We start from the raw sequence: 144179 nt of genomic DNA, 5'->3' as shown, positions 1-144179 counted from the left end.
CCCCCCCAGTACACCCAGGCATGTCGTCTCTCGATGCAGCACACATACAGAAACAGTGTCAATAGTGCAGATAAACTGAAACTCCAGTACATCTGTGGTTTGTTGATACTAGCTGAGACACTGAGGCATGTTAATACAAGAAAAGAGTCAAATTAAAAATAAAAACAGGTTATATAGACACCATGGTGGCTGCAACATGCATAAATTCTGTACTGTACTTTACTTGAGTATTTCCATTATACTTCTAGTTCATTACATTTCAAAAAGGCAAATATTGTACTTTTTACTTCACTACGTTTATCTGTCAGATACAATTACTACTTACTTTTCAGATTAATTATATATTATATATATATATATATATATATTTATTTATTTGTACTTTTTTGTAGCCTGATTGATGAACCACAGAGATCATGTTCCACCAAAAGACATTTCCCCTCCAAACTTCTCGGATGATTTCATTTAAATAACAGTTTAGAGGTAAAAGAATGCAATATTAAAAATAAAAAAAGCAAAGATTTGAGAAAGACTGAATACAAATTTGCACAGCACAACTTTGTTTTTCCTTGTTTATTCTCCCATTACTCATCTCACGACCCCTCAAATTGATTGATTTTGAATGCAGGACTCTTACTTGTAACAGAGCATTTTTGTGGTATTGCCACTTTTAGTGAAGATTCCAATACTTCTTCCACCGCTGCATAAACACACAGCAGAGTAGGGCCCCGCCAAGTAAAACAACACATTTACATATAAAGACCAGCAGTGGTGGAAGAAGAACATTTTACCAATGTAGCAGTACCATAGTGTAGAAATACTCCGTCACAAATAAAATTCCTGCATTTAAAATTTTTAAAAAGTATTGCATCAAAATATACTTAAAGTACCAAAAGTGAAAGTAGCCATTATGCAGAATGGCCTGTTTCCTACATATATACATACAGACCAGGATCAATAAAGTCTCATCTTAACTGATAATAATACATCATCTTTATTTGATTGTATTTTGTATTATTAACGTGATCTGCTAAATAACGAGTTACCAGTGAGTGCAGCACACGAAGGCACATTAAAGTGAGAGCATGCATGCACATTTGCTTACCCACGTTGCACGTTGTCCACGTCCTCTGACGGAAGGAGTGGCCGCCACCTTCTTGAGCGCTCCAGCGTGAAGTTCCCCACAATCTGCCCCACATTCAGCTTCTCAGCTCGGTCTCTCTCAGCCTCGCTGCTCCCGCTGCGTCTCGACATGTTTTAGTGCAAATAAATTAAAGCTGCACTAAATCAACATTTTTATGTTAACAATGGATCAAATGACTGATGACTGACAGAATTATCACCCAACTCTGCAGCTCCTCTCCATACAGCCGAAGGGGGTTCAGCACCTGTGTTGGTTCACTCTCATTAGTGTCGTTTCCAGGCAGCTGTTTCCAATAGCTGTGATGAACCCACCAGGGATGGAAGAAGTACTCAGAACGTTTACTTTACTGTACTAAGATAAACTTAAAGTACTCATTATGCAGAATGATGTATATTATGTCACTGGATTATAATCAGTGATGCATTATTTTTTTATTCACACAAGGTGGAGCCTAACTACATTATGTACTGCAGAGGGGCTTAATCTATAACAAAGCATCATCATTTATTCGTTTTATTATATTTCGTATGAAGAATCTGAATCTGCAAAGTAACTAGTAAGCTGACAGATAAATGTAGTGGAGTGAAAAGTACGATATTGGCCCTCCAAAATGTAAATGTGGAGTAGCAGTATAAAGTAGCATAAAATGGAAATACTCAAGTAGAGTATTGGAGTAAATGTACTTAGTTTACATCCCATCCCTGCTGTGTACGCTACCTGCTCAGCACCAAACAGCAGACGGACGGAAAGCTCGTGACACAGTGGAACACTTAGCAGCTAAAGAGTCAGATATTTCTCAGGAGGAAACAGAGATAAAGGAAAGTAAACAATGGACTTAAATAATGGACTGATGTTGCTCCACGTTTACTGGATGTGTAAATAAGTAACATTCGCCAAATAAATGTTATAGGGGTCACAATGTGTAAACAAACTTAACAGACCTGAAGTAAACATTTAACACTTTATTAAAACAAGTTTCTGAGTATTGCCCTCTACAGCATTAAATAGTAGCTGAAATTATGTTTAAAGGAAGGCAGGCATTATTTTATCTTTTCATTTTTATAAGAAATCCCCTGAAGAGGAAAAAAAAGAGAAGAGTATAGTCTACTCTTATGTCTGTACGGCTGTAATCCAGAAACTATTAAACACATTTAAAAGAGCCAAACTGTTTCTTCATCCCAATAACAACAGCCAGAGGAAGTCTGAACTCCAAAACATCATTTGTGCTAAATTATTCATCGGCGCAAACTCTGTCCCCAGTTGTTCGGGTTTTGTTTTCCATTATGTAAATTCATGAAGTTCTTTGGGGGGGGGGGGGGGGGCTCAGGGGGCATCTCGCTGTTATTTTGAAGGTCTTACACAGCAGCAGCTGCGATTGGGAACAGGGACAACGCTGATGTACCGTTACTTCATATAAACGAGAATCCAGCAGACACTAACTCCCGCGTCTCAAGAACGCTGCAGTAAATGTCATAATGTTTGATTTCTCAAATAAAGTAGAGGAGCCCCCGCCTTCCATTTACAGCACTTACTATTCTTCAAACACAGAGAGAGAGTTCAAAAGTACATTTGTTTAAAGGGGCACTGCATCATATATATATATATAAATTTTGAGGTACTCTATGTGTACTTTAATGTTGACGTGTTCTCATTGGATCAAAGTCCAGTGTGGGGCTTGTTTTTGGTCTCAAACTTGCTGAATTCAGTGAGATTTCAATGTCATATTACGCAAACTGTGAGCTTTACCTCACAAGTGATGTCACAACAGGTGTTCTCCAATCAGCTGCCAAAGAAAAACAAAACTCAGCTTAGTCAAGTTTCATTTTAGTGTATTTTCACACGCAGTGGTTGAAAACTGAAAGAGATTTTTTTTTTTTTTTTTAAAGTGTGAGGTGAAAAGAAACACCGTGACGGACGGAGACTGTTTCCTGTTCCCGTTCTTTACGTTGAACCTGAACTCAGCACATGAAGCTGTAATGAAAATGATAAGAAGAGGATCTGGATGTCTCGGCTGCCTGGATGCTTGTCATCACCTGCAGTCGAAAGTAACTGAGTACATTTACTCAAGTACAGTTTTTAGGCACTTGTGCTTTACTTGAGTATTTCCATTTTATGCTACCATGCTGAAGTTATGTTTAAAGGAGAGCAAGGAGAGGATGATGGCTGTTCCACCAAAGAGATTTCTCGTCTGAACTTACTCACACGGTTTCTTTTCAATAACTGTTTGGGTCTCAGAGGGTTCATATTATCCAACATTTTCACAAGGAAAGTTTTGGAAAGTCCAAAAAATGACAACAGATTTGAGTATCAGAACTTTCCGCTCCCATTAATCATCTCACGGCCCCTTAGATTCATCTTGTGACCCTTTTGGAGGGGGCCCGACCTCTAGATTGGGAACCACTGGACTGACCGTCCTGACTGTGTATAAAGCAGTAAAAAGCTAAAACAGAACAATCTGATGATGTCATAGTGGTCAAACAGTGGTCTTCTCCACTGTGAGCCCACTTCATGAGTCTGACTGTTTTGTCCGTTTGCAGTTTGACTTTCAGAAGAAAATTCACAATGGTAGACATTTATTAAAAACAACATCCCCTTCGTCCTGCTAAAGTAGTGATAGCCTGGTGGTTTAAAGGCAATCGTTGCCTCATCTGACCTCTGTTCTTCAGTCGGCAGTCCTTGACAGAGCGCTCAGAAAAAGGCCCTTTTTCTTATTCATCTGGAAGGCGATCAGACACCCTGAAAGAAGAGCCACCTATATGAGAGGAGCATAATGGGAACGGCATGTCAGAGTCCATTAAAAGTGCAAAGAGGCCAACTCTTGGCCACAACCGCTCACAGAGTTCAGAGGAGAGGGACTCAGACGTCAGACTGATGCTGAGGCACGCAGCATTTACAGCCAAACTCCAGCCTCTGCTGGAACTACGCAGGACGCAGAGCATGCACACATTATGTGACATGAATCTGCCGCTAAGATACACGTAAATCCTCAGGAGGCCGACGTACAGGCCCGCCCATCCCATCATGCTTGGCACAGGATCTGTGGGGTGGAAGGTGTGTGTGTGTGTGTGTGTGTGTGTGTGTGTGTGTGTGTGTGCTGAAGGGGTTCATTGCAAGTCTTTCTGGGAAACGAACCACCGGTGCGTGGAAAGGTACATGAAAACCTGCTGAATCCTCTCTCTCTCTCTTTTTTTTTGTTCTTTCTTTCTCTGTTTCAGCCACAGGTCGGCCGCCCCTCGCTCACCCTCCTCACACCACCCATCCACCTGTTTCTCGGGACTTTGACGTCCTCCTATATCTGGCACTCCTCTGGGGTTCTACATGGTTGGGGGGGGGGGGGGAGTGGCTGTTGATGTTTGCACAGCTTGCTCGATTCCTGAGAAGTGAGTACAGTTTACACGAGCTGCTCAGCTTCTCACACTTTTTCTTTTTTTATGTTCATTTGTTTCCTTCACAGGTCAAAGTCCAGAGAAACGAATGGGTCCAATGGATTAACATCCTTGTACATTTCCATGAGGGGGTCTTTCTGTTTTCATGTAATGCGACGCACATTATAAGGTGTTAAATCCTGGACATTATATGTTTCTAATTAAACTTTACTGAAAGCGATCTTAGGAGGGTTAAATTGTACTGCAAACTCATCTTGTTTTCATGGTTTGGGTAGGGATGATGCCGTTGTAGCAACATATCAATGCCCATGGTTTTTGGAATAAGATGCTCAACAATCACATGTGGCTTTAAAGCTTGGACGTCCACTTACTTTTGGCCATGTAGTGTAACAGTAAGTTTAGTAAACCGAGTTGAGTAAACGTGGCTGTGTAAAGAACGAGGTTTTCTTAATTCCAATTAAATCTAACTAATGTAACGTTTCATGCGAGTAACTACGAATGACATTAACTTTATTTAAAGGGTTAAACCTCAATATGTCCTACATAGTTATGTCAGTAAACTGGACACCAGCCCAGCTGATCTCTGAGTCTTTATATCTCCGATATAAGAAGAGCAGGCAGGTTTGTACTTTGCTCTATAGTTTCTGTTTGTCATATCCTGTGCGGGCAGAGGAATATACTTTACATACCTTAACACCATGACTCTCTCTGCAGCCACACACAGGAGACTTACATTGTGCAACTTCGGGGCATTAAAATCAACTTCCTGTATTTGTTGAATAGATTTGAATCAACCGCTCCTAATCTCCTTGATATGAACCAAATTACGGTCAATTTACGTAGAGAAATTTGTTTACACAAGAATAAATCATAGAAATGTAGTTTACATTTAGCTTTGACCTCATAACTCCCCACAGCATGCACTTAAGTAATCCTGCAGAGAAACAGTAATTCGGGAATCCTGATAGTGGAGATCTCCTGGAGTCAGAGTCTGCACGTGGATGCTGGTGCACCTGATCAAAGATAAGCAAGCTGCAGCAACGACGGCTGTGGAAACATTCACAGAGCGATGAAGCAACGGCAGCATTTGCTGAGCAGAAGAGAGAGCTGGGCACCTTACAGCTCACAGTGTAGACCTCCAAGTTGGGAGGGTGTTTTAAAAATGTGTTTCAGTTTAGCCAAGCCTGAACCAGCTCACAGGCTTTGCTCCACCAAGAGTCACTGCGTCCATCACAGCACATATTTATTAGTAAAAAAATACATAATATAAATCTTTGAGATCATTTGAAATACCATAAACTCGAGGTCTGGCTGGAGGGGGGGGATCAATGTAAAAGTAATGCAATGTAAAAGCAATATGTAGTTAATGGGCCACAACTAGCAGCAGAGTCCTTTAAAGGGTTTCTGCTCGGGGGGAGTGAAACAACACGACATGATAAAGAGGGTACGAGGTGAACTTGAGCCGCACGGCTGGAGGGGAGGCAAAGAGAAGACAAACATTGTCCGCCATGCTCCTGAAAACGGTGAGAGACGCCGTCCGCCGCGCACACGCACATCCGTCCTCGCCTCAAACTCATTGAGTTTCATGGCGGTTGGCATCCCTAAGTGTTGCATCGCCACCATCTCCTGGAAATGTTCCTGGAATGTAGCTGCATGTGTGAATAGTGAAAATCAGGAGCGGTGCCTGAAAGGTTATCCCAGTAATTTACCGGGAACTATGTGCGAAAGAGGCTTTAGATATCATGAAAAGGTCAAAGTGTCTCAGGTGTCTGGCTCAGGGCGACAGACCGGGCGGGCACAGCTCCGGTTCTGAGTAAGTCAAAAGGACGGCCGGTGTTGCGGCACTTTCTCCTCAGCCAGGAGAACCGGACACGAGTCGGCAGGTTTGTCAACATGCCCCCCCCCCCCCCCAGCCTGCACTGCAATTCACCAACTCACTCACATGAACGCACTAAACCACACACAACACATAATCAGCAAAATCGGCCTCCCAGAAAACAGATGCTATCAGTGCCACAGCTCATTACTTTTGGATCGTTCGCATGGATGCTGATGAGGTTTCTCTGGGATCTACAGTACATCAGCCTTAATGGAGCCAAGTACTAATTAATCTGCCCTGACCCGGAGGAGCCCGCACAGTGGTACAGAAAACAGGAAGGACCAGAGAGGATATGAAAGCATTTTTCAACATCAATTACCACACAGATGAGTTCCATTTAACAAGCGGCAGCAAACTCCTCAGCTGCGAGGCCAGAGTGAATGAGCAGCAGCTGCTTGAGTGTTTCTAAACACAACACCCTGCTGAAATACTCCACATCCATTCCGCTTCTCACACGTTGGAGAGAACACTGGCTCACACAGTTTGATGATTCCTGGAACACAATCGCTTCGGGTAATGACTAATCATGATAGCTTTATTCTGCCCCACACAGTCAAACAGGAGTGGGCGTTACACCTCCTCTGTAAATACTGCTGGTACACAAGCACACAGCTAAACCTTCGTCATGGCCTTTGATCCTTGACAGACAAAAAAAAAAAAAAAAAGTTTTGTGGTTTTTTTTGTGTTTTGTTTACCATCCTGACTCCTAGAAATGAAATGTTTATATACTACCACCAAACACACTTGAGGTTTTGGTTGAATCAGTGTTGACTTTGTGCGGACCTCTATCTTGTTGATAACACGAGCAAGATATTACAAAAAAAACTCCAATGAAATAGGTTCGATCGATAGCTACGTTCAGAACATTTTGCGACTTTGCAGATAAGTTCATTAAAAACATTTCTTCATTATTCGGATAAGAAAAGTCACCTGGATGGCATTACGTTTCTCTCAAATCGTACTTCCTGTTGCAAATGAGCACTATTTAGACTTATTTTCATTGGAACTACTTCCTACCCAAAAAACAAAAAAAATAAATACAAGTAATAATAATGTATTGACAGTGACGTCTGTGGATTATCCAGAGTAACGTAAACACAAACAAAATTCCACTCACCTCCATTGTATTGGGGTGATAATAGAAACCTGGACAAATAAAACCAAAACTATCTATATAGATATATATCTATATATATCTATATAGATATATATCTATATAAACGTAAGTAAGAACTGTCTAACTAAGAACTGACACTGAACAAACAAGTGATAAAACTACAGTCAAACAAACTGAGAAAAGTAGAATTCAGCTTCAGTGGAGACCAGCAGCAGGTGGGTGAAACACAGAAAGATGAATGGGGACTCCCCCCTCCCCCACACGCTCTCTGCTCTGTGTTAACTGTCCATTGTCTCTCTCTCGCCTGCATACTTGTATCAGTATTTTTCCAGAAATCATGCAGTGTTTGACCTGGCCAAACACTGCCAGAGGGGGTTTTGTGTACGTCTATGTGTGTGTGTGTGTTTGCACAGAGGAGGGGGTGGGGATTGTGTGGTTTTGTTGATGCCCTGAAACTCCCTCATGGGGACCAGTTGTCACTCATAGAAAAGGTGACAAGTCAATGAAGAGAAGAGGAACTGAGTTGTGGACAAATGTCCACCTTACAGCAGGTGAATGAGTGTGAATCGAATCAGATATGACAACTACAACCACACACAAGGGGGGGGGGGGTCGTCTCAGCTGAACTGAAAATCAACCTGCCCACCAGGAAGAAAATAACCAGCATGCCACAGATCCTGGATGTGAGGAATTGACCTGTCAACCAGGAATAATCGTCCTACCAGGAAGAATTGACCTGTATACAAGACATGTCTCCTGATAGTGAGAAACCGAGCCGCGCAGGTATCCAGAGCTACTTTAATAGCAAAACAGACAACAAAGCTTCAGTAAGTATGACAGGTTGTTGGGATAGACTGCCGGTCAGTGTTTGAAGCAGTCCGACAGGTTGTTTTATCAAAACAGAGTGTTCTGTGGATTATCCAGAGCAAATGGGACAACGCTGTCAGCCCCACAACAAGGAAATTCCATTCTTTTCCATTGTATTTGTGCGGCGGCAGAAATCTCAGACACCGATATATCAAATAAAACCAAAACTATCTGCTTGACTACAAACCACAAGAGCTAAGGCACACCGGAGGTATGTTTTGATGTAATTTGGGTGACCAAAAGATCAGCTGAAGAAGGGACAGAGGGAGTTTTGAGCCAAGCCGTCTGTTTCGTGGTCTCTCAGTCAGATTATAGATTCCACGAACACAACCTCCTGAACCTGAGAGAGATTTACAGTTCTTTTTTTTCCTCCACCTCAAGAGCAATGTTACCAGACGTCTACTAAAAAGATCTGGGTTAGAAGACTAAAGAAGACAAACAGATCATTTCAGAGTTCGTTGGACAACTTGCCAAAGTGACTCTCAGGTTTTGGGGGAGTCAACATGACAAGAAAAAGAAAAAGTTGCGTGTCGTGGCTCTGAAGACTAGTTTCATAAAAAACACTTAGGTGGGAGGTGTGGCCGGCTGAATCATTGCAGCTTTGCCAGAAGCACTGAGGGGCCAGGTGCTGCTTTGCAAGTTACAAAAATAACCGCTGATTGGGAAAAGAGTGCTTTCAGGTGACGGGTCCAGCTGCAGTGTTGTTAAAGACCCTGAGACCTTGACGCAGGCTTGGTGCACCACATTTCAAGGATTAAATTCAAATTCAAACAAAGCACTGTATTTCACAATAAAGAGGGAACTCTAGAGGATGGAAGATCGCAGCTTTATTCACATGAAACCACAAACCACAGTGGGCGGAGGAGGAGGAGGAGGAGGAGGAGGAATGAAGTGAAAAACTTAAAGGTTAATACGGTCTGTAAAGCAGCATCAGCATGTGGGGGCATGGAAAAAAAAAGAGTTTGCTGAGGGCAGATTGCTGCGTCACCTTAGTCTACACGGCCAGTCAGTCTCTGCAGATCAATGTGTTTCATGAATGGCAACTAGTGACTCAGGGCCGCAGGGGGGAGGGGAGGGAGGCGATTTGTTTAAGCAGAAAATGACATAGCAGACAACAAACATTGATGGCCTGCACCAGAGGTTGGATGAGCACAAAACACAAGTGTGTGATAAGGGAAAACACACTTTCGACCACACATACTGCGACTAAAACCTCTCGTTGAGCTCTGAGCAAAGACTCTGCAGCGTGTTGCAGAGATGTGACTGTATGGTCAGGCTGAAGGGCGACAGGCTTAAATGCTTTGAAGTCCTCCTAAAACACCATGTTCACAAAAGCAATGTCCAGGCTTTTATAACCCAATAAAGACTCTGGCAAGGGGGAGAGTGTTTTCCACTGCACTCAGATCAGCAAGGACAGGATTTAAAGTTCTGAACGCTGAGCTGACTGATCTCCCCCCCCCACACTAACCGCGTACCCAGTGATGGAGACGGAAAACATTTCTGGTTAAAGTCCCCGTCAGGATGCCCACAAGACTGGAAGTGGAAGAGAAGTCAGGAAGTCAAAACTGTGCAGGATGGCGAACTAAAGCTCTCAGAAGTATGACAGCGGCACTTTCTCTAAGCGCGTGCAGAGATGAAATGTTCCTTCTAACTGCAGTAAAGCAACGTTTCAGTTATGTATGTCGTTTTACTGCAACATGAATCTACTGATCATCAAGCAAGACCTTGATGAAAGCAAGACCCCATTCACTTCCATCAAAATCTCACAGACAATGCAAACTAAAACGGGCATGGATACACACCGCCACGTGTAAGTGAGTTTAGATTTGGGTGAACTGAGCCTTTGACATCAAGCTTAGTGAGTTAGCCAGATATCAAAGTGTTGCGACATAGAGCATCATCAGCGCCGCACTGCACAGTATACCTCATATTGCTATATTCATATGAACTGACATGCATACATAAACATTGGTGTTTCTTCTCCTTTGTTGTGATGACATTTTAAAAGTGAAGATGTATTGGCGGTTATTTTTCCAGCTTCTTTATTGTATTGTATATTGCTTCGCTGTTTCGTACTTGTTTCACACTGTAAAGTAGTCCCACATGTTGTCCCTTGTTGTTGTTGTTGTTAGAGGAAGTAAATATCAGTTCCCTGTTCACATGAACAGAACTGTAGGTTCACAACAAGAATATACTTGACTTAAATCATATTCTTAAACCAAACGGACAACTTTTGTTTAGGCTGTTTTTAAATAATCACCAAGAAATAAAAATCTTATTTGTGCACCTTTCTAATCCTCACAAAAACAAAAATACCTTAACAAGAAAGTGGAGTTAAGATTCGTTTTTTCAAGCTACGGTTTCTAAATCAAATGAACTTTCACGCCTTACACATTTTAGTTTGACAGGTTTGGCAGTTTACTGTTGGAAGGTGCGTTTGAGTTTAAACAGAAAATGAATTATCACCTGACAAACCTTGAAATGTTTGAAGGCACAGCTTGACGTGTGAGATTTCAGTCAACAGAAACAGCTGAAGCAGTTCTTGCATTTAATACTCTTTATTCATTATTTCCTCTTCAAACACATTTTCCTGATGTACATGTACATTTCCATTCAAAAGGAAAAACTCAAGTGAGGTAAAAGTGCTGAAAAATGAAATAGTATAATGGTTGTAACCATCAAACTCATCGTCACAATCACGAAGCTGACAAAAAAGCTCTTTTGCATTAACTATTTCAAAAAAATATATATAGTGCGACACATTTCATATTTTCCCCACTTTTTAAACTTGTATAGCCACAGGCATCCCTTCATACACACATGCAACAAGCACACACACACCTTCACGCATTAACGTAAACACAAATCTGCTGCAAAATAATTCACAACTCTTCGTATAGAAAGTGTAGGAGAGCTTCCAGAGGGCCTCCATCACATTCCTATGGTGTAAGACTTGTACTTTAGACAAGCGTAACCACTAAATATCTAATCCACAGCTTGCTCTGCAACCCCTCCAGCAAAGAATACATCTACAGGTGTCATAAATAAAAAAAAACACGCTGTACTAATAAACAAAGGCCCAAACAAGTTGGACGACCAAAGGCAGGGGGAGGGAGAGAAGCAACGGGATCAATAACACTGACAAGTTTACAGCAGAAACAAAAGTGGGGGCCAGAAAATTAAAAGAAAGGCAAAATACACTTCACTACACATCCTTTTTTTTCTCCTCCCCACATCGTCCTTCACAAAAAAGTTCATACATGGACACACATACATAAACCCTGACGAAGGAAGCGATTTAGCATGAGCCCTGCTGCACCCCACTCTCATCTACGGAGAGGGGAGGGGGGGGGGGGGGGGGGGGGGGGTAAGCGTTCATCAACAGGAACACATTTTCTGTCATTAGAAAACAAAAAAGAAAAAGAAAAAAAGAAAGGCCGTACACATGAAGGTAGGATGGGCTCAAAAAACGCAGAGGATTTACTTTCCAGGCTGCGTTCACTAACAACGGTCTAGAAAATGCTCGATGCTTTTTTGTTTGTTACATTTTCTTTGACTTCACTTGCACTTGCAACTACTTTCAGTGAGCGACGTCAACAAGAAGCCCAAGAAGAGGCGAATCCTCGCCACGCTCCGCAGACTTCAACCTGTGCAGCAGTGTTACCGGTGGTGCTGCTGGTTTTGAATGTCTCTCCAAGCTTTGATAAACCAATTTATAACCACTCAGAAGATGAACAAACTGGGGAATGATTGAGGCTCTGGGCTGCAAATTCCCTGAAAGGGATTTTAGCACTAAATCAATGTTTTGTTCCATGTCTTTCAAACAAGGCAAAGATCATCTCAGGGTTAAGAGTGTGGTGATAAATCCAGCTGTTGGCACTAAACTGTTAGAGGACTATCCACTGAGTGATGAGAAGGTTTCAGAGCAAATGGATGCACATACAAAACCCAGCGCTGCCGTCAGGCTGCAGCAAGTTGAAGTCTGCCAGCTACCCCCACCTTCAGGCATGATCTACTCTACTAAGAACCTGTAGTTTGGGTGAGAAGAGGAGAGTCAGAGTTGCAATTAATACAGAGAGAAGAAAAGACACAAAATGGAGGTCAGTATCAGGAGGGGACGTCTCAATGTCAAGGGCAGATTAAACCAATTTACCCACCCAAAATAAAAATCGGACAAAACAAAGCCCTCAAAAACACATTATGTCCCTGAGAACCAGCTCAACTCCCTCCAGCAATAGACCACATAAGCTTATTTACATTCCCCTCAGGTGGCTGGGTTTGGAGTAAAACAAGGCCTCTTTAAAGTGCTTCTGTTAGTATGGGGTCTCTGCTGGGTGACCTCCAGCTACTGTGCCACAGTACGGCTCGTCAGTGCACTAGGTATTGCTTTGGTTTGGATGGGGACAAAACTGTCAGCAAAACTAATTTAGCCAGATTGCTTTGGAGCAGGTGGAGCTACAATGCCAGGCAGTCCATTAAATTAAGGGTGTAAATAATGTCCGTTTAGAAAATCAGAATGAATCAAAAAGGTTGAATTACAAAAGGCATTCAGGCAAGACTGACGTCAACATGGCTGCCAGTGACAACAAAGCCCAAACTAGTAGTAAAAGACAACGAAGGGAATAAAACTAAATGGCTGAGAAGACTGTGACAGGAATGACTAGACAGATGGGTTTCATGGAAAAGAATGGTTTGGGACTGAAACTAAAAAGAGGGGAAAAACATGGTAAAAGAAAAATAAAATACCAAAAACTCAAATCAAAATTATTTTGCTCCCCAACCAAAAATATATGTCTTCTCCTGTAAACTAGTATCTAATACAGCAATGAGTCTTGTATAAACAAAGTTCCACAGGGTTTAAAGGGGCTGAAATGTTTTTTTGCTAACCCTTTCCCTCCTGATCACCATTAAAAAAAAAAAAAACTTTAAAAAGCTAAATCACTCTCCAAAAAGTCAAAAGGCACTTGAGTGCTTCAGTTGCTGGTTGTAAAGCAGACTTTGGTCCAGAGCGAGACGGTGTGTGGCACCTCATTGTTGTTAAAAAGACTGTGGCAGTTCCAATGCCTAAGTTCAGCAGCTGAGCCAGCAGAGCATGCCCTGACCCTGGGGTGTGACCCGCAGAAGAGGCCAAGATGACCTTCCCCTAACATTTCTCTGACCAGACAGGAGTTGTGAGTCAGCCAGATAAGAGAAGTTCCTGGTTATCTGATATTAACACGAGCTGCAGTGAGACGAGCAGCAGCAGCGAGCAGGAATAATCGAGGGCTTCAGAGGAACTGGGGGGACACACAGCAGCTGCCACTTATACAAGACGATTAGGGAGCAACTTTTCTCCTCTTGCTGTGAGGTCAGGAGAGGAACGAGGAGAGAGGACATGTTTAAGTCGCAGCTTCGGCCATTCGCTAGTAATGCCACACTGCTAGAGTTCAAAATTAACAGCTAATAATAGGCTTGGCTAGAAATAGAAATTCATGTTTGTAACTCTGTCACAGCTGATGGGGGGAGACATGCTGGCGTTTCTCTTAACATACCATTCGCACTCACTGGTGTCTGTCCTCCCATGACCACAAAAGGGGTTCAAACACTGCGTGGTCCAGCAGGCACCGGATTGAAGAGGACCGGAAGTGACTCAGCTCCCACACATGTAAGGTGGCAGGGCTGCTGCTGCTGCACACCCATCCCCTGTTCCCTGCTCCGACGGTACCTCCCCCGGGAAAAAAGAAAAAAAAGAGGATAATTATAGATGGCCTGTAGTTTGAGAGCCAGTCACTGAGCTGCGTCAGGCGAGGATCCCATTTCAGGGCTGCTGTCGAGCCTGCAATAGTTGTGAGGGACGACCCTGCAGGCACACCATGTGCTGCTCCTTTTAAGGGAAGAGCCAGCCGGTCAGGCTGTCACTTCAGGACTCCCAGCCAGCTCTCGCTCCAGGCAACGAGGCCAGCCGCTTTCTCTCAACAGGCCCCAGGTCCACTCTGTCCCGTCAGTCAGCCTCCCACAATAGCCAGAGGATTGAGACATCTGGAGGTCACTGATGAGGCTTTGGAAGTGACTTAAAAAACGGAGGGGGGGAAAAAAAAAACTCCTCAGACACACGCCCATCAATCTGAGGGCTAAACTGTGTCACTGCAGATTTCCATTCAAAGCTGGTCTCGACTGAAAAGTACAGGGCTGAGTAAACTGGATAACCGGGGAGGAGGGGAGCTCATCCTGCACCGAAATTCACAGTGGAAAATAAAAATACACACATTTTCACTTGCGTTGTTTACAAATCGCAGGCACTGGCGGCATATTTGGGAAATCACAAATGTCTGTGAGAGCTAGTCACACGTCAAAATGAATTAAAACAAACCGACTTCCCCTTCATTTCTGATGTGAACAAAGTTATTAGTGTACCACCTTTCTTCCCTCCCCAGTGAACTAAACTTTCTAACACTGGTGCTCTGCTTTTTTTTTTGGCTGTCACCTATTATATTACCCCTTCCCCAATACTACCATTTTTCAATATTTTATGTTTTTTTCTGCCTTTTCACATTTTTTTTATTTTTTAAATCACAGGAGAAAACCAAATTTAAGGCTATAACATTTTCTTCTTCCCTTTCTTCAAAAAATAGCCCATACTTAAATTATTGGGGGGGGGTAAACCTGGAGGTTAAGGCACAAAACACAACTCCATTAAGAATAAGGTTAATAAACAGGGAAACAACCAAACATGATGAGAAAGAAAAATCTCAACACTTAAAAATATCACTTTCTATTCAATGACCTAGACACCTCTGTAGATAAGGAATGAGAAAGGATTCCAAAACACAAAGCAAAACACTTGTCCACTTAAATATAATTGTGCCTTGAGAGGAACACAGCATTTATTGCCTCAATTATTTATTTTTTTTTTTTTGGGGGGGAGGTGTTTTTATTCCTTCTCTCTTCTCAAAAGCAGCAGCAGCGGTGCCCTCTTGTACATCCTTCCACTTGTTTTGTCAGTTACATGGCAGCCATGTTGGAATGTTCTGGTTAGACACGTAGTAGTTGCTGAAGTTGTGGTCTCGGACATAAGGCGCTGGCTGATAGTAGCAGGTGACGCAGGACGCATCGGGGATAGCGTTCTGCTCCGCCAGCACTCGAAAGGCCATCAGCGAGATGAGGTGGAGGGTCTGCCGCCGCTCATGGCCCATGAGGCACACCGTGCTCTCGTTGACCACTCGCCGCAGGATCATGAGGTAGTCGTACTTGCTCTTCTCCTCGCCTATAAAGTGGCTCTGGAGGTAGGCCTCCACCTTGCGCTGCTGCTCACCGATGTCAGGGAAGTCAATGAAGAAGCGTGAACACATGTACCGCTCCAGGCCCTTGAACTCCTCCTCGCTGGCAGGCCTAAAGTCCCGCACCAGCAGATTGCAATATTTCAGCAGGCCGCCACCTCGGATCTCCTCGGGCCGCTTGGTGGCGATGAGCTTGTTACGCAGGTGGCTCAGTGCCATGCTGAAGTCCCCGTACACGCTCTCCCCACTCACGGTAGGGTGAAAGGCCTGTGACATGGGTGTCTGTGCCAGCTCGTAGTAGGCAAGCATGGAGTCCAGCACAATCTGAAAGGAGTCCACACTGAACTCAAACTGCCGGCGTATTGAGTCCACAAACTTCAGCTCGACATTGCGGCCATTATTGTTGGAGAGGGAGATGAGGCTCCAGCGGTCCTGCTCTGTGTTGACCTTCACCAGCTTCTGGACATAAGCCTCTTTGAGAGTCATAGGTGTAATTTTCTCTTTGTTAACACCCTCAGGCAGAAAGTCCAGCAGGGTACCCAACACCACGTCCTTAATGAGCCTGAACTCTGCCTCGTGCGGCAGGTCAACCCTGAAGATGACGTCCAGATCCTTGTAGCTCCAGCCAATGTCCTGCACCAGTACGTGGCTGGCCGTGGAGCCATTGAGCCGTATGTCCTTTACTCTGATACCGCTCAGCTCCAGGCGGGCACGCACCCGCGCCACAATGTCTTTCAGCCGCACCTCTAAGGTAGGGAAGTTCCCCCGTCCATGAACAGGCACAACCTCTGTCAGAACTTCGTTCAGCCGGCTCACCTGCTCCCAGGTCAGGACACTGACAGAACAACTCTTTGATTCCTCCTTGTTATCCATCTTCTCACAAAGTTCAGATTAACTAAAATGGCAGGAGAGAAAAAAAAGATAGTTAGTTATGGCTTTCAAATGTGACAAAAAAAAAAACAAGCAAAATCTACAAATAAGACCATTTTTAACCAATTTTCTTTCACAACAATACAAAATAATAAAGCAGATTTGGATTCATTGTAACAATAAATGTTTAACACAATTCCAAAATCAATACAATAGCAAATATATTTAATAAATATTAACTATTGGCTCTCCGGCTTTAAAATCTCATGAAACAGTAGCAGCATCATGACCCATTCAGCACGAGCACAGCAGAATGCGAGCACGAGACAACCTGCTCGCTCTCCGTTCACACACTCAGTAAAGGACAGAGCCCGTGAGCCTTCTAGAACAGCTCACCGCACGAGCCTGGCTTTTATTCCAGAACCGCTGAAAGACAAACACCAAGCTAGCTTAAAGTACACTGAAGCCGGTGTTTTCCTGAATAAAGAACCACATCCGAAATTAACGGTAGCAACACAAATTACCGTTAGACACGCTTCGTCAAAAACATCAAACCAGCAGTGATTATTTGTTCCAGCTGACTTTTATATGTACCCGTGACAAATGCAACATATGAGTTTTGTGCTAACATTAACTGCTAACTTTACTCGGTGCTAACTGCTAACATAACCTTTTTAAACAACTACCAGACTGGGCTTTCGAACCAATACTAACATTATGCTAGTTAAATACCGTTAAGTCTGACTCAATATGAGGCCATATGGCGACGAATCTCTCTGTAAATTCGACAAAGTTACGTAGCTTACGTTACCATACGTTTGGAACGATCACGAAAAAAGAGAATCTACGTCTTATGCTAAAATATCCAAACCGATGTCACGTTTTTTTGAATCATGGGTAAACTTAAATTTTGCGAGTCTTACTGACATTACTTTCCTAACTGCGAAGTTAAAACACTTTCTCCTGACATAAAAGAACGAGGGGTGAAAGCAGTAACGGTACATACATTTCCAAAAGCGTGCTCTGAAAGCATTCAATGTCCGAAAAAGAAGATGTTAACTTTGGACTCGTGCAGACACCTCCACATAATCCACTGCCGGAGACACACAACTGTTACGTTACCCTCGAAAACTCAGTGTTTGAACCAATCTCGTCGTTGAAGACACGCCTGTTTTATAAAGCTGAAGTACAACCCACTGAAACAGATGCACAGCCGTGGCACGACACAGTCCCTCTGTCTATGTAGCGTGAGTTTTTACGATTCAATAGTACAATATTACTTATATATGGCACTGTATGATGAAAGTAAAAAAATTACTTTATATATTTACCCGAAAGTCCTACTTTCATCATCGGCAGATCACAAGGTCGTAAAATCGTCGAGTTTGATTGTACCAATGCGCCGAACAAAGCCTCTGATTGGTCAACGAGGTTTTTGCGTTGCCAAGTAACCAGGGCCGTCTCCAGGCAGGCGACGTTCTCTGACTGTTGCTGTGTTCAGTTTAAAACCAGCTGTTATTTGTAAATGCTGAAGCTGATTCGAGATGCTGCTGGCTTAATTGCACTTTAAAATGTTCGTGTGAGATTCTACTCATAATTCTGATGCTCCAAAATTGTAAAAAAAAAAAAAAAAAATATATATATATATATATATATATATATATATATATATAAATAAAGATTTGTTTGAGAAAGAGGGGGGATACATACCCAAGAGAGGTTAAAGTGAATGAAAAATTACCATCAGGCCCTCAAACGGATGACAAAGTGTCAATGACAATATACAATTGTGATTATTTTTAAATATTTAAAGTAGGTAATCAGTTTATTGTATTCGGAGGTGTTTCTAATATTTATTCTACCCTCTCTGATGTCAAATGAGGACAAAATATTAGAAACACCTCTCAGTATAACGCGGCACAGCTCAAAAGCACCACAAACTACATTCTCTAAAGTGATCCTAAAGTTGAATTAACACGTCTTTAAAAGAGTTTCAACCCAAACTGAACATTGTAACCTGTATAGTGTTCATAATAAACTGCTAAAAACGAACATACAGTGGAGTTAATGTCCACCATTACACCTTGCATTGACTTCTTTGATTTGATTGTCTAGTTCAAGTGATTGGCTATATTGCAGTGACTATTTGGTGGGCCTACAATGTGGTCACATGATAGCTTCCCATTTCTTTCTCAGCTGTTTTATTTAGATTACTTCTTGGTAGAAAGTAGTTCCGATGAAAGCAATACGTGTGGTCTCAGTCATGTAGTGTACACTGGTCTGTGAAAACCAGGTCACCAGACATTATCTTATTATCTATCAAGGCCATAATCATCACATGTCTGAAGCTCCTGTTTAACAGTGCGCATATGTACAACTGTAATCAGTTGTTCAGTGTATAAAGTCATTTGCACAGGGTTAGGGTTGTAGACATCTTGTGGTATGTTTTGGAGATGGAAAAACAGGCTGTTGTTTAATAGCAGAGGAAGCAGGTGAGTCAGCCCCTCTGCTGATGGTCCTGACAGGTCTTTCTACTACACAGGAAACATCGCAGGCAGCTCTGGGTGAATGCCACCGACACAGCAGGGGAACTCTCCCTTAGATTTCTATGGAAGAAAGTTAATTCATTCAGTCATTTCACTAGAACAGATAAAAACATTCCTCTGTTAATCTCTTTCTGTTGCATACACACACACACACACATATTCTACGCTGACAAACAGCACGGCTGCATTGTAGAACCCCCCCGGTGACACACTCTGGAAGGGAGTTCTTCCCTCTGTAAGCTTCAGGTGTGTCATCGTGAATGATGCAAGGAAACCACGAAAGCTAAAACACAGGCATAGACCACAAAATCCCCCCTGCAACAATAAGAGCTTGTTCCCTTGTAAAGATGATTTTATTTTGAACATCTGATAATAGTTGAACAGCTTAAAGTTAACGTACAGTACAAAAGAAAGCAGGTTATTGAAATAGAAGTAGTGAAACATGATTGTGAAAATTACAAACGAATAAAAATGCTGTGAAAAGTATGTACTCATTAGTATACCCCAAACGGTTACTTCTAAACAAAAACACCACTTTTCTCTACAGTTAATTTATGTATGTCTAGATTCAAACGTACATAAATACTGTGGTCCACCAGAGTTGTCAGGACATTTTTTATTTGAGTCCAAACACAAATTCATCTGGTTAATCAAAATATTTTCTTGTGTCTTGTGTCGAGCATTATTGAGCACATAATAGTGACTAACTGAATGCGGCTGTTCTAATTATTTCAGTAAATAATAAAGGGGAGTGACAGGAATAATACGGATACATTTAGTTGTAGTATAAGTTTCTGTACTTGCTGCCATCTGTCTTTATGCCCCAACAAGTGTTTCCAGAAATCCAGCTGAGAATGATACAATCTGCCACTGGCAGCATATTTAGGGTAATTTATATTTAGGTTTTGTGCAAAAGCAATTCCAATATTAATATTCATTTATTGCATACAACCAAAACTGAAAAGTATAATTATAAACTCACACCTTATTAAAATGAGGAAATGAAGTGAGAAACTGGGTGGAAAATCACCACTGCGAGCTACAAAAAGTTACATTTATTTATATTATTTCATATCAGAATAATTACAGTTGCCTAGAAGCAGGGTTTCTTTGCCCCAGTCTGGGCCCCCGTTTTAAAATGTTCTAGACCCGGCCCTGCTCCTGCTGGTCAAAAGTAATGCCAATGAAAAAAACATTCTGTCTGCTGCACATCTCTCCTACAATAATGTATTCTGCAAGTGACTATCATTCAACGTCATGGTCATTCATTTAACACACAAGTTATAAAACAGCACCTGTTTTTTTTCTGACAAAACCATTTTGAAATTCTCAATTTTCTCATTTACTGTCTTCAGCAAAAGATAAGAAATGAGAAACTTTATTGATACATTTTTCCTTTTCCAAATATGCCTCTTAGAAAGTCAACAATGGTGTCAAGTATCAAAGCTTCATCTCAGGCAAGTTTTCTTTGTCTAAAGCTGTGTAACTGGCTGCGAATGTTGAAGTGCGTTTTCTGCTTTTTTTTTCTGACTGGAAAACGTGATGAGGTATGTTTAGATAGCTGCAGGAAATACACACACACACACACACACACACACACACACACAGAGAGCAGTACGTGAGTCAGTGAGGAGGAGAGTTCGGGGTCTGATCTGACTTAAGATGCAGTTTCTCGCAAAAGAGCTTTTTCCTTTTCTCTGCGGTATCGGTGTTGGAAAAACGAGGAGGTGAGATGAAACCACTGATCGACAGTAAGGAGTTTGTGCCATGTCAGCTGTGCGGTTGTGGTTGTGTGTGTGTGTGTGTGTGTGTGTGTGTGTGTGTGTGTGTGTGTGTGTGTGTGTGTGTGCAGGAGAGCCCCTAGAGAGTAGATCAGTGATCAGTCTCAGTGAATCAGCACTGATAGGAAACCAGTAGACCAGAGAGGGGATTTCCTTCCCCCGCGTTTGTAGAAACTGATGTAGAAGTACGTATGAAGGACGGGAGTCAGATTCAGACTCTTCTTGAACATTTCTGAAGTTTTCATTTGTGCAAACCGCACGAAGGTGCAGGAAGTGTCAGCTGAGAATGATTCTTTTCAAGAATCCATTAGTCTTTAAAATATCAAAAATACACATCCCAATTTCTGAGAGCCCAAGCTCGAAATTGTAGCTAGAAATATACACAGGAACATGAAATGTATGTTCTGTGTAAAACATTTTTTAAATAACACAAAAAACATCAAGTTATTTAACATTTCTGTGGACAGAATCAAGCTGCATTGATCTTCATGATGCTAAGACCAGACGTTGTGTTAGCCTGACGCTAGCTGTCGACACATGGCCTCGGGGTGTTTGGTGAACTATCTGGGTGTATGTTGACCTCTGACCTCAGCTGACCCAAGTGAACTCGCAGTCACGGAAAGCAGAAACAAACTCGGAGTCGGTTGTTCTGACTGTAGCGCCACATGTGAGGTGACCCCTCCATCATATACACGACACCCTGAACACATGCATTCTGCCTCATTACACATTTTCAACCTACTTTCTCTTGGAAAACACAAATATCACCCAATCTGTGTGAACATGTCTTGAGGAAACTGATATTAGAGGTAACACTGGTGACTGGCGATTGGCTGCCCACCCGCAAATACTGACATGTGTGGGTTTGGTGGCAGTAGTGTTACCTGTTTACCTGTGGGACTGAGGCAGGCTCTAGAGTCTGAGCATTATTAATAAAGCACTGTATAACTTTAATAAACAGACATCGCCGGGACACTGCAAGTGAAAAAACAGCCAAAAGATTTCCAAATCCAAACTCACTTTATAATCGTATGCCTAGTTGACAAAACAATCTCACCTGAAGGTCCATTTAGAATTTTGTCGGGAGCTTTCGATCGTATTGCATGACCTTCATCAGCAGATGGACACATACACGTGCAAATACACACCCACATATGCGAAACACACACCAAGCGACTCATGAGTGATGGAAATGCATTTCAACTGTATATTCTAGCAGATCTACGGTAACAATAATGATTTTATAGATTGAGGCTTTCCATAAAAAAAAAATATATATATATATATATAACTTTAGGTTATAATGAGAAGTCTTGAGAGCTTTTTCCAATTTCACCTAAAGTAAAGCATTGTTGTTGGCTCCGCCGGTATCGTGTAAGGGTAAACTTATATGGACACCTAAACATTGCAGCCACGTGTGATTGATGAACATTTCATTCCAAAACAATAAGCATTCATCTGCTGCTATAACATCCCCCAGTGTCTGCTTTCAGGCTGTCCACCAGATGTTGAACCTGGCTGCAGAGGTTTGCTGCCATTCAGCATTGCTAAAAGAGCACATTAGCTAGTTGTTAGCTAACAGTTTTTTTTTTAAAGGTAACTGTAATGTGTAACTGTAATGTGCAACAAGTGTTATACATTAGTATAGTAAACAAGTATAAACAAGTGTTTTGGAGTAGAGGCCGGGCCTGAACACGTTCATTTGACTGCGGTGCAGACAACTCTCAGCTGGAAGATGTGTTTGCTGGTAGATTTCTGTTGCAAATGCAAAGCCTCTGTTGACAGAACAAAATATCCCTGTGTTTGTGTGTGAGGTGTTATTTTAGCTGTTTGTGCCGAGCCATCTGCCTCCAGGCTGTGAGAACATCCAGTATGTATGGAACTACACCGTCTGACACATATAGACACGGAACGGAGCGTCACCGCGATGCTCTTGGTTAGGGATGAACGGCAGCAGGTTTGAGAGTTGTGCGGTTTCTGTGGTCTACCTGAACCGTGTGTGTGTGTGTGTGTGTGTGTGTGTGTGTGTGTATGTTCACCCTGTTGTGCAGCTGGAGCTCTGCCACCTGCCATCTGAGAAGTGACTCAGTGTGTCCAGGCCACGCATGGGTAAGCAGCCCCGGCCATTAACACATTAAACGCACACTGAGACACACAAACACAACTGATTTGCATGTACCTGGATGCACATATTGTACCCATATCAGCAAACACACACACACACCAGAGTGCCATTAAAGGTTCCACTACGTCTGCTGACGAAAACATACTAATCTCTGCAGAATGACTCAGTCGGAGGGTTGAAAGCTCTGCACTTCCTCTGACATCATTTAGCTGATGAGCATATGTTGGTCCATATGCTCATTATTACATGATCGAACCTCATCTGAAGGTCAAACCCCGCTCCATGACCTCGTCTGGCTGCTGCACGTTTACGATGCTTTAGCTAGCAGAAAAAGAGAAAAAGTTTCCCCTTCTTCTTCTCCTCACCAGTGATTTATGTTGCCCTGCAGAGTCACTTCCCAAATGATTCGCTGAATTGAATAATAAAAAGAAGTTATGGGTCTGACTGTGGAAAGACAGACCCGAACATTAGTTGGAGCTCTTCCTCTCTTTTTTATTTTGATGTTTGGCTCTCAGGAGGAAGAAATCCCTGCAGAGTTAGTTACACATCACCGGGCCAAACCCCATGGAGGGAAACCCCGACTGTCTGCTGAGGGAGATTGTTTTCTACTGAAGCCACAGCAGTCCAGAGAGAGAGAGAGATACTGAGAGAAGTTCAATGGCTCGGGACAAAATCGGCAAAGACAGAGAGAGAAAAGCATTTTCAGGGGACGATAGTCGTGGAGTGATAAAGTGACAGAGCTCTTCGTGGTCTCAGCAATGTTACCAGTGTTCAGAGGAGTCTGTTAGCCGGCAGACTCGCTGTATTTACTTCAGCAACTCCCCCAAAAAACAATCAGTTTTTCCAACAACCTCACTCTGTCTGTCTGGACGACAAAGAGGCAGAGAGGGATCTGTCCCCAGAATAAATGAACTCATTCACTCCGCTTTGTTTTTTTTTTTCTATTTTTAAAACGTCCAACATCAAGAGCACAATGGAAACAGGACTGTGACTCAGTCGTGTTATTATAATGTGTTTTTGATCATCAGTTAAATCAAAGTGAAGTCATGGAATCGAAACAGATTGAAAGAATGAGACAACCTCATTAAGTCATCAATAGAATCAATAAACGTGTGTTTTGTTATCTCCAAAATAAACGTGACGACTGTATGACTTTTGTTGAAGCACTTGGCACACAAGTTCATACTCATGTTCCTCACAACAGTTACAGCAGTTTTCACAACATGTTGGATTTCATCGTAGCCAAAACCAAAGATGTGTTCACAGTCTGAGCTCCATGGGGACGAGTCTGAGACAGATGAGCATTTCTACAAAAGACTTCACCTGGGATCATTGTGTAGTTTGTGCACCAGGCTGGGACAAAACATCTCTGAGCAGTACAGCAATCTCAATAATATAACTACTTCCAGTTCTTCTAAATAGTCTGTGTCTGGGAAGAAAAAAAGAAGAAGAAGAAGAACTGGGAACAGCTGCCAAACAGGACTGTCATACTATAAACTAATGGTTCTAATGGTTACCTGAGTGAGGGTAACCATTGTGCTTATAAAGAAAAAAAATAAAAACACAGCGCAGGAGACTTTTATTAAACTCCAAATATCAAGATACTTTACCATTTTATACTGACAGGATGTCGGCTGTCAATCAAACTGTGACTTTGGAATGAAATTTAAACAAACAGACAGCAAATATTTTTATACAATCTTCCACTATTCACAGTTTATTTATTTGTTTTTCAAAACCTGCTAAGAAGTAATATGTAGCGTGGATTTGGGAAAAGCCAAAGCTGAGTTAAGTCCAAAATGGTGCATCATTTCTTCCTTAGCAGCTTCAGGGTTTCCACCAGTGGCTGGAAGCTGTTTAGCAACAGTCAATACTTCTACACCAGTGACGGCTTTCAGCCACAGGTGAAAGAATAATGCTTCCAACAGTGCAGCTTTAGTGGCCTAAACGTAACCGAATCTTAATCATAGAATCAGAAAATGGTCGCATGAATTATTTCTGTCACTGCCTTGTTTTGGAAGAATGTCTTCCCGCCAACAGCGGCAACAGATGGGAGACGCTTTTATAGGTCGATCTGGAAGGTGATAAGAGATTTAGGTTGGATGACTTGCTGGCATCAGGCAATGCAGTGCAGAAACACCACAGCTAAATAAAACCCAAAACATCCCAATTTTATCCAGACCTTTGGGAGGCGCCCCTGACTCATCACCACATCACTCCAGCTTCACTTTCAGAGCTGCCGACTGTTCCTTTTCCTGCTCTCTGTGTTCATGTAAACAGTTCATCTAATCCAAGATTACGAGCCACCTCTGTCTTCCTTCTGCCTCCTCTACTGCCTCTTTTGTCTGAACAGGCAATCCACTGTTAGCTGCTGCAGGGCCAAATAAAACAAGGGCATGAGTAATTTTATAAACAGAGCAGCTAAAATGTCTGGAGATCAGCCTTGACGCTGTTAACAAAGCGAAGATGTGTTGAAATGACACACGAGGAATGGAGGGGATTAGAGAGGCCTGATGGCACTGATTGCAAAAATGAAACCATGAATCACCTCAGAAACAGCTGGAGCTGTTTATGTTCTGCGTACATCACCATGTCACATCTCTCATTTAGGGAATACATGAAAAGAGGCTAATTATCAGAGAGGAAACTATTTATTAAGATTTGCTGACATCTAACAAATTGTGGTTTGTTTGGGAAATTTCCTGTGACTGATGGAAACCAAGTGGTGTTTTTTTTTTGTGACAGTTTTTGGACGGCTGATCGTTGGGGTTGAGTCGCTAAATGTCACATGGTGAGGCTGCGCTACACGTGCTGCGGTAATACAACCGACGCTTTGTGCTGCTGACGTTGTTTCTCTAAACAAAATAGGAAGCTCAACTCACTCCTGTCGCACTGAAAGCTGTAGAACTTATGATAAAGGTTCTTCTTCTTTTTTTTTTTTGTAATTATGGTAGATAGAGCACCAAAATAAGATAAAGCAGCTCTGTCCTGATTTACTTTTGCAACATAACATCTGGAAATGTGCGACTATTTAACCAGAACAGTGTTTGTTTTCAGCCTGAATAATTGGTTTCAGTGATGAAACTAGAGTGCATGAGTCATTCTCAGCCATTCTAGTGGACACACTGCCTCCACACCAGTATGTGTCCTGAGAAAAAAAGCAAAAATAATACAAGATATAGATATAAGATAACAAAATAAAATAAATTGATATAATACTTGCAATAAAATAAAACCAGGCTATTAAAGATAACGTTAACAGTCGTGTTGTTATGTAAATGTCAGCTGTGATAGTGATAGATACTTGCAGATGTCACAATCAGTTTTCATTTTTTCATTCAGTTATGGATGCATGTATGTGCATAATGTAATAAAAATATAAAACAAAACTGTGGAGCATTATAGGAAATGTATAACCACGAGGGGCAAGTAGAAAATAAAGGAAAGACTTAAATTTACAGAAACATGTTTCAGCTCAACTGGACATCAAATTCAAGCATTCAGAACTAGTGTTAGACGTTCAACCTCAACATTTTTCTTAGTACTGACTGAAATGTGTCAAGAATAAAAACCGTTGACTGAAAGCTGTCATTGGAGGTCTGTTTAGATTCATAATCTTCTTTACCTATTTTGTGAGTATACAGTTTATGATTTAAAGGTCCCATAGTCTCCATGTCTTGTTTGATCATAAAGCAGGTCTCGGTGCTGTACAAATCCTGTGAAAGTATCAAAACGCTCAGTCCACAGAGAAATGCACACAGCCCGTATTCAGAAACTGTGTCTTTAAACGAGCCGTCAGGACTGCCATAAGGTTGTGATGTCACAGCTATACAGTCTCCACACACAGCCACGCCCCCCTGCAGGTCATCTGATCCAGCACACCCACCAAGCACAAGGACGCTCATCCACCCGCTCAGTTAGTGTAAGTTATAGGAGCGCTCTGCTCAGGACTGCTCTTCATGTGATCGGAGGTTGTTCAGTTTGTCTAAAACAACTTGTTTCAGACAGACGGTGAACTGAGGGGCTGCATAAAGGGCCAGGAGAAGATACATAAGGACCTTTCTGAACTGTGAATCATGCAAACCTACTGTAGCGGAATCCCAGAATAAAAATATAGAGCTGAAATGAGCATCATATGGGACCTTTAAATCCCAATTTTGTGTTTTATTCAGGTAAAGTTCTCATTTTGTGCTTGTGTTTCAACAATATTTATCATTTGAGAAATGTGTCTTCTTTTGTTTAATGAAAAAAAAGAAAACGTTTTGGATTCTGTGATAAAACTCAGGAATTAAACTGGAACAAGCATAGAAACACTTCATACAACACCCAGCTCTTTTTGGGACAATTTTGTTTTTGTTTCCTTTGTAGTTCACTATTGTTCTTGTTTCATTTTATGTCGAGTCATTTCACTTATTTTCTGATCTTTATATTTGGCTTGTTTTGCCTTTTCTTCTTTTATTGGTACTGTGTGATTTTAAATAGCTGTTTGTTTTTATTGTCGTCGCTTTTGTGCGGACACCAGGAAGACTAGCGACCACTTTGGATCCCCATTAGCTTCCACAAATAAAGAATAACGAATACTCTAACACTTGCATGTTTTGAGACGTCGTTTTGGTCCTGACAACAAATGACTTCCAATCTTGTCGAGTCCAGAAATCCCTCTGAACTCATCTTAAATTCACAGAACTCCAAGTGTCGATCTGGAGACAGACGAGCAGCATACTGATGAATCTGAGTTATATATAGTGATAAAAACACTTTCAACAGTCAAATGTTTTCCGTTTACGTGTCAGTGCTGACCAAAACCCTGAGATGTGTAATCATATTCACATTTGACTGGGCTACAGGCAGCCACATAAATGTATTAACTCATGTTTGCTAACAGCCTGTGGCTCCCATCGACTCGTCAACCTGTTTAACACTCACATAACACACAAAATACAGTTGGATGTGAAAGTTAATACTGGCTTTCTGGAGCACCGTACTGGCCTGGTGTGTGTACTGGGATCACAGCGATCTCGGTCACAGGAAGCACCTGTTCGCTTTCCCTCCGGCTATCTCAGACAAACACACGAAATGCCCCACGCGCCAGGAAAGATTTCTAAACACGAATCCGAATTGACTTTAGAACGTCCACACAGGTAAAAGTTCAGTTTGTCAAACACACACACAGAACTTAGGTGTAAGTCAAAAGCTGCACAGCAAATGCGTAGCACTGACAGGTGTACAAGGTAAATATCTGCAGGTATTAAATCAATTAGGAAATATTCAAATACTTCCTCAGTACACTGAATCAGCCCTGTCAGTATTTGTCTAAGCTCCACCAAACACACAGATGTCAAACAAATCAGCCCTGAGAGTCATGAAGGATGTAATTTACTGTTCAAGAGCAACAGCGATGAAGCTTCAGTCCCAAATAAACTGCAACATGAGCTCTGGACCACAACAAGTGTGTGCCTTCAAATGCAGATGGTTTTCACATCTGAGCTTTTGAAATGTCTTGGAGTTTAGTTTTGACAAGTAAGTCAGTTCACTGATGACTCAGACTTGTCCAACTCGGACAGCTTAGCATCTTTTCAAGCAGCAGGTTGGAAACAATTCTATGTTAGATGATGGATTTGGTGAACAGTTACCTTCCAGTATATATAAAGCAATGACAGTGCGGCCGGGGAACAGCAACGTGGCGTATTTAGTGGCAAGTAAAGATGGCTCTGACCAGGACACGACCGGGCTGAGTTGGACTCAAACAAAGAGCACTTGGGACTTAAAGTAGAAAACCTTTCATGTTTATCCTGTTGACACGATTTTTTTTATCAAAGATGATTTAAAAAGGTAAAATTATATTTCCACTGTGTTTCACTCTGGCCAGCATGTCCCACGCTAATGGCTTCATACTGGCTAAAGTATGACAAAGTGTGATGGAAAACCATTAGGGATGATATGGCCGAGAGTTACTCATTACTATATCACATTTTGTTCAGTACTTCCCAGCAGTATAAAACAATAATTCCTGATGATATAATGAATGAAAATAAACTCGACCTGGACCTGGATAAGTAGCATAAAATGGACGGATGGATTAACCAATTTACACCAAATTGAGCTAGGTTTTTGCTAAAATTGACACTTGCCCATTTTGAGACTGGACATCACTGCAGTAAGGTGAAACCCACTGGAAATCAGCAAAAACAAGATTTTCAGGAGGTGTTAAGTTACTCGTAATCAAGATCTATCTCTCCAACACTCAAACACAACAGTCCAGTTCTACACAGAGATCATGGTATTAGGGAGGAGATGATGCTTGATGTCAAAAATCAGGTGTTTGTGGGTTCCTGGGTGGAAGCCACGGTCACAAACAGACGCTTGGTTTCATTTTAGGTCTTAGTTGTGCGGGGAAAAAACCCCAGACAGAGCATAAATATGAAGGAATATGAAATAACACATTTTGGCAGGACAAACACACACATACACACACATACACACACTTGCAGCAATACAGTGTGTGACAAAACATCGCGTCAGGCCCTCCATCAGTCTGTGCCTACAGGCCCGTCTCATTTAAAAACACTACCAAGTTGCTCTGCAGGTTCGGTATGCACACACACATTGTTAAGTTCAAAGCAAACATGCGCAATACGATGTTCTGTGAAAGTTACGTGACGAGAGAGTAACATTTGAACGTTTTTCATTCTACGAAAACCAGAAGCAGACTAACAGTTTTGTGAGATTAGGTGTCTACTACTACCCACGATTGCCTATCAGAAGCCGAGGTCATTGGTAATTAGGCGCTGTAACTTTTCAGCATTATGTTGGTCCATAAGTTGCCTCTTCATGCCAACAATTATCAGGCCACGCCACCTCATTTACAACTCCAGAAGCAAGATGACATGTGGACAAGAGTGAAAGCCGAAGGACAAAGAAGAAAAATCAAAACAAAACTAAAAAGCAGAACACAGAGATGTGTTCCTTTCCATTTCCATTTTAAACTTTTCCACTGAAGCGTCTCGATTCCCATTTCAGATTATTCAGTTTGACATTTCCTGATACCCATTACTCAGTTCAGTATGAAATTGTTTTTTCTAACATTTAATCGTGAGCTGATCAAAGATAGCAGCAGAGAAACAGCTCTTAAGAGTCTACAGTCACACTAGCAGGGCAGCTCTGCTTTGAGCTAAATGCTAACATCAGCCTGCTAACACACTGACAGTGACGATGCTAACGTGCTGCTGCTGGGGCTGATGGGAAAGTCGTTAGTTCAGAGGATCAACAAAGTGACTACAGTTTATCTTAAAGGGAACATGAATATATGAACCAAATCTTACAGCAATCCAACCAATAGTTGTTGAGATATTTGGAGCAAAGTGATGGACCGACCAACCGACATCGCCATTCCTAACACATAGCTAATAATCACTTTCATCAAATATCTCAGCCCATGTCACTCCCCTCTACAACCACATAACGGTCAAACTGGATGGAAGAAAATGGCTAAATGGAAAAAGTCTGAGGAGATGTGGAAGTCACTTTTCGTTAAAGAGCGGACATTTTTCACCCAGATAACTGAACCAGCCTGCAGACAAAAACACTTCCAAGCTTACCGCAAGTTTAACAATATTATGTTTTGACTCTGAGCAGATTCAACGTTGAAAAAGATAAAAAGCCGTGTCAGAGGAATTCTTGGATAAATGATGGTGAAAGGAAATTAACCTTACATGTTAATTCCACACCTCGGGATAAGTACAGTGAGCGCAGAAGTAAATTATACCTTGTGTTCGCTCAAGTGGGAACATCGTGTGCCAGAACCAGAGAATTGTGATGGACGTGAACATGGATGCGGTCTCAGCATAAAAAAAAAAAGTAGTCTGTGAATAAAGAAGAGGAAAGGTGCTTATTAGTGTGTGAGCTGCCAACTTGGAAGAAGCTGCTGTGTGTTTTGTCCAAATTGTTTGGCGGCTCTCTGCCAGCATCCTGGAGGGATGTGACAGCAGGCTGAGCAACACATTCGTTCTTTCAAACACGTCTCGGCAGCACTGACAGACAACCAAATGATGTACAACAATATGTATCCTCCATATCCGACTCACGCTAGCAACTCTGTGAGGCTGTACTTTGAGCCAAATGCTAATGTTAGCATGCTAACAAGCTCACAATTACAATGCTAACATGCTGATGCCAAGCAGGTATAGTGTTTAACATGTTCACCATCTGTCCATCCACCATCAAGTACAGCTGAGGCATTTACTCATAAACCGAAGCTACTGACCTGATGGTGGCGCCACAGGGTGTCATGAATGTGTGTATCAATTTTCAAGGCGGTCCAGCCAGCGTAGTTGTTGTAATATAAAACATTTTGAACAAAACAATAAAGAGGCAACAATAAAACAAAACAATAAACAGATAAAAATGAAGAAAAACACGTTTTTTAGGCAGAGGGTACTTTAAAATATGGAAACTGAAATATATGTAACATTTGGCAAATAAAGGTACATTTCTGACTCATCACAAAGGCAATTCATCTCCAATCTGGGTATATATGTTCAAGAATCTGACGTGTTTTAACCCGTGCATTTTGCTTTAAGTAGTTTAGACTACATTCTGCTGCCGAAACAAGATTTAAAGCAAACCTCATAGTTTCATATAAACCAGACTGATGGTCAATGTTAAGGGTTGTAACGCAGCAACAAGCGTCCACACTGTCTGCTGCTACACAAAGCATCATGTGATAAAGTTAAAACAAAACACGGAACATACTCTTGGTTTCTGATCACTTTTCATAACGTCTTTATTGAATTTGTGTCTCAGTTTTAAACATATTTACAGATACTTTAATTTTATTTATTTTTTTAGTTCAGTAAAAATACAAATACAGAACACTCAGTTTTCAAAATCAACGTCGCTCCCAGCGACTTGATGGCCGCCCAGGTTCCCCCTGGACTTCCTCCCTATCAGATATAGGTGGTGATGATGTCAGCATGATGTCGGTGTGATGTCAGAGACCTGGGGATAGAGGAGGAGGGCCAAGACTGTACTGCATGAATGGACTGTGAAAGTTGACCGCCACCAGAGTTCAGGTGAAAGAGAGAGGTGATGATGATGGAGAGAAATATCCGGGGAGGGAGCTGAGAAATATCCTGTATGTACACTGATCGACGCTGTGGAGCTGTGAGAGGTTCCCCTTTAAACTTCAAATCAAAAACTGAGGACAAACGTTTTTTCATTTATCAAAAAAAGTTGACCAACATTGACCTGAACTTTGGTCAAAGCCGTTTTGCTCCCTTAAACCCAACTGACATTCTGATATGAAGACATTTTCCTAAAATGTCTACAACTGTCACCTACACTGGTTTGTCAAAGCGGGACCTCGATATTTATGAAATCAGGTGATGACAATTTCCAAAGATGCTTAAAGTAAAAGGTGTTATTTATTTTCTATGATTTCTTATTTTATATTATTGTCATCCAATCCCTTGAAAAGACCAACTTCCTCTCTCCGTCTGTGGCTCTCAGCCTCAAGCACATGGACTGCTAATGAAGACGAAGATATTTAAAAGCGGGTCACAAATACATAGTTTAATTTTAATTTCCAAAAACAGCTGGGCTGTTTTACTGAGCTGGGTTACTCAAACCGGAGTAAATAGTGCATTTGTTGGGGACTATTTTCAGACGCGGGTTAATCCACATTCGGTGCTCTAGTGCAGTGGTTCCCAACGTTTTTAGCTTGTGATCCCTCTTTGCAGGTTGCATTTGTGTACTGGTTGTCACTAATTGAACCGAAGAGTGACCCCCCCCCCCCCGTTTTACTGAATAATTATTAAAAGTAAAATTGTAATTCACAAAGCAAAGAGCTCAGGGAAGTCTGAAATAGTAACTATCATTTGGTGGAGCAGATGTGTTTCTCCGCTGTCCCATCTTCTAAATCATCTAGGACGGTGTGTGTGGGGCTGAGTCAAAATAAACTGCAGTGTGTGTGTTTATGGTAATGAAGGAACATGTCAAACAACAACGGAGTAAGACATATCAGGCTTTGGATACACAGACAAGACTTGTTAGTGAGGATCAACTCCTTGGTTTTGGTCTTTTCATGGGATTTGTTGACAATACGAAAAGAATATCTCCAGCCTTATCCTCTAAATCTTTAACAATGTCTTCGTGTCAGGCTGTCAACACTCGAGATGAGCAGCATTTTGAGGCAAAGGTAATGAACAACGTTGGCTTCAAATTTCTCCATCAGTCCGTTTAAGCTGTTTAAACAGTTTCGTATCAAACTTTACCTTCTGCAAAAAACGGTTGATAGACGAGCAGCTGACCTGCTGTCCAACAAGGGGAACATTTCAGTTTTGGTCAAAGAGGAAATTCCTGTGCTTTTGTCAAGAGGACACGTGGACATATAGCAAGCTGTTAGTGAGTGAGCATGTTGATACACTTTTAGAGAAGCTTTAGTCATGAGGCTGGGCAGTTAACGAAAATGTTAAAGCCTTTCTCTGAGCAGTTATCTTTTGTAGCGTGGTGTCAAGACCGCTGCCATCACTTCGCTTTTACTCCATCACAGTCCTTCATCTCATCTATCTAAGCATGTCAGAGGACAGACAATGTTTGTGCAAACAGAAACAATAAAAGGGAATTTAAATCATAATGATGTATTACAGAACGCAAAGCAAAGAAAAGAGCACAGTATCGGCAATAAGGCTTGAAAATAATCAGTCAGAAACAAATCAGACACAAAATCTTCCTGGTTCAGTGCAACTCCTGCTCTTCAGCTTGAACGCCTGCATGGGAATCCTCTTTAGCAGTGAAACCAGCAGCTCGGTTTCCTCTCTTTATCTAAACCAGTCAGTTGATACGCAGAGTCCGGACACCTCAGAGATTCATGTCACACAAACTGGAGGCCAACAGGCTTCTAAAATATCAGAACTGAGATACACTCACTTTCTCTCTCACACACACACACACGCAGTCATTGCACGAGTTTATTGGGCCCATCATGAAGCCTACTGTGTCTGTATCTTTATAAACTAAGTGACTTTTTTTTTCTTCAGAACAACAAATCATGGTTGAATCCCGTCCAACATGGATGGTGGATGAGACAGACTTGAAATAAAAGATAAAAAAACACTGACACTGGTTTTATAGCAACAAGACGAAGTGGTCTGAATGGTTTCAAACTGAAAATCTGACCAGTAAAAGCAAACAGTTGTAGTAATATTGGATTGTGTAACCTCGACAGGACTCCTGCGCTGGTCGGTTTCATTCATTGTATTATTTGTGTTCACTCAACATCGCGTCTGCCCCACTGCTGCCATTTTGTCTCCCTGCTGGTTAACATTTCTTCAGCTACAAACTTAACGTGGCTCATTTTAAAGTGCCATCTGACGCTGTACGATACAAATCATAATTTATATTATATATATATATATATATTTGTTATATCCGTACAGCATCTAAAAATAGTTGTGTGTCTAATGCTGCTGCCATGTTTGAAATCTGCATCATTACTTTTGAATTTTTCTAACTTTTTAACATTAAACGGATACGGGAGCAGGTTGGACTCAGGTGGCTGAAAACTTGCAGTAAACTAGAGGGTTCTTGGAGTTTGGACTCGACCGGCGACAGAATCTGCAGCTCCTAACTTAACATGAATAAGATGCTTTTTTCTTCTCGCCGAGTGTTTCACACTCCTTACAGTAACTGCTCGACAGTGGGTCAAGCTTTAGTTACTGTCCAGCATTCAGTAACTCTGTCTGTCACCAAGGAGGACTGTTTCAGAGCTTTCAGAGTTGTTTTGGTTGTTTGCTGACATAATTTTTTTTTTAACAGACTGCTTCCCTTGCGCTGCTTTGGATGTAACGGAGAGAGTCGTGTCAGGAGCGATAACTGGAGGCAGAAGTGAGCTGGTAAGTGGGCAGACAGCGTGGTGTGCGGTGGCTCTGACCTCTCTCAACAAGGCCACGCTCTTGATAAATCGCAGCATACGGAGCGAGTTGAATGTTCTGACTGTCAAACCCTTACAGAGAGGAGAAGTTATAGCGACTCAGCAAAGGATCTGCATTTCAAATTGTACAAAAAAAAACAACAAGCCAAAAATGTCCTTGATTTATACTCTATTTCAGAATGTCTGACTTCTTTCTTCACAGATATTAAGATTTTGATGTTTGTTTGATGATATGATTTCGGCATTTAACAGTTGAATATGATGAACAGGGTAAAATCAATCTGTACAGTACTTGGTCGTGATTGTTCACTAACTAACACAAAGGGGACGAGTTTGCAGCTTTTCCACACATTTCCACATTTTTATCCAAAATAGTTTTGTGATTCCCAAGCAATGGAGACCTTTGAGAGATTATCCAAAACATGGACATTATGAAATTTAGGTTTCATACTTCGCCAGACTTTTCAGAGCCATGTGGGAACCCTGAAGGCCTCCGAGTTTTTAGACTTTTCATTACAGACGGGAGAGGTAGAGGCGAAACTGGAGGAGAGAGGAGGAGGTATGAAAAATTAAAGATGAGAGCAGAAAAGAAGAGAGGGATTGTGGGAAAAAGAAAAATGAAAAAATGATGGAGAACTTTAACACCACGATGAGTTCATGCAGCTTAAAGTTAGATGGTTCAACAGGTGATCTGGGGTTGAACAGAGAAAACGTGGCATGGGAGCTCAGCAGGGAGACATCAGAAGGTCTTCATTTATTCAGCTCTTTCAGTGCTACACCTCTACTTCCCTCTTCTTCATAGCCTTCCCATACAAAGTGCACAAATAAATGATTTACAGCAGAGGTATTTTAACCACACACACACACATACACACAAGCATGGTTGGGTTCTAGCCTCATCTCATCATGTATGACCTGAAAATGATTTGGAGTGATGTATGAAAAGGCGGGAAATAAGAGAACAGAAAAGATGAGAGAAGGGTTTGATGAGCTGGGGAGAAACTATGGTGTGATCAGAAAAAGATAAAAAAAAAAGCAGCATCCAAACGAGTAGCAGCTGAATGTTTTTGGGGGGAAAAGTTGTGGCCCGGTGACGTCTCTAACTGGAAGAGAAACTGGAAAGATGTCAAGGTTGGGTAGTGGTGAAGATGGGGAGGCCTGCTGCTGTCCCCCTGTAATTACTGTTCCACTTACAATGGTCCACTTTTCTGGAAAAGAAGGATTAGAGGAGGAGGTGGGGACTGTTGCCACAACTGGCCCTCGCACTGATGATGTGACAAGCTGCTAACAGTTCCAGGTCAAAGTTCATCTGATGAAGATTAAACAGGAAGTGGAGTGGGGAGGGGTTGGGTCAGAGAGAAGCGAAGGGCTTTGATTTAACCCTGTGTCCCCAGTAACGATTTATCCAAACAAAAAAAGACACACCCTATTAACAGACCAGGTAAAGTCCTCAAGTCTGTCTGTCTGGAAAACTGACACTTCCATCAGTACAGTGTCACACAGACCGTGTGATCCTTCACAAAACCCCATGTGCACTCTCAGTGCCTCAGCTTGAGTCTGTATGGGAGGAGAGTTTGGTCAAATCTCAAGTAAACACACAAAAAAAAAAAAAAAAAACGAAATCAAGCCTCCGATTTTTTGGAGCTCTGTCCTTCAGAGAAAAGAGTCAATTCAAGCCAGTCGTGAGGCTGAGCAGCAAACCCACCATCTTTCTGATTTAAGCAGAGAAGACAGAGAGATCGACAGAGAGAGTCACAGAGTAAAACGTAGAAGAAGAGAGGGAGACTCAGCGCCCGAGTCCCCCCCCACGCTGCAGTGGTCTGTGTGCGGGAGGCTCTCTCTCCGCCTCCTCCGGTTGATGTCTGCAGTCCAAAAGCAGTTGAGAGTCTGTAGAGCTGAATGTAAGTTTGTCCAGTGTTGGTGGGTGGGTTTTTTTGGGCAGGCGGGCAGACAGGTGGCGCCCCCTGGTGCTGTAGAGGAGGAAGAGGGCTTGTCCGTCTACCGCTGAGCCGGCTCGCTGCCAGGCAGGGTGATGTTGCCCAGGTGGAGGACAGGAAGTGGGTGAGCCTCCGTGTTAAAGACCCAACTCTCAAACGGCATCAGGTCGTCGCTGGAGAACAACAGGTACAGATACCTGAGCGGGGGTGGGTGGGATGTGTGGGGGGGGAGTGGTGGTTAATGGAGGGAGGAAAAGGGGGAGAGGGTGAGAGGGATTGGGTGAGGAAGGTGAAAGAAGAAGAAAGAAGTGAATTACATCAAATCATTTCAGCAGGTTTGTTTCAGTAAAGCACACAGTGTCATCTTAAAGGTACAGGACACAAAAAAGCCTGAATTTGTCTCTGAATAGGTACTAACAATGAATGCTGTCTTCCTATCAGCTCATAGAGACTTTTGGCAATTGCTGTTTCTTTCTTCTGTTTTGTTGTTTGTTTACCTCAATGTTTATTTCCTGGTTCAGACTGGTTTGGAACCAGTTTGGCTCCTGTTTGGTCAGAAAAAGAGGTGCAAACAGGAAACACTGCTCCACCTTTGACAGGAGGAAGTGTTGGACAGTGTACCACTGCTACAGGTGAAACATGTACATTTACATGTATTTCTCATGTATTCATACATGCACTGTAGATATGGAAGAAATGTGATTCTAAATCAAGTTTTCTACACCTTCAACTTTTTTCCAGCTAACCTAATCAGCAAAAATCTACCTGTTTGATGAATTTCTGTGTGCAGAAAAAAATCAATAAAGTCAAGATTCAGGGCTTTAACTTGAAACCTGCCACCAACCAACCACATTTTGACAGTAATGTTCAAGTATAACTCACAATCCACACATCACGTCATCAGTTCAAGTTCGGATTCAACAGATCTGTGCAGATCAGTGTGACTGGCACCCAATCAGCAGCCTGTTGCTGTATTGCTTTGATACGATTGGCTCGCAGCCAGCGGGGACAAAGACTGAGAACTGATACGCACCAAAGGCTGCATAACACCGAGGCATTCAAATGTCATCGTCTCAGAAAGTTACCAGCCAGTGTGGCGGGCGACCTTTAACAACTTCTACACCAAAGACAAATTTCATGGTATCTGATGCTTTGTGGATGTTAATTTCAGACACATTTGAGTTAAAAATGGAGGGCTGACAAGTAGCTTCCTGCTAAAAAATACGAATGTTTGCTCTATTATACTCTATCGAGTATCTTTGGACTGCCGCGCTGTTTGACTGACATTAAGAACAGTTTACACTGAATGATATCTGGTCAGTTTACATGCACAGTACTGCCAGGAGGAGATAACATTCAAAGAGCTGCCAGCAGAGGGAATCAGAGAGCCACATTAGGCGTCCCTCCTGACTCTCAGTCTGTATTCAGAGCCTCTCCTCCTTCATCCATCAGCAGAGCTGCCCTTTGCATTAATCAGTCACTATAATACTTTGTGACAAGAAATAGAAATGGAAATAAATAAAAAAAAAAAAAAGATGCCAGTGTGTTAACTTTCATTATTACAGAGTAGTGCTGATATGCAACAGTTATACAGAAAGTAAGGGTCAGGTGACTGGCTCTACAATAACTATAAAGAAAATGTAAAAAAATGAACAAAAGTTCAACGAGCTAGTAATAGGATTGATAAAGCTTCTTATAATTCTTCTTCTCTTCGGAAGTCTTGAATTCAAATAATTTGAAAAGTTATCACAGTCCGTGTTGGACTAAGCAGTTCTGCTACAGGACCATTTTTTGCTTTGTAGAGCCTATTTCTTCAAAAATAGTTTGATATTGTATGTAAGCCTGTTTAGTTAGTCAGCAAAACAGAAATGACCCCCCCCCCCCCACACACACACATACTGTGAGGGGGTGACATGATGTCAGCACCATCAACTCTATATTTGTTTTGTATTATTAAATTGTGTTCGATCATCACTTTTGGTCTGCATTTTTCTTTCAGTAATGGGCATTAGTATTTACATCATGTAATTAACTCTCAATATAGTCGTTTTCATTGTTAGTGGCAGAGTCCGCCATTCATGCACTGGATTCAAATGGCCTTCACAGGAAATCATGCACATATGTAATCCAGCTATTACTTTTATCCCACTGATATCAGCCTCACTGTTTAATGTTCACTCTGCTAACAGAGACAAACATTTCCTATTGCTGCTAGCTCTCTTTAAAAGCATTTAACCGGTGAAACACGGGGTGGCTTTAATTGTGAAGCAGTCACAGGAAACTTCATCAAAAATGAGTCTACAAAACGGTAATTTTTGACAGAGGATCATTTTTGCAGGTAGTAATGGAATCAGAAAGAAGCCACAGTGAACTGTTATCATCATAACCAGCATGACTCCTCAGCAACATAACGGGCTCTTTTCACAACCGCGTGCAGCATGAAATCAGATCGCGGTTGCTCATGTCATGATGGAAAAACGCCAAATATTGACAGACTACTTTGTTTAAACAACGCAAATGTATTTGGCTATGCTGTAAACTGATACACCAACGGCTCTTGTGTAGTATTTCTGACTAAGTAGCTGCTCAACGAGGTGTGGTATTAAACAGCACTTAATTACAGTATCGCCAGGACTGAAATCTTAAGGATTATAACTACAACCCAAGCAGATTTTGTGTTTGAGGCTTGCTTTAGACGTTTTTCAAGTAACTGTTGCAAACCTACTGATGATTCAGATATCAAACCGATTAATCAACATATCAGTGTTGGCTTACTTGAGCGTCTCGGCCAGGAAGAAGCTCTGCTGCACGTCGTCGTAGGTCGGGTTGGAGGAGTAGACGTCCTTCACCCCCGAGAAACCTCCGCTCACCCTGCAGTACTTATCAATGGCCTGGAGGAGACGAGGAGAGAGGGAAGGAGGAAACACAAGGAGAAGAAGGGAGAGAGAAGATAAAGGGGAAACGGTGGGGTGGAAATGGACAGAAACAGAAAAGCAAGGCAGAAAATGTACGTTGGACAGAAAAAGGGAAGAACATGACAGAGGGATCACATGGAGGAAGAAAGAAATGAGGAGAAGCAAAAGAAAAGGTGGGGAGGGGAGGGGGGTGAAGAGCACAATTTTAATAAGCTTACAAAAGAATGCTATAATTAATTTCTTTTGCTTGTGACAGATTAGAGTGAGTCCTGGGGAGACACATCCAGGAAACAGCAGCTGTAGAGAACCGGAGGAAAAGAAGATTACCACAAATGCCTCGCCCTGCCACCCCTGCATTTACATTTCACTCTCTAAAATGTTTCCTCTCGTCCCTCCTCGACACGAAGCAGCTTCATGATGAGGGAACGCGCTCATTTGTTTCATGTTATGCTGCATTTGAGGGAGCCGCAGCGCAATGGCAAAATAAAAGTTTTTCTTTAGGCGAGGCAGAGCCTGTGGCGGACTCTCAGGTGTAAATAAATTCATAATCAGGTTATCTTTGCACCTTCGTCTGCAGAGTTCCAATGAATGGAAAAATGAGAGTTGATTGACAATGTTTCTTTCTAAACAGCTCAGTTTTTAGCTGTTCTCACCTCTTTTTACTGGCTGCCTGTGATTAAGAAAACAACAGCTTTTTAATCTGCGTATGCACGGATTTCATTCAGGGCGAGGTTGAATCTGATTTCTTTGGAGTGCATTGGCAAGCGTGTTTATGATGCGGGATCAGATATGGTTTAGATTTCCTTTAAGTCATAACAAAAAGACACATGTTGTCCAGTCTTTTCAGGACAAATTTAAGCCACTTTCATGGGTGGTTTGAATTGTGATGTAAATCCCCTCTCTGCCCATTCACTTTGGCTTTCGAGGGTTTATCTCCAACTCCAAACAAGACAGATGTGATGTCGATTAGTTTCAACAACAACAAAAACCCAACAAACATGGAGGATAAACGCACAGCCTGGACCACTCAAAGGTTTTGATGCCTGCCTGTTCTTCAGTGCGACTCAAAGAAACATCCAGAATAAGCAACAGTAAACAATAGACGCATGCCTGTTGCATCCAGCGTTGTTAGTCAGGAAAATGTGTCACCTCTGTGTTACTATGACAACAAAAGCTGCAGTGACGGCAAATGAAGACTGTGTACAAACAAAAACCTTAATCAACATCTACAGTTAAATAACTATCCTTAGATATCTCTTTCTAACATCTCTGATAAATCATGCTCCTCTGTATTCCTGTTTATTTCCCCAAAAGAGGCAAATCAGCGGGTCGGATAAAAACAAGACGTCTTCACCTACAATGACACTTTGTCCCCACCGAGCGCCTCGATGATGCCCGGCTGCAAAATGTCAGGTGCTGTTTCAGGAGTAAAAACGTAGCCTCTACTGAGCAGGCACACACACACACACAAAAACAAGTCGGCCATACCTCATTAAAAATGCAGTGATCGTCCAGCTGGTGATACTGACGCCATTACCTGTGTGCTCTATTGATTTACAATGAGGACTTGTTACAGTGAAATCGGCGCCTCCATAAAAATTCTGGCTGCATTACACTCCTGCTCATACCTTATCGACTTTCACTATTAACGCATGTAATTGAAAGCATTATCTCTGTCCTTGTCTTTCAGTCTCTCTCTCTCATTCTCACACACACTCCCGTCCTCGAGCGACCATTTTGCTGTCAGCAGATTTCCGTCGTGAGGAGTTTGGACCGTAATTCCTGTTATTAATGGGATGTTGCACCCAACGTGCGTTTGCCCTTCTGGATCCACACTGCAGTGTCCCGCTACAGCCTGTGCAACACACACACACACACACACACACACGCACACACACACGCACACACACACGCACACACCTCCACTCACACTCATACACACACACACACACACAAATATCAAGCTGAGTATATCCTTCATTATGTCTGGGTGCTTAAAATACACATTTAAACACGAGTCACATTCACACTCGAACAAATCCTCGACAGTCTGGGAACTTCAAATCTTCATACTGGTTTACAGTATACCCAGTGCATTTGTAACTGTATCCATACACGTAGACCCCCCCCCCACACACACCATCTGTGCTACATCTGATAAAAAGTCTACCTGTAGAAGGAGGAGGAGGAAGAGCAGCATGTCTGCAGCTACTAAGTGAAGACACACTTCACATTGTAGCAGCTGGGCTTCACCTTCACACACGAGTAAAACACACACACACACACACACACACACACACACACACACACACACACACACACACACACACACACACACACACACACACACACACACACACACACACACACACACACACACACACACACACACACACACACAGGTAAAAGCCAGCCAGTGTTAATGGCTGCTATGAAAAGAGGAAACGTGACAAACAGAGGCAGGGTGGGTGTACCAGATGGACGCAGCTGAGGTGCAGGGGGAGTGTGTGTGTGTATGTTTGTGTGTGTGTGAGAGAGAGGGGAGCTGAGCTCTGAGGCAACATACAGAAGATCGCAGGTGTTAGATTAGAAATGTGTGTGCGTGTATATGTGGGGGATAAAGAGACCAATAGAGGAAGAGAGTAGGACGTTGAGCTTCGTGTGAACATGGAGTGAGCCTCAGGTGTTGTGTGTGTTATTGTGTGTGTGTGTGTGTGTGTGTGTGTGTGTGAGAGAAAGAAGAAATAAAATGAAAAAGAAAGGAAAAAGGGAACATTTTTAGGAGACAGAAAAAAATGCCAAAAAAAGAGAGGAGAAAGCAGAAAATAAATATCCAAGATGGCCCAAATCCATATTAAATACTAATTGTAGGCAGGTTTTGAGCATGCAGAGTGTTCACACTGGAAAAGTAACAAAATAAAAGTATACTAAAGTCAATATGCCTATGCAATGCAATGCAAGAAAGTAACTTCATGATGGGGAGAAAGTCAGCACCAGAATCAGCTAATGCTAGCACATCTATGTTCAGTAAAAACAGGAAACTTTACATTTTTTTTCTCTATTTCATTTTAACAAAAAAAAAACATTATTTATGACAAAAGATGACAGAAAGTACGTGGTTTTTCCGTTCGACTGTACTTTGTTTTCTCTTCTTACTCAAATAATATAACAAAAACAAGATTAAAAATGTAACGAAAAAAAATATGAACTCCAGGCACACAGAAAGCCAGACACCATCTTTTTCCTTAACTTCAAATGTTACCTTTATAACTTTAAAGTTAGTGACTTCTGAATAACAAGGTGCTAAACAGACATGAAACTATAGATAAGATAAGAAGATAAGATCTGTCATGTGCATTAGCATGTATGTACAGCCGTATATGCAATATTAAATAATGCAAGAGAGCCGAAGATGAACCCTTCAACACCAGCTCTCTTTAGTGTCACTCATACTCGGTACAATCACGCTTCATAAACACACTTGCCAATGCACTTACTCCCACTCAGAAAAACAAAGAGACGTAGTTTCACTGCTTAAAAATGGAGGGAAAAAAGGTGACAAGAAGATTGGCAGGAGAAAGACAAAAAAGGAGAGTATGAAAAGAGTGGGAGAGAGAAAAAAAAAAAAGGATGACGAGCAGGCCGGTTGAGATTTAGACAGAGAAGACACTTCGACTGCTGTATAGAAGACGAGCTCTTTAATCCTCTGTCAGACGGAGGGGAGCAGGGGTAGAGAGGGCTTTCATTTCTGCTCTACTTTCATAAAGCTTTTCATATTAAAGCACAAAAGGAGGAATAAATAACTAATAACACCTGAAAGACTCTCAAGTCCTCACATTCACCTACAGGTACACGTTAAAACTCACAGACACATTAAGAAAGTGCTTCTCTACATCGCTGGTCAGCCATCAGATTATTACGAAACAGAAATCCATATGTGCTCGTATTCCTTATAACACTGCCACAGTCTACATGGTACATAGACCTGAAGAGACAAAACAAGACACTGGGAGATACCACTTTAAGTCCTTTCATTTTGCCGCCTGGAGCTGGTGAGATCTGCATTACTCACACAGGTTCAAATGAAGCTTTAAACAGCTCCCTGCCACAGGTTGTCATAGGCACTGAAGACACGGCATGAAAACAGTTCTTTATTTTACCGGTGAGATGCTTTTAGCAGAGAGACATAATGAGGACTCATAATTACACACAGTCCGACCTTCTGACTCAAAAGTTGAATTTCAACTGCTTCAGTTCAGCTCACTGTTTAAACACTTTCACTTCCCGACGAACACAAAGCAGATAATAGAATATTCCCAAAAATATACTGAGGAGTTTTGACATTTACTAAACTCAACCCACAACGCCCAAATCAAATAAAGGAAAGGTGATCTGTAAAATGATCTCCCAAAAATATCAAAAGACAAATGCCTCTGTTCTGACCAGAAAGCAGTGTTTAACGGTGCAAAGGAAATTATTTTTAATCTTTATCTACAACTGGAATTGCTAAATGGAAGGTCTGCAGAGCTTGAACCTGCCATTGGTGCCACCTGCTAAGATTCTGTGCTTTTAATGCATCAGCTCATGGCACAAAGAATAATGAATGTTCTGCCAAAATTTACCCAGAGCTGAACTTCACTGGCTGTACTTTCCTACCCCATTCATCTAGGTTATCATCACAAATGTGCTCTCTGCATTGGACCCCACTGGTCCTTTAAAAACTAGATCCACAGGGTAGAAAATGAATTGAGAGAGGAAGAATGGAGAAAGTCTGGGCTTAGTGATCTTCAAATTACCCTCTGGTAATGGGTAAAGATACAAGAAATACTACTTTTTCAAACTGCTCATCATCATACCTTCAGACTCATTTAAAATCCAGTGGATTTTACTACTTGTGACCCCTCTCTCTGCTCTGAGATGCTCTGTGCGCAACTGTTTTCAAGAGCAAGACACTCGAGCAGGAGCTGATGATTCATGGAGTGAACCTTTCCATCTGACTTTCCCCGTTTCATGGCTGTCCTCCATTTAACAATGCCAGCAACTCTGAAAGCTTTAGCTCCTTTTCATTTGGGAGAACAGGGTCTTATATGCTGTATTTATTTTGTGCTGCTAAGTAAATCAAACAGATGTCTTGCCATGTCCTTCGTGGTGGTTCACATTGTACACAGAGGTCTAGAAAAACTGCTTACAGACATTAAAATCTACATGAACATGGGGTTCATTTACTGCTGCTAAAATGTTCATACATTCATACAAATGTTACGTATGTATTTACGGATGTTTTTTTTTTTTACCTGCGCCGCCTCCCAGCCCCACTGCCGATATTTGGGATCGTGGGTGAACCTCCACATGTACCAGTAGGTCTCGATGACCTCCGGCCGCAGGATGTAGTACTTCTCATTCTGCCGCACAGCCACCGCCTCCAGGCCGCTGTCGAACTTAAATGCCTCCGGGCCGAGCTTCAACACTTGAGGGAGGAAGAGAAAGGTGGGGAAAACAAGAGGGGTAGAGGGAGAGGGGAGAACACAAACAAGGACAAATATTGAGAATAGACAGAAGAGGAGGATGAGGATGGAATTGAATATGATGAGGAGAGAAAAAAGAAAGGACAAGAGGGAGAGAAGCAAAGAAGAGGAGGATGGGTGAGATGGGGGAGGAGGGTTGGAGGGAAACATGGAAATGACAGTGATCGGAGAGACAAAGGAAGAAACCGGGGAAGGTAAAACGGGGAAAGTATGATTAAGAGAGGAAAACAGGAGAAAGGGGATAAACATTATCTTTTGCCACTTGTTTGTCTTTATGGTTCAGCTGCTGGTGTTTACAGGTCTGAGCTGATATGAATTAGTGCCTGAGTGTGTTTGTGTGTGTGTGTGTGTGTGTGTGTGTGTGTGTGTGTGTGTGTGTGTGTGTGTGTGTGTGTGTGATAAAGCAATAAAAAAGCCTCCAACGCCATTGATTTTACAGGTTTTTTTTACAACAAGTGTTTTCTGCCAATTAAGTGTGACAGGCATTAAGAGTCTGACTGGAAAATTACTGAGAAGCTGAAGAACTAACAGGCCACCTTTAGACAGCCTGACTGTTGCTATCAAACCAGAAAGTCCTCTCTCTCTCTCTCTCCCGCCCTCCCTCTCGTGCTCTCTCTCCCTATCTTCATTTGTTGCCACGGCAACCTCTCCTCTTTTTCAGAGCAACCTCACGATTTCTGACAACACACACACACATAATCATGATGGTGTTTCTTTGCTGACAACTATTGATCCTCTTCGGAAAAAAACATCCCAAGCATATTTTGAAAGGTCTCCTTTGAATGGATGATACGTTTAAACTGAAAACGTAATATCTGCCAAAACAACTCTACCAGTCAAAACAACTATCATTCCTAAGACAGATCCAGGGAATCTATTGTCCTTTAGGTACTTAATAGTATTTGATTGGTTGTGATCTAGTTTGCTATTGAAGCACAAGTTCATTTGGAGGTCACTGATGTGATGCCGGGGAGGAAGTCAGTACCAGAATCAGCTAATGCTAGCACATCTTTGTTCAGTGAAAACAAGTGTTAAACAGGAAACTTTGCACTTGTACATACATGGCACGATTTTTATTTTCTCTATTTTACATGTTAACAAAAAATAATTACAGTTTTATTCATACTACAAGTACGTGTGTGTGTGCCTGTGTGTGCAGCCCCCCCCCCCCCCCCCCCCGCCCCCTCACCCGTCCTGTCGTAGGACTCGTGGCAGGTGTGTGCGATCTCAGCTCCCAGCTGCAGGTAGTGTCCGGCCTTGTCGTCGGGCGAGCCGTCGGCACCCAACGCAAACATGCCGCCGGCGAAGCAGGCCAGGTGGCCCATCTTCCTCTCCAGGTGGCCGTTCTTCCACTCGCCAATGAATGTCAGGCCGCCGTTGGATTTGCGTATCAGGTGGCGTTCGATGGCCTGGAGGGAGGGAGGAAGTGTGTGTGTGTTTGTGTGTGTTTGTGTGAATGAGGATATGTGAGATTTAGAGGAAAGTGTGGACATTTGTGAGAAGAAATTGAACGAAGCAGAATGTTTTCAGTGAGAATGTGGACAGAGGTTACAGATGGAATATTAAGTGTACGTGTGTGTGTGTGTGTGTGTGTGTGTGAGTGTATTTATATGCAGGTAGTGAAGGGGAATGACACAGTATTTATCAAAGTAGAAATGTGGATGGAGGTTAGGAGTGGAATATCAAGTGTGTGTGTGTGAATGTTTTAATGGGGTTAAGTTGTGTGAATGGGGCATTGACATTGAGTGCGTGTGTATGAGGGTGGAGGGGGTCAAACAGAGGAAAACAGCACAAAAGTGGTGAGTGCAGAATTTGAAATCCAGCCACATCCCTCACCCTTCGCTCTATAGCATCTGCTCAGCTCAGACTCTGACACTCTCAGTGATTGACAGACATCTTCATCAGCTACAGACCATTAACATCTGCTGTTCCTTCCTGCTAAATCCACTCTCACGTTATTTCAAACAACAAAAGGACATCTCTCTTGTTGAAAGACGGGCATTAAAAACCGTCAGCAGGCAGTGAAGTTAATGTTTTTAGATCAATGTTGGTTATTAAAAGAGAATAACTGGTAACAATCATGGTTAGAGCTGTTACTGGACTGGGACTACAGATGTGAAGCCGACAGCTTTGCGGCTACGCAGTTCAATGATATTTATATGACATTTATAAAAAGACATGCATGTTTGTTGCATTACTCGCTGAATGAAGGACATTATCATTCTTCCTGTTGGTGTCAGGTGATTTGACAGGAAGTGAAGTGTCATCAAATTATGAGTTTGTCTTCACTGTGATGGTTCATCTCACTCTGCAGCAGTGTCTTTATATAATGCAAGAATAAATGGCTGCAAATGTTATCTTCTAACGGAGGACATCAATTTACTTACTGTGTGAAGAAAGTGATAAAATAAGAAATTGATTTTTGTTTAACTGGTCAGCAGCTTGCATCTGTGGAAATAACCGTATATAACATATGCAGACATGTCTCTGATTGCAGTGTACCTCGATGGCGTCATCATAGGTCTTGCGGGCTTCTGTATCAGTCTTGTCTGACATGAGCCATGCCTTCAGCAGATACTCGTAAAAACTGTCCCCTAGTCCTCCAACTGAGGTGTGATCTGCGAGAGAGGGAGGGAAAAAAAGAGGAGTTAAAAACAGCAGAGTGGAGGGACGCGAAGGGACAGAGTGCGACAGAGCATGAGAAAGAGGAAAAACAGCGAGGACGGACAAAACAAGAAAGCCAAAAAGAAATGATTCAGTTTTTGACTTTGCCTCAAAGTCTTGGCAGAGCGCAACATATGGCATCAAAAGCATCTATGGAAGCCCTGGGTGGTTTTTCTTTTGTACATCCACAATACATTGGCAGCAAGTTCCCTTTGATTTCCTGTTTTGTTTACCCTTTCCCTGATGTGCTCACATTTCAAATGTCCCCAGTCGTCCCCATGAAAGTTTACACAGCTTTCATGGCTGTCCTAATTTGCAGGACACCACACAGAGAGGATGGGTCGCAGCCAGCACTCATTCTGACCGGACATATAACTTATTTTCTCCAGAGGGAGTTTTGAGCCCACTTAATCTAATTTCCAGTGGCACTTTCACTGACCTGTCAAATATCATTCACAATATTAGCAAATAAAAGACATTTGTGCATCTAAGACTTGCCAGAGTACAACATTATCACTGTATGAATCCAAGATAATGATTGAAATAGAATTGAATCTACTTTATAATTTGATCTTCTGTTAACTTGGCTTTGTGAATGACAGAGAAATCATTTGCAATAGTAAAACTAACTTTTTCTTGGCTGTGCAGGTATTCAGAGTTACTTTGAACTGAACAAATTAAGTAGATGGGTGATAATATTCCAGAGGACATTTCAGTCTTTCCTTTGGAGCTCCTCTCGCAGCATTATGATCTCGAAGGTCTAGTTAAGGAGGCCATCTTGGATGAAAAGAAGTTTATTTAGCGCCGACATCACTGGCTGAAACTGGAATATTCCTCATCCTCTATGTATGACTATCTCCTCAGCTCCATGTAATCATATTCGATATCTGAGCAGCTGCTTTGTGTCTCATCTAAAGAGATTCCTTTCAGTATGTGATTAACATGCCCGTAGGTAAGTGGAGAGATACGCAAAGACGGGGGAACGAGATAGATGAAAAAGCAATGGATTATTCAGCCTTTGTCACAGAGAGAGCGCAAACGTCACAAACAACCTTGGAGACATTACTGAGGGCAGAGTGTGTTCATGTCTGTGAATGCACATGTGGGTGAGTGATTTTGTGTATTTACACATCTAGTGACTGAGCACTAGTGTATGCAAGTCCTTTAAAAGAAGCACACAGAGACGGCTCGCCACTGATTAACACCGATTTCCTCACATTTGGACATTTGAAATGAATCAATAAATGAGCTGAAATCCTTTTGAAGCTGTTGTTCTAAGGTTTGTAAATAAGTCAGTTTGGTGAATTGAATGATTTACTTTTGTGTGTCTGGTATTCAAAGGTTTTTAGGACTCACAGCACTGGCATTTTTGCGGCAATAGATGCTTTTCACATGTTTTATGAGATCCATTACAAAACAAGCTGGTGGTCATGCAGCATCAGCAGCACTAACGCACTCACAATGACACAGACTTTCTCTGGGGTGCTTTTATTTAGCAGTTAATGATGCATGTGTATGAAACGACATGTTTTCTTCAACAGAGCATAAAGAATGTTATTTTAATATTTCCCCTACTCCAACTACAACACACTATTCAGTCCTGGGTGGAAAATGTCCACCAGACCTAGATAAATGCTGGGATATTTTGCATTCATTGTCTGAGTGTTACTGCTCTCTGCCAGCCTCTGGCAGGTCACCAGCCCTCTTCTGGTGGCTCTGCTCCACCTCAAATTAAACATACTTGTTGGTGAAGTACTGGAAGTGCCATGTGGGTATTTTTTGAAACTGTAAGCTAAAAGGAAAATATTTAAAAGCATTGCACCTTGACTGACAAAGAACATGTGTTCATGGAGCTCCCATCTGATAATCCATACTATACTATATCTATACTAGTACACAAATCACAGCATTTTGTCGAATTTCCTTTGCTTTAGAGTAAACACACAAAAGGGAAAGCTTCTACTAGGTTTCACATTCAGGAGGAGCAGTTAGGATTCAGACCTGGTAGCAGAACAGTGGAACAGCTCTTCACTCTTGTAAGCAGAGTTAAATGGATCGGAGCTCAGAAATCTCAAACAGATACAGAATGTGTAGAACCATTGGTATACTACTTAGTATGGAGCCATTTGAGGTGGTTCGGCCATCTAGCACTAGGATGCCTCTTGGACCCTTTCCATACGGAGGTTTTCCAGGCAGAGATCCGAGAGCTAACCCAGAAAACAAACGCTGGATGGATTTCACATTCCATTCTAACACGTGAACCCAGGATAAAGCTGCAGTATGTGGTTGGAAAGAAAGACATCTGAGCTACTTTATTTAGCCTGCTGCCACTGCGAACGGACCCAGATAAGCAGCAGAAAATGAATGGATGGGAGCACTGTGCTGAATGTCATTCTGCTGTGGTTAATGTCCATTCCTGGCAGAGTGGGGAATTATCACCAGCCCTGAGCCGGCCAACTGCAGCTCATTTTTTTTGTGTGTGTGTGGAAGTTATATTTATATATTTATGTTCAAAATGTTGATTTGGCTGATAACATAGTAAACTTGGTTGGACAAACTTTGGAAAATAACTAGATACTCTAGATGAGAGATGTACAAAAGTTTAAAAGGTCTGCTTATTTTGCGGTGGTGAAGCTCTCTTGCTGGAGGAGAGTTTTGGAGAGGACAGAGATCCTCTCTCTTTGGATTTGGATTGGAAGTCAATAGCTTTGTGTTCATGCACAGAATAATTCATTATTAGTAGAGTGACAGCAAATCCCCTATAATACAGTAGGAATTATTTCACCGTAACACAGCCAATTGAACGATAGTTTGAACCATAAAGACCTTGACATACAGATCAAGTCAAAACCTTTTTTGTCAACGCGACACTTAGAAATCCCCAAATTCACCAGCTGTTCACTATTTCACACGATGGTGACGGATGGTTGTATGTTCTTTTCCAAGACTCGTCTTATGAGTTTGAGTTTGTGTCTTTTGTTTCTTCTTCATGTGTTTTGTGAATATTTGAACCAGTGTGACAAACTTGCAAAATGTCACAAACAATTAGTGCAAGTGGTTGACTTTGTTTTAATTATTATGATCGTATTACTATGATAATATCATCTTTTACAAATAGTCATAGTTGTCCAGACCTTTAAAAACGTCAATGCAAGCACAGAGAGTCCAGTGTGTGCATGCAACGTACACCCTGTACTCCAATATACATATTCACTCAAAGTTATGCCACGTGACATTTTCCTACGAATGTCCCGCTTGCTGTCACACTGTCCACAAGCTTTTGTCAGGGGTGCTTTTACATTTAAGCCTGTAAATAAACAGACTCTCGTCAAGTTTAGAAGCTCCTATAACTTTCTTGCTGTGCTCATCTTGCATTGTTTTGCTATCTCTCTCTCTCTTATCTTTGCTGATCTCCTTTGACTGACTGAGACCTTGCTTGATTTTTACAATAAAATATGTGGAAAATCTGAAGCCATGGCACATGAAAGCAAAACCACTTGTTTCAAACACGGACGCTGATGTATCACAGGGGACACAACACAAATAACACCAGCCCCTTCATACAAGACTGTTTATGAATGTAAAGAGGAAAATAACAAGGCAACGCAGATCAAAATACAAATTGGAACAGGAAGTTCTCATTCAAGTTTTGTCTGATCTTTTTTACATTTTTCCCTTATCTTTCTACTTTTCCCTGTTTCACAATCACCTCCCACACTCTTTCAAGATAGCATCCTCCCACACACACATTCCCCCAACTCTTCACCATTATTTTTCTGCCAATCAAAGGATCAGGGTCATGCAGGGAGCGCCTGTCAGTCAAAGGCAGGGTCTGCCGAGGAGGCGGCTTCAAAGACGACGCATGTACACAAGGAGGATGTCTTCACAAAGCTTCAAACACACTCCGATCTAAAACACAGGTCAAGGGCACAAGCTGCTGAGGTAATGCTAATAACGTCTGTGCATGTTATGGAGTGCGACAATTCATTTCTATGCAGTACCAGACCCAGTGAGGGACACAACAGCAAAGGTCAGGCATGTTTTAGAGTCCACTTTCTAGACAAAGTTCATGCAGCACACTAGTTATTCTGACTGACAACAGTTGTGCAGCTGTCAAAATCTAGTTGGAAGGTGCATAATGGACAGTTTATGTTTTTAAATTAATTTTAATAAACAGCCAATAACAGAACGTACTTTCCACTGTAATCAACAACTGATTCAAACTTTTGTTGAGAAAAGAAAGAATTAATACCAGTTTTTCCAGTGATTTGGAGGTCTGGTGTTGTGCTCATTGAGGTTCTGTTTGGAAACAACTGAGCCAATCAAACCTTTGTAGACAGGATTAAGAATGGGGATATAACTTTCCTGTGCCAGAGCCAGACAAATGGAAACAGAAAAGTTGCCACAAAACTGGCGACAAGTGTGGTTGTTGTGAATCAACTGGCAGATGTAATAACTCTTTAAGGCGAAGTCTGAAGGCTTTTCTGCTGTACAGTATGTTTGTGCCTAACACCTGCTGTCGGGAGACAGAAGGAACTCAAGTTTAGCAAGCTGTACATGAACAAAGTTGAAACTGTAAAAAAAAAATGTTATTTCTGTTTCAGTAATAATTCATTTTGCTATATGGAAATCTAGTGATGAAGAAAGGAGTGTTTGACGGACTGTCATGTGTGAGTGTGTGTGTGTGTGTGTGTGTATATATGTGAGCAAAGGCGAGTGTCGGTGAGTAGGTTAAAAAGAGGGAGTGGGTGGTGTATGTGTATGTGTGTGTAGGCTGCGCAGTGTTATAGTAAGACAGAAAGACTGGAGTGTGTGGTAATAAGGCTGTCAGTCACAGCAGGATCTCATTAAGAAAGAGGAGCACGGCCTCATTCCTTATTAGTCGGGCTTAATTACCGTCTACACACCTACACTCCGCAAATAAGGGACACACACACCCTTGCACACACTCTCGACACATGCTCCCCCCCCCCTTCAAATACTTCACACATTGTCTCACACGCAGGCAGCACACATTCACATATATTTCCCACTCAAACCTTACAACTACTCACAATACAAACGTACATCATCCAAACGCTCTCTCATGTACACCCACACACATCGTAACGAGGGTGAAAGACTATGTATTTCCTGGGTGCCTGGGTGAACAAATGCACCCTCGATTTCAAATTTTCAAAAACCAAATTAGAAGATAACTAAACCTCCAAATATGGTTGCTTACTTGCCGCAGCAGCTGAAACTGTAGAAGAACACTGCGGCCGCAGACAGGTTCTGGCTGGTGGTTTGTGTTAATCTTGTGCCCAGATAGCGCACATAAATCTAGCGGGAGACAGCCGTGCTGCCTTTCCTCAGTCCTGAAAGCTCAGTCTAAATGGTCCTGTAATTTAAATGGATGTGGCGTGTCCCTGTTTGACTTTGCAACAGTTTAAGGGGATTCGAAATATATAAATAACATTAATGTTAACCAAAATCATGTTTCATACAGTGCGTATTTATCTTAGAGACTTTTAATATAGTGTAATTTTCTGCCTTCCTGAATGTGTGAATGATAATCTTGATATCACGACAGCGCCGTGAGCAGCGACTGTGGAGGATCTCTGTTGTTGCTTAAGTGACGTGTGTATTGCTGATTAAAAAACATGTTCAACAAGACAAGTGATACAGTGATATTTGTCTTTCTAGGACTGAAGTCTTTCCTCTTACCACATCTCCAGCTCTATTCTGGTCAAAATAGTCATTACCAAAAAGAAGAAACTTGAATTTCATTTATTTTTCTTCCATGATAGGTACCTCAAAATAGTTTGTGATATAACTTCAATTCCAATGCCCAAACAGTCGGTTAACCTGCTGGGAGGCTGATGTTGGTAACCGTTGCTTAGCTCCATCTGTGACTTGAACACTCCCTGCGGGACACGTACGAGAGGGACGAGGTTACAGGACTACCCGATGCTGCGAGTTTTGACAGTCCGGTCATTTGCCGTCACCACAACTGGACCCACTGGAGGCACATATTCATGATGTGGACAGAACCCAACCCCCACACTGTGTGGGACCTGCCAATGTCTCAACAAAAAGTAACATTTAGAGGGAATCTGTGCTAAAGTTTGCAAGCTAGGTTAACTTAGTTAACTTCCACTTTCTGAGTGGAATAAAAACTTTACAGCACAATGGGTACTCCCAAATGCTGAATGTTGTAAAGAGACAGATGTCTTCAATCATTAATGGTACTTAACCAACATCACATAAGGACTGTTGAACCCTTAAAGAAGGTGACAAGCACATCAACTACTGTTTTTTTCTATTAATTATTGATCTATTCTTGATTGTTGATGCAGCCGTTTGTGGTGATTCTACACTTTCTTCTGCTGCTAATGTAGCGGCAACATTTTCTCCCCCTGCCTCAGGCGGCATCAGGCTGCTTTTTGATAACAGCTACAATTTTTGCACTGCAAAGAGTCGTCCAGCCACGGGCACCCACAAATAATCTACGTAGTCACATGACTGCACGTGATTACTCATAGCTCGATGAACAAACTGGGAACGTGGTAAAAAGGAAGGTTTTCTAATCATCAGTGGCGCCTTTGCTTCATCATTTGTTATTCTGCAAGACTTTATCAACGTTCAAGGGCATTTTTTGCTTTGAGCCTTTCACATTAATCACATTCCTCTCACCTCCCTCCCTCCTTCTAACTGTATCTTTTCATGCAGTGCTCCGGGGGCACTACAGCAGGTCAGGTTGGTTTTGGAGTAGCTATGGGCTTTAATTAAACCAGTGCTGCTTTTCTGGTTAACAAGGTGGACCGGCAGCTAATTAATGTGTCCAGGCTCAAGACCAGACCACACAGTAACATAGAAGTAGATCAATAAATATGTAAGGTGGTGATGAATGTGCACGAGGATGCTGTTCACGCAGACCCACACTGACAAGCTCGCGCTGATGCACAATGTATTTTTATGACTCAAACATATACACAAAAGAAAGAGTCAATCCCTGACTTACACTCATACAGAGAAACAAACAACACCTGCCCAGTCATGCAGCTCGCCAGCTAACCATCCGTCTGTTAATGTACTCATCCATCCATCAATCAAGCCGCCCTCCCTCCATCTTCCGTCCATTTATTTTTCCCTGCTTTTGGCCCAAACTCTGTGCACTTACAAGTACATCAGTCTGACTGCCAATCCACCTATCCATCCATTAATGAGCCCCTCCATTTATCCATCCATCCCTGAGTGCTCTGCATTTGTTCTGTTGACGAGTAAAAACAAATACAACAGAGATCTCATCTTGCTAGACCACAGTAGATGTTAAAAACTCTGTATTTTGCTTGAAGAGTGGTATCATCTTCACAATGCATAGTCTATGTATGTGTATTGCCTATATCCCATTTACTTGGGAGTGTTGTGAAATTGAATAGACTTAATAAGGCACTCTATTAGGTAGCAACTCATTCCCCTGGACAAATGAAAACAACACAATATATTCAATTTCAAACAGATTTCATCTTTTCATTTCCTTTCACTGAACTGAAGAGCAAATCCAAGCAGAGACTCATATGTGACCAAGGGGCAAAAATTACAGCGCTCATTTAAAAATAATTACTTCTAAGAGAAGTGTGCACACTAAAAGGAATATTTTAATATCCACAATGTTTTAATATGCTGTTGGAACGCAAAGATAACAAACCAGGATCCTCTATAGATCCGTCATCCAGCCTCTCAGTCTCTGTTAAACGCCTCCTCAGGTTCAAAACCTGCTGAAATGGTGAAAAATAAACAAAAAGGAATATTTAATATTCCCTTGAGAATGCTTGGATGATAACTTGAAATATCCCCAAGTAATGTTGGGGGAAAAGTACAAACATTCAGACTGCATGTATAAATGTAGTTTATTGTGAATAAATGTTTGGAAGATGAATCGAAGAACTGACACCATGCTGTGGGTTAGACCAAACTCAGCAAAAGTGTGGAAAAGAAAATCTATCAGCCATGTAAGCAGGCCAATATCCAGCGTTTTAAGATCCTACTGTATTCAAAATCTGTATTTAGAATTCAATTACTAATCACTTAATATAATACTCACATGCCTGTCTGTAGTCATCTTTTTTGATTATTCTGCTGATTCATTCGTCTTTTGGTCTATAAAATGTCATAGTTTACCAGAGTTCAAGGTGACGTCTTCTTCTTTTTTTTGTCCAACCAACAGTCCAAAACTCAAATACTTTCAATGCACAGTGATATAAAACAGAAAAAAAGCAGAAAATCCTAAAATCGGAAGAGTTCCAAACAGAGAATATTTGGCATTTTTGCTTGAAAAACGACGTAAACAATGAATCAGTTACCAAAAAAGTTGGTGATTAACTTTCTGTTGATCTGCTGATCAATTGATCAAATACTTGTTTCAGCGTTACTTCCAACGTAACTGCTGTAACTCAGACTGCTACAGCCCCGTATTAACTTCAGATAAACTTTAAAATGAATTTTTTGCACAGAACGAGGACTGTTGACTTTGTCCCCCATCACTTATGTTCAAAAAATGCTAGAAAGGAATCTTTTCACAGACAGCATGAACATGAGCACGTGAGACTTAGCAAAAAAGGTGAACCCACCTTTTAACAAAAAGTCTGAAAACATAATGACTCGACTGGTTTTCACACGTTTGTATAGTTTGTTCTGTCTTTTCCATCTCTTTATTCCACCTCTGTTTTCAGTTATCGTTGGTACTTCCTCAATCTGACAACTATTACACTGGTTGTTTATGCTATTTGTCAACTGGGTGAAATGTTTAATTATTGTAGGTGCAGCTAACCAACACACGTGGCATCTCACCAGCTTTAATTATAGTTTTGTCAAAAATCACTTTAACAGGAAACGACAGGTTTCAGAGCAAGAATGGTGTGTCAGTGCACGTCTAACTTCACTCAGTAAGCTGTTAATTTCCCTGGGCAGAGCGCCAAAATGTAATCAATATACCGGGAATACTGTGTCCCCCCTCTTCCATCTTCCTCTACTTGCTTCAATTTGTTCTCATTAAAGAAGATCCATTCTGCTCCTTTCTCCTTCACTTAGTGTTGATTTCTCCTGTTTCTCTTCATAGCACTTCACGTACACGACCACCTGAAGCTCACAAGAACATTTTGACACTTCTCCCGGTCGGCTGCTTGTAAATCAGTGATCCAGGTATATTCTTTAAATGAAACGTTGAAAACAAAAATGCATTCACAACAACTGAAACATTTCTTTTCCTTTTAAGTTAAAATATTTAAAAAAGGTACGTATGACACATCTTTCCTTTCCTTTTTTTAGGTAACAACCAAGCACTTATATGGGCTTTTGTCAACACTTTAATGTTAAGGATTTGATGCCACAGTGGCCGCAGAATAAAGAAGCAAACCCTGCGGTTTTCTGCTTTCGTCAACCTAAACCAAAAGGTGCACTTACGTTGGCCCCAGCGGCCCGTGCGGGGATTCAGGTAGTTCGGGTAGAGCCCGTTGGGTCTGTCCATCTTGGCTAGCAGCTTCCGGATGTGCATCACCTGCGATCAACAGCAGACACAGTGGAGGTTTTAATCCAAGCAGAGCAAAGAAAACCTGCAGACATGCGACTGTGCAAATGTAAGCATTCCCAAACATGACACACACACAAAGAGACAATGTAACGTTAGTGTTGTACCTTCTGGTAGTAGGCAGGGTTCCCGGTCAGGTAGGTGAGGTGAACAAACTCCATGTGTAGAGTCCCAAACTCAGCAAGGATGCTGCTGCCCGCCGACGCCCAACCCCAGTTACGACCAACACCACTGGAAGAGGAGGAGGAGGAAGAGGAGGGAGGGGTGAGGAGAGGTGAAGAGTGTTGAAGACAAGAGGAAAGAGAAGAGAAGGTGAGAGATTGATGTGATGGAGTAAAAACGGAGAAAAGAAAAGAGAGGGAAAGAGAGTTGGGTGGACAAAGAAACAAAGATTACAATTCTATACATTCAATATAACGTTAAGTGGTAAGTAATAAAGGTTTTAACTGGCCCACAGAACTAAATGACCATAATGTATCTGAGCGGGCCAACAGGCTTTTTGATATAGACGGATGACTCAACACATACGTTGGCTGTGACGCAGGCAGTGAGACCCTGTAGTCAAAAACTCTTCGGCCACTGGAACTTCAACTCTTGCAAACTGAAATGAATGACTAAGTTTGAATAATAATTTTGACTGGGTCATAATGCTAAAAATAAATATAATAAATCCCCAAATATGAGCTCCTTGCATCAAAAATGGAGACAAATGTAAAATGAAGTAAAAAGATCAAATGAAGTCACCTTGGCGATTACAACTCATTTGTGTCTGGTAAATAATGTATAGAATAATTCCTCTCTGTAAATAATACCGTTTGAACAATGACTTACATGTCATAGTTGGTCGATAGCTGCTCTAGTATAGTAACTCTCTCCAAATGTAAGATGCTGGTTCACTTTTACCAAGTTGAACTCCTCCATCTTTATTTTTCAATCTAGCGAAACGCAGCAGTGATGGAGTTGGATTGATTGCAGCCTGTGCAACAGGTTCACTACCTGTTGAGGAGTTTGTCTCGGTCACAGCGGGCTAAATAACATTCACACATGACCATATGTGACACAGGAGGCGTCCCGAACTGCTTCAATCTTACGTGAGTGCGTGCAACATTTAATAGGTCGTACGTGTGTTGGGAGGAAGCATGTGTGTGAGGCACCTCGTTTGTCAGAGAGAAAAGAGAGAGATGTGTCATACGTGTGTGTGTGTGTGTGTGTTTTCCATTTTCCTGTGTGTACAATTATTCCTGCGGGCATTTGCGTATGTGTGTGTTTGTCGAGTGGGAGATTAAGACAAACTATAAAGTGTCCGCTCTCAAACGAATTAGAATTACCTCGAGAAAAGGAGGATACACACATCCTTAACAACCTGCCAGCGCATTCAAAAGGGCACTGATCACACACACACACACACACACACACACACACACACACACACACACACACACACACACACACACACACACACTATCCCACTCTCTTCACAGGTAAAATGAAATGACAAAAAAAAACAGAAAGGCAGTAGACACCACTGAGAGGAACAGAAAGGGATGGAAATGTTACACCTCCAACCGGAAAGCAGACCACTGTTACCAACTGCAGGTTTCTAAAAATGGAATTTAACACTTCTTTTCTGTTCACACAGGTTCCAAAAACTACCCTGAAGACTCAAAGCGCGCACACACACACACACACACACACACACACACACACACACACACAGGTATCTTCAGGTATTCAAACCGATTAGACTCATTTCCAGGTAGCTTTTGAGTGCAGCAACATCGGGAACAACACTAGGTCACCAAATGATGTAATAATAAGAATGATGAAGGTGTATGTTGCCCGGCCCTTACAGCACAGTTTGTACATGCCCACACAGTCCTGTGAAGAGGTCTAATCAGGCAACAAAGGTTGAAAACACCTGTGTGGGTAGACTGCGGATGTGTGGGCAGGACTATCTGAAATGACTGCAGTTTGAAGACCTCTAAAAATTAATACAGGACTCAAACATGACCTTGAACAACATTAAAAGCCTCGACTTTTCATAAATTTTCATAAAATGAAGAATTTGAACTGTGAACGCCGTGGATCTCTACTGTGACTGTGAGTGTTAAAGTGTAAAAGCCAGGGTAGTCTTCATCACTGTGTTGCTATTGTTGGAGTTACAGTAAGGTCTAAAACTGTTCATCACTTTTTCAGGAGTTGAGTTTACATCAACTTTAAAACTTACAGTTTTAAGGGTGAGGGCTCAATTAAAGACCCTCACAGCTATTCTACAACATATAACCACATAAGAAGGCTTTGAAAAGTTCTACATAAAGCAGTTAAAGGCACCCTGTGGAGTTTTCAATCTCTAGTAACGCTATGAAGCCGTTTTTCTAAGAGTGGGTCCCCATTTAGATTGTCTCGTGCACATGATTCACAGTCCTGCCAATGGTTTCACACTATTCCACTGATCTGCAGGTGGCTGTAATGCACCAAGAAACGCAGCGATGTGCCAGCAAAGGCAGGGAAGAAGAAGCTAGTAGAGCAAGCTGGTAAACATGTAAGCTAGCAAACATGAGTTCAAGATCATAAAGGATGAATTTCTCTTTAAGACCAATTTTAAAATCAAACGACAGAGGAGTATAAATGGGAAGTATAGTGAGATGAAGAATGTATTTGTTAAGGGGCTTTGAGTACCAACCATTTGTGAGGCAGACATACAGTATTGAAATGTTTTGCATTATGTACAAACAAAGGTACTACAACTTTCAAGTGTATTTAAGATTCACAGCTAGTTTTCACTGCCCCCAAGTGGCCAAAAAGATCAATTATTGCAGGTTTAAATTTTGATACTACATCGTGAGACATTTTCACTCTATTGAAAAATCTTTAGGAAGAAAGAGTAAAGATTGAAAAGCTAAAATTGACACAGCATTTGTGCAAGGATCAATCTGTCAATCAAGTGACACCAGAGTTTGTTCCAGGCTGCTCGGTCAGCTGTCAGTGATTTTGAGTGGCACATCTCACTTTATATTTATCTCAGCTTAGCTGCTGGATGAAGGAGGCAGTTTTCAGTGGCAGTGTTACCGACCTCTTAAGGTTGACCATGGCCCAAGGGATTCCTGTGGGGGTGTTAAAGGCAGGAAGCAGCTTCTCGGCTAGCTGGACCGCCTTCAGCTTGAATACCTGGAGAGAGAGAGAGAGAGGGAGGGAGGGAGGAAGAGGGGAAAAAGAGAGGGTTAACTTTTAAGATCCGCTTTCACTTGGAATATTCTGCAGCCCATCAACTTTCCCTGCTTAATATTCCTCTCAAACAGCTGACAGGTACAAGCATACAACAACTGCCAACAACCAAAACAAACGCAGGATGAAGGCAAATAAGGCAGAGTGAGACGTCAGGAGACGAGCGATTGCTAAATGATGGCCACAAAGTGTCGGAGCTGAACAGATTTATGGAGGAGATTAGCAAACTAATATATGCAAAACCCCCCTTCAAATTGTGGCGCAGTAATATGAAATGTTGCAGAATACCACTGAGACGTCTACAGGAAAAGCTCGGAGGTCGAACTACATCGACTGAGCCAAGTGAGATACCAAAGTACACAGTCGGAGTCGGATTTCTATTATCATGACTGGCGTCTAATTTATACAGACTGATGCAGAGAAATGGACATGTGTTCATTTTGAGATTACACAAGTTCTCGCACTCGTCTGACAGATGAAGGCCCAGAAAAATCTGCTGCAGCCCTTGTTCTTTTCTCAGCATGCCAATCAAAGAGATAAAAGAAAACTAAGGTTATTCTGCTGCTGAACCCGCTGCATATGAGCATATGGCGGGAGCTGAAAATGTAACTGTGGATGGTGTAAAACTGCTCAGGAGACAGACAACTCACGATAAGACACAAAGCAAACAGCGAACAAGCTGACAAAATAAACACATCTTACTACTGAGTGAAGTTTTATTCATTTTCATGTTGCTTCCTAAAAACCACGTTGCCCAGACTTCCAGACTTCCTTAGTACCACAGTAAACTTTTTCTTTCATTCATGGTCGGTTAATGTTCTTGTATGATGATCAAAGAACACAATTTTTATCCACCATTTCCATACACAGAGCGCACAGAGAGATATAGGTTTTCTTCCCTTATTACCATTTCTTTGCTGAAAAATACTCAATTAATTAACAATGTGTGTTATTATCATTTGGGGGACACCTCTATAGAGTGTAATAAACCCACAGAAATATGTTGCTTTACAAAGGCGTCACATTTATGTCCAAACAAAACATGAAAGCTTCATTTAAAAAAAATCCAATTATTCACGGCATGAATTACAAACCTTAATTTAGGCAAACTAGACATGAACTGAAAGAGCTGCATTCTGGTTTTTGACAGCAGACAAGCTCAAAGCAGTCACACGGATGAGAACATGGCATTCAAGAACCGCGTGCTGAAGAAAAACCTTAATCCAACTGAAACAATTAACACAAGTGGGACAAAGTGCTTAACTGCCAAACTTCTACCAGACCAGTGTTTTAGAATTACAAAATCTGGTGTTGCTCTCTCACAAAATGACCAAGAAACACGCGAGCTGGTTGAGGGACGATGAAATATGGTATTAAAAATGTTACTATCAAAGAGGTCCCACCACTTTACAACCGGCCTGCATGGCTACCTACATTTGGATCCAGGTTGTTTTATAGAGAGACCAGATCTATGGAAAATTCCTGCTGTCTCGCAAAGTAGGGGGGGCAATAACACATGCTGGTGTTTGCAGAATACTTAAGCAGCCAGTGGGACATCTTATACAAGGCTTGGAGGTCAAACTGTGGAGTTAAACATGGGACAAATACAGGGGAGGGAGGGAGAGAACAATGCAGTCAAACAGATGTAGACATAGGCCTGCATATGAAGCGGATATGGAGCGCATGAATGGGGAAGGAGAAGTATTAGTCAGGAGGATGAGAAGGCATTAGAGAGAGTGACGAGGGCTGGGCTACATCAGGACGGTTCCTGATTTTAAAAAACACCATTAGGCACAAAAGCAAATAAATGCACTTCAAATATAAAAACAACAACGGCAGAAACTCAAAGTCTGCTCACTAATTCATCTGCATCAGCCTGGTATCTGCAGACAGCTGGCTAGCTAGCGTTAGCGACCTGGCTGTGGTTCGGAACATGGCTTCACCGCAGAATGACGATGTCTATGTAATGATCTGAAGAAGGCATCTATTTGTTATCACCATCTACATCAAGTTTGTGTGTGTGTGTGTGTGTGTGTGTGTGTGTGTGCGCGCGCCCAGTCATCATAAACCCCTCCACTGATCGTGGCCTGTCTGCTGGCCGCACTGAGGCCCTTACTAAACTCCAGTGCATTTTATTGGCAATCCTGCTGCTGATGTCATCAAGCAGGGACAGGATCCAAACGACCCATCGGAGGGGACGGCCAGCCGCCTTCACAGATAAAACTCTACAGTTTATGATAATCATCTTCCTCCCCTGCTTTCATCTACAGGCAGGGATGAAAGGAAAGGCTGCTCTGAGGGAGAAGCTACCAGGCCTTCTAAAGAAACACAGGTGGTATTATTGGTTGTTAAAGGCAGCAAACCTGCAGAGGGGAGGATAAAGAGTCTGCTTAATTAGTGCCTGTACATCTTCCTTATCTTGTTTATAATACTATGGAGAATTATCACACTTGAGACAAGTGGTGCTCTGTCTGTTTTCACTTGCGTGTGTTCAGCATCTGCTGCGAGCTGACTCAGTGGATATACAACAATATGCTGCACAACATACATGTAGGTACTTTTTGGCTGTTGGTTTACTCTTTCAAGTGACCAGGCATTGTTGGTTAAGTGGCTAACCCTTTTCCAGAAAGTACAATGCTATGCAAAAATGTAGCCTCTCTCTGAGAGTTTTGTGCACTTTGTTGTGCAACAAAAACATCTTTCGATGGTGAAACGTTAGAGATGAGCAGATGTGTGTACCAAACATGAATAATTCTCTCTGTAGCACAGAGTAACTGTCATGTACCGAAATGGCATCAATTGTCTAGTCAGATTTATAATCTTGTTTACTCATTTCCTGATTTAAATAACAATGTTGTCCATTTTCGACAATATTATTTTGGAAAAGTTCTTTTATGACTGGACAAAATTTTTCATTTCTTTTGTCAAATAGAAAAAAAAAGGATTTTGTAGAAAACATCACTAATGGGAACTGAAACTCAGCTATGTGTATATTTATCGGCACTAGTATAAAAGAGTTAGAATACCCCCCCCCCCCCCACAGTAAAACTACATAGCTTCATAAAGCTGAAAAAATGCACAGTAATAACAAATGTGGAGAACAGAAGTGTGAACACCCCTTGTCTCATTAGGACTTACAGCAGGAGAAATTAATGTCATGCGGCTTCAAATCTCATATTCTAGTTGCAGCTACAGGTTTTTAAACAGAAATAATTCAAAGATGCCTTAATATCGACCGTGAGACAGACTGGGGAGAGATCTGGCACCGAGTAGTTCCACGACCAAATCCTCATTTTCCAATCTTCATACTGAATGAAAGTTATTCAACCTTCACTTTGACATTCTGTCCTATTCTACCAATAACAAATGTCGACAATGTTCCTGTTAAATTAAGAAAACAAAGTGAAGTTTGTGTCCTGTTCCTCCTTGAAACATACCCAAGTCATTGCAGCAAAATAACCACAAGGCCTATGAGCATCTATCCTGCCGACATCATATTGACTGTAGCAGGAAGACAAGATTAGGATATTGAGAGCTTTGAGGTAAAAAATCCTTGGGGGCTACAAGCCCAGACAGTTCTTTGTCTGGTGTTTCTAACCGTCTCCCTCCAGGTCTGACAGCTTTACTGTTCAACCTTTCAAAATGCATTACAGCACACTTCAAAATCAATCACAGAAGGATGTACTCTCTCAGCGAATACATACATACACAGATGCATAAAGATTTAAAACACACAATAGGGAAACAAGACAAGGGTAGGCAATACATTTTTAGACACGCATATTTTGAGAGCACACACAAACAACAAATGGATCTAGCTACTGCACTCGACGGGCGGACCGAACGAGACGAGGGGAGGCGCTCCAACATAGTCAAAGACATTGTTTCCGAGATGTCGAGTTTGTTAAATTATGATTTTAAGATGCCGACCACATTATCAACTAGCTCATTGCTGCTGTTTACAAAAATGCCCTACAGAATTATTACTTTTTTTTATGTATGCAAATAACTGTATATGTTGTGGATGAAAGGCTGGGATGATATTATCAACCTATCACAGATACATCAGTATACGTAACAAGACATTGCAGCACAGAAATGTCAAAGATAAGTTTGAGGTAATTGAAACAGTGTCGCTATTACATAGTTTGTCCACCAGAGAGCACTGACAAGCTTATTTTTCATCACTTTAACGAGTACATTTAAGGGATCTTTGTAAAAATGATTGTTGTTCTGCGTTTGTTAACTGAATGTCGGCCATTTCCAGTATTTATCTAACAATCCAGTATCCATGGCGCCCTAATACACATTAACATCCTATCAGAGAGAGCAACTGAACATACATCTCTCTTCCTTCCTCTTCTGCCGGTTTCAACTTATCTCTCTTTTCTTTATTCACCCATTAGCAGTGTCCTCTCTCCACCATCCCATTCTCTTTCCTGCATTCTCTCCCTCTTTCAGGATTAGTAGTGGCCCGAGGCTGCTGCGTTGTTTGTTTCGATGGGCCAAATTCCCAGACAGCAGATTTAGAGTACAGCAGGGAAGGGTGAGGAGGTTAGAAGGGGACACAGGCTGGTTTTGTGGCCCTCATGGTGGAGAATGATGTTCACTCTGTCAGGGTGAGAGGTTTGACTCCTTCTGGGACCAGTCATGCTAAAAAAAAAAAAAAATGTGTGCAATGGTCCTGTAAGGAGCTTTGGATGAAATCGTCTGCCAAATGGTACATCAATGTTACGTCCCAGGGACAGGAAGAGCTGTAATCCGCCACTCAAACACGTCCTAAACTCAGCCAATGATCCAGTTATTACACATGAGGACATAATTTGCAAGCTGTGAGCAGCTGGGAGAGACTGAAATCACTGTGACGAAGAGCAGGCTCTCATTGATACGATAGTCTAGACAGAGACACACACACACACACACACACACACACACAAGTAGCCAATTGCAAACTGTATTCTGCATCGAAAAGGTAAATGTAGCTGAGCACCTTCAAATGAACTAGTAGTGATGCGGCTTAGTTTAAGTCCCATCAGGACCTACCTCTCGAACACATGCTCACACTGTGTTTGTGCACAGACATCCTCATCTGTCAACTCAATCCTGTCAGCAGCGTTTAGGTGCTCCTTGTATTCAACCTTGGATAATCAGATTTCATCAAAGCTGCTGTACAACCAATCATCCCACTTCAGTCAGATATTAAAAGTGTTCCTTCTGCTGCCGCTTCCAGCTGTCAGCTCTGTGCTGCTGTTCTACATCCAAACTCGACCCCATCAACAGAAATCCTACTCCAAGTTAGTTGCCCTGAAGAAGAGGTCTCTTTGTTCACCAGAAGCCATGTCTTTGTGTGTGTGTGTGTGTGTGTGTGAGTGCTTTAAATCCATGTGAACGACCCTGTGACGATAAACCCTTCATTGGGTGATTTTGCTGCTACTAATATACTATAACATAATGCTAATTTATATCATTCAATAAGTACAGGTCATATTAATTATTTTAATCACTAAATTGGTCTCTGCTGACTGAAAAGTCTCCATAACAAAAACACTGTGAAAAGAACTAAGACTAATACTAAGTACTTGACTAAATGACTTAATAAGATCAGCATTTTTCACACTGCAATGAAGAGTCTTTTAATACATACAAAACATTACACACACACACACACACACACATACTGTACTCAAGCACGCACACACACGGTCTCTGGTGTAAGCAGTGGGCCACTGTTGACATGTAATGGAGCCTCCTAAAGGGATTAAGGGGTAGACTGTGAAATGTGCTGAATGCGCCTGCTTGGTAAGAAGGGCCCAGGGGGCCAGCAGGAGAGACAGGATTAAGTCACCCACTGTGCGTGCGTGGTTACTGTGTGTCATTTCCACACTTTGTCATGCCACTTCACCATCAGCTGATCCATTTGCTCATATTGTTCAGCATCCAGTGGCCCTGCATCAAAGGATGAGCTGCCATGGAGGAATCTCAAAGACCATCATCAAATTAGCTCTGTGATCCCGTTTGTTGCCATCACATTGTATCACACCGACACCGCTGTCAGCTGTGACAGATATTTTGCATTAAGCATTAATAGAAACGGTGCACTTGTGAAGCCTTGAAAAGGATATGACTTATTCTGCCTTCAGCATCCAACCTCCTAACTCTGACACAAATGTGGCTTGTTGTTCAGCTATGGAAGTCCCCCCTGATGTGCTCATATTGTCTGTTACTGTATTTGGCATTAGTCCTCTAGACTGTCCTTTCTTGAATATTACCATCTTTTCCCCTGAGGACACAGCTGAAAATAGAACAAAGCTGAGGTTTTTTTTTTTTTCCTTGCAAGAAAACGTTAAGTTAAATTAAAATGTGGGACACCCACAAAAGTAAAACGCAGGGCGGCTAGAATAGCTGGAATTGGATGTTATGGTTACATGGTGTTCAGTTGAAGTTTATCTATGTAATTCTGTTACGCTTCATTAGTGCAGAGTTTTCTGATCAATTCCTCTTGAGGATGGAGACCCAGTGCAGCAACTTTAACATGAGCTATTACTGCATGTGTTCACTATTAATCCTTACGGAGATACTTTTTCCTTCATTCCCCACCCTACATTATTCTCCTCTTTCCCTCATTAACTTAATTCTCTTAGCCTTTATCTCCTCTCTTTTCCTGTATTCAGTGCATGGTCCATTTCCCCACATCTTTCTGCTCGTCATCTCCGCTACAAAAACCTCTCACTCTTTTTCTGTCCTCTTCCCTCTCTGCATCCATTTCTCTCTCTTCTCCACACCTCTCTGACTTAATCTCATTTGAGCTGTCTTTTAACCTCTTTGTCCTTCCCACTCTCCTCCCTATGTGAGTTTGTGGTTGAATCAAATTATTGCATTTTCAGTGACACCTTGTCATTTTCCCCGGTTTGAATGGGCACGGTCAGTCATTTGTTTGCAGAGTGAAATTCATAAAGCTGTGATGAAATTAAAATTTCTCTCCTGTTTGTTACACCATCTTGGTTTTTCCTCCTTCTCTCAGTGTGTGTGTGTGTGTGTGTGTGCCTGCTGGCACAGCAGCAGCCAGTTACTGAGCATGTCATCACAGCAATATCTGCAAAGGGGAAGAGGATTCCCAGGGGAAGCTCGACGACTGTTGCTAGAAACAACTGGGGTGGCCTCAATATGTGCAGCTCTCTTACTGGCAACAATGCCAAAACATTAAGGTTCGCCTATTTAACTCTGCTGTCGCAACAACAAAGACTTTGAGCAAATTGTATTTGTATTGTCAATTCACCTTTTGAACAATCTGTCCCTGTACACTGTACTGTATATACACTACATAGCCGAACTGATGTACATGATTGTGTACTTTCGGTCTAGGGCTGTTTCTCATGACTTTGCACCAATTAAGGCGAATCTCAATGCTGCAGCATGCAGTGATATTTTAGACAATAATGTGCTTTTGCCTTTGCAGGCTTTCCTGCTTCAACATGTAGGTGTCCCCAACGCCAGGTCCATAGAGGAAAAAAAAGGTTTGCCCTGTTTGGTGTTGCAGGACTTGACTGGTCTGCACAGAGCCCCGACCTCAACCCCATCCAACACAAGAAGACTTTATCTCCAAACATCACTAATGCTCCTGTGGCTGAAAGAAGCTGCATTCAGCAACCTCATTTTTGAAGCAATTGCAGACTAAAGCATGGATGATTAATCCCAAAGAGTTAACAAATGAAATGTTTACCGTTAATAAAGGCTGATTAAGCTGCTGAACTGTGGACTAAAAATTACTATTTGGACTAGCTTTCTTCTCACTTCAGAAACAACAAGGTGTATACCAGAAACCACGAGCTAAGAGGGACAGTAATATGTGGGCAGTAGGTGGCCTACTGATTGCAGAAACCAGAAGATAACAGGAAACTACTACATCAAGTTACTTAACAGCCAATGTGAACACAAATGTATGCGCTTCAGGAAGAAACTTTTAACTGTGCACTCTTCAATAACAAAATCATACCTTTTGATTGTATTATTGACCCAGTGATCAGAGCGACATTGACCTACTGTGCTTTTCTATAAGGGGAGAGATCTCTGCAGCCTAACAACGATCATAGCCAGTGCATGTTGACAACAAAACCAGAAAACTCTCATTATACTCCATACGGCTGTCTTTGCAAGCCTGAGCCTTTTTCCTCACCCAAGGAGGGTGACTGTTTAATCTTTCTGCCATGTGCACCAGCTACTCCCATGTTCAAAACTAATGAATGACGAGGTCTCATTTGTTCACATTTTGACTTCACTCACAAACCTGCCAGACCCGGAGTGGAAAGCCTTGTTGTTTGGTTGCGCAGAGGCTGTTAGGACTTGGTGACAATTTTAAATTTATTCTACATCTCTCTAAATTGGTTTCCCCAGAGAAAATCTCGACATGTTCACCTCCTTGAAAGTTTGTGCGGTCTCTGATTTTCTGTGTTGCATGTCAGCGTAGAGTAACATTTAGGATACCTAAGCCAGCTCATTCATAGTGATCAAAATGTTTGCCAGTCCCACCCTTTCCTTTTATCCCACACGGGTCTCTCTGCCTTCCTGCTGGGCAGCGGCATAGTGGCAGTCAGTCAGAGGGAGTCGGATGCCCTGAATTTGTTTGACGGGTTCAGTGTTTGACAAAAAATGAGAGGGAATCAAATGCTCCCTGGCGAGATCAAACAGACAGTGCGCCAGTGCATATACTGCAGTCTGCAATGCCTGGACAACAGACAGCTAAGCTCTATATCACAGCGCAGACAAACAGAGTGAGAGGGGAAAAAAAAGGTATGGGGTAATGAAAGAGATACTGGGAGAGAGAGAACTGAGAGGATGAGGGAGCAAGGCTGATAGCAAAGGAGCGAGAGAAAAATACAGGATGTCTTCGGAGAGAGGCTTCAAATCAGGATTCTGGGTGGCAGAGACAAAAGGCATGTGAACAGACTTGTGTTATTTTCTTGCCGTTTATCACAATACTTTTTGTCTTCCGTCATCATGCTTCTCTATATCTTGCAGTCCCCAAACTAACTTTTTCCTCTCATCTCTGCTTCCCACCTCGTTCCTGCTCTCCTCCCTCCTTGGCTCCTTAAGTCCTTCCCTCTCTCTCTCTCTCTCCCTGCAATTTCATCCCTTTCTCTCTGGTTATTCTTCCATCACCATCATTATCTCTGTCCCTCTGTCTCTCTGCCACCGTTCCCCTCATTTGCTGTTCCATTTCTGTCAGTCTCCATCTCTTTATCTCCTTCCATCCCACTCTCCATCAGTCCAGGGTGGTTGTGCTGTAGCGTTTACGCCTGCAGAGTCTGCAGCTTTTCTTTTCGACGCTGTCATCTCATTATCTTACATTACAGGGCTCAGCTTGCTCCCCTGACCTTCTCCCTTCTCTGCGCAAACTGCTGTTGCTTGCTCAAATCATCCCTGTCGTTCCAGTCCCTCTTCTTTTTTTTTCTTTGAGGGAACAAGGAGGAAGTCTGGCACAGTTTTTTTCCCCTCCTCACATGCATAATGCACGTTAGCCAGAAAAATAAAACTGTGAACGAGGGGTGTCCAAACTTGGGGCTACATGGAGAAAAAAGTATATCGTCCTGGGCCATGAGCCTTTTAATTTAAGAGACCATCTCTTTTAAGTCCTTTGTGCCGCATTCTGAAGGGCAACAGTGATGCTGGGCCTTGGACGGAAGAATTGCTGTCCTGTCAGGTTAAGTCTTGCAGAGGAAATTAGAAGTACATCACAGAGGTGACAGCCTTGGATCTCAGTCTGCTCTTGTTCAGTGTCACAACAGAAAATGTTTGCTCACATATGTGAGAAAGAGAGAGAGAGTTTTGTAAGAGGAGTGATTTGAAGAAATGAGCCATGAAGTGAATAAATGCAAAAAGGGGAAAGAAAAGAATAATGACGAGGAAGAGGAGAATGGGTAAAAGAAAGAAACAAAGACATTTCAATATTCAAAGGATGAGTAACAGCAGTGAAATACAGATGAAGCCTTCTAAAAGTCCTGAACCACTGTTGCATTGGTGCTTCAACCCGCAGGCAAACTAGTAGGACAATTTAAATTTAAAAGTGCACTCCAGCATTTTAATATGGCACCTCCATTAGTTGGCGGAGCCAGGAGAGACAGATTAAATTGAACGGCAACTCCAAAAACATGCGCAACTCCCTGACTGCTAAATGCCCAGGTCTCAAACTCCACGCCTCAGTCTTTAACAGGCTTTCTGTTAAATGTAGGCTCCAAGGCCGAGCCGGGATACCTGAAAGACCTCCACACACCATAAAACAAAGCTACCTACCCCACAGCTGAGTCCAGTAGGCTGATATTTCAACATGCTTGTTGGGACTGTGCAGTGGATGTTAGCGGGTGCCACTTTCTTACCAGAGATGTGATCTGTATGAATGCCACTGTCTCATTGTGTAAAATGGATTTTGTTCACCTTAAAGTGTATTGCTAACTGTCATGCTTAGCCGGTCTGTACCAAGGGCTCAAAAAGAGCCTGCTACAAAACTTCCAGGTAGGCAGCTCCTTCTTCAAATAAACAGTGAAGTGCTTAAAAAAAAAAAACATGTTAGCAAGCAACTATGAATCAAAGAGTCACCTGGGTTTTGTTCAGAGTTGTATGACAACTGTCCAAAGCTTGAAACTTTACTAGGAAATCAAGGATTTTGAGAGCAGCTGGTCTGAGCTGGGTTTGATTAAGAAATAGCTGTGATGCGCAAGCTAACAGCTGTCAAAGCATAATGTCTAATTTTCTGTTTCTAAACATTTTAAACACACAAAATAAAATGCATCCTTTCAACAAAACAGCTTTGTAGTTGTTGAAAAGTGTTCACCTTTAACAGAGCAAAGCTTTGTGCTAAGCTAGGCTAAACATGTGCAGGACTCACTGTCAGTTCCATTTACTAAATTGGATGCAACATGAAACTGTAGTGGCAGTGGGAGACAAATGCAGCAGAGATGCAGAGAGGAAGACTTCTGTACCTGTTTCTCTAACACCAGACTGAGTCCACTTAATTGACCCTGGTGGCCAGCATGTATACAGGACACTCTGCTACAGCCTGCAGTCCTCGGAGCTTAAATTGCCAAATGAGTTCTAACAACCAGAAAAAAGTGTGTCAGGATGGAACACACAACCAAACACATGTGGGCATACTGTGACTACAGCTGCTGTATAGTTTCTATACTAAGGACGGTAAACACACCAGTGTGCTAATGAGGCACAGGTATTGGCAGAACCAACTCGAGAAGGCAGAAAAACACCACACACCAAAATAGCTGCAAGAAGAAAAAGCAATATGGACAAAACATTGTCTTTGATTAAAAGAGTTTTTTGGTGTTGGAGCTGTTTTTCTTTCTTGTCAAGTTTCTCTACCTGGCAGTGAAAGAAGCCGATGACTTTGTAGTTTCATCAATCACTACACAGTGGAGGAATAAGTTATCCTCAAGCTTGCCTCTGCTTCCCACTGCTTTGAAAGCAAATGGAGGGCTAACTAGCTCCCCAAAACCCAAAGGTGTGATTAAAGACACAACAAACATCTCAAATTCCTCCAAACATGGTACTGGAAAACCCAAAAAAATGTCAAAGTGACACCTTTGGACCTTTTCTGCTCTTTCATGACCCTAAACTCTCATTAAAATTCAATGGAAATAGACTTATTAGGTGTATTCTAGGATGTGGTCATTCCTAGCATTTTTACTACTTTACAGTGTGACGTTGACACGGTGAAAAGTGGACTGAGTCACACAGTTTCCTCAGAAACCTGGACTAAAAACATTTTCTACGAGCCATGAATAATTTGTTTTACTCTCTACACAGACATACAGCAGCATTTGTCTGAAACTGAACAAACCCAGCTCTCACTCAACTCTTCTCTAGTCTATCTGCCCATCACAGAAGTTACTAATTAGCAGAGAAACAACACCCAATATTTGCCTGTTCACTTGAGAGTGGGAAAAAAAGCAGATTAAAAACACTAAAAAGAGCAATGAGGGGTTGTGAAGAAGAAGTGAAGGACAAGGAAAACACAGATGAAAGCAGGAGGTAAAAGAAAAAGTTGAGGAGAAGAAAGGAGGATAAAAACTTCATGCAGCAATTAGGAGAGAAGAGGAGACAGAAAATGTGCGGTGTGTAGAGGACAAAAGAGATGGAGAAAATAAACAAGTTACATAGGCGAAAGTCTAAAATGCTTTAGAGATAAAGGAGAAAAAAAGGAAGAATAAATACGAGGTCAGAAGACAAAGGAGCAGAGGACTGAGGAGAGGAGAGCTGAGACACACAAGATAATAAGCATAGATGAGAGGAAAGGAGGGGGGGGGGACAAGACGAACAAATCAGGAAGGAGGAACACAGGGGAAGAACCAATAAGAAAGAGAGGAGAGTGGAAAAGAGAAGAAATTTAGCAGCATGGAGATGACGGGGAAAAAAAGGATATGATCCGATTAAGATTAGAAAGTGGCCAGGAGAAAAGAGAGGAGAAGGCGGGGGGACATCCAAGAAAGAGGAAGAAACAGAAGGAGAGACTAAAGGAATAAAGCTGGGGACAGACAGGAGTAAACACAATCCATCACTGCTGCTCTGCCTCGACTCTCCCAGACCAACACCTCCTCCTGCTGAATGCTGATCTCCAACTCCCCTCTTCCTCTTCGTTCTTCGGTTCGTCTGTTCTCCTATTTCACGTCTATATTTCCCTCCATCTCTCTCTTTCTCCTTGTTTTTGGTCTTCCATCATTCTCCTCCTGTTGTTTGTCCTTTATTCCATCTCATTGAGCGTCCTCACTCATGTTCTCTTGCCTCTTTTCCCTCTTTTCCTTGCTTGTGTTTTTAGGACTGTGTTGATGGTGACTGACAGACACCACAAAAGGCAAAAAGCTCATCTGATGAGGCTATCCTTTAAATCACTTCATCTGTGTGCCTTGCCTTGGAAAGCAACATATTTTATTACTTCCATTGCCTTTTCATTTATAGCAGCTTTCTACGTGTCCAACCTGAGGAGCCTGTCACCTTCCTACTTACTTTCTTTAAACCCATTTGCTGAAGCATGGCCTCAGTTTTCTTCACAAAGAGCTTGTTTTTGTTATTCAACTTTGAACCGACAGGGAAAACATTAAATTACCTGAACTGGTGCTACTGCTCTTGGAGGAGTGACACTTTTATTTTATTTCAATGGCAATTCAGCACAGAGAGAGCACAGAGATATCAATGAAATTGGCAGATGGTGCTCAGGGAAGAGTAGCCAGCATGGGTCACTCCTGGACCATTTTCAATGCCCTCAAAGTGACGAACACCATCTCCAACACAACAAACCCAAATTCTGTCCAGTGATTGCAGTCTTGGCTGGCAGTCTAAAGCCGCAGCATGTGTCTCCTCATGATATTAGACTGTCACGTCCTCTCTGGTCCTGTCTAAATATCACACAGACCCACAACAGGACAAGCTTGGGTACAGGTGGTGTTTGCTACAGGGACTCCCCCTGGCTGCAGCTGAGCACATTTAAAAAGGCACAACAAAATCCCTGTTATCAAGTTTTGGTTAAACCACTTCTGTGTTTGTGCATGTAAACATCCGCCCCTTCTTCTGGTTTCTACTCTGTTCCAACTAATAGTCAACAAAACAACAAATATGATGATAAACAGTTTAATGAGCTACGGTACGTGCTGCACTAGCGTGCACGTTTATGTACTCACTGAAGTTAATGAACAACATGGATGGGAGGACTAACAGCAGAGATGGTTTTTTACAGAAGTAGATTTGAGAGCTACAGCATCGAGTTGTGATGAGTTACCTTGTTACCCTGCAGTCGCTGTGGTCATGCTTGATTATCGGACAGTTCGGGATCAGGGTAATACAAGAGGCAACACATATATAAAGTACATTTTCATCCATGTGTTTTTGTCTTTTTTTACATCGCGCTCGCTTATGTTTTTTGTTCTCTTGTGTGTACTTCCATGTTTCACTGTCTAATTTGACCCTGAATCCCATCTATTCATACATCTGTTTAATTCTCTCAATCTTTCTTCCTTTTTTAACCTCTGTTTCACTTCATTCTTCAGCGTTTACTTCCCTTCCATGTTGTCTGTCTCATCTCCCCGTGTTCTCCATCAGTCTTCTTGGGTACTAATGTCTTAATTCAACCCTGCTTCTTCTTGTTTTCTCTACCTACAGCTTCATCCCCAACTACATGTTAGCATGCCACTGGGGAAGACGCTGATAAAGTCTGGAAACATCACCCTCAAACTCCAGTTCAGCCCCTGCTCTAATCTCTCACTGCCTCACCCTTAGTCTCCCGCAGGGACTCTCCTTCTCTTTGCTTTTTTTTTTTTGCTTCATATTCACACAGTTACACACTGTTTCCCCCAGGGAGCTGCCCAGTAACAACCATTTATTGGGCTGCTGGTTGGCACTTGGAAGGGTTAAGTGCCTTGCTCAAGGACATGTCCAATGAGAGTGAAGAATGAGTCTCACTCGCTTTTCTTCCTCCTCGGCCATTCATCACCCTCATTCTCCACTCCCATCTCTTTATCTGTAACCACCACCTTCACACACCCTCCCCTCATCCTCACTGTCCCGTCGCAGTTGTTCCTCCACCCTCTCCTCCATCACTGTCTCTCCTCCGAGCCCTCCCATGCTCCATCTCCCTCCTTTCCCACCACCCACAGCTTCTATTATTGCTTGAGTGTGCTCTGATGAATGACCGAGTTTGATTTGGGGAGAGGAGGTGGAGGGAAAGAGTGGAGAATAAGAGTGACATTAAGTTTGGCTTGTAAGGCACTTGAGCTCATGTTGTCATTCAGAGTGATTTAGCAAAATCTCTCTTCATCAGTTTCAAAAAGCCAACCCACAACCTTTCCATCACTCACTGTGGTCAGCCAAAGGTTAATGGGTATTTTCAATGTTCGGGGAGTTATTCGTGGGAGGAAGCCAAACTATTTTTTAGGTGATTAGATCAGCTTTTACTGATTTTTTTTTCGCAACTGACAGATTAGTAAATTCTCTTCTTTGTTATATCACACGATGAGGCAAAGGTGTCATTTATTAAGCTGTTATTGGTATCTGCTTCTGCAAAGAATCCTGTCCTGTCTTTTATTTTTTTATGTGCAAACCTACGTCATTATTTATTCCTATCTTAATCAATCAAGACAAACTTTTTCCACTTCCATCGTGAGAATATTCTTGTTTCTTAGGAAACACTGCTCAAGTCTGTAATTTCTAATTAGTCATGACCGGCAAGAAAACACTGTACGTAAGAATTCTGCTTCACTAGTGTGAAATTAAGCCGAATGGGATGATCTGAGGTGCAACAATGTGCAGATAATTAGCTTCAGTTGCTACATAAGTAGGAAGGAGTCCAAGGGTCAAAGCCATAGAACCACAACAAGAATCACGACAACACTAAATGATGAATGAGCTTTTTAAGATGCTGAGAAATGTTCAATTACTTTTTTTGTTCCCAAAAGCATCTCTCTAATCAGAGCCAACACTTTTTATTCCTACAAGACATAGCTGCACAGCACATACATATTCTGTGGGTGAACGACGTTAAAAGTATTTAAATATTTTCAACACGTGGCAAAATACAGTTCCATAACAATTCTGTACTCTTTTATTTTGCGTGCGATTTTATTTAGTACAATATCCGAGAGAGAGAGAAGTGTCAGCGTGGGTCTGTGGTGGATGGAAGCTTTGGACATGCTGTACATGTGCCGTACACAATGTTACATGACAATGTTATGTGACACAGCTGGCATTGCTTGCTGATGCCTGGATACAAATATGAGAAATGTATTAATGTCAGTTCAGCTCACCTGCAGAGACACTCAACACTCAACTGACAAAATCGAATTGAATAATTGAGTTTTAGGGGGCAGCCCAAACTGACACTAGCTGCTCAGTCGCTCACAACACTGCACGGTTTCAGTATTTTAAGGTTGCACTATGGGGGATATCTGACAGCTGTGGTACCCTGAATAAAGATACAAAGGATAGGAAATGGATCAGGCTTCACAGGGCTGATACTGAAAATCAATGGATGTGTTTTCAGGCAGTATTTTAGGTAAAATGTCTGACTACACAGAATAGATTACCTCAGAGATCTGTTGGCCAGTACTTGCAAAAAAACACATATAAATTATAATAGAGAGCACAGAGGATGTGGGCGTTGTACTGAACACATATGTGATGTATTTGCTCCCATTACAGAGGGAGCACTGCTCGGCCGGGCATGAAAGCTGGAGCGGTTGGGATGGGCAGAGAGAGGGAAATACAACTGAAAAAGAGATACACGGCTTCAACTTGCACCAGCTCCTTAAGCAGGAGCGGGGGGGGGGGGGGGGGGGTTGGAAGAAAGATACAAGAAGGAGGAGAGGGCAGGAGAGGGGAGGAGAGGATGGACGAAAAGGCTCATTGCTTCTCCTTCTGTATTCCTTCTTCCTTCTACCCCTGCTGTTCAGGTAATAAAAACACAGAGAATGTTACTTCTGCATCTTTAATCCGACCCCTCGTGTCTTCACTGTGCTCTGCAGGACAAACAACTGAGGTTCATCCAGTTGCTGGATGATGCAGTCTCACTCACAATCTCACACATACAGGCGAGTACTTACTTCCTGTCCAGAGAGGTAGTAGGCGGCCAGCAGTCCTCCTATGAAACGAATGTTGACCTCAAACACGGACACCTCGGCATTCTGGGAAAACGAGGGAGCACAGGGGAGGAAAAAAAAAACATCAGATAGGAGAACAAGAACAATTCACTTAATTTGTTATTCATGTTTTTATATGGACATTCTGTTGGTTTTGTAATTTAATTAGTTTCACTGTGAATCATTTCAAGGTTATTTCTTTTTTCTTTCTTTCTTTCGGAGTTAGGGTTTTGCTTATGAGCGCCTCAGGCGTTTCTGTACCACCAGCACAGATTGTGTTTCGTTTCATCTTTTCCTACATCAACTGGTTCGCAAAACCTCCCAAAAAAATCTGAAATACACAAATAAAGAAAGAAGGGAGAGACTTAAAGTCTTCAAAAACACGCTATCAGCCAAATCACAGGTAATCACACACCTTTACAGCAGGTTCCCACAGACTCTTTCCCCCTTAAATCAAGCAGATTACTTCAGGAAAGGGCAATAAGTAACCTATGACTTCCAGCAAGAAATAAAGCAAAAAAAACAACCCATTCCCCACCCCATACCTCCCGTTCTCTTTAGCCACAATAGTCTGCCAATTTTGCAAACAACAAGGTTTGTGTTTTATAGCAGAGCCTACAGATAGATGTGGAATTGGACAAAATGTATGACAGCCATTGGAGAGCCTTAAAAATTGCCTTCAGAGCTCCTAAGAATCAAAGCACATTAATCTACATGCCGGGCATTTACTACAAGTCCAGTATGCGTGGAAAAACACTGCACACAAGGTTTATGCATATTTCTTCAACTAATTAAGCCCATAATTGTCACCTTGGCTATTATTTTGTAGCTTGGGGTGCTATGAGGGAGGGGAGAGAGAGCATGCTGGTGTTCACCCCAATTTCCTTATTTGCAAAGCATGGCTTAATTGGGGCTAAATCATCCACATATTCTATTTCTTCCCACTCTGCTGCTAGTCGTGCAGCTTTCCCAGAAACAACAGTAATCTTGGTGGCTTTCTTAAGACAACCGAGTACAAAAGTACTATCACTATCACAGTAAAGTAATTCAAGTGGAATTAGTACATTTCTCTGCGACTGACAACTTGCAACCCTGATGCAGTAAGATTACTCACGTGGAACACCTTGAAGCCAACTACATTCAAAATACTGAGAGCTACTTGCAATTTACAATGTGACCTTGCTCTACAGTAAATGCAGTCCAGAGGGGATACAGAGAGAGGGAAGTAGAGGAGGAGAACAGGAACATTGTCTGAATCTTAAAAATGGGGCTTTAACATACTGAACTCTCTACTAGGATGGAAAACATATTCATGATTGCAGCTTACACACTGATTCGTGCTCTCTTCTGTTACTGGATGAGGTAGCTGTCTTTCGTCAGGAGCAGGTGTCGACAAACAACATTTATAACCTGTTTTGATGCTTAAATGCAAAACCCTCCAGTTCCAGGTCAGCGGTGGTGGCCAAATCATTGCCCATTTGCCCGTGACTTCCATACATTCTCTCTGCTTCTAGCCCTTTCTGTCAGTGTCTAGAGCTTTCATAAATCGTCATATGGCTGCTACTCGGCAGCCTTTGCAATAGAACTATATGGGCTTCTTGGCATCCCTCCTCCCTCAGGTCTATAATTTCCACCATAACATTTTTTCTTATCTACTGGGGACCACAGCATTACGCCTAGGCATAGAGCGGTGTGGATCATGTGTGGAAATTGGAGCTTCCTTCCAACGTGGAACCTCTTATCTCATGATCTGTGAGCCGTTTGTAGTAGATTGGATTTTGGCCTCTGACTTCCTCCTGAAACAAGGGGGTCTGCTCTACCTGCATCTTTACAAACTGGTCACCTTTTTCTGCCTTTCACTCTAGTGACAGCGTAAGAAAGTGTAGCGGCACCTACAACTGACCTTGAGTCACAATGGTTTTTGCACACTGTCAGAACTTGTGATAATGTACCAGTGTCACTTGCCGCTGGTACATCTCCTCCCTCAGATCCCATGTGTGCAGTTGTGCTGGAGGAGGAGAGAGTATTGAATACAGACTTTAAAAGGAATGAGGTGAAGAATGGCTCTCATCTGCACAGCTCCACCTCCATTATTTTCTTCTTGAGTAGATCCCACTTTCTCCGAGATCCCTGAGTGGGTATCTCAACTGTTCTTTCTTTTTCGTTTCCTCCCCCCCCCGTTTTTATCACCTGCCTTTTGTTTGCATACTTCACATGTATGCATTTTCTATACAGATACAATACAGATAAATACATATGTATTTACCTTGTATATATCTTAAACTCATACTGCAGAGTTATCTCTTGAAATTGAAAAAGTGGCGTAAAATAAGCATCTGTACCATATAAGGATTGCCTAATTTTCTCAATAATGAACCCAGTACAACATTTTCACACTATATTATAGCAAATCAATAATAATATTAAACAGCTATATACATTCAAACATTTAAATGATGCATGTAGCAGCAATGGACGGCTAGACACGTTTTCAGCCACCATATAACCCTCTATTCAACTTACAAGCGCTTGCTGGGAGACCACAAGTCAATTCCTTTTAATATCAGATGATGTTAAAATGAGAACAACCTTGATTATTTTTCTTCTGGTTTTTTTTTTTAAGCGCACAATTAATCTGAAAAATTAAAGAGTGCATTAGGACGCATGCAGCGAAACAACAGGGGATGCTAGTCATGGGGTGGATGTTGTGTTGAACTGAGCGATGAAGGCATGGGAAGCTTTCATAAAAGCTCAAGGCCAGCTTTGTTTGGCAGCATCCGTCTATCTAACTCAGTCAGGCTCACTTGTTAGCCATTTACAACTGTAGTTTAGAGCCCAGACCCCAATGAGCAGAAGAGCTATAAAACAGCCCTAATTTAAAAATGCCTGCAGTGAACACAGATAGGACAGCAAGGAATCACGTAGGTTGTGCAATGACGCACGAGAGCAGCACAAGAATAGAAGTTTTGATTTAAATGAATTGTTTTGTTCTGAGACTACGAAATAGGACAGCAGAGTCACTTCCTTCTCTGATCTTCTATCGTAAGATAGCTGTTAATGACACACCGTACTCACTCTCCCCTGTGAATGACATCCACTTTCCAACCTTTTCTACTTTCTCTATTAATATCCACCACAAATCAGTATAAAAAGAACTCTGTCACCCATATCATAAGCCATTTCTTCTTGTGCGGTTTCCTGTCATAGATAATCACCACTACTGCTTATTTTAATTGGATCCTGTTACTACTGTAGAAAAGCCTCTTCCTGGGGTCACAGGAATATTTTGGTTAATGTATAATCAGCTGTGGCTCTGACTATTGCTCTCTTGCTACTAATTTAGCTGATCTCTCGTTTGAAGCTTATCCTCTTATAACTCACCTCAGTAAGAGTGTGAGCTAAACGTCCATATAATGTACAATCAATTAATCAATCAATCGCCACAAATGTAATCAACAACAATTCTGATAATTCATCGTTTTGAGTCCTGCCAAAATGATCTCCAGCTTCTCAAATGCTAATATTTGCTGGTTTCCATAGTTGTCTATGATGGAACAAGTGAAGATACCCTGGAGGTCAATAAATACAACTTACATAAACACAAATACAGCATTCATCCTGCATACAGCAGTATTAGTCCCTTCTGTTTCATGCAGTATATCCTACATCAGTCTTGCATTTTCACAATAGAAAGTTGTACTTGAATAGTATATTGTAACACAAACGCTTACTGAATAAGTTAAAGGTGCCACATACATAAAACACGATTTCTTTTTTCCCCATTCACAGCATGTGTGCGTGTAAGTATGAAGCCGAACACGCGGTTTGGCTCAAAGCTTTCGCTGGAGCATGAAAAAAAGAAGTGATGATAGTCTTTGAAGTTTGAAGGCAAACAATGCAAAAATATGTCATCCATGCGACTCGGCTAAAATATTAAATACTGCAATGACTTGTCATTCCAGGTGACACGAGAGAGGAACACACAGAGCCGGGGAAGTCACTGTCAAATGTCTTTCACCTTCAGCAAAAGGCTAAGGGGGGAGCGGGAAGGATGGGAGTGGGGGCGTTTAATCATGACAAACATGACAGCTTTCACAGAGTAGGACTGTGAATGCTCAGCAATGTTATGAAAAATACATAGAGGTAGAATTGTACTTTTTGCCTCTCCAAAAGATTGTGAAAGACAACTCTTCATGTCTGAAAGAACACAGTGTCACATGAAACATTCAAGTGCTGGCGTTTTCACCATCTCAACTGCAATAAAACATCTGACTAAGGAACTCTCCTTTATAATTAAATCTGGTTAATCAAACTGGGCTGGAAGTCGTCTTTGACAGCTACCATTAATTTATCTCTCCATTTCTGCCGCATAGCCTCCTATCAAATCCTCAATTTAACCAGGGTTATTAATTCGTCAGCTAGCAGAGTCCATTAATTTGGTGGATCTTTGAGCCTGGCGATGGATGCAGACCTCACACAGACACATCCATCATCTGAGGGCAAGCTGCAGTGCGGGGGCCCCACCAGGACACTGGAGACTCCAACAATGACTCAATGCTTGGCTCAACATGACATGGCAGCTATTTAATCATTCATTAGTTGTGGTGGTGGCAGGTGGGTGGCTGAATTGAGAGGTGGTGGAGGGAAGGTGTGACACACACAATAAAAATGTGCATACATTTGTTAAAAGCATATGACAGCCAGAAAATGAGGATTTTAAAGAAGGTCTATTCGACACACACAAGAATAACAGACAACTTCAACCAATTGAGGTGAGTACAACGTTAACGTAACCAGCAGGAATGATGTCCTTGAAAGAAAATGGGATTCATCGTTTAAAGATGCTAATTTAAACATAATCCAAAATCAGTCCTGATCTTAAAGTAGAAATTGAAAAGGGACAAAAATATTCTCAGTACATAAAAGGTCAAACTGGCTCTATCAGAGGTGCCACACACACACACACACACACACACACACACACACACACACAGCAGAGGTTAAACTCAATGTAATGTTAGGGAACTTGCACTCCTACATGCATGCACAGGTGAGTAATTAAACTTCACTAAGAGTGATGTCTTTAATCTTCTAAATGGAAATTTAGATTATGCCCTTATTCCTGCCTCAGAGCTCTGGCTAGAGAGGCTGAGAGTGGCTGCACCCTTTGGGTTGAGCAAATCTTTGATTTTCACAAGGGCCAAGCTTAATATCACTTTTGCTGCCAATTATGCTGCCAGGCCACCGCAGGCTTGAAAAGTATTGCTCCCTATGAGCCGGGGAATTACCTGTTTTGTAAAAGGCCCGGGTAAAAGCCAGAGTAATGCCATGGCCATATAGCTAAGATTCAGTCTAAGCTAGCTTAACCTTTCATGAATGTTACAGTAGCTGGAAGCTAATGCCTGAATCCCTGGCCTAATGCATGCATGTATAAGAGCATCAAACCAAGCCGTTAATGAAAACATAGTAACACAGCGCCCTCCTTCTCTCGCTCGTTAACAGGAGCTTCAAGTCTCATCTTCTCCTCCCTCTAATCTCTCCTCTCCATTCCCCTCCTGTCTAACCAAAGGGCTTCTCCTCTTCTCTCCTGCCTCTGATTCTTATTTCTCAATTCATACAAATTTGTTGGATTACAGTGGCTGCTCCTGCAGATATCACTGTGCTCGAAAACACAATTTTATGCCAAATTTTCACACTGCCATTTAATGAATCCAATATGTGCCGTTTTCAGGTGAATGTGTTTATTGTCGCTCTTATCTGCATTACATTACTGTTTTGCTGGGTTTGATGACAATAAAGTGGCCCAACTTCCCATAAACATCTAACATCTTCCCACTCACATCTCAATGTCCATCCCTCTTTTTCTGCCTTGTTCCATCATCTGATACCACAATTGATCTCTTTTAATTTTCCACTCAACCGTTCTCCATCTCATGAATTTCAGAAGAACCATATGAAAAACCCAAATTAATATATATCATTTCAGTAAGACTGAAGCCTATACACTCTATAGTAGTGCCACCCATATGATCAAAGTGACAAGTACTCCTATAATATTTCTATGATCAATCAGTAGCGTCTGTGCCGCTGAAAATAAAGATCAAACCACCTCTGTGACAATATATTTCAGGGGAGGCATGACTACAGATGTAGTTTTTCCTATAGCTGTTTGGTGTAACCTGGGAGTAGAGCAGGTAATGTGACTGAGGAAATGAACCTGCACTGACCGCAGCGCGCTCAGCTGCTGTAGTTGCGTAATTTGAGGTTACGTTTATTCCGTCAAAACTACGGTGTGTTAAAAAAATAAGCATTAGTGGGGGCAAGGGGGTCCTCCCATTGGGCACTTTCTCTCTTGGAGGCCAAACGGCAGGTGCTCCCGTTTGACATCTATCTATGCACGTGCATGTTGTAGAGTAAGACGGCTGCTTTTTACAATGTCGGCAAACAACCTTATATTTGCTGTAAATGTTGCCATCTACAGCGTAGAACCCAAATTCCTTCCGCACACTGCTTCTCAGACGCTGGTGTGGTGATTATCCACTCAGCACGGCTTTGCTCACTAGTGTCCTCGGGTCAATAGAGCATTCAATAGGTCTAGCTGATAGTGAATTTTAAGAACGCCCTCTGCTGGACCGCATGGCCAACTACTTAAAACAGCCTAAGCAAAAAAAACTCAAACAATATCAAATTGCATAAAACGTTTTTTTCTACATAAAAACTCACGTTTGTTATAGAACATGTGCAGTACAACTACAAGTACGACATTTCTGAGTAACCCAATTTGTTCTGAAATTATATTGCATGGCTAAGACATGTAGCAACTCTTTTAAAAGCTTTTCAATAAAAAGGGACCAAAGAGAAAAAGCCTAGGGTTCAAAGAATGAATTGACCTCACTCTATCCCTAAATTGTCTCCTGTCCCCTTCTTGTCTCTTCTCCATCTCCACTGCCCATTTGTATCCCCCTCAATCTGACTTCACTGCTGATCTATCTTCCTCCATCTCATTCTTGGTCTATCCATCCAAACCCCTCCCTCGTCAGTGATTGATCTTCACTAGTCTCCCTCTTTCTTTCCTCCTCTCTCTCTATCCCTGATGCCTCTTCCTCCACATCTCTCTCACTCTACCCTCCATCTCTACAAACCCAATTTCTCCCTCATCCTCCATTCAATCTAAGCCTTTATCCTCTCTCTCTCTCCCCTGTCATCCATCCCCAATTCCTCCCCGTACCCCTCTTTCCACTGCTCGACCACAGTGATCCTGAGGTTAATTAGCCCTCCAAGTGTCAGACTATTAGATCCCCTCTGCCTACCTGCTAGCTGCCCTGTGATTGCCTCAGTAGGGGGACTAACAAGCTCGGGCGTCAGACATTGGAGCAGACAGAAAGTAAGAAAAGAAAAAAAAAAGGGAGGAGGTAGAGCAAGGAGAAGGCATGGACAGAATAATGATTTAAAGGGAAATTTATGGGAGACAGATCTGAGGAAAAGGGACGAAAGGCGGGATGACAGATAATGGGAAAGCAGAGAGAAGAGGGAAGAAAAGACGAGAGGTAATGTGGAACAAATGATAGAGGGATTTGTAAGGATAGAAGATGTCAAATGACAAGAAGCCTTGTTGGATGTGAATAAATGTAGGTAAACCAACAGAAGGACTGAGACAAAAACGTGTGGCAGGAGAGAAAGAAAGGGTGAAAAAAGGATATAATTTGGTAACAAGTAGACAGAAAACAGGTTGGAGAATGAGGGAGGGGTGGACAAAGAGGGATAGTGAAGGGATTGGAAAGAGAGGGCAAGAAATAAATGCAAAAGAGCGAGGAAAAAAGGAAAGGATGAAGGAAAAGTGAGCTAGGAGGATGGACAGAGGGTCAGCTGGATAAAAAGAAGTGATAGACACGGCAGATGATGGATAGAGGGACAGATAAAAATTGTGATTGTTAAATGTAATGAAAGAGGGGAGACTGAAGACAATAAACTGGTCAAATCCAGAGACTACAAAAGAAAACGGAGGGAAAGAGCGACAGTAAAGACGAAACAGGGAAGAAATAAATGGATAATAAAAAGGTAAGGCAGGATGAAGACGGGCGTTGTGAGGGTATGCAGGGAACACAGTAAAAAAAAAAATAACAGAAGGGAAAAGAGTGTGGAAGGAGGTGATTGACAGGTGAAAAAAAGGAGAAGGAAGATGGTAGTGGGAGAGGAGGACTGAGACAGAGAAATAAATGAGGAGAGCTGCAGAGAGATGGGAAAGAGGAGGTTGTTAACAGAAGACTGTGAGGAGAGAGGGGGAACAGAAAATGGATGGACAGAAAGATGAGGGATGAAGGTTATGGGTGTTCACACACACAGAGAGCAGAGATAGAGCTGAAAAAGTAATTGACATGTTGTCAATTTGTTTGACGTCATGATGAAATTAAGTGTTATTATTGTAATGTTATCAGTTTAAAGATGAATTTGCAATATGTCCTCTATTAAACATGACCGTCTTGACTGTATTAAACAAGAGTGTTCCAAAAGTAGGAAAACTTGCCAATAGTGAAAATGCTTAGTTGTAGCAACACCTCACACACAACTGTTCAACCTTATAAAAATAGGGAAAACTAGAACCCAAGAAAAGGTTGTGTGTGTGATGACAAGAGAAACATATACTAAAAATGTGGGCGATTGATTTTTGATTTGACCTATCCAGCATTTGCAAGAGAATAATGTAAAAATAGTGGATAAGGTTCTGTCCGTATTTTGAAACGGTTTTTACACAATTTGACTGATCCAGATCAGCTCATTCATCAGGTGACAATATGGTGCTACTGTAACACTGCCCCTTGAGCAACACCTGCATATTATCTGTGTTCTAATGTTGAAAACGTGTCAAGAAATCGACATCAAATGAATTTAAGTTGCATAAACTCCTAGTTTCTGTTATTATTTCTCTCTCATTATATCCTCAGGGCTAATTTATGGCTCTCATCAGAGAGGGTGTCAAAGTGATTGGCCAAATTAAGCATTTTGCTATTGACCTTGATAGGAAATGATGATATTTGATTACTACGGTCTTTCTTCACACCAGGAGTAGATAATCAAACTACAAAGTGTTCAATCCTTAAGCAAGATTCATTTAGATTCATTAAAATGTGAGTCTCTGTCTTCTTACAAACTCTAGTGTAGTTGAATTCCTGTGCATGTTGTTCCATACATTTATAGGTGTATAAAAGGAAAGTAGGTACACACCACCCCGAAGTCCAGATTCTGTTCAATCCACTCCTGGCCGTCCTTGAACTCCTCATGCAGACCCATGATGTAGAGGGTGTCTAAGGCATCCACAATGGTCGCCCCTAGTTGGGAATTGCCTGCACAAGACACATGGTAAAACAAATAGGAAAATTAGATTCATTTGTCCAGTCACGCGCTAACCAATCTGCTTCATAAGAAAACCTTGCACCTCTGGGTATTTCGAGAGGAAAACTAATCACAAAACACAATGGGCCTAATTTGTGAAGGAGAAACTAAGACATTCGTTGCATTGAAAAATAAGAAATTACTCAGATGAATTTTAATATATGCAATTAAAACTTGGAATTAGCTGCACGTCCGTCAGAAACACACCCATGCAAACACAGGAAGAACATGCAAACTTCATATAGAAAGAGCTGGAAATTGTGCCCAGTGCTTTGTTGTTGTGAGGAGACGACCTTTGGCTGTACAGCAGATGAGAAAGACGCACTTCGTTGGGATGCTTCATTAAGTTACAGCTGACCAGAAAACCACTCCTCTCCTCCTCCCAACCTTCCATCCAAAGCTCTCAGTATCACCGAAGACACCCGTGTGAGTTTGTGGCCAGAACCAGAGAGTAAGAAAGTATTGGTGGTTGAAAGTAAAAGATAAGAAAACGAAAAGTATGGAGGATGGAGAGTACAAAAGGAGGCTGCAGACAGAAAGTGGGCGAACAAGCGGAAGGACAAAAAACAGTGTTGTGCTTCAACCAATCTACATTCCCTTGCTTAATTACAGGAGTCTGCAACTGACACAACTGGGTCGATTTCTTGCAAGAGGGATAAGAAATCAAGCCAATTAGTGCAGAGATGAAATATCAAAAGGCCAGAAATCTCAGATAGTGGCCAAGAGCAGTAACTGTTGTTGGACTATCATTGATCAACCACCTGATAAACGCCCACAAATATTAGGGTTGTTTTGTGCACCACAGGAGTAAAATGTTAAAAAGTTGTTCGATTGAAAGATGCAACTCATCAAGCACTGTTGGATCTACTCACAGTTGTATTTTCACTCTTAACACGGTTCATGATTGGAATATTACTGCAGCTGAGGTCAGCAACTCTCCAACTCCAGCTTTGGGACGGTTATCTCCTAATGATGCACGGCCACTAATGTTGTGCTTTTTTTTATATTACAAGCTTTGAAGATACAGGCCCTCTACCTGGAAAGGTGAATATATGAATATTTACTCTTACTGCTTTAAAAAGGTTTATCAGATGTATCACTGTATGCTATTCATAGTCCTTTCTCTTCTCAGTGATGGAGAGCTGCATGTTTTTGTTTCCACATCAGTGTTAGCAGGACTGAGCTAGTACAACATTTATCATGTAGACATAAAATCGTTGGGTCAATATTTCCTTTTTTTTATTAAAACTCATTTTATGTCAACACTCTTGCCTTTACACAAAACAAAACGGACATATCTCAAAGCATTAAGGAGTTACAGCCGATTCAAGGAAATCTCCTCATTAATATGTAAAACAATGCAGCAAGGTGAGCCGAGATCTCATCAGATCCTCTTGATCCCCCTCTACCGCTGCTCGCTGTGTTTGGTTCAGTTCGATGCTCATACATTCACAACATATTTCAGGAGGCAACAGTCAGTGGCACTGTCCTTTAAATCCTTCCTCATTTCATATCAGGTTCAGCGTGTGCTGCTGGAATTCCACAGCCTCTCCACCATCCCGTCTTATCTATGCCTCCATTCAAAAGGAGAGCGTCTGGCTTCGCGTAGGAGCTGCAGTGTTATTATCATTATAGACAGGAACCTCTAAATCACTCTAAAAATACACTGCAGTCAGGGCTGATAGCAAGATGCCCTGGCCGCCTGCCGGATCATCTTGACAGATTGGCCCGACTGTTGGTGGAGCAGAGCCCCTCTGGTGCACCACCCAACCCCCATCTCCCTCCCTTCTGTCACTTTCATCACCTACAGGTCCGCTTTAGGCAGTCATAGCAATGTGACACCATTGAGGCAAAGATAGAGGCCTGTCAAAGTTCTCGAGTCAGAGAATATTCCTTTGATGTCAGGGCTTTGTGTAATGGCTGCTGAATGCAATGCTGCCTGTGTGTTCACAACAGTGATACACCACAGTGAGTAATCACATGTCACATGCGGATAAAACTGACATTATGTAAGCTAGCCATGTTTGTCCCTCTAAAATACCAAGAGGTGTCATCCTAATTCTTTAAGAGACCCTTCTCATCACTTCTCTGAACTCCATTAGTGCATTCTTTCCAGCAGGCACGCTGAACACAACCGTCCTGTTCTGTCTCGTTATGAGTGAGATCAGATCGCATCAAAAGCTCTGATGCACAGTGAGTGCTCCCTTACTTATGTACAGCACACAGGACATTACATGTCGACACATGCTGTTGGTTGAAGTTTACAGTCAAAACATCATTTTATTTTGAAGTCTTTCAACTGATCAGGCCTCTAACGCATACGTGATTCTAAATGTAATGTAATGATTTAAAATGTCCATCTGATACTGTTTTAAAGATCAGCTGTGCAGATACAGAAAGCAGACAAAGTGTAAATGTGAAACAGGGCATATTTCTGCCTCAGACTAGCCTTTGCTGTGATGATATAAACGTTATGATAACAATACCACTCTTCTATCTGCGTTATACATTGCTCAGCTGAATTTAGAATTAAGTTTTGCAGCTGCGTTAAAATGTCTTTCATTTAGTAGTTCACACAGTCTGTTGTTTGGGGCGAACGTCAGATGTTTTAAATATGTGAACTTAAGAGACGTGTTTACTGAACTTCCAGAGCAGAGAGATATCAAAAACTTAAAGCAAATCTGATTGAATTGTCTGCAATCTGCATTTCTTTTAGTGCTGTGCTATGACAGAATTTAACCTCGACATTGATTTAGTGTTAGTTCATTAAAATAAACACTACCTACATACATAGATTCATTGTTTATAGTCTATGAAATATCAAAAACTTGCAACTCAAACCTTACTTCTGCCCAACACGTCTAATTAATCAAAGTCAGTTTGTAGGGATATAAGTTTTGAGATTTTTATCTAACAAAGATATTTTAAAAATTAAGCAATGTCCTCAAAAATGACAAATGTTCTCAACCAATTTCTGACTGTGGTTCAGCTCTTAATATTAATCTGGGATTAATCTCTGGTTCTCCTCATCAAATGTATCAGCCTCCCCAACTTGTAATTTCAGCTGAAACTTCAAAGACGAGAATTTCAATTTGCAGTTGACTTGTGTTTCTCTGACTCTTATGTGGGGGTATGTTTTTTCCCAACCTTGAGAAGTTCAGCTCACTTTCATGTTTGGGTATAACCTTGTGATCACCCTGAACAGTCTCCCCTCTCCATCTTCTTTCTGCTCCATCACACCCTCCATCTTTTCATCTGCCCCTCCTTCTTCTACCTAACCATCTGTTTGTTCTCATTCATCACTGTCTTGCTGTGTTTTTCCTAATCTTTCAGTGATTGCTCCATTCAAACCCTGATGCACCGATACTCCTTTCACCCTTCACTAGCTGCATTTCTCTGTCGCCAATTCAGTCTCACTGAGTACCCCCCCCCTCCCTCCCTCCGCTAAACCTCCTTTTTTACCTCTGTTAATCTGGCTGAAACATGCCTTTACCTGCTGTCGGTCTCCATATCTGGGATTGTATTGTTTCACTGTCATTCTTGTCAACACAAAACTGTCTGTTGCTATCGTTTTCCACCATCCTCCCTGCATCTGATTTCGGTGCAGCCTTTCATACATCGCCAGCTGCATCAAATGAAGCTGAATTGGCACTTCCAAGAGGTGGATTTAGGGTTGCCAGACACTGCTTATCTGAGACAAATTGGCCAGGATGAGGTTTATATATTTGCAGAATTATCCCCACAGCCTCATGCATAAACACAGACACCCTCAGCTGAAAACACACTCTCTCAATCCAACTATCTTCCTCTCTTAACATAGATACACGAACGCCCCTTTTCCTTTGATTTCATTCGCACCACACACCTTCTTTCTACCTCAACTGAAATCTCGCACACTCTCCAACTTCCTCTCTCCATCTACTATAAACACCCCTCGCTCCCTCTCCTCCTCCAATCTCTCCCTCTCAAAACACTCACACTCCCCGTCTCGGTTCTTGTGCCAGTTTCATTAGACGACAGGTTTCAGGGCTCTCCGGTATGAATTCACACGAGGCAGGGAAACGTGATGTCATTATTCAGTATCCATTCTCTCTGTCTTGTAAACTGTCGGCTCTCCCGGAGTGGGAGATGATGGAGAGCTCGGGTGTGTGTCTGTCTCAGAGGAGATGGTAGTGCATGTGCGTTAGTCTACGCATGTTGCACGATTTCATTTGTTTTTGTGTTTAAGCACAGTGAAAATGGAAGAAAGTGTCGGAATGGTGTGTGGATGTACATGGGGAGTTTATGCATGTGTGTGCTTGTCCTTGTTTTAGTGAGTTAGGCACGCATTGTGTGTGTGTGTGTGTGTGAGTGTGTTTCTCGACAGGATCAGATACAGAAACCAGACTGGAGGTGAAGGTTTTCCTAGACATAAACACCGAGTTGCACTGAGCTCCAGAGTTGTTGCATTTCTAGGACTCCCTCTCTCGCAGCCTCGCCCTCCCCCTCCATCCCATTCAGTCTCTAGTCTTTACGGTTCTGTACAGCTCCCTCTGAGGGCCTACACAACCTTCTGCACTATCCTCTCCACGTATGCTCCTCTTTATTCTGCCTACATTCTCTCACTGTAACATCCAACACTGTGGTTGTAAAGCGGAGCAGAGACTCTGTAGAAAAGAGCACGTATTTCTTTATAGTGACTGGTTCAGCTGAGAATATTTAACAAGGAAATTCAAAGTTCAAGTGAAATTGGCTCACAATGAGGTGCATTATGCATTATCCAGAATAACCAAGACATTGTTTCTAATGTTTTTAATGTCATTTTCTGTGCTGTTAATACACTGTTTAGTAATTTGGGTGAAGTGGCCCTTTAAATTGATACAAGATATACCACTTTTTAGCAAGGAACCCTCACATTTGGTTATCAAACATGTTAACATCCCCGGCAGCAGTATGAGCTCAGCTGTGTATCAGCTTCTCTGCCAACTCGGCTGGTACAGATTACTGTAAACAATGAAGTCTGCTGGACAAACTCATACTGACATCGCTTCTACATGTCATGACTTGGGCTCCTATATAAAACAACTAACAAGAGGAATTACCATTATTAATAATCATGAAAACTCTCACTCTTATCTGAAAAGTGAAGACTACCATGTTTTGTATTCAGCCCCAACCTTTTAGCCTTTGCTCCACCATGTTAGCTCTTGTCAGATTAAAGAGTTCTTACATTCACTGTCACAGCCTGCTACGCAATTTTTAAAAAATTGGATTGCAGGCAACCACCTCCTCCTCCTCCTCCTCCTCCTCCTCCTCTGTTGCTCGAGGTCCACTGTGGCATTTCAGCCTGTTTTGTAATGAGCCTAGCGGCGATAAACAAAGCCAACCCCAGGCGAAATCAGCCCAGTCTGGCTGGCAGTGGACAACTGGTTACCAACTTATTTGGCACCAGAATGAAAAATCTGCTGTGGTCTGTTTTCTGCCTCAGAGGGTTACTGGTCAGACTGGGCCTTCAGCTCAACATGAGCTCAGAGTAAACCCCAGCCCGGATGTCTGTCTCCAGGCCGGCTGCCAAAGGGCCGCAGTATGCACTGGTTTTACTGTAGAGTAATTTCACGGTATTCCCTTGTCTGTGCAAAGAAAAGGAAATGAATAACTATTCAGCAACCTGTGACTCGTGTAGCTCGTGTTAAAGCTATGTGTGAAGAATATTATGTGTATGTAAAATGGGAGAGTTGAAGCATCAAAGGAGTTCTGAATTTCAGTGCCACATTTGGTACACCAACATTATATACAATATGTGCAACTAAATGCCAGCACTACAGGCCAAGCCGGGATTAGACTGAATCACACAGCACGAATCCACAGGCTGTATGGACTGTGGGTAAATCCCCATAATACTCATACAATATTTCTACAGGGATGTACACAGCACATCTAATAGGTAATATAGTTATTCACTGTAGACTCTACCATTAATACGTAGTTGTAATAAACTTGGTGACACTTTTATCTTCTGTGATTTGGCCTAGTTTATTATTTTATTTATATAAAACAGCTGATCAAATAGATAGTTCCCATAAGAGTCAATGAGCGCATCGTTTCTCAATTGCCATGGTGAGAACCACTGCACTCTTAACTGACACACAAGCTTAAACGTCCCCAAAACACCAAATCTTACTTACTCATCTCTTAATCTGAAACGGATGAAGTACAGTCATCGACCACTGAGCCCTCTACAATCGCACATTTAAAAGCAGGTTAACTAGAAAACAGTGTAAAAAAATGATTGTATATGGGATTTTAACAAGGTACAGTAGCACTGCAATCAACTGAAAATCATGTACTGCTTCAGGGCAACAGTCGCTCACAAGGACACAGGGAAAGAATATTGTTCATCACGCACTCCATCTCTTTACCTCTTCGTGAAAAAGAAACTAAAAAAGTCATCTGAATGATCCATCTGCCCAACTGTGACAGAGAATATGTGGGCTTTGAGCTGGTAACTGGGGAAGTAATTGTTCTTGTTTCCTTTTGTACACTGTGTTACGGCAATCTACTCTTTAAAATCTCCAATTTATGTTCCCTTACATGTCCCGGGTCTGCCTGGATTAAACTAGTGCAAGATGGTAAGAGGAGGTCTATGCAGCTGGCAGATTAATAGAAAGAGTAACTTGATGAAAGTCATTTGAGAGAACAGTGAAAGTTAGTCAAGATGTAAAGTGTGGGTGATGGAGTGGAGGGGAGGACATGGGGTTTAACGCATTTTCCAGCTAAGCCAGAGAAAGGTCAGCAAATCCTTCAAAATCCAACGGTACATACGCGAGGCTGTCTGACTGGCATATTCAGAACTGACTGCATCGATGGATCAGAGCCACATACATATCAAAATGTTACAAACCATCCAAAAACCAAGCCGCAAAATGGGTCTATCAATGTAAGGGTAGCTTGATGAGATGTTCTTGATGAGATGTTCTTCATCATAACTTCCCCTCTTCTAATGTTCACTATGTTGATCTTCCCTTTGACTCACCTATTTTCTCTGTCTTTCTCTCTTCACGATGGTGTGTTTCCTTTTATCTCACTCTCAACTTTCTGGTTTTATGTGTTTGGGCCCAAATTCCTTGGTGTTTTGCCACTTTCCCTTTTCCTGCTCGATCCGACCCTCTCACTGTCTGGTTTGTGTCGCCATCTCCTCCATTATTTCACTGAATCACCGTGGATCTTGAACCACAATGTTATACTTTTTTTTTTTACAGATTAACAACAAATATATTTACAACAGATTTCATTCAAAGCTGTAATTGACACTAACACATGAGTTTTGTCTGATTTAATACATAATAGTGGAACACAGTTCATTGCATTATTTCACTTATACATATTAGGATATGTACCAATTTTGTAAAAATATAATATCATGATATTAATATCAACCATAATCACCCCATTCTTATTTCATGGGTCTTCTAAACTAAATTGCTTTTGAGACGCAAACTGTCCACACCTGCCAGATGCTGCCCACCTACAGATGGAGGACAATGTTCCAGTTAAAAAGAAAATCTACGTATGTAACACATACTGAAACCATAACATGGCATCAAATAAATACGTCACTCAGCCTCGTTCTTGAATTTCCACACTGGGGACATAAACATGAGGCAGGTAGGGGGACCAACCAGGTGAACAAGGGGACTGCTTTTCCACAGATTTCCACTGCCACCAAAGAAGGGCTCAGCTCCCTTGAGTCCGTTACACACTAGTTCAATATGAATAGAAAGTCAAACAGCTTCAGAGTTATGTACAGCTGAACTGTGGGTAATTCCAAAGTGACTCATTCAATTATTCAGTGGCACTACTTTGTAGACTCCAGCCTTCATCATCATCTGGTCACATAGATGGTAGACAATAAAAAAAACTAAAGCCTGTGGGTATGAACTTACAAGGTAATGTTTTTCATGAAACTTCCCTCTCTTTCTACTCTGTTTGAAGGGCTTATGCACATTCCTGCTGGACTCAGCAGCAGGCAAATCCTCCTGTTTCCTGCTGTCCAATTTGGCACCGGCAGCCCTGCTGAAAGTTTAATCTGAAAGGAAAGAGTAAGGGAGGGCCAAGTCGAAGAGTTCTGAGGGAAATTTGACGTCTTGTTGGGAGCAGAATTCTATTCTCTCCACAGTCTCTTTTTGCACTGCAAATGTGCCAACCAAAGTCTGCAAAGCTAGAAATAATGCAGTAGGCTCACCCATCCAAATTGGAGATATACCAATTACCGCTAACAGGAGCAGATCAGGCCTGAACTGGGCTTAGAGGGTTCTGGTAGCATGAAGCATGTTAGCATTGTCTAAGACACACATTTGTGTATGTTTCAGATGAGCCCAATTTGACAAATAATACCTGATGAATCCTGGTTTGCATGTTTTGATCAATATCGTGTACAGGATTCTAAGAAGGGTGTTTTCTCTGCCATGAATTGACTGGTCTATACTACATACTATAATACTAGGGCTAACTAGCTGCACCCTGCAATACAGAAACAATGCTGCTCCTTTATTTCTATGTCTTCTACATGGGCCATCAGCTTGTGAGGATATTGACTTTTTAGGGGACCTGTAACCTCTTTAATCCTTCAGTCGTTTTAACATCACTGCACAGCGGAGAGTTATCATAATATTATGTATGTAGCCTTCAAATGCATATTTAAAACCTTTTTGCAGGGTTGTCATTGTTGAATCACCTGGATATTTTAAAAAGTCAAGTCAAGTCTTATTCATACAGCCCAAAAGCACAAATCAATCACAAAACCATTTACCATACCATATAAGTGCCTTCGGGCTTCAAAAGCTGTACAACATATAACATCCTCTATCCTTAGAGCCTTAACTTCAGAAGGGCAACATAGGAGGGACGCCTCTTCCACTTCAGACTGACATGCAATAAATGTCTTAAAACAAATGACAGTTGTCAGCATTTGTAAACAACCGCACCAAGCTGAGCTACTGTATTTCTCTCCCTTTGTCTTCTCCCTTCCCAAACCCTGATCTCTGCTTCCCTCTCTTCCCCTCCTTCTCCCATATAGAAAGCAGCTTTGGTTCCTCAGGCAGTCAAGTGATCATCAGTGAAACCTCTCACGCCACTCCACCCCCACCTTCTGCCACAGTCATGGAGACATCTGAGTCTACACATCAGGGTGAAAAGGAAAAAGGCTGATAAGCTTGATGTGTGGTCCTTTCGAGCATGTCATTGTTTTCACTTTAGCAGCAGGTCGCTTTGTATCTCATCCAACGAGGGAAATAACCAGCAGAATGCAATTTTTTACGAAAACGTAGATTTGTATAATGGGAGATTTTAATCAGGGGACTGGGGGAGCTGTGACTATGAACTTATGAATATAAAAGAGATTAGGAAATGTTCCTGGGGTTGAGTTAAGCTTCATCAAGCCAACATCCCCAAAGGCTGTTGGAAAAGAAATCACTTTAACCTAGATAGATGAAGCGGAAGATTTTGGTGGATGGTAGACCAAAGCCTACCTTTTCTTCTTGACATCAAAGAAATTAAAGAAATTAAATTAGCTGGTATGATACAAAACTACCGGAGCCACTCATAGCAGATACAAATACAAGCTGCCGACTTGCTTCAGATTCAGTGGCATCCAAATAAACAAAAACTTCTACCAGGAGCAAACCGGTTAAGTAAGGTGACATAGCCACAGTAGATCTGGTCAATGACTGTGGAGACTACTGTCTTGAATGTGGATCACAAGACTGTGTTGTGTGATTTCTTTAATGTCATATTTGTCTTGTTAGGAGCGTAGTCCTTACAGGAATCAAGAGTGATAAAAAATGTATTAGCCTAATGGAACTGTGAGCTGATTTGGATAAAAGCATCCAGCTGACAGCATGCTGCATTCATAAACTTTAAGATAATCACTGAAGAAGAACTTTAGGATTACTGTCTGCGGGTTATTCAATATCTTGCTTTGTAATCAATCCATCCTGACAGTGCACACAGTGAGCACTTTGTTTCAATACGGACTAATATACAAGTGGCACATCTCGGCTTTTAAGAATTTCACTGCACAGCTGATTTGTCAGATCAACACCGCAGTGTCTCTGCAGACTCCATATTTATTCCCTCACTTTTTCCTTCTTTATTTTTTCGCACTCCCTCCTTCTCTCCGACATAATAACAGAGAAATCGACTCTTCCCGTCCAAGTCCAACTCACTCGCTCAGCCTTTCGCGCCTTGTTTATTCACTTTCCTTTAGGATAGTGTCTGAAGGCTTAAGCCTGATTAATACTTTAACAGCCACTTTGCAGGGCTTCGGAAGGGGGGTTACAAACACAGTACGCACACCGAGAAAAACCCCACTACCCTACTGGGATTTTATGTTCTGTCCATCCTGTTGGGATGCTGTCCAGCTGAGCAGTAAAGAAAAGAGAATACCAACCAAAGTGCTTCCATCCAGTGGACAGACGACAACATTTCACTAACTTAGCCATCTTTGCAGTAACATAACTGATTTGGTCATATATTAGGTATTACAATTGCATTGATGTTTTGTATCCGGCACCCATCCCACTGAGGTTAAGTGGATGTGCACACGACTACTCTAACTCATCATGCATTAGGTGTACCACTAGATTTGAACTGCCTGACTCTATAGCGACACATAAATATGTCATTTCTGTTTCATGGGTCTTCACCCAGGAGTGCATTGCTATGGTGCTGCTATGCAACCCTTTTCCAGGATGCAGCGCACTGTTTCGCCCTGGGAGCCAAACATGTGAAGACATGACCTAGATGCTGGGGGGTGGGGTGGGGGGGGGTAAAGCTACATGGCTGTGGGCAACAGTAGACTTCTGACTTAATGGTTATCACAGTATCCATATGAAGCCTGCAGAGATATTTCAAGAAGGAACTAATATCTAATAGCTCTACAGAAGTTTATACTCCTCAGTGTCTATTGATTAGAAAAGCTGGAAATCAAAGCAGTATTTGATCCGGTATTGTGGTTGTATGGGATTCTGGATGAGGCATTACACCAAACAGAATCTCTATTGAGCTGCCTCCCTTAATCACCAGAGCAACACGTTTTGTAGATGATCAGAAAGAGGTACATTTTTGCCCACAAAATAATGGCTCATGGCAATAATGAGTAACACGAGTATTTCTGGTCCAACATGGTGACTTTAAGGGTTTTGCTGTGACTTAACTAAAGACTCTAAAAACTATTTTCAAAGAGAAAACAGGGAGGACATTTAAATTGCATAAAAGCATTTCTGAAAAATTTTGAAAGAAATGATGCAAGGTTTTCACCTTACAAAAGCATGTGCACGTTACTTGAAACTACGTATAAACAGTCAAGTCTGTAGGGGCAACGAGATGCACACACACCCAAAGTAATCTTATAATGGACAAAGCAGGTGTCAGGTCTCCAGTACTGGACTGACAGAGGGGCCCGTGTCCAAACTTTATCCTAGTTTTGCATCATCTCCATCGCCTCCAACCTAACAGGCCTCTAGCAACTGCATGCCAGAGGCAGTCTGTGATACCATTTACTGTGAGCATGTCAAACTGCCTGTGGGAGAAAGCCATGTGGCTGAGAAGTGAGAGATTCTCCGCTTGCAAGTTTAGATTAAAACCATCAGACAGCAAGCTTGCGGGGGAAACCAATAAAGCAGAAACAGTCACTCGGTCGAGTATGCAGGGTAGGCCTCAGACTCACCAGAGGATTCCCTTGTGTGCAGGCAAGATTAAATCCGCTGAAATGACTCCAGTAAGGTGACTCAAAGCCACAAATGAAATCTATAAAGAGAGGCCACTTGGGAAACGGACGACGCTCCTGATCCTCTCGTGTTGTCTGAAAAATATTTCTAAAACAGAGCCTCAAGTCATCGTCCAACCACTGAATGAAACTGTGTTGAGACAAAACGACCTAGCAAGCTTCTCTCTCTCCTATCGTTTAAATGATCTTTTGTTTTTGTTTACATTTAGGGCTGCAAATAATGATTATTGTCATTACTGATCAATCTGTGATTTCTGTTTCAATTAATCAATCAATAAGTTTGTCCAATCAAAGCTTGAAAATAATGAAAATGTCCTTCAGGATTTCCCAGAACACAGGGTGATATCTCCAATTATCCGACAAACAATCCGGCAACACCAAACAAAAGTATTCAACACAGACATTAATGACTTTATTTATCGATTATCAAAATAGTTTTCATTTAATACTCTAATTAAGGTAAAGAGAGACACGTCTCATTCAACTTCAGGATATATCAGAATCACATCAGTCCCGCCTTAAAAAGGTGACGGTTTGTAAACTACTCTCCTCTGACCACAGGGGGACGGAGAGGCAGTGGTGTGGACTTACACTCGCACTGAAGTCCTGATCAATGTAAAGTGACCTGCGTCCCCTGAGAGCATTTTCCAGCAAACAATGAGGAGTGTGTTTAAAGATCAGAGCTTGTGCTGTCCATTTACAATAAACAAGGCCGCTTCAGCCCGGCCTTTGCTTCGACTGACCCACAACCTGAACAAGGGTCAAATGCTTTCAGGCTGAATCAATGGCGGTTGATGTTCCTCATACAATTACCCATGGGTATTATTGCCTTGTGTGTGTGTGTCGGGGGGGGGGCAACAAAGAGATGAATGGAGTTGTCTATCATCTGACTGAAAAGGCTAACCGCTGAGGACAGAGTTACTACGATCAAAGCCACAAGACACAAAAGCAGTCATGCAACTGGCGGTGTGGGGTTAGTTTATCAAGGCTGCAACTCCCCATTATTTTCATTTTTGATTATTTCATATTATACATGAATTGCTGATTATTTTCTCTATTAATACATTATTTGTTTGGTCTATTAAATGTCAAAAAGTAGTCATCGGCCATCACAACTTTGTGAAGACCAAAGTGACATCTTCAAATTGCTTAATTTGTCAGACCAACAGTCCAAAACCCAAAGATATTTCAATTACTATCATATATGACAAAGAAAAGCTGCTTGATTAATCGCTTATCAAAATAGTTGCCAATTCATTGATGCTGCTCTTTCATTCGTACAGTAGCATATACAGCAGAACTGCAGTGGCATGCCAAGACTTCATGGTGTATGCCACTTAAAAAAATCTCAAATAAGTTGAAGCACGTTCAGAAGGCTCGGGACACATTTTTGTAGGTTCATCCGTTTCATGGTGGCTTTACTACTTTATTGCATTTGTAAATAAAAAATAATGGATATAATGAGTTACTTATTACTTACTTAAATTTAGTTATTCTTCATTCAAAAAGTCATTCTTCTAAAACCGACAGTGCAAGTACAGAACAATATGCAAGAGCCATTTTTGGCATCATGTACAGACAGAAGAACCGTTGGAACAGCTTAAAATGAGCCTCAGTCTTTGCTGGTCCTTTGTCACTATGGAGCCTTTGACATTTACTCCATCAAAGGGTGTGTGTGTGTGTGTGTGTGTGTGTTTGTGAGTTTGAGGTAGCTTGCTGGCTGTGTCTAACACTGCTTGAACCATGCTTTTCTTAACCCAGCTTGAACTGTGTTTCCTCTACAAGGCCACGCAGTATCCTTGCTTGAACCGCTTACCCTGCAGACAAAGGCTGTATTTGTATCTGTACTCAAAATCAGCTCTACTCATTCTCCACAGAAAAGAAAAAAAAAAAGACAAAAACAGGGCCAGGCAGTGAACTCAAGGTTATCTGAGACTGGTGCCACAATGAGAGCCCCAGTCCTCTTGTTACCATTCTGGCCTCTCGTCTTCTCTCTGGACAGATTAAGGCTGAGCTGGAAGGCGTGGAGCGGGCACACAGCTTTACCCTTTGTCTCTTTAACAGCTACTTGGCATGTTTAATAGAGGCAAATTGTACGCAAACTGCTGCTGTTTATGTAATGCTCGTGTCAGGCAGGAGGGCTGCTAATCTTTCCACATTTCCCTTTAGTCCATGAGGTCAAAACTCAAGTTAAAATTAGTATAACGCTTGTCTTGGTTTGGCTTTACCGTCAAAGTATATAGCAGCAGGTTTCACTTTAAATGACAAAACATCAGATAGATTTAAATCCACAATTAACTTCGATCAGCGATCCCTGTTTCCATCCAATCACCCAGCCTTTGTGCATGTGTGTGTCCGTCTGGTACAAGCTGTCAGTGCTCCTAACAGTTCCAGCAACACAGCAACAAGAGTCTGCTGCATCTCCAATATATTGCTTTCTCTTTTCTGAGCGACTGCCTCTTTCAAAGACACTTGCACGTGCACACACACACACACACACACACTCACACACATAATCAATATAGCCAAGTTCTGTAGGAGTGTTTTGTGAAGAGTGTGAGGGTTGATTCTTTGCCTTGTGATTCGCTTGTGTTTTACCGGCCACCCTGTGACTAATAACCTGCAGACACCCAGACTCAGCTATTACAAGGAGGCAGGACAAAACACACACACACACACACACACACAATACATGCTGCAGATGAACAGACACAAGAACAGCTACAAATGGAAACACACACACATACAGCATCTATCTACCATTTAGCAGCAGCTCATAAAATAAAACGGGCGCCTTCGGCCAATTTGCCGGCCGGAACATTCAAATTGGACACAAAAGCCTCATAAGCACGCATCCACACACCACACACCACAAACACACACACACACACACACACACACACACACACACACATATATATCCAGGAACCTAAGGTACAAACACACAAGCAGAAACCCAGGAAAACACAAGTCAGACTCATAAACACTCAGATAAACATCTTCACGCGCATAAAATTCACACTCAGCAAAGACCAACGTGGGATTTTGGACATCAATATCAGCACTGATTATTCAGAATTAGAATTTTCCATAACCAAATAATTCTCTCAATCATGAGAAGAGAAGAATATACAAAGGTAAAGGTGAGCACACGCAACAAGCAACGGAACACAGTAAGCCAAAAAACGCACAGCCACCTCATACATTCCACATCATTCTGCAGCACACAGCCATTTTATCCAGCTATTTCACAGGAAATGTGTTTTAAATTATCTTTATAAACTGGGACTGTCGGCTGTAGATCTCTGGATATTTTTACACCTTTCTTATCCACTGTGACAGCTACAAGAGAAGACTGTACAGTGGCAGCGTAGGCCAAGGAGATGGGGCAAGTGTGAAAAAACAAATGCTGCTTGTTGGCCATGTCCACACTGTTGGAAAAATGCTGGGACAAAAGCCAGTGGTGTATTCTAGTATGGTGCGTTAAGTCCACCACCTGCCAACCTCCCCAGCGCCGGTTAGTGGGTTTATACAAGAAATAATAGGGAGGCGTCTTAAAGGGGCCCTGTGGACTTTGCAAAGCCAATTTTTTAAGCATTTTAAATCCAGCATTGTTTACATCCATGTTGACTAGCTTGCAGTCTTCCTCTTCCTGGCCCTTGCTGGCACATTGCTGCACATCTTGGCGTGTTACCACTAGGGCTGTAACCAAATCAGAAATGCCAGAGTTGGCTAAATATTTAACTTTGCAGGGTAAAAGTTTATAGCCTGACATGCTGTTTTCCTGCCTTACTCTGTGTACAATGACGAAGCTTAAGTGCAGTGAGGCGAGCCCGTGTCTACACTCACTTTAAACTAACTCATAGGATATTCAGAGTCTTTTTTCCCCCCATATATTATCTATTAAGCCATTATTTGTTCATTTAAAAAACTTCTATGTGTGATAAATGTGAAAAATATTTAATTTGACAACAATGTCACGTCATAGGTCTTGGCCAAGGTAACCGGAAGAGTCATTTAACAGTCAGTAACACTACTGTTCTCGGAGTATTCGGGGACAACTTGCGAAGGTGAGAGAATTCTCCCGCTGCAACAAGTGTAGTCCAAGTTGTGTGATCTGTGTTATCATGGACGGCAGCTGCAGGGGTGGATACCAGAAAAAAAAAAACAGCTTCCAAAACACAAATCACAGATGAGAGGCTGCAATGATTGACCCCTCTGTGGGAAATGTGATCACTGCCAATGGCAAAGTTTCTCTCTCTACAAACAAGAATTTCCCTTATGACTGGGCCCTGGCAAAGACCTCACACAGTGTTTGTACTCCCACTGTATAATGCAAAATCTAACACTATAACATTTTACTGGGTGGTAGATTTATTTGGGTTTAGATATTAGAGTGTTAATGTGAGAATGGGATTATTTTAATTATTATTGTTGTGTTAGTGTTGTTGACTATGTACTATGGACATTTTCATTAACTACTAACACAGTATCAGTGTGTGCTCACAACACTTACAACAAAATAACTGCTCTATAGATGCATACACTGGATAAGGACTAGTGAAATATTACCAATACTTCAAATACATTTTCTCATTTTCTTTTTATTCATTTCAATGATGTGTGTTCTCTGCTTGTGGTTTCAGTGATCTTGTGCGTCTGTTCGTAAACACTCTTCCCAAAGTGATATGCATCCTGCCGGAGGCATTATCACATAACCTTGTCCACAAGAGAGAAGACAGGGCGCGTGTGTGTGTGTGTGTGTGTGTGTGTGTGTGTATGTGTGTGTACGTGTCTAAGTGTGAGCAAGACAGAGTGTGTGTGCATTCATTCATGCGTCCATGTGTGATTTACAACTGTGTGAGCAAACTGCCAATGGGCACAGACAGCAGAGGGAGAGAGGGGTTTGTCTGGCTTACCAAAGATATTTGTGGAATGTCCTTTCTTGGCGAGGGGCTTCAGCTCGTTGTGACCCCAGCCGTACTGTCTGTAGCTGTCCCATGCATGCTTCATCATCTGAGAAGAAAAAGACAACCAAACAGCATATTAGAAGATGTCTCCTGACTTGACAAGGCAAGAATGTGACGTCACAGCCACAAATCCTGCCACTCGTATGATGATTGTACCTCCAAGTAATGGCTCGGTAATGATGGCTGGATAACGATGTATAAATTTGCATCGTAATTTTACATTGATATAATTTGAATTTCAGCATAATGTGATTTCAGTTACAACAGCTGTTGTCTCAGGAATTATTCAAGCCGTCACTAAAACTAGTTAAGGCACCAAACATATAAATACACTGCAGAGCAAAAAACAATTATATCATTTTGTTTCTCAATCATCAAGATGAATAAAAGTGACTGCATGTGATCACAGATTCTTGCCAAATAACCCACATAATGCATTAAGGCATAATCAATAAGACTTGCTGGTGAGTAATTTCCTCCTGTCAAAAAAACCCTTTCCTTGCCTTTCTTTCACTCTTACAATCGATCTGCACATCAGGACAGAGCTATTAATGAATCAATGAATCAATCAACTGCTGCATGTTTGTATATACATGTTAATGTAATCTTACAACGGGTGAACTGAACCGAAATAATGGTAGAAAATTAAGAAAGAAAGCTCTAGAAAAAAGAAAACATCCACCACACACACACACACACACACACACACACACACACACAATCACTGGCGGTTTGGCAGGGCTGAAAGAAGGATATGACTTTGATCTGGAAGATGACGCTGCCGAGTCAAAATTTGACAAAGCACACACACACACACACACACCTTTGATGGTTTGAAGAAGAGCACATACAAATGATAGGTATGACAATAAAACACATTTAACACAAACTGAGGATATAATTTGGAGCGCTCTCTTTTGTGTTTTGCTTTAGCGCTCCCCCTCCTTGTATCTGTAGACATTTTTCTACTGCATGGAACAAAATAAGATTCTATTCTTCATATGACCTTTGAAAGGAGGCTGAAAGAGATCGGAGAGGGGGATGAGGATGAAAAGAGCAAGAGATTGTGAGATGAGCCCTGACATGGGAGGCTGATGCTGAGAAGAGGCGCTCCAGGGCAAACAGAGAAGATGACACAGCCAAGAAAGGAAAAAGTGCCAGCTTTTACAGAAGCGCCGCCGCTGCTTTCAATTTCAAACCTTTTTTCCTCCTACACACCTCTTACTCAAGTGGCATCGACAACCTCAGAAAAGTACATTTCCTGTCCATGTGGTCGTGTCAGTCGCTGTCTGGTTCTATGGACATCTGTTGATTTCTTTCTCTACTGTCTTGTCTACCTGGCAGCTTTCCTATCTGTCCATCTGCCATGCCTGTCAGCTTGTCACATCATTTTTATGATGACCTAGATGATGTCAATGATGACGACTAAGTTGGCACTGATGCCCTGCATCACACAATTGTTCTTATTGTGTATATGTTGTTGTATTAAAGCTCCATTGTTTGATATTTGATCATTATTTGGCTACTGTAGGCCTCCTTTTCATGCCTAATGCTACTGAAAGGGGATCCCTCTCCATGAAGCTCCTGCTGAACTGTTTCGGGTTTAGCAACATATGCATGTGTGACGCGTATCCACTTCCTCCCACTGTATAAAAATGAAGCCAAATTATCCCGAATATGACATCATTTGGAGTCAGAGTCTACACAGTAGTGATTAGGGGGTGGAGCCGCAGTATCAAGGTCTCCTCACCCTCTTTTTATAGCAACAGAAAACTAATTAAAATAATTTTGCAATATGACGAGAGATCGCTCAGAGCTCAGTATGAGAGAAATTCTGTGTGTGCTGCACCAGGCAGGAAAGTAGAAACTAAACAAGCTATCAGTAACACACACGCTAGTGCACTGTATCACATACCAGGAAGCAGCTTGGTGACAACCTATCTAGCGATCAGCCACCTTGTATTTCTCCCCTACCAAGCAGTTTCCCTACCTGCCAGCATGTCTGTCTGCATAACTGCTTGCCTCTTTATGTCACCATGTGAGGATGAGTATCCAGACCCTCCTGCATCTCTCCCTCGGTCTCTCTCCTTGGAGCAGGCAGGCGGCCAAGCTAATAAAGACAAGGGCCAGGAGCTTCATTGTGTTCTTGGCCTCATGGTTTTCCATGACGCACTCCATGCACACACTGAGGATCATAAATCAAATTAATACACAACGTGACATGGACACCTAAGCATTGCCTGGCTCCCTGTGATCTGTGTTGATTGGATGCTTCATCAAATTTTGATTGGCCCATATGCCAAGGACAAGCGCAACAGTGCAGGGTGCTTGACAATGTTGACAAACTGCTTATTTAAAGGACCTTGGAATACTAATTGGACATTAAGCTACAAAATTTTGTGATTGATTCTGACAGCTACCTCTTGCCATCACAGCATCTTGGGAGCCACAAGAAAAGGAGGGGGAAAAATGGTTTGCATTGGCCAAAGTGGCTGGTTTATTCCATAATTAGAACTGAACCACCAACTGAATTTTGGAGTCATCAGCAATGACTCCAAAATTGGCTGCAGAGGTGGCACAGAAAAACTTAAAAGCCAAACCAACCATTTTGGGATCCTTGACAAGGAAAGTGAAACCTGCATCAATCAATATTTCTAATATTAACACTGATTTAGACAGAACTATGGGGCGTGTTAGACTCAAGTCAATAAAAAGTCAGCATGTTGCATTATTGTGAAATGATCTAACCCAACTGGCACACTGTTTTGATTGTTTTAAGGCGTTTTGGTTATGAGTCTGTCAAATGCCCAAGCCTGGAGGTGTTGTGGGCTTTTCCATCATTTGTCACACAGCATGTTTCATTAAACATTTAATGACACACTCACTCTGATAACACTGAAATCATGTTTCCACATTGATGCAGCCCCCAAAAAAGCACAACTCAAGATCCTGCATTCTGTGGGAAATGACTCCCTTTGAGTGGTTTCCAACAGGCTGAGGAATAGGTCTTTGGAAAATATTATATTATTATTATATTATTATATTATATAGTCTACTCATGAGACTCTGCAACCACCATTGGATACTTTTTGGATAACATTTTAAATCACAAATTTGCGAGTGTGGATAATTTTGCTCTCAAACCTTTTTTGATTGCACAATAAGGACAAAAAAAGTGACTCCATACAAGAAAAATATCTGTAGCTATGTCTCACTCAGTTGTTAGTCCCAGTGCGTCCTGGTGGTGGTTAGTGCTCTTGTCAGTAAGTCCCAGATGCAGTAATTCACAGTGGGTACTGTGGAGCATGACGACAACCAGCAGCTTGTGGTGTAGGATGAAGAGAGGCTGCTCAACCCTGACAACTCTCCAAAGTAACACAGACAAACACAGTCTGCTCCTTTGCATGATTCATCATCTTTTCTGTGGCAGCTGCTTGGTAAGGCTGGGAGTCACTGTAATCCTTTCCACAAATACACACTTTACAATACACACTTCTGAAAATACATTTCTCTACTAGTCACATCACTTTATATTAATTAGGGGCAACAGTAAAATTCCCTCTCTTGCTTCCAAATCAGGACTCAACAATTTGAAACGGCATGGGCTCCTTTATATTGTTAATACATTTACAACAACACCAATACTGAGATAAAAAGGGTTTTCATTTGATCTAAATACCGCCATGTGTGTAGTTTCTCCTTTGGGGTTTCCTGAAACAGGCTGACTTGGTGCAGTCTTGCTCCAAGTCTTAGAGGATGTGGCACAAGTCCGTGGAATAGACATTATATATAAGTTAACGTTATTAACAATCTGTTAATGACTGTTTATTTTTATTTTAGGCCACAAGAGCCACATGAACGTAAGCAATGTTTGACAACATGGGGCACATTGTCACCCACTGCTCACATATTTTGTTTTGAGGGGATAATAATAGAGGTTGCTTGGATTGCCAGCTTTGGCAAAAATCTGCAAAGTCTGCAGATAACTGAGTCTGCAGATGTAATTATCTGCATGGAACTATGGATGAAGCACACCTTTCCTCCACTTTTCTTGATCTTTTGATCCATGTGTGTTTGTTTTAGTGATAAAGGGGAGCACTGGTTAACACGCAGTACATGGTAATTAGCTTCAAATTTATACCGATACAAATGGTACAGCCAAATCATGGGGTATCGCTGCCGATTTGCCATTCATACCAGTTACTATACTGCGTACCTGATCGCAAAATATATCAGTTATTGGTAGCTACTACAGTACACCTGCATGATAACTGTATGACTGTCTTATACTATATCTCTCTTTATTCAAACTGATCAGAAAGAAAGTAAAAAGCTCAAGTGGGCAATCAAATTCAATAAAGCTAGCCTTATTGGCTAATGTAGTAATTACCTTACAGTTAATAGCATAAGAAACTGACACAAAAAGAGACACATCGCTATTTTTATCCATCATCCTAAGGCCAGGCCAACTTTGGCGTCTGGAGGTGACCCCAGAGTCGTACACTGTATCATCAATCAATAGCATCTCACTCGGTCCTGTCCCCAGTCCAAACACATATATACACACACAATCAGATGTGGCGTCTGAGGACCATAGGACAACTTAATAAATCATGCCTTGTCTTATTCTGTGCCCGAGAGGATTGGGAAGACAAGTCGCCATAGATGTCCATTATCTTTTTCTACGGTGATCTGCTCATTTCTGTGGCCAAGTCTCTGTTTTGCTGCCGTAAATGTATTAATCATGCCACGTTATACGCTCAAACTCACTTTGGAACGAACTGGCAGCCCAGGAGTGGCCCTGTGTTATTAAGGTCAGAGTCTGAGGGAGATTAAAAAACGCTCTTCCCCTCCCTCTGCCTATTGACTGACGAGTTTGAGGGTGAAAAGCGAAGCCTACAATATGGTGCTGGGTTTGATGAGAAAGGCAGCAGGATTTCTCATTTAATGAATATATATGGCCGGCCCACCCAAAACAATCGTTTGTATTTTCATTTCATTGATTCGAAAAGGTCCAAATGCACAGTACAGACTGATTTAAACGTGAAAGAGATCGTGTATTTACTGCTGCTTAGCAGAAATCTCTCGATGCTTTTGCAGCCCCAGGGTCAACCGCAACAAATAAACACTCAACCTGTGGTAAACACTTTGACAACATATTCTACTATACACAAGAACCTGTTATTGAAGTTGTGCATTCTTGCAAATTGAATTAAATAGCTCTTTCTGGCATATCTTTTATGCAAAATACTCAGATTTTTAATATCAAAATCAGCTGAGTTTCTCAGAAGAGGCAGGTTGCCCTCCCTCTTGATGTCCAACAAGACTGCAGTCTATTAGGAGCTGTGACCTTCACAACGGCAGCCGCTTGCTACCCTGCTCTAGAAAAGAAGCACAACACGCCCCCAGCCATCTCTTTCCCGAAGGACCAACAGCCATGATTCATGCACCTTCATCCATGTGCCACGGTCTCATACACACACACAATTACAATGTACGGACACAGACAACCACAGCGCGCTGAAATATTCATAAATCCCCTTCGGCTGAGAGCAAGGCCATTACTTTTGCCATTGTTTGACAAAAAAAAAAAAAAAAAAAAGTAAAAATCAGCTTAGCTCCCACAGAGGAGGGACACGGTGACAAGCTTTTGGAGGTTTGGGGAGCTGGAGTTATGTGCTGCTCTGAGTGACCTCCAGAGTCAGTTTGACTGATTTGAAGCACCCGTCTGTCCGCCTGCCCTCGTCTTTCTCATCTCCTTCCAGCTCACCCCATGGAGGCTTCCTATCTGGCTGCACGGAAGGCCTTTCAGAAGATGCACGAGGGTGGCAAGAATGTGACATCTGAATTGCTTCTTGCAGTAAATACATTCATGGTACTTAGGCAGAGGGTGGCAATAAATTCCCCGTGAAATCGAGACAGTAAAAGAGTCTAGATATGCTGTTTTTATACAGCTCACAAGCCAAGAGTTCAAACAGATAATGGCTTCCGATACGGTTACAACAGTGTAACGTATGGAAGCCGCAATCCAACAATTCACCACTCTCATGATGTCAGTTCAATTACATCAATATCTGGATCAAAAGATGTGTTTGAATGTCTTTTTCAGGAGACAATGAACACGTCTAAAAAGCTGTCAACCAGATGAATGTGGGTTGCTGTTTATAGGTAGCTATCCTTTCAATACAGTATCTCTGCTATAGTGGATAATGCTCTGCTTTATGGCAATATTGGATTTACCTGCATTTGTTAGGTATTTTGTTGATTTGATTAGTCAAAACAGATATTCCCATCTGTTGTTTTTTTGTTTTTTTTATCTATACCTGTGCTTTGAGCTTTGAGCACAGCATGTGTAGTCCCACTCTAATTTTCCCATTTGTTTGGGTTCGGCAGAGCAAGAGGAGCAATTGATTATCCAAATACCTAATTTACATTGGTTGGGCCACCAAAAGAACCCATCCCCAAAAGCATGATTGTTTCTATTACATAAATAATTACTGATGAATAATGGTTTAAAAATTACAGCACCCACAGTTTTGACAATATCACAGGAAGGTTTTTAACACAGCAGACTGATCATCGAAGAACACCTACACTGTCTTTAAAGATTTCAGATCCCTCCATCCCGTTTACTGGAGCTGAAAAAGATATAAATGAGTCATCCAATCCCGGTGTGTAAGATCATAATTACCTTGCTTGGAACCTAAAATAACATATTTTCCCAGCGAGCCAATTTGAAAGATAGAGGATGAGTCATATTAAGTATGAAGTGCAGAATCATGTAATATTCGATGATACTGCATACTGGGGGTTCATGTACATCACAGGTATCATTTACGAGATCTCGAGCAATGCCTAAGGCGGAAAAATAGTTGTTATCGTACATTAGTTATTGTGTCCAGTCACTTTCTCAAACTAGCCAACCAGCTAGATTTGGAGGGATCGAGCAATTGTATAATAATTTTAAGTTTGCGTCTTTTAGTTTCACAAAAAAAAAAATAGGTTAACTGTATTGAAAGATGTTTACAAGTGGTAGAAACTTTTCACAACAGTTTAATCAATCCAGACGGGAGCAGGATGTAAAAGATGACACAGCGACTTCTTAACACTGAAAAAGACAATGCTATAATGCAGAGATAAGATTAGACTGTGAAGAATGACCTGATATGAGGAGCTTTGTAAATGATGAATGCTTCAATACTTCTGCTTTATTCATCTTCATGTGTGAGTTTGTTAGAAACTTGGATTGCCACTTCCACTTGGGCATGAATGGATGGTGAACCTGAGGATGCTGCAACAGTTTGAATGTGCTGAACTCACTGGCAGCCGCTTCGGCCACCATGTTTTGCAAATTGAATGTGTGCCTCTTTTAACACGTCTGATATCCAAATACTCCCACGCTGCTGATTTAAGGTGTTTCCCTGATGACTACAAGGCTGAGATGTTGTGTCCTCTTTCTTACTAAATACATAGAAATAGAAAAGGCCATGAAACTATGTACTTTTGTGGGGTTTTTTTTTTTATAAGTCAGTGTAATGATGCGTAACTGACACACACAAAAAAAGCTAGAGTAGAGAAGAGCCAGGAACATCTTGTGAAGAGATACAATTTCACAATTCAAAACATTTTAGTTGACAGTTTAGTTGTCAGGGTTTTTTGGGGGGTTTTTTGAGAACAAAATGGGTCCCTTGCACTCCACCATTCCTTACTCATTGTCCCTTCATCACTTTCAGAAAATGAAAGTGGTGAAGGGGATTAGGAGCTTGGGAGTTTTTCAAAGTCAGCTTTGTTTATTTAAAAAGACAGAAAGAAAACAAGGGCAAGGCAACTGTTGAGTCATCAACCTGTTCACATTTAAAGGCAGTGCTTACAAAGTGTTGTTATAGAGCAGAACTGCTGAATAATGTAATTACTTGCTCTGTAGTTATAAAATCTGCGCTCTACGTCCACATAAGCAGATGTCTCACCGTATCTTGACAACCACTTAGCTGATGGATTCTCCTATTCTACCTGGCTATTGATTGCAATTTGGCATGGTGACTACTGCTTTTACAAAACGTTGATAAATGAACTGTCATTGTAAAGCATAATAGGTTCAAAACGTATATTAGCAAATAAAACACATAATCTGTAGCGGGCTTTTGCAGAAAGCTAATGTTGAAGAAGTCGGCGTTGTTAGGAGGCCAGATAGACAATAAAGGCCTTAGCCAGTGGAAACATTAGCTGTGAAGTAGCAACATGGAAGTGTGGTGTTTGCATTGGTTTACGGTAGGAGAGAGTTATGGCAGGAGAAGCACTGAGGAATCACAAAATATGCCTTTATTAATGCTGAAAATGTTTGCTTTCAACACATTTTTGTGTTACTAATGGGTCTGTGCAAACAGGTTACGGAAATGACAAATGATCAAACCTTATTTTCATGTTAAATTTAGTTGTTAATCCTATGTTCACCCCTAGTTGCGATAATTGCGCCCTCTCACCACATAAAAATAAAAGCATCCCACACAAGCAACATTTCGGTTGGGTCCCTGAGGAACGGCAGGTGCCCAATCCCTATTGCAGCCCTCCACCTTGCTCTTTGGCAGCCAGTTCTGAAATGTCAGACATCAGTTATTGAAAGCATAAGATGTTTTCTGCCCTGCCTGCTCGCTCTTAAGTAAAAAGAAAAATGTAGCTTGATCTACGATGCCCTTGCATGCAGGTTGCTTCTTCTTTATCTCTTGCAGTGTTGCACAGTTAATAAGTTAATATGACAAAGCTGTCAGGCAGACCATCCTAGTAATTCATGATATACAAAATGACACACATTCCCACATTCAGATACACAGGTAGACATTTTGCAAACAGAAAAGATAAGGGAACAAACTGTATCTCCCTGTCAGTCCTGTGATCTTGCTCACTGATGCAGGTGGGGAAAGGATGACCCTGGTTTCATTTGCTCTTCTCTGTTGTATGAGTGGTTGAAAGGGGAAACAAAGCTGGAGATAGAGCTGTTCTTCTGCGGCAGCAGTCCAGAGACACAGAGAGCCATTGTAGGGTGATCCTGTTCTCTGCCAGCTTCACTGTCACTCTCTCTCCATCACCTGAGCTGTAATTGGTGAGGCTCATTAAGCCTCTCCTTTACTTTAAACGATTGTGATGCTCTCTGCCTTACATCCAATAAAGGAATTTACCACCAGTTCTCCAGTCAAACACACTTAAGCTCTTAGGTTTGACATAACCTATTGATGTGGGGGTGGATGTGCAAAACTCTGCGTATATACAATATGTATAAAACTGTGCATATGTACTGTGGGATAGAAGCAAATAAAACACAACACCTGCATGTTTTGGCTTGCGCCTTTCTAAGAAATATTCATTTGGAGATCTGATGAGAATATTCACAGCATTTTATTTAATTTGTCAGTGTTTGTGATGGTTATTTGATTAACTGCAGGTTAATGCTGCCGTCTGTGTGCACAGCTAGTTTGTGCTCACAGAGAACTACATCCTTCTGACAGCCTTTTTAAAACACTCAATGTGTGGTTGAAAAGTTGTAAAAAAAAAAATCAAATCGAGCTCAATAAGGAGTGCACACATACACATTTACAGGTTACAGGTTATGACTGAACTTGCATTGACCCCGAGGAAGCTACTGTAGCTCCTGCATTATTCCAAGATGATTCATGATTATTATTCCAAGTGAAACCAGATACAAACAACAGAGTATGGCTCCCTTTAAATGATCTGATTTTATTGTTTTAGTGTTAATGTTGGATTTTATTTAGGTGTAACTGCCAGTGATGGTGGCTTTGCTGCCTTTTTGCCACTGCTATACGTATTTCCTGATATCTCCGACCTGGACCATGAACATTTTTTTTGCCACTGGGCTGCTCATAATTATGGCCTGAACAATATGACGTAGAAGCAGCATTAGTGTAATTATAATGTAAAAATGGCACACTAAACTGCAGTATGTACCAATATCATACCCATAATGGCAGCAATGCACAACCACTGGATAGTGGTCACATATCGACTTTCTTAAAAGGTTAATGTCTGTATTCCTGAATACATTTAGCAGCTGGGAGCCCTGTTGACATATAGAACTATACATAATGTATAGATATTTATAATGTCTTCGGTAGAGGGGATGGGTTGTCAAATATCACCTCCCTGCCACATGCTATGAAAGCCTGGCTTACAAGAGAGCATCAAGCATTACATGATTGCCTCATAAAAAATAATTTGTAGCCCAGCCGCAATCCATGTTTAAAAGGAAGTAAAGCATAAACAACAACACAACACGCACCTTTGCATTCTCCAGCTTTTTCTTTTTTATCCCTGCCCATTCTGTTAGCCTTAAATGATGTACCGTGTTGTCTGCGAATGGAAGTGCTCATTGTTCAGCACAAATCAATACGCCAATCTTTATGAAAACAGATGTTTTTATGAGCCTTGTAAGACTGTCTGGATGAGGGAGATTCAAGGACTCTGCCAAATGACACAGAGCTGAGTTAGAAAGGGAGACAGACGGGAAGAGAGCAAGAGAAGGAGGGGAGTATTAAGCCTCTTTCACACATAGTTCCTGGTAAATTACTGGGATAACCTTTCAGGCACCGCTGTGATTTTTAACTATCCACACATGCAGCTACATTCAGGAACATTTCCATCTTGCACCTTTTCACACATGCCATGGCAATGCCGGAATAGATGGGGCCAAGAGACAGGCCAAGAAGAAGGAGAAGGGCTGGATGTACGTGTACGTGGCACAAGACGCCTCTTATTTTCAGGAACATGGCGGGGGAGGAGCTGTTTTTGTCCAGTGCCAATGTTCTTGTAATGTAGCCTATTTAATATTGCGAGACAAGATTCAAGCCTTGTCTTGCGATTGGTTCACTCGCTCCACGTAAAAGTGCTTGCTTTCGTGCTCGTCCCTGCAATGCTTTCCTTCACAACACAGACATACCGGTATTTTCTCTGAAATGTTACCAAGTCTTGAGGTGGGAAATTGGTGGTACAGATGTCCCAGAATATCGATCCCTGATCCCAGTCACACATGACCCCATACAGGAAATGTTCCTGAACATTTCAGGGAGAGGCTGCAAGTGTGAAAGGGGTTTTAGAAAGAGACAGAGTGCAGGGGAATGATGAAAGCTGAGCTGTACCCTACCCCTGAGGCAATTGTGCTACAAACACACACACACATACACACAGTATAGGCCTGGTGTGCAATTGACATACAAGGCCATCTGCCAAGCACTGTCAAGGCCTCGAAGACAGTGAGTGAGAGAGGATGAGGAAGGACGCTAGAGAGAAAAAGAGAGGGTTAAGTACATGAGATGGTGGAGGGCATACTCATTGCCATCTCTGCAGATATTCCACGTCTCCATCACAAACCTTCGCTGCCTCTTTATGGGCCAATACATCTGGATAGCAGCACCATTTAGATCGCACTTAAAGAGGACTGCTTTGGCCATCGATTTATCTGGGCTTTTCAGCCACAGTCCATGGCTCTGTAGGGAAACACACGCGCTCTCTCTCTCCAATGCCAGCCACAAATCTGTAACCCTTTGCTTATCACTCAGCAGTCACAGCTGAGCGACTGGCGAGCCAAGTCGGCAGTCAGATCCACGGCCTTCAAACACTGTACTGCCTCCCGACGAGCCAAAGTAGGCCATGAGACTTAGCTCTGAGAGATTCTTCTTTTCTTTTCTGTGGTGATTCTGCACAGCAACTACTAGCACTGTCAACCGAAAGGCAGTCTGCGCCATTTCCCTGTGATTCGTCATTAATGACGTTTGAGTTTCTGAAGGTGGTCCTCCTGTCTTACACATGTTCACACAGACAGATCCAGAGTAGCAGGCAGTCTCTGGCCTCTCATGAAGCTGTAGCTCTGTGTGTGGAAGATATATAGAAGTCCATGTAAGATGCAGAGTAATCAAGGTCTGCTTCAATTTCACTATCACTGTGATCACGATACACAGCAAATAACGTACATAACCAATCACTCAGGGCAATCAGGGCATTTCTGTAGGTCCATCATTTTGAATTTACATTCTACTCATATTTTATCTGGATCTGTTCAGGAAACCTACTTCTCTGCTGTTTTGTGTGGATCTCTCCTTTGTTACAAAAAAAAACTGGTTCTCAACTACTGTCTAAAAGCACATAAGCATAACCAACTAAATTTGGCCTATAATGTTAGTACGCCCTTTTAGCGGTGATCAACCAGCCACTGATATCATATAAAAAGTTGTAAAACATTTCTCCAGAATACAAGAAGACACTGAAGCATCAATGAGTGTTTTCAATAAGCACTCGAACATGCAATTTCTATGCATAGAGGTTATGCATTTATCCTAAAATAGGAACAAAGTTTACTGGATTCCAAATAATTAAAGAGGACGGAATATAAATAACGTTATATTAAGAATTCTTCAGTGAAATACTTAAAACTTTACCTTCTACTATTGGATTAAACATTCTTTTGATTTCTGCATTATGGACCCTACAAATTGTCTAGACTAACTAGTGTTTTTCCACCATTATTGATGAATAAACCTTATTGAAAGTGAACTGTGCTTTTGTACCACGGCCCATTAACTGCAACAGCCAGCTTATTTCAACAGCTCTGGGCCAACAATACCTCATGATGTGACAGGTGAATAGTATTGGCACAGTTAATGGTCAAATTCATTCCATTCCCTTTCTTTTATTGCCCTAAAGCTTTCTCTATCTCCAGACAAAGGTTTAATGGCCACTAATGTCCGGGTTGCATAATTAGCAGAATAGGAAAAGAGCACAGAGTTCTGAGCTAATGGAAGTGGTGGAAAAGGAGTTTTTTGTGTGTTCTGTACAGTCAATGAAATATGCATTTGGAAGGCATAAAAATTAGGTTCATTTCTATTTCTGGAGGAACAAAGAGCCTGAGTGGCATGACTGAAGCACAGAGCAGCAAAATTACCCTGCTGGATTTGACCAATTTCCCTGATTACCACACCCTCAGCTGGACTGAAGAAGCTCAGAATTGTAGTCTCCAAAGTTAACATAACCAGCAACCAGCAGTGGCATTTACAGTTCCCAGTGCAGGTGAAGAGCCAGGTAAAATGTCTACCAGCTGCATCACGTCAGTTTCTGAGAATCAAATTGGGAAATATTAAGAATATTGCAGGAAGAATTCAACATAATTAATCTGATATCTTTCTGTAATTTAGCACCAAATGACACTCACCTCTAGGCTGTTTCCCTTTGTGCAAATTTTTCTTTGTCCATCCACTAAAGGTTAACATGGTTTGGACCGCACAAAACAAATGTTCTTCAAAGACTGTCAACCAATGGAAAGAGAATACTCAATAACAACTGCTTCAAAATTATAAGTGGGGGCCAAAATGGGTTTTCTAGCCCAGCGACAGCTCTGCACAGTCAAAATCAGTGACTGAAATCACAACAAAGATTCAAAGAGTGTAGAGCTGATTTTCAGTTTCAGTAGAATTTGTTTCATTCTTTTGTTAAAAAGTGTTGCTCGTGTTTTTGTTGCAGTTTTTAATGGCAATACCACCACGCAGCTACAAAATTTCCCTCACAGCTAGAAAAATTATCAATATTTAACCCCACTCCAAACATTATAACCAGAAGCAAAGATTGCAATTGATCCTTGCAACTGCGCAAAGGACCAGATTTTGAACCAAAAACCAAAGTAATTCAGTAAAGACTTCTGGTCAGACAGATGGTATAATCCCATGGAAAGTAATGTGGTAACAGACTGGCTCAACAACTACCACTGCCTGAATTACGGACTACATGAAACATAAACGATGACAAGAAGATGGATGCCGATACTCCTCCCTGGACTTTACAAGATCAAAACGCAGGCCAAATGGCTGCCTGTAGCCAGCATTTTTTTAAAAAAAGCTCCCGTCTTTTAGTCACAATTGCATGGCAGTGTGCGATTATGATTTCTCCTTGGAATCACACGGCAATCAGGAAAAGGGGAGTGTGCTGCGCTGTGCTGTAGCCCATACAGCTGCTACTTTCTTGCTCATTTGGGAGTGTATGGCATTCTCTCTGAATGGTAATTATGAGGGGAACAAAAGCGGCATTTAGAGACAAAGGCGGGTTTGGAGTGAATGGGCCAGCTCCCATGCGCGGCGAGTGTTCTGACTCCAAGTGCCGTTTCAAGAGAGACGATATGAGGTAATTATGCAGGAGAACTTGCAGGGGGGAGAAAGGAAGACGAGGAGCAGAGAGAGGGAGATAGGCTGGGGTTGGCTTAGTGTCTATAGAGAGCGAGACCAGATAGCACCATCTGCATTCTGCTCAGGCACTGTCCGTCTGGCTCGCCATTGCCTTCAATAAAAGCTGGCGCCGAGACAGACATTAGGCAACAGAAATGTATCCAGACGTACAGTACAGTCAAGCACAAATGGGCCCTCGCACACACATGCTAGGATCTAAATTTCATCAAACACCAATCCTGTGTTTCACCCCAGTCTACTGCAAAATGGTCTTCACAGGATTAAATATGAATGGGGAGCTGATGGCACTGATTTGAAAATGGAAGTGGACTAAAGCCCCCAAATCCTGGGTCCAACCTGTCCCACACTGTAATTCATACACTGAATGTACAAAATATCAATTGCACTTGCTTTTCTCATGAATTCCACAAAGCACTTGTGGCATTTTCTCTCTAATAAATGCCATTAATTCTCATTAGATCTTGTGCTCAACATGCAGGTATGTAAATAAGGACACGAAATTAGTTGAGAGAGAGAGTTTAAAGATTTTAAGGGTCTAAAGTTCAGATGAGTAGTACACCAAAGGAGGAGGTCCTTCCATCATATGGTAAAATGAGGGACTCCAACATATATTGATATTAAGAACTAGCAACAGCTTAGAATTTGATACATGATAATATGAGTACCTAGAGTGTGTAGCTGGCCCCATCAGTAGGAAGCAGTGAAATAACCTGCGTTAATCCCATGATGGCTTCCCATGTATATGGTCCAAATTGAATGAAACCTGGATGTTTAAAAAAACTCTAATTGGCCAAAGGTAATCTTACCTCTCTGATCTTGTCGCGTTTCTCTTTGGCGTCCGGCTCTGGTGGCTCACCGTCACTGACGCCTACCACTTTGGGCATGGGGACTGGTGGCAAGGGTTTAGGCCCCGCATCCTTCTTTTTCAGGTCCTCCATTACTTTGTTCTTCTCCGTCTGAATCTCAGCCTGCAGCTCCTCACGTGACTTCCTCAGCTTCTCCTTTGCCTCCTGCAGTGCTCGCTCATGGTCTGCCCGAATCTTGTCCCGCAGGCTCTCCTCCTCCTCCCTGTAGGAGGCAGGAAAAAGGCAGGAGGTAAGTCTTTTTTATTTTCTATTCTTTGTTTGGATCCCCATTAATTTCCATAATATGGTTGCTAGTCTGCACATACAAAGAGTTATTTCAACCAAGTCTGACACAAAACAAATCTGAAACATTTGGGGAAGAAAGGTATGCAGAGGAGTTTGTTTTTGAAATTAAATGAAGATGAACTTTAAGAAGAAACGCTGACCCTCTAGGAAATAGATGTGTGACAGAGATGAAAACAAGTTAAAGCTACGTAGGTTTGCTGTGTGAAAAAGCACCTATGTCCATTTTTTCCCCCTGAAGGTCTATCAGGTTTTATTTCATAGGATAAAAGGATATTAAATCATTATGATGTTAATAGGGGTGGCCTTTGCAATTAACGGCTACAGGAAACCAGACAAAAACCCACCCACCTCTAACGCAGACAGACAAAACCAGCAGTCCCTTATGGGAAACCAACCCACCACCCCGACACTCTGCAGTTACATCAGCTCCAGGAAATAGAACAGGTGTAGATGAACACAATGAGGAGGCAAGCAGTGCCAGAATGAGAAACATCATCCTTGGTTTCACATGGTGGTGGCCCCAGGATGTGGACACAACTCCACCCCATGAGGATGTGGGTCAGCAATGAAAAACAAACACAGCAAGATGCTGAAGCAAAGGCGACAGGAGGACAATGACACTTGATTGTTCTTATGCTGTTACTGAAGGAAGAAAACATTTAAGAAGATCGTCTTTGAGTCTCACTTGGCTGTTTTATGGACAAGTACAATCACAGCAGTTACATGAGGACAAACATTAGATGACAAATCACACATTTTTGTGTTTCGGTTGGGCAATGCTCTACCTTTAACTAATCATCATTACATGTATAGGTCATACCCTTTGTATTCACCATATTCAGGAGATGGGTGCATTGTGGGAAAAAGGACATGAATTTAAACATGGCTTTTATTTGTGCAAAAGTGAAGCCGTTTTACATTTGAAACTATAATTTTGGTCTTAAGTGTGAACTGTGGAAAGCTTTAAATACATTTTAAATCAATGTGAATATTTTTTGCTCCTTTGTGGATTACCCTATTTGATGTCTTACACTAGGCTACATACTAAATTACCAAATATCAACATTATATGAACGAAGTAGGGAAGGAAGAAATGAAAACAGGACACAAACAAGATGAATTTCCCTTGACACTTGAATCAGTCCGTAATGTTTTCATCAACCCTGTTGAAATATCAAGGATCAATAAGTCTGTGTGTAACCGTATGTGCCACACTTCGCCACACAACTTAAGTGTTCAGATGTGTTAGATGTGAGTTGCAGAGTACAATGAACATGAGAAATCTTGAAATAACCATGTGTCATCGGAGTGCAAACATGTGAGACTGTTTATTAATGACCCTCCGTGTGATAAACACAGGAAATGTGGGAGGAACCAACGACCTGCTGTGATCCGTGTGGACTCAGCTGCAAGCCTCCACAGAGCTACACAGTGAGAAAAGAAAGTGGAAAGTGTGTGTGTGTGTGTGTGTGTGTGTGTGTACATGTGTTTCAGTGATGGATGTTCTCCTTTACTTCAGTTTGTTTGCACTAGGCAGGTGTATGTAAAAAAAAAAAAAAAAACATGTTATGTATGAGGAGCAAAACACATTCCCAGAACTGCGCATTAAGTGTTATTTATCTATTAACTCCTACACATGATGTTTTATTATCCTGCTCTTAGCCTGCATGGAGTCGTGTTTTTAACTAGACTGTTTTCCTGTACAGCGGCAATTTAAGGTCAGGATTTATATATATTTTCCCTCTGCTCAGGTGTTTTACGCGCGCATGTGTACATTCATACACAGTATATGACTAAAATGACTGATGATCAGAAAAAAGGTATGAGGGGGAACAAGAGTGAGGTGTGAGTCAGCCTACATTAGAGCAGATGTCTTTATTGTAGACCTGGTTGATAAGACTATATGGTACAACCTGAGTCAACTTCAGAAAGAGGCGAAGCACTTACAGACCCACCAGGCCGCTGTAAAGGGAGTTTATCAACTGAAAGTAAAGGCCTTCATGCTCAAGTGTGTGAGTGCATGCAGCAGTGCTGTAACAGTGACTGTGTGTCTAAATTTTGCAGAAATTAGAATATAAAAGCATAAAAGGACTAGAAGTAAAGTAGCAAGAAAAGCAGGGAGACGAATGGAGGCAGTAAAGAGCTAAAAACGGAGAAAATATGTATAAAGGAGGAGAGAAGATTATGTAGGACAAAGAATGGGCTACGAGAGGAAGAGAGCTGGAAGAGACTGTGTGAACAGCATGCATCAACCACCCATATTCTATAACCACTATATCCTGTTCAGGTTCAATTGGGGCTGAAGCCTTTCCCAGCATGCAGTGAGGAGGAGACAGGGTAAACCCAGGCCATTTCACCAGGCTATCACAGTGTGTGAGCAAGAGTGAAAATGATGTGTAGAATAACGAGGAACTAGAACGTGAAAGAAAGCGATGAGATAAAGAACTGAGACACAAAGCCGAGGAGACAGAGAAACGAATGTCCAAGACAAACAGGAAAGAGACAGACGTTTTATACTAATTATCCTTCACACAACACGATGTGCATCCATTTTATAGTTCTATCATGACGCTGAATGTGGGGCCAACAGAGACTAAAATAAACAGCTTCTGAGTTACGCAACATCGCCCTGGAAACAACTCATAAATATTCATATCGCAACTCAGCGTGTCTGACTTTAATTGATAGAAAACATATTTTGCAACACCAATATGGCAATTACTGTGTATATGCTAGTGCCAGTGAATGCATGCATGTGTAAGTTGGTGAGGATTTCATACGTATGTGAGTGTATTGTACTTTCTTTGTGATACAGCTTGTGTGTGAAGGTGTGTGTGTGTGTGTGTGTGTGTAATACATCTTTCCACTGTGTGGAAATGTGTGTGCGCATATTTGTGTCTTCTGTTTCAAGGTCTGTGATGAGGTTTCTGCATGCTAGTGACTGCTATCTTGCAATTTGTGTGTGTGTGTGTGTGTGAGAGAGAGAGTGAGTGTGTGTGTGTCTACACCCAGGGGGTATCACGCCTCCTCTGTATTGCATCCTTTGTGCCTCTGTGAGTGAGTGTGCCCTCAGCAACATGCATTTAAATGTGATATTTAGATGGTGTCGATGTTGGATGACTGGCTAATGTCTGTTTGAGGGTTCACATATATGTGTGTGTTTCTGAGATGCGAGAGAGCATGACAGGAAATGAGGAGGTTAAGCTGACACCATCATCTCTAATGGAAACATGATTCGGCTCCATATATGTGTATGTATAATGTATCCTTAGGGTCAGCACCATCATACAAATTATATGAATGTGCAGCTTTCAAAACAGTATCCACCAGCAATTCTGATGAGGACTCATTGCCACACAAACATGCATTAGCCTTCTGCACCCTCTTCTCTCTCCGTGTGCATGCCCCTCCTCCTCCCCTCCTCCGTCTCTAATCTCACGTCACTCTTTTCTCTTCCTCCAAGCTATTATCATACTCACTCTAGCATCGCCAAGGATTCCCTTTGAGTTTCATATAATGTCAAACATGCAATTAAGAGCACATCAACAGCTGCCTGACTCAATTACCTTGACAAAGACAAGCGTGGGCCGTACCCAGGTGACCACGCAAAGCCTAGCCGCCGCCTTTAGCTTACTTACATCCTCTCACGTTCACCGCTCCACATCCCCAAAATTTGACTGAAGCAAGGAGAGCCCCACCTCCCTAATTAGTTGTTTCAGTCATATCAGGCCTCCAGTAATCACCCCCTCATGTTATCAGCCTTCCTGCCTGTCACTGGAATTTCTTCTTCAGTGGCATCATGAAGTCTGCTGCTCACTAAAAGCCGGCCCTTTCCATGGCAACAGGACAGAAGCAGCAGTTGTCCGGCTTCCTGGTCGGGTATTTAAGAGTACGTTTCTTTCTTTCTTTTTTTTTTTTGGAGCTGTGGAAACACAAAGCTCTGGGGATAGCAGCACAGGCTAGATGCCATGTAACCATGGCAACAAACAGAGACATGCACAGACATAGAGGTCATAGAAAGCGAGTCAAGTCACTTAAGCAGGGGAATAAGACCACTGGGCTATTAGTGACTGCACAATATTTGAATTCCAATTGCAGGGGGATAAGACAAGATCTGAGTTAAGTGTCCTAAGTTAAATCCCACGGTCCTTTTCACCTGGGCAACTGACAGATTATGTAAAGAAAATGTGAATTATTCTAAGCATGTGTTGGTCATGTGCATTTAAGTAATTAAAGCCGAAAAAGCAGTCACCACTGCAACATGTGCAAATAATGAGGCCACATCTGGTGGCAAAAACCCCCTCCGCTGCAGGGACGATCGAAACCCTCTCAGCTAGAGTGCCATCACCTCCTAGCCTCATGGCTAACTCAAGTAGTAACTCATTTCACACCCTGAGTACACACCCTTTCACAATGAGACCCAAGTGTGACCCGCTCTGCGCCAACTCGTGTTAAACCCCCGTTGAACCCCTTCCATATGAGACCGCTGACAGGCTCATCTGTGGTCATCACTGTTGACAGAGTCTGGAGTCTGCAACTGTAGTTCCTTACACGTCCCTGCTGAAACTCAGAGATACATGAGATAAAATGAGAAAGCAGTCCCAGAGTCTGATACTATTTAGGAGTTGTAAGGCCAATCTCTTGAACCTTCAGCGTCGGAGGTGACAGCAGCAGAGCAGCATGCAGAGGGCGAAGGAAGCAAAGCATTGATGCTACAATTGTTTAGACTTTTCCAACAGCTAGGTTAGAATATAACTCTGAGATAAGATAGGTTCATGACGCTTCAACTTACAACACGAGACTCAACTCAGTCGGGACCTGACTTTTAGGGGGCTACTCTACGAAAGCCTCACATTTTTTACCCCAGTATTGCTTAGCTGACTCACCGGCACACCTGGTGGCAGAGGCAAAATTAACACCCACAAAGGATCAGAAATTTACTACATTACACTGAATTGACGAAATTTACATCTAAAGAAACAAATCTGACACGTGTTAAACCAGACAAATCAGAATGTAAGTAGTATTCAAAGAAAGATCTACCTTTGTATTGAAATCCTTTGTGAAGAACATTGTGGGGTCCCTCATAAACAGGAAACACAATCTTGTAAATGTAAATTATGCCTCTGAATATATATTTAACTACAGCTAACTGTCATTGCAACCCCATGACAAAAAGGTCATTCTCACACTCTTCAGCAGCACCTAATCCCCTTGTTGCTTGTAATATATTTTTCCCCCTCTTCAACCCGAGTCTCAAGGTGGGTAAGAACCTCCCTAAGGAGACAAGAACCCTTGGACATGATTCATTTTTCTTTCTGACAGTTTATTCTGCCATTTTAGGGGTATGGTTCATTCAGAATGTTTCAAAGATTAATTGTGAGTTGCCAATAGAACAGAATACTTTCAAATGGCCTTTAATAGCCTTTGTAAAAAAGATAAACTACTTTACCACGTTTTCACACATGCATTCATGAATCCGTTGTCCAGTAAAAAAACAAAAATCCTTATTGAAACACATGGAACATGTTCCAAGAGGCCTCTTCTGAACCGCCTCCCCAGTGCTCATCTCTTTGAAAAACCTATGAAAAACTAAATCAACCGCAGATTTCTGAGAGCTCATCAGAGGTTTCACAATAGTAGCTGACCACTTCACTCTTCTGCACTCTTCCGTCTCTCGTGCGTAAAGGTAGAGGGGTCTTGGTGCCATCTGCACGCGTCAACAGCCAGATCAACTCTTGAAATGAGAATATATGATTAAAAACTAGTGGTGGGGAGGGGCGTTTGATATGCTGAGAGGTGCTCTGCAGGCTAATTGGTGTCCACTTCTCAGGAGAATGGTGCAAAGATGTCACATGCAACACAATCCATTTAAAAGATGTTTTGTTTTTTTTTGGTTTTTTTTTACATATTCTGGAGGTTCCTGCCTGAAAATGCAGGCCACTCCAACATCCCCCAGTTACCTCTTAAACAAATAATTTGCTGTAATTTCCCTCTTGTGCTAGCCCCAATTATATCTGCTGTGAAGGTGTAAGATATAGTCCTGGACGTAAGAAAATGTACAATTACCAGGTGCTTGAAAAAAAGACTAAATCAAAAGCCAGATTACATTTTTATAGCAGCATGCAATGTTAAGTGATTATAGATTAAAGATAGGTGAAGAAACAATACATTTCCTTGGAGCGACCCTCTTTAATACTCTGTTGGAACGGCAATGTCAGCTGAAACATCCACGGCCACCTTCGTGCATCCCAGCCAAGCTTGTCCAGATTAGATTACCAACTGACTGACTTAGATTGACTAATGTGATAATGTGCACATTTAATAAACTGGCACTACAAGCAATGATTGGCTATGCAAACTGATTGGCTAAGATAACCATCCATAACAAATGCTCACCTGTCAATCACTGCTACACACAGCTGGATGATGATCAAAGTGCTTAGGACTGCCACATGGAAGTTTATTCAACATAAATGAAAAACGTTTGAATTTCCTTCTACAATCCTCAACACACAACCAACAAAACAACGACATCCAAGTCAATTTGTTGAGAAGCACATTTTTTAACTTATCCCAGACAAAAGAGGAGTCTGCGGTGCTAATGAAGAACAGATAAAGTAAAACTGCAAAAAGGCTATTATTGCACTGTATACAGTCTTAATGCATGACGGTGGGCTAGTTGAAGACATTGTCCGCGTATCCATCCTACTCAGGACAAGAGCATGAAGGTGGGTTTGGATAAAGGTTATCCCTGTGTGAGGGTAATTCATGAATCAAGAGTATCTTCTTTTTTTCCATAGTCCATCTCTGCCTCGTGGCCACAGAGTGTTTGCTTCTTGTCAAGCAAGAGCTCTCATGGGAACAGCCCCCCTCCAGAGTTTCAAGTGATGTGGACAAGTCTGCCTCCTGCTAGCCCATAAACACTGTAAGTGGAGAGAAGAGGCCCATGTTGGAGGTTGGTAAGGCAGCAGAGTTTTTGTTCCTTGCGAGCTGTAGCTCCCGGGGTTCCCATCAACATGAACTATCAGACAGCTTCCATGTCCTGCTTTTTCCCATGACCCACTTGGCGCAAATGGAAGGGGCATTGCTGTATTTGTAACGACTCTCGCAAGCTTAACTGTGGGTGTGTAACAGCATCCTCTCTCTCTCTTATTCTTTCAAGTCTTTCTCTGCCCTAACAACCTCCTCCTACTAGCTACAGCCTCTCTGTGACAAACACACACTCCCCTTTCTCTCAAATACATTCACAACTTCTTTTGTTTTCCCCTGTTCTTGTTTCTCCTTCTGGAAGCTGTCTCATCTATCTTTGCATTATCCAAGCACCCCTCCTCCTTTCTGTTTTTCTAATTATTTGTCCAAAACTCATTCCTCCCACTTGTCAAGTGTTGTGTGTAACAATTAGTGATCAGTTACTTTCCTGCTATGGCTGCTCATCAGTCTGAATACTGTCAAAGCAGTTTAAAATATAATCATCAAACCTCAAATGTAAACAATGAAAACATGTACTATAATGAAGTACAGAGATGTCCTTGTTTTTTCCCCCCTCATCCTTTCTGTGTACCTCTCTCTCACATAGGTGTAGAAAAACACATTTATAATGCATCCATCTTTCTCGCCATATGTTTCAGGTGAACACCTGAGCCCTGACAGCCCTCGGTCTGTACCCATGTTCACATCCAGCCCTTCTGACCTACATCATGGCTGGCTGACTAATGCCTTCATACCAAACACAGGAGTCCATCTCCTGCAGCTAGCACAGGCCGGCCATAAAACAAATAAGCAGTGAGCCTGGTTGGCTTCTGCCCAGCTAGATAAGGTTTTTTCAAGTGTGGAAAATGATGATTGAGAGGTTCAATCACCAAACCTTTAGAGAGGAACATCCTTGAAGATGCTCCCATTTTCCCCTGGCAAAAACAATACATAAGAGCAATTCTTTCAACAATTTTCTTTGCATTACTATAGTTTTGCTATATATATATATATATATATATATATATATATATATATATATATATATAGTACTTTTGCTGTTTGTAGTCCTCTAAGAGATTGTAGGGTTGAGCCTGGACAACCTGAAAGTGGCATTAGAGGTAAAAATGGGGACCTAACTGAATTTTCCTATCTTAATGATGAGCTATTGAGCATCTGTAGCCTCAAATGCCCAAGCTGTAGCAAGGAGCTTATTTTTCTGGTTATATCCTGTAACTTCTTGCTGCTGCAAAGACACTTATCCTACAATGGCTAAAATCAAAGTCCATCTTTTTCTTTTTATGGCGATATAGTGGCACAGACAGTTGTGTATAATGACGATGCAATTTTAAATAATTATCAGATGCTTTAAAAAAAAACATACAAATGTATTTGAGTAGATATTATTCAGAACAAATGTAGATGAAAAAGGTCAACAGTGCTCAGAAAATTGCTGACTAACTAATAACTGGCTCAATATCAAGCCAAAGCCGTGGCACTCTTTTATTCCCATTGATTCTGACCTAGTTTAAAACAATCCGACATGCAGGCATTCCTGCATATCATCGCTGCCTCAAAAGGTTTCCCAAGAGTCATGATATTGAGAGAGAAAAAAAAATCACCACAAGAACAGAAATCCCATTTCCCATCCCCAGGCCAATAATAAATCCAACAGCCGGCGTGTTACAGCTCTGGTACAAGGTACATTTATTATCGGCCCGTATGGCTCTGATTCAGCTTGTGTGATTGTGCTGGTTATGGAGAAGGGGGGGCTGAATTTGCCTGTGAATTCAGGAAGGTTTATTTGAAATTCAAGCCAATTGAATTGGCCTGAAGGTCAATTCTTAATTCGGCGTTGAGCTATCTCACTTTGATCCCATTGCTTTGACTGACAGGGAGCCATTGTGGGGCAAGACTGCAGCTCCAGTGTTCGGCAGGGATGGGATTTGGTGAGAAGCTTTGTAGTTAACCACGGTCACATCATCCCTGAGTACTTCCTCTTTCTCCCTCTCTGATTCTCTTTCCACTTTCTTGTTCTTGATTTTGTCTCTTTTTGGGGGCAGCGGCTCCCCTTGTCCTTCTGTCACTACAAACAGACAGTGCAGCACTCATGCAAACCAATTCAAACAAGTGTCACTCTTTTTTTTCTCTCTCTGGGTTTCAAGAGGTCTTGTCACTGCTGCACTCCAGAGAGATCACCAAGGGGAGACACGGCGAGGCACACTCCCAATGGGCACTACTACGATTTGTTTGACACACTTTCTCTCTTACACGAACAAGGAGCTAGCACCAAAGATGGCACTCACTTGTACTCGCTCGTTTATTCTTTCAATTAATTTGTAATAATAAATTGAGAATAACAAATCACTAGTTTCAGCACTACTCCTGGACACCACAGTCTTCTCCTTTCCTTTCATCCATCCTTCATCTCCACCTCCCGCCTTCCTTCACTTCTTCCCCTGGGGGTCTAGGGTAATCAGTGGTCAGGCACCATTTCAGTCTCAAGAGTGCTGTAATTATTAGGGATGCTGGCTTTAGGGTCGTTACCAATCACGAATCTGGATTTGTTCTGTTTTAACACATAGTTCCCAAAAAGCCACCACTTCTGACTAATGTCAAGGTGCTACCCATGCAGTTTCCTTCCTCGGTACAAGCTGTAACTCATTTTAAAAGTAATTTTTCAAGGAGCAGTGATTCATTACATCTTGCTCTTTCCTGTTACGCCTTACAAAATCTGCAATTACCTTACGAATTCTGGATACATCTCTCTCCGCTGCATGCCTCTTTGAGTGATCACAGAGGAGCTTCAAAGATGAAATGAGATTGCAAACAGCAATTCCTACTCACTCATTTTCACACAGTTAAACTGCCAGACAGGAGATGACGTCACAGTTGCCGCTGTCACAACAGTAACGCAGCACCACACTTGTTGTTCAGTTCCACATGCAAACATCAAAGCCCAGTTTTATCTAGAAAACAACTTCTATATTTTCTCCATTTTATCTCTGATTAGCTGATTGTAAACTATCAAAATGCTTCGTCTCTCACCAGAGAGCCCAAGATTTTACCTGCCTGACTTAATTTGGAGTACCACCACTGTCAACTACAACCAAGCTGAAATTATAACATCTACCACGTCATGGTTTAGAGGACGTTTAATTCAAGCCCCCCCCCCATTCGAGGCTCCTATTTTTCACTTTGATTTTCACTGTGTCATTTATCATAAATGGTGCTGCAGCTGCATGGCTCGCTGAATGAACTGGGTTTTCTATACGGAGTTAAATGACAGTAGGGGCAGTGTGAGGAAAGCTGCACTGGTAAACTCACTGTATAGGTCCGGTAATATCATTCACTGCAACAAGCCTAGACATGCCAACGGTCATGAGAGAAACAGAAGCTCATTAAATGAAGTCAGGAAATCCTGCTAAAATCAATTACAGGGTTGTCATCCGTGTTGATAAGGGTTGTGTGAGTCACAAGCTCTGGGTTATATTTAGTTTTTCACTCTAACATTCCTGTTCTTACATTTATTTTGACAAACTTTGAAGGCCCTGAACCCTGAAAAACTGTATTCCAAAATGTCCCAATTTTATCTTTTTTTGAGAAGAGATGCAGTCTTTATGGTTGCCATTTTTACTTTTCTTAATTAATAAAACTATTTCCTGGCAAGAACTAAATCAAAGTGATAAAATAATGTATTCCTCATCTCTATTCAGGGAACGTCTTTTGGATTTTCTGCTGAACTAATATGACTGCTGGGCACTGTGGGTGTTCAAAAATGACTTCAATTTGATCAGGGGAAAAAAGACCTACTGTTTGTCATTCAACATTACAAAAATACCAAGTAGGTAATCTAGACAAGCGTAACAATTTAATTAACCAAACACCTAAAGCTAGTGGTAATTATTTCCATATGATTTCCCATAAAAATCTGAACCAACCAATGTTATTTTCCACAATCTAGAGCTGCAGGGGGCACATGAAATGAAATAAAGCTGGCAGCTGTGGAATTAAAAGGTGAGCATGTGTTCAAAAGACCACTGATATCAGAACATTTGAGACTCTTTTTGTGTCTTTTTGTAAAACTGGATGCTGTGCCCGGAGCGCACTCTGAGACAGGCTTGAAGGACTGAAAGTAAACAAGATGATGTCAAACTGATTTTTAGAAGAAAAAAAAAAACTTCTCCACTCATCTATTATACTTTTGGAACAATCAAATGTGTTATTAAGACTAGGTTTTTGTATAGGGATGATTTTATCTTGAAACACAACCCCAAATATTACAGACTACAACTAACATTCCCATTGATTCTTATCATATTCTCTTTGACTGCGAATCTAGAGAGTAGTTTTCCAGCAACAATTGTCTGTTCCAGCACAGCAGTATATTTTGTGTTTATATATCATGTGTCTATTTTCCAGTACCTTGTATCCTGTTGTAACATGGCTTTGATTTTTTTTTTTTTTTTTTTTTTTTAAACTGACTGACATCTGATATCATCTCTGGTGTGTGGGAAATATGGCACGACCTTGTGACTAACCGCAGATAATGAATTGTGACATGCCTACACAACAACACAAACAGTTATCAGAAAGGATGACCTTCTGGAGATATAATGATGCAGCACTGACATTTTCCTGCTTAGTCCACTCTGTTTCAGGTCACTTTCTGCCTCATTATTTCTATAAATTCAATGTAATAAAGCAAAATATACAGGCTACGCTTGAATTTTTGAGTACAAATCAAGCAAACTAATATGCACAAATCATCATTGCTAAATTACATCTTCATTTGTATGTACATATATCAATTCATATAAAAAATATGTTCTTTATAATGCAAATATGACATCAAAATACAAGATTTCAACCAGAAAATGTTTGCCTTTCCCCCATCTCCGCCTCTCTTGGAATTTGATCCCAATTCCCAGGAGTTTTGTGTTGTATGTTAAAATTGGCTGCCACGCTCGACAGGTGATATTCTCTAAGGCACTGTTATACTGTTGACCTGACTTTATAAGCAGCAGATGTAGCCCTTGTGGTGGACTTGACAGCCATGCACACAACACACAGTAAGCAGGGCTTTGTCAATGTACATCAGAAAAACAAAGATGATTTTGCCTGACATGTGTTTTCAGAGAGGAGAGAGATCCACACATTATGGGTCAAAAGTAAGACAGAATAACACAGTATAAACACAAAGATGTCAAAGCCCCATTTTACAGCAGCCTAACTTGACCTAAACAATGAAAAACACCCAGAAAGAAATATTATTACCATTGCAGGTAAACAAATTCTTTTGGTCATCTGGTAATGCTGTCTAATAAATATCAATATTGGTTCTTTGTGCCTTCATTAATTGAGGTATTAGTGATAACATATTGCTTTTTTACACTACTGCTGCTTTCTTCTCCTCCCAGTCTTTGTTTACATGATGTGACACATCTGTTGGGAATTTCATATATTGTATATATAAAAAAATCAAAGAGTTGAATATATGCAGGCTTCTGTTTAAACTGAATATTCCAACAGGTGAGTTTACTGTCTTGTTCTTCCTCTTTAACTAATGGAGGGTAATCACTGAAACCAGAAACTGCATCCTTTGGCGTGAAGACACAGAATGACAAAAAACCTGTACTGAAGCACAGCCTCTGAAACGTAAGCATGAGTGAAAACCCTAGTTTTTTTCCTACCAGACAAAAAGACATGCACTCTCACTCTCTCTCTCTCTCTCACACACACAAACACACACTGCTCTTCAGCCAATCGCCAATCTGAGAGGCTGCAGCTGTGTTCTACAGAGAAAACAACATCATGATCACATGAAAAAGATGGAAACAAAACAAGAGAAAGAGAGACAGGAAATGAGACACACAGAGAGCAGATCTGATAAAAAGCAGCAGTGTTAATGAGGAGATTATGCTTGATGGAAGTCCACTCCTCATTCTGCAGGCTGCTCGCTCTAATACCAACTGTACTAGATGAAATCTCCTGACAACAGACAAATTAATTAGGATGAGTCTCAGTGAAATTACTATGAACACGGATCTGAAAGATGAATTTATATTGATATCTTATGCTGCATGTAGTGATATCTATTCTGAAACCAACAGAACGAGTTTAAATGGGCACAGTAATAGGGACTGGTATAATCAGGAAAAAGGCCTTGCGGTAATAGTGATTTTTTTTGTCTTTTTATAATTACTCTTTATACTCCCAATTGTGCACTTGATGCTGTAAGTTTTAAACTCAGCAATCACGTTTTAAAATGTATCTTCCTATGCTCCAAGAGGATCCGTTTAGAAGGTCATTTCTAGAGACGGTCACTAAAATGAAACATTTCTTGTATAATTCAAATGTTTAAACAACAAGTGACAATTTGTTGGCAAAGTTTGAGTTATTGGAAATCAACACACTGGCCGCAAGTCAGAGACTACTGCAGTGAACACTACTTTTGAAAAATTCAGTAAAACAACACCAGAATGACAAAAAAAAAAAGTACCCCATGCCAAGTACTTGTTGCAGCTGGAAATTTAGAGTACCCTGCCAGCCACTTGGGCAAGCAACCAAGCAAATCATTTGGAGGGAATATTCTCTTCTAGAACGTTAGCTGGCAGCAAAAAAAGGACAATGCATTTTATAGTTTACCAGCCCAGCGGGAAAATATATTTGTTTCATAGCCTGCCCAATGAACTATAGTGAGCCACAAATGTGGGTATGGAGATGGTCCTCGAAGCCATCAGGCCTAGCAGCATTTACATGCTGTTTGACATGATATAGGTCCACATGATGTTATTCATCACAAAAGGTACCTTTTTGAGGACAAACCTGCGGCTGAACGTCTGACTGTGGCAAATGCACCCCTATGGTTAGACTTTTTAAAAGCAATCGTAGTGATGGGACAGCTAAAATTGCAGTGATGTTATCCTTTAAAGCCCCATTTTAGGTTCACAACAACCCCCCATAGCCTGGCTTTAGACATAAAATTGAAAACAGCTCAACAGTGGTGATGGATGTGTGAAAAGCCTCTTTTATGTAGGTGAGGTACACTCACTCCTCCATTTGCTCTGGACGACAGAGGCCGATATCAAATAGCTATACCCCTGTTTAATCTACAAACCAGTATGGATGGTTTCATGAGCGCTCTGCAGCGCCTTGGTATTGCTTCCAGTATGGGCAAGCTTGACAGTGTGTGTGCTTGTGTGTGATGGGGCGAGGTGGCTCGTACAAGCTGGTGCTCCTATATTAGCACAGAGGTTCTTACACAAACACACACACCAGACACAAACACACCCCAACCTAGATTTACTTTGCATCTGACAGGCGAATGAAGCGTGAAGACACAGAAATGATATCCAAGATCACACTAAATATGATAAATAAGTGCACTTTGATGTTGGCCCAGGCCTTAAATATGATCTGTGGGGCTTTGATGCTGATTCATGGCCATATCAGAGCGCAAAAGCAAAGCTATGGCCCTGCAACCCTAACAATAACTGGCAAGGCAATAAGTGATGAAACCAGGTTACTTGTGGTCACAGCACTAAACTGCATTATGAGAGGGATGCAGTGTGAAAAGGTTGTGCTTATACATTTTGCTCTACCTTCGGCCGTGTTTCAACATTACGTGACTCACTCGGCGATTGCTTCTGATCACAGTAAAACAAGCAAACATAACCATAGTGCACGTACTTAAACATAGCACAGCAGAGAATTTAACCCCTCATACTGATATTATGGGTATGAAAGCTACAGAGGCAGATGTTGTACTGTACCACTTAATGCGCCAGTGGCATGGGTGCACAGAAACTGCAGAAACACATTAATATCATGACTCAGTGGTTCCACTTGTCTCTTCTGATGGTGCTGCTCACTTTCAAAAATGTTCACTGACAGTAATATCAAATTGCCCAGTAAAGCAAAAGTGCCAGCAGCTTTTAATTAAAAAAAATCATTTAACTCCTTTTCTAGTCCCAAATGCTAAACTGCTCAAGGCCAGTTTTTTCAAACTGGTCATCTAATAGCATGAAGTCTGGGTTTCCAGTCTTTCTTGCCAGCAGCCAAGTGTTGGGTGTCATGTGGGCAGTACCCATATGTGTGTGGGGGGTGTGAGGGGTTAAGACACGTGGGTAAAGATAGTGACACCTTTGTACAAAAGTTTCAGGTGGAATAATTGAAAGATTCAGGGGAGATGGGAATAGTCTAGTCTAGTCAAATTGTACTCTCAACCCCTCCAGGCACAGGGCTCTCCATCAGTATCTTATTATTTTTCAGATAGCATTTAATAAAAGAAGACAGGAAGGAGCAGAGAGTCAACTATTACATCTTGCATGAGCAATTCATACGTCATGCGGATGCCCAGGCAAGTTCCCTCAGCCACTGGAAGAGCAATTGGTAGATGATCTGATATTTACTGGACCATGGAGCCAAATAATCATTCAGAAAACAGAATATTGCAGTATTGACTTGAGCAATCCCTAAACTGCAAAAAGCATTTTTTTCCTCTCAGTTGTGAAGATGATTCAGACAGAATCCCAAAATTGGTACTTCAGTGCTGTATCAAATCCCTGGCCTACAAATGAAGTTGCACAGCAGAGAAAAGCTTCATTACAATGAAACTGCCTATTTTCATGTGCTTGTCAAAGAGGTAATATGGGAAAAGTATTGTCCTGACAAAACACACACATAATATGCAGATACCTTCAGGTTACGCAGCACTAACTGATAACTGCACCATCACACAACCAAATTGTGCTTAATTTTGGTGGCAGATGGCAAGCCTGTCAAACCTCCTGGGCACTTTGGAAAGTACCCAGCATGAATTCTCATGTCGTAATTTCCAAACCCAGACAGAATAACACAATTCAGAAATCTTCACTTGGCAGTTTTAAGTCTAAGTAGACGAGAATCTGTTGTCAGAGAACACAAGAAACAATGCTTTCGATAGGATTTGGATTTACAGGCTAACTGCAATGGAGGGCTGGGTGATATGGTTAATATTGATATCGTTATATTAATACAAATATTTTCCAATGTCGGTACATCTCATTACAGCAGATATAGGGCTGCAACTAAAGATTCTTTTCATTATCAACTGATCTAACGATCAATCGTTTAATGTATTTATTGTCTCAAAGCCCAAGGTGACGTCTGCAAATAGCTTTGTTGACCAAAATCAAAAAGATATTCAGTTCATAATGATGTAAAACACAGAAAAGCAGCAAATCCTCGTACTGGAGTAGTTGCAACTAGGGGCTGTTTGGGATTTTGTCATGGAAAAATTACTGCAACCATCAATTGAACTCAAAATAGATTTATTTTCTGCCAATCAACTAATGCACGCAAAAAATCACATAAAACAATAGGTGTAAATCAACACCTGTAAAATCTCTGTAACTCATGTAGTTTTTAATACAATTTGTGCAGAAATATTAATTTGGACAACAGAATGTTGTAAAACAATAACACAATATGATCACATTGTCACAACACAATTCCACTGAAAGCCAGCAAATGATAATCATGTCACGTTATCACCAAGCCCTATGACATATGCATTTCAGATAGCAATACATATAAAGTTTCTTAACATGCACTTGCCTTGGTCATTAATTACCGGGTAGTCTGGAGGCATAATTATTCATGTTCTGGTCTGCAAGACAAACTGCCTCAAATGTCTGATCATATAATAAGTGGGATTTTTTGCTGCTGTACCCGTCTATGCTTACTCTGCTGCTGAAACGTCACTGCCCCTGTCAACATGTCAATTTTACTGCTCCTGGCTACTCCTATATCGTTGGACCAAAAGAAAACCAAGTCAGCATCATTAATGGCCTCACAGTATGTTGAGCTTGACAAAGCATTGCACCCAAGTGATCTCTGGCACTCAAGACAGCCATCCAAAGTGTTCCATTTCACTGCCCTCTATACACATTTATTATACACACACACACAGTAGAAATGCAGACCATTTCAATTAATGTTGCACCAATCTAATAACACAAATCTCAAAGCGAAGTTAATTGAACTGATATTTTGTTTAAATGTTGTGCCATATTGGCCCTAATATAGGATGTTTTTCCTGGAATTATGTTTGAAATACGTTTATATATTCACAACAGCAGAGTGACAGTATCAGATCTTGTACTTTGAGAGTTTTTGTTATTATGGCCTGTTTTTCCCCCACCCGTCTTAAGTACTGCCAGAGCTGCCAGAGCTGCCAGAGCTCATCAGCCCCAGAAGTCTCCAGTAAAACCAGTTAAACTCACAACCCATCTGCTGGCTCATGTTACGTAACCCTACAAAGGAATAAAAATCTTGAGAGATCTTTACCACAGATATGAGACAAAAGTCATACATCAAGCAGCCAAGAAACACAATGTCACAAAGAGACAGAGTTGAAAATGCTAACAGTCAGAGAAAATGTTTCCTTGGTTGTAAATGACTGATTCGAGGCGCTTGACAGGAGAGTGGGCGAGTATGTGTCTAACAAACAGAATGATTGAATGCCTACCTGAGCTGTGAGGACAAATTGTCTTATAGTCATCATCTATATAGAATATAAGATTACCCTGATATACTATGTATTCCACAATCATTACCCTATATATAACCTGCTAAGAAAGTATCCTTGTGAAGACACTGCTCATGTTTAGGACACAACACTAAACCTTGTATCAGCAAGAGTAAACAACAAAGCACATGCAACTGTTTTACAAGTCTACTGCTTACCATTCTTCCTCAATGTTGTTAAAAACAAACACCCTAATCCACAAAATGAGAATTCAGTCCAGTAGCCTACTGCCAAACGGCACAAGCCAGATGTGTGCAAAGCCCTTTAACATTATTCTTGGATATTTTTAATTATTGTCAATATCTCAAAAATTCACTAAAACAGATAGTTCTGTAACAGATAGTTAGAATAATAACTTTAGCTCTCCCAAAAGCCTTTACACTGTATGGGGGTGTGTCCACCAAAGCTTTTTTTTTTCCCCAGCTGAATATACCAGGCACCCCTTCTCCACTGTGATTGGACGGCTGGGTAAAAAGTGACAGTGACGAGCGCAGCATTTTACCCAAAGTTGAAAAATTTCCAACTGTCTGCCACCAGAAAAAAACTCCGAACATGCAGCGCTCAGCGCAGAATAGATGCTCAGCGCTCGTCCTGCTGCTGTTTGTAGCAGAGTGTAAATATGCGGCACTCCCATTGCAAACAATTGAAGAAATCCACTGGCCTCAGGAGAAAAAACACGCTTTGGAGGACACACTCTTTAAGACTATTAACAGGGTGAACTTGTGAACAGAGAACTGGTTCTGTGGGGTTTTCTGTGGCCGAATAAAGTAAAGGTGAAATTATTATGAGACTGCCTGTGCTCCTGAGGGCCTCTTTAAATGCTAGCGCGCCTCATTTTCCAGGGGCTGTTTGAACCCTGGTCCTCTGGAGCCCACAATGATGATTTTAAGAACAGCTGAGGCAGCCACACCAAAAAGCAAATTGAACACATTTCCATAAGCTGCTATAAGCAGTGAAAAAAAATGAAAACATATCACATCACATGAATGCTTATGCAAGGTTAAATTCACAGGGAGCATTTGTGCATTTAAGAGATTTCAAAAGGTATTATTCTCCCTCTTTAAAACCTTAAACTGTCATCCCAGGAACATCTCAGTCGCTTTTACTTGTATCTCACTTCAGCCAATAACTCTTAAACTCAGTCAAACATGTACTGAGATATTTGTTATGTCTTGTTGCATTCTTGAAAACTGACCTCAATGAACATGCTTATAAATGTACGTCAATATACTATTTTAATAAAGCAGCATGTATTTATTTATTTTTAATCTTGAAGGCTGAATTTCATGATACCAATGTCATAAATTCCAGGGTGGTGAGCCTTGGCTGCAATAAAAAAAATTAGATCACAAAGCTGAAAAGGGGGCTATAAAATCAGTCAGATCCAGCCTATTTAACAAAGGAAGAAAGACCTCCTGCTATCTGTTGCTGCACCCTGAGAAACACCTCTGTGCCAAAGCCCATTGGTACATCATTTAAGCATGTATGGGTGCATTAGCCAAGAACAATGACAGCTCACTTAAATGTGCAAAGGATATTGTCTGGGATTTACTGCAATGACTACCAAAAGTGCCCAGACATGCAACCTGCTCCGAACACTTCCGTATCCCATTACTGAGCCCTTTCTCATCCCTGATATAAACCGCCACCTCTGGAGAAGCATGAACATCTCCAAGCCTCCTACCTTTATGTTTCAAAAAACCTTTGCGGTTCCGACTATGACAAACAGCACCACCTGAGCCCAATACTGTCTGCTCCTTCCGAGTCGCTGGCCACCAATAATTACATTATTTCCAGCAGGCAGAATCCCAAGCTCTAGAAGGTTTTCAGGAAGGAAAAATAAAAAAGGCACCACAGGGGACAAGGAGGCAACACTCACTGTTCCCCACTGTGAAACTGTTTGAGAAATTGCTTTTAACACCTTGCCCAGCACCCAACTAATGACCTCCTACACCAGCGTGGAGACCTTTTACTACAAAATTATCCTTTCCACCTACTGTTTTATTTCAGCCACAAGTCTTTTGTCACAACAAAATAATACATAATATGTAAGGATGCATCATAATTCATACATGTATGGGTTATGCCAATCAAGTGGTATTGTATATGTAATTAGAAAAAAAAATCCTTTACTGTTTGATTAATTCAGTGTGTGCGTAGTGAACTGCTTATGAATAAAAAGAGGATCTGAAAACCCACAGAGCCTGACATTCAAAATGCAATTAATCAGAAAACGTAAAAACTGCATTTTTTCCCCGTGCTAAATGTTAATGTTCAACAGTTTAACTTAACAGTTCAGAAACATCTCGGGGGAAAAAAAACACTTCATGATTCCCAAATATGAGGTTACATTTTGTTAGAGCATCCCAAAAATTAAAGCTATGTGGCTTTTACGTTACAAAATAGCCTCCAGTACAGATTTGCTCGCTTACAGTAAGTAATTAAAAACTTTGAAATGTAAATATGATAGAATCCCTTTTAACCACGCTTGAGTCAGTTGGGAATAAAATTTGGTAGCAGGGCATGAAACCTGGATTCCAAATAGCACAAGACACTTAGAGTAGCCAAATATGAATTTGATTTAGGAGGGGGAAAAGAGCCACAAAACGATGGCTGGCAACCAGCCAAAGAGGCTGGACAACCCACACGACAAATGTAAAAGCTGCAGCCAAAATTTACCAGCATTTGGCTCATAGCAGGCCATAATTTCCGAGCATGTTTAAGCAGTTACTAAAGCTTTTCAAACAGCCTGTGCGTTCTAGCTCATCAGGTTCAACCACATCTGCCCGTGGGACACTACAACAACACCGTGACCAAGGTGATAAAATTTCTCCTGTGCAAGAACTTAAACAATTACACCCAACGAAGACAAGGGTGAGAGTATTCAGAGCAACCCCAGCTGCACAATAGGATGAGGGAAAAAGGAGGAGGAGGAACTAACACCTGTGCTGACGTGTATCTAAACATTCAGGAGAGTGTGTATCACTTTACAAACTCTGCAACACCCATGGGTGATATCAGTACACCTGCTTTCATAGCCTGGAGGAAATATCTGTGTGGTGTAAAGTGGGTAAAGATACAAAAATAAACTTAGTAATTACTTATTTTTAAGAAATCTTGTGGCAAAAGTTTCTTCTCTTCATCTTCATAAGAAAAAAATAATCTCCTTAAGATGAGACAGGGCAGGTTATGTCACACACACACCAGAAATACAAAAACATTAAATACAAACACTTCCATTCTTGGTCCTTACCTGTGTCTGTGCTCGTCATGTCCTCCCTGTCCATGTATGATCACCTGTCCAGAAGCGTGCTTCCCCTCTTTGGGCGAGTCAATATGAGGGATGAGCACATCCTCCAAGCCCAGGTCAAAGCGCTTGTGCTTGGAATTGTCTGGGAGGAAGAAGAAGGCCCCGAAGCATAAGGTGATGAAGGCACTGAGAATGAGGAGGAGGATGAACTTCTCGGAGAGCCTCAACGTAGCCCTGTGGTGCGGGAAAGAGGAGGCGCCCGGCGACAGAGTGGGTATCCTGCGGCCTGACAGCGGCAGGAGAGCCGGAGTCGTCATGGTTTGACTGTTGAAATGAACTTAGCTTGGGGAGGAGTTAGGGGGGGCAGGGTGGGGTGGGTTTACAAGTGCCACAGGTGTTGTTGTAGCAGCATGCACGAGCTGGTTGACTTTATTATCTCATCCCTGCATTGATAAGTCCAGAAACCAAAAAGGGCTGAGGTCCCTCAGTGAAGGAGTGACTGGTCAGCAGGAAAATGGTCATGACGATTCTGAAAATAAAAATTAGAGGCAAAGAGTTAGCTTTGAATAGAGTTGGTGAGTTACAACTAAGTCATAGAAACCCACTTACAGGGAAGTTACCAGAGACTTGCCACCATTTTAGAAAATTCTGATCTTTTCCTCCCTTCATTTTAACCGCCCTACCTCAACACAGTGAGTATCCTCTGGGTTCTGTCAGGATAGAGGAGCTGATACCCTTTATATTCAGTTGTCATTTCTCCACCATGGCAGCATGTCCCCTGTAACCACTAGTATCATCTCACCAAGCACTCTCTGACAGGTTTCTATTGAGCATAACAGCGCTGAATTACGATCAAACACGTGGTGACAACTCAAGAAACTGGTACGTCTTATATCAAGTGATAGGTGAAATATTAGAGTAATAAACAATCCTCTCGCATGCTGTGGTGAATTTAACAACATGTCATCTAAAAAAAATAAATACCTCAGCATCTCTCTCTCACACACACACACAAAACACTTAATCCTTTGGCCATGAGAAAAATGACAAACATATTTTCCAAAGGCTTAAGGTATCAAGGGGCTGTGCAATATCTGAGGCAATCACCAAACAACTGCTGCATACTGGCATCTCTGCCAGGACTAACGTTGAACACCAGCTTTCTATTTAGCTGTTTTATTGCATTGCAGGGACGTATGTCTTGCTATCGGACATCATGCTATCGTGATAAAATTACAAACAGTGACAGAGATCAAGAGCAGCATCAGTCTACATACAAATCCTCTTGCCATCGGTACCCATCGGAGTCGACTGGAATGACAATTCAGTTGTGTGGCGACCCTTTGCAAGAGGGGCAGGAGATGCACGCTAAATACACTGAATGCACGTCTCCTGTGCTGTCTTATGCCTTAACTTCAATCCTTCTAGCAAATACCCATGTGGCTGCATTCTAAACAGGCACAGGCTTCATTTCCCCCGTGGCCGCATTATGTAGAAAGAAGACGTGCAGCAAATGTTCTATTTCGCTCTGCAACTGCTCCGAGTGCTAATGTGAAGGATGGATGGAAATCAAGCGAGTAGCCCCTTTAAACACTAACATAAGGGGTCGTATTAATGACCGAAGGGTCAAGCCAGCGATTGTTAAATAAATGTTAATCTGAGCCTATTTATTGTAACCAGTAGTTTTCTATCGGGTCTGTATGGAGCTACGATGTCTCGGCGTCTCTACACAGAATACCAAGTTCATTCTCTGACAGTGCCAGTCTGTGTGAGCTGATTAGTCGATACAAAATGCTAGCTAACAAGCGAACGTGAGGCTAACTTATCCAGCTAACGTTGGGCTAGCAGAAAAAAAAACGAACAGCGGAAAATAAACTGCCAGCCAGTGCTCAGGAAGAAACATGCATACAAATTAAAAGTATTCCGACATACGCGTCTGGGCTCGCTGACAGTTTAGCTATCCCGTGGGTGGTAAAGGCTGAGCTTTGAAACCTATAGCCTGCTGAGGTGCTAGCTATTTGGCTAGGCTGCTAACGCTAGCTAGCTGGCCATCAACTGACAGAGGCGGTCTCTTGTGTAGACGCCGCTGTGCTGCATCACCACCTTTCTCATTTGCTCGGTGAAAATCGATGCCAGTCAGGATTCCCGGTCCGCCTTTTGGAAGAAGTCACTGTAGCAGGTGTCCTCATGTCCACTAATGTGACACTGTCGTAACCTCCTCCGGTTGAACCGTTCACCGTCAGTTCAGAGCCACATAGCGTTACAGCTCCGCGGACGTTGAGAGGATGTTGATGACTGGCCGCTCTGTCGGACTGCAGCGACGGACTGACTGAGCTGCTGCTGCTGCTGCTGCTCGGCGATCCAGCATCAACTACTCAGCCTGCCCGAGTTAGGGACCGTCTGACAATTTCGTTACGCAGAATTATTGTAAAATATAATTTATAACAAGGCAACGTTAATAAATCTCACATCCCCAACCTTCTGTGGGACCAACTGTACTTCCCTTTGAATCAGTGATGGTAATTTGTATATGTGTATAATTTCACCAAATATTGATGAAATTATGTACCCCCTCCCTCCCCCAACTCACATTTGTCAAATGCCAAATATAGGCTACTTTGTGAAAAGGATTCAGTGATGTTAAAAGTATTCAGATATTTCTGCGTTCAACAGCAAAATGTCAAATCTAAATTAAAAGTATTAATCATACAGGAGAGTGACCCCATTACATTAGTATATATTATATTCATTGATCATTTTTACTGATGTTTACAATATTATACTAATATATTAGTAGTTGGTCAAAGTGGAGCTAGTAAAATACTCAAAGTACAGTTACCTCAAAGCTTCAGTGTATGTACCTAATTACTTTACACCACTGGAATTACTGATTTCTGAAAGGTTGTGCATGTCAATACAGTCAAACTACTGTATTGTTGTGGCACCTAGAATTGAAACAATTAGTCAATCAACAGAAAAGTGATATGCAACAATTATTAATTATCACATTTTCAAGCAAAAACCCCAAACATTATCTTGTTCTAGCTAGTTTTGTTTGTTTGTTTTATTTTTGCAATTTTGTGGTCCAAAAAATTAGGAAGTTGTTAGTTGCAGCTCCAGTCGTGCCTCCCCTCCAAGTTTTGTTTGAATCCAACCTCAGGCTTCCAAGATATTGCGCATGTCAGAGGGATGGACCAAAGTTCATCCAATTCCACAATTTCATGCTTTCATTGTGGGGAACAAAACATAGCTATAGCCTACACTGTCACTGTCCTAAATCATTTGCAAATTGTGTGTAGCCGGTGTCATGAGATCAGAGGGGGGACTTGCCAGTGTCAGATCTTGTCAATGAGGCTCACATTTGGCAGCAACTCTACAAATACTTGCAACATTTTCTTTGCATAGATTGTGTTCACGCTGAGAATCACTCAACTGTAAAGAGCAGAACAGGGCAGCTTACTGTAAAATGCAGGTCTTTGTTGCCATCGTTAGGCTGAAAAGAATATCTCTGCACTGGCCTCTTGAGATTTTATGGAACAACAGAGTACAAGATGTCCTCTGGTTCTGTTCTCAGCCCTCAACGATGAACAACTTCATTATGCAGTGACAGTTATGACAGTTATGACAGTTAGAAGGTTCAGAGTTCAGACTCTTCAAGTCAGAAGGTTTGAACATAATGTTTTAAAAGAGGAAGGTCAATTTACTCGTCATGTTCAGCGCTACTGTAAAACAGTTGTATAGTGTCTTCTGTGGCTCTTTGACAAATAGCAACAATGTCATTGTGATGTTATCAGGGTTATCGTATCAGCTTTAGGCTTGCAGACTTCAAATTTACAACAAAACTCCTGTGTGTGTGTTACAACTGAAAGATTGGTGATGGTATGTGTTTACCAGGCAGGGAGGCTCTAATGAAAATTTACTCTCATGGTGCATTATGGGAAATGTAGGATCCGGTGATCTATTTAAAATGTGTCTTTTGTGAGTCCCCCAACTTTATAGAAGTACAATACTCAAGTACTGGAGTACCCATAGAAGTTCTAATATTTATATTAGAACTTTATATTATATTTTGTAAGTCATTCCATTTGTAACAATCATAGTATTTAAAACAGAACATAGTATCACTACAGTCAAGTAAAGACATAACTGTTGACCTTACGATGGTCTTGAGACTTGCATAAATATAACCCTTGAACAGAAAAATAATCATCATGCAAATAACCAGATTGACTAAGAAAGAAAATGAGACATCAGAGAGAAATTCAGCTAATGTGTTGGTCATGTTTTGGCAGCGACATGCAGCAGCACACTACTCTGTTCACTACACTGCCTGGATCTATACATCATAAATGGTTGCCGCAAAAAAAACCCCGGAATAATCTTATCAAATGCACTCTGCTTTATCAAATGCAGCTGCGTTTCCAGGAAGGACACAGTTTATCATATTAGTCCCCTGGTGCATGCCGAGAACTTCCTTTTCCTTTTTTGGCCCCGACAACGTGTGCTCTGTCTT

At 41.7% G+C, this 144179-nt stretch overlaps 2 protein-coding genes across 2 annotated transcripts; both read right to left on the bottom strand.

The window, feature by feature from the left end:
• Window positions 1-15221: 15221 nt before the first annotated feature.
• On the bottom strand, window positions 15222-17643 carry tent5c (terminal nucleotidyltransferase 5C). The gene is made up of 2 exons (XM_070914833.1): window positions 17526-17643; window positions 15222-16544 (listed from the first exon to the last, which is right to left on the bottom strand). Exon 2 carries the CDS (start codon window positions 16520-16522, stop codon window positions 15371-15373), a length of 1152 nt encoding a protein of 383 aa, XP_070770934.1. The 5' UTR covers window positions 16523-16544; window positions 17526-17643; the 3' UTR covers window positions 15222-15370.
• A 19255-nt stretch (window positions 17644-36898) lies between these two features.
• man1a2 (mannosidase, alpha, class 1A, member 2) lies at window positions 36899-139983 on the bottom strand. Its single transcript, XM_070914705.1, has 13 exons — window positions 139670-139983; window positions 118527-118788; window positions 103433-103529; window positions 86582-86700; window positions 77324-77404; window positions 60583-60677; window positions 57617-57740; window positions 57386-57479; window positions 47780-47895; window positions 46467-46686; window positions 45047-45219; window positions 39613-39728; window positions 36899-37034 (listed from the first exon to the last, which is right to left on the bottom strand). The coding sequence occupies exons 1-13, from the start codon at window positions 139981-139983 to the stop codon at window positions 36899-36901; spliced, it is 1947 nt and encodes a 648-aa protein (XP_070770806.1).
• Window positions 139984-144179: the final 4196 nt, after the last annotated feature.

The sequence above is a fragment of the Enoplosus armatus genome, chromosome 11 (assembly GCF_043641665.1).
Source record: "Enoplosus armatus isolate fEnoArm2 chromosome 11, fEnoArm2.hap1, whole genome shotgun sequence".
Lineage (NCBI taxonomy): Eukaryota > Metazoa > Chordata > Actinopteri > Centrarchiformes > Enoplosidae > Enoplosus > Enoplosus armatus.
Note: the sequence above shows the minus strand (reverse complement) of the source record. Positions and strands in the feature narration are given on the sequence as shown.

What these genes read in the sequence shown, in the direction of transcription:
- tent5c (XM_070914833.1), bottom strand. Translation starts at nt 16,522, where the DNA reads ATGGATAACAAGGAGGAATCAAAGAGTTGTTCTGTCAGTGTCCTGACC.
- man1a2 (XM_070914705.1), bottom strand. Translation starts at nt 139,983, where the DNA reads ATGACGACTCCGGCTCTCCTGCCGCTGTCAGGCCGCAGGATACCCACT. An exon ending in GCCATGGTCAACCTTAAGAG is followed by an intron (nt 57,741 to 60,582) that starts GTCGGTAACACT and finishes CTCCTCTTCCAG; the next exon opens with TGGTGTTGGTCGTAACTGGG. An exon ending in CACGGGCCGCTGGGGCCAAC is followed by an intron (nt 47,896 to 57,385) that starts GTAAGTGCACCT and finishes CCTCTCTCGCAG; the next exon opens with ATCACACCTCAGTTGGAGGA.